Source organism: Parus major, chromosome 10 (genome assembly GCF_001522545.3).
Source record: "Parus major isolate Abel chromosome 10, Parus_major1.1, whole genome shotgun sequence".
NCBI lineage: Eukaryota > Metazoa > Chordata > Aves > Passeriformes > Paridae > Parus > Parus major.
This window is the reverse complement of record NC_031779.1, coordinates 14,670,051-14,814,229: the sequence shown is the minus strand read 5'-3', so window position 1 is coordinate 14,814,229 and position 144,179 is coordinate 14,670,051. Positions and strand designations below refer to the sequence as shown.

The 144,179-nt window shown below is 41.1% G+C and overlaps 1 protein-coding gene across 1 annotated transcript; it reads right to left on the bottom strand.

The window, feature by feature from the left end:
- Positions 1–25,143: 25,143 nt before the first annotated feature.
- Positions 25,144–142,911, bottom strand: MCTP2 (multiple C2 and transmembrane domain containing 2). Its single transcript, XM_015639417.3, has 23 exons — positions 142,780–142,911; positions 126,804–127,382; positions 121,502–121,564; positions 120,285–120,393; positions 109,426–109,568; positions 108,536–108,612; positions 107,283–107,394; positions 105,311–105,346; positions 96,705–96,869; positions 95,226–95,356; positions 88,596–88,782; positions 87,765–87,858; positions 83,865–83,967; positions 82,107–82,209; positions 72,987–73,088; positions 71,954–72,028; positions 71,023–71,142; positions 47,902–48,024; positions 45,008–45,049; positions 34,844–34,953; positions 32,420–32,529; positions 29,998–30,095; positions 25,144–27,811 (listed from the first exon to the last, which is right to left on the bottom strand). Exons 2-23 carry the CDS (start codon positions 127,317–127,319, stop codon positions 27,743–27,745), a joined length of 2,688 nt encoding a protein of 895 aa, XP_015494903.1. The 5' UTR covers positions 127,320–127,382; positions 142,780–142,911; the 3' UTR covers positions 25,144–27,742.
- Positions 142,912–144,179: the final 1,268 nt, after the last annotated feature.

Genomic DNA, 144,179 nt, shown 5'->3' with positions numbered 1-144,179 from the left:
GCAGCAGTGGATGGAGCCAAGATGACTGTCTCCAGTGGACGACGCTCCAATGTTTTTAGGTGTACTGCAATTTAATCTTCTGTCCTTTGTTATCTTTTATGAGGATGAAATCAAAACACTACCTGATGGGGCACTATTAATGGACCAAATAGCTTTTCCCATGTGCTCAGTTGATTGCCATACAGACCTCACCACAAGAACAGTCACCAGAAGACACATCAGAAGGACTTTTTGCCAATTCTTATGAGTCACTGATATTTACTGTCTCCTTCCCAGCCATATCACAAAACCACCTCTACGATTAATATCTTTACTGGCATCCTCTGTGGAGTGGTAGCCAACACCAACATAGGCTCTGCATTTTAGAGGTGACAGAGATGGATGAGGTCATTTTCCCATCCCTCATGTCATTTCCCTCCCTCTCCACAACGGTGCTCCTTAGGAGAATATCCTAATGGAGGGTTTGTCTAGACTAGCCTTTAATTGACTCTAACAACAGGACTTCCTCCATTTCTCCAGGGAGATCATTCCACCACCCTGCAGACCTCACTGCCAGGAAATGCTTCCTGATATTCACCCTACCAGCTCCTTCCTCCTTCTGGAGCTGTGCTCAGATAATGTTTTGTACAACCAAAGCTGTAGATCCCACCCATCCCACCAGGGTATTCTCACGTGGACCACATTTCCAACAGGCCTGATAACTTTCTGCTTGTCAACTTTTGTCCTTTCAAAAGCCCTAGATAAACATAATTATTTTAGTTTTCTCCCTTGGCTGCACATTAATTTTATTAGTTTATGGAAAGAGGTTTTGATAGCAGTGGCAGAGGAAATACCACCTTTTAGGCAGCCATTATAAACAGTCAAATGTTTCTAATTTACTACAGGAACAAAGAACTTATGTGTATTCTTCAGCAAATTCCAAATTCAGAGTGTAGAAGAATGACTTTTTCAAATGATTGTTTAAAAAGAAATCAGTTTAGATTAATTTACTGCCAGAGCAATCACATAAATAGTGAACACATTAATAAGGTAGTAATAGATATATTAATAATGAGTAAATTGATTGTTATGGGCTGTTCAATACTGTGCTTATTAGCCAGGTTTATATTCATCTGCACTACTAGAACTGATGAGCTTTAAATAATCTATAACATGTTATTCATGACTTGGGTATTCTTCTCTATTAATAATTTACTAACAGTTTATAAACTATTCATAATTGCATCCTTCATCTCAAAATATGATCTTTGATCTAAAAGTGAATTATAACTTAGGACAGTCTCCACTGGCCTGCCCTGATCACACACAGGGGAACCACCCTGCAGCAATTCCCACAGTCCCCACAACTTGCTTCAACTCGTGTTGTGGCTCTCAGGAAACCTGATAGGCAACACAAATTTGATTTGTAATTTTGCAAAACTCAGTAGCAAAAGATGCTTAGAGCATGGCTAACACTCTCATTGCATTTGCAAATCCCTTTTCACCTGCTGGTTTGGAAACATGAGGAAGAAGGGCTACGAGGGAGTCACCTTGACTACCATGCAGGTATTATTACTGTTATCATTATTATTATCATCATGGTCATGGGACTTGAATTCATCTTACCAGTTCTGTCAAGGCACAGGAACAAGCCCTGCTCTTCTTGGAGCATAAATAGTGCAGAAAATGGCTGAGGAGATGCCAAGAAGAAATGGAGTTTCAAGATTTCACCAACAAGCAAAGGTCAACAATCAAAGCTCTGGCTTCTTCAAACTGGAATTTTCATATCTGAATTCTTCCAAAGATTCACCAAGTCCTGGAAAGAGAGATGCCAGAACCTTGGGAAAAAAAATAATCCAGTATGTGCTACAAAGGAAAAAAAAATGGTTTATTGGTCATTCAGAGAATGGCTAGACTGTGTTGGGAGAGGTGTTTTTGACAGAAAGCCATCAATGCTCAAAGCTTGGATAAAAACTTGTGGAAGTATTTCATCTAGCTCTGGTATTTAGGAACAGTCACCTTACTGGGACAAGTGCAGACTAGGGTATAAATATGAGACAGGAATGTGCTAGCTCCCTCATGAAGAGGTTAAGGGACTTTGTCTTATTTAAACACCTAAGGATTTAAAAGAGGTTATGATGGCACTTCTTAAATGCATTCAGGATGGTGAGACCAGGGGAACAGTAAAGAAAGATTATGTCATTTGAAGGACACCATTTGAACTAGATCAGTTAATTATAAATCAACCAAGAATAATCTCACCATGAAAATAAAACAACACAGGTATTTATTATTTGAGTATTGAAACACTGTTATCATTTTCTAAAATTAAACAGAAGGGAATCTGAACTGAAATTTGATAAGCCTTTGAAAGGGGCTGTATTGCCAAGGAGACATGAATCCTGCATGTCAGTAAAACCCCAAAGGGCTGAAAGGAGTCTGGATTCCTCTTTGTTTGCGTTGTATTTATCTTATGCATCAGGTTTCTGTGGTTACTTCTGGAGAGCAAAAAGGATTTATCCCCTCCTCACCCTTTTTGTCTTCTGACAGGCCTGTGGGGTTTGTCTGGGCCCAGTTTGTGCCTTTCTTTGAGCACAAATTGCTGATCAGCCATCATAATGAACAGGATGTAGAAAGATGCAGTGATATACTTACAGACCCACATGTCCCCAGCTTAGTTGGAGGCTGGAACTGATGGATGAACTCTTGAGAGAGGAATAAAGTTTGCTGAATATACCTAGATGACATAAACATGCTTTATTTCTTTAGATAACTCAATAGTACAATATATGAGTGATGGGGCAAAATAGAAAATGGAAAGAAAATTCTTCTGGGTATTTGTAGTACCTAGATTTGATTTTGAACTCAATCCCCACATGCTTGCTAGATGGTCTGTCTTAGTTTTTGTCTGAATGACCTTTGAAGGCTTGAATATCCTGGACCCTTCAGAATCAGGTTTGGGGCTGCAATCCTCCCTCTCTGGAGGAAAAATAATTTCAGAAAGAGCTGGAACAGAAGAAAGATTTGTTATGGCTTGTAGATTGGGTGATTTATCCAGTTTGGAAACAACGACAAAAGCACTCTCTCCTGTTTCCCCAGAATAAGTCTGAATGGTGGAGAAAATTAGCCAAGTTTTTTCAATTCTTTTTTCCCTCTAATTATTATTATTGCCAGCTCAGCCCCATCACTCGACTACACTTAGAAGATTAATTTTTTTTTTATTTTTTTTTTTTTACCCTGCAAAGTACTTTCTAACAATACTTATTAATTTTGCTGGAGGAGTGGCCCAAGTAACTGGAGTATTCTCCTGTTCTGTCCTCCCACACACGACTCAATCTTCCCCCGTGCTCATGGAGGAACAGCAGCCTCCTCTTTCATGCGTCTGTGCTAAAAGTGGAAAGAGGATTTGACTTAAAGGCACACTGACAACTGGTTTAAAATCTTGAGTTAATTTGGTGTCAAAGTAAATTTTTTTAATAAAATTTGAGGGTTTCGTTAGAGTGTCGAGAGAGTGAGAGATCTGTTAAATTAAAAGAGAATTAATTATTCCCAGCCATTACTGAAAATACAAACACAACCTGGTTGCGTTAGAGCAAATGAAATTGATTTTAAACAAAACTGAACCTGACCATTCTTGTTTCACCACCTGCTCTGTAGCACTGACAGCCACCCTTCTCCAAGGCAGTCTGGCTTCTCCAAACTTCACTTCTTGTTTGACAGAATTAAGTATTAATCTGGCCACTTTTTGAGAAAGCTGAACAATAACCCTGTTTGCTCAGACTGTCTCAGCTGATTAAGTCTTGCTTCCAAACTGATTGGGAAGACATATGAGGGTGACAAGCTTTTGTCTTGTAGAGATCCACATGGTCAAAGTCTGTAAATTCTCATCTCTCTCTTGCCACTCCTGTTTCTCCATCTAAGCAGACACAAACCTAAACAACAAACCTGAAATTTAGGAACTGAACAGAAAGCTCTAGCTTTTCTCTTCCCAAAGCCCTTCAAATATTTCTGGCATGTTTTTCTTAATCTGCCACTTGATGTTACCCCTTTCCTGCTAAAAGATATTAGAATACAGGTTTTGTTGTTTGTTTTTCATGAAAAACATACTATTAGATCCATTGACACAGAAAACCAACACAGCAGTAAAGGCAGAGTAGGGGGTTGCTAAATGCTGATGAGAGCTGAGGCATATTAACCAGGTATGAATATGCTGCTCTATTCTCTGGCTTGGAAATCATTGCTAACAGGCTTCAAACCTGCTCTCTCACGGCCTATAACAAAGACAGAGAGGTGCAGAGGAATGTAATTAATTCCTCATTGGCTCTTCCTTGCCTCCATAGCTGCACAAGGAAGGATGGTGTGAGGCTGATTCAGCTATTCCATTAAAAACAAAGAGAGATGGTGAAATGAAACCTTTCCTGGCAGGTTTTCCCAGCCCCAGAGTGGCCCTTCAGACCACACAGAGACACAAGTCCTGCTCAGGGGGTGCTGTGAGGTGGCCAAGGCAGCAGTGCTGGGATGTGCCAGACAAACCCCTGGCTTGGGAACCCTACCAGCACATTATCCAGCTCTCCTCAGCCTCCTCCTGCATAAAAAAGGGAGAGATGGTCAAGAGATGTTATCCAAGGCCATGGAAAGAGCAGGCAGAGGAATTTAGAGGAACTCAGAGGATGGCTTAGTTTGAGCTCATGGCACACTGCTGGCATAACTACAAAGTCAGTGGTCATCCCATCAAAAGAGCTCCAAGACATCTTGGAATTTTCATCAAGGCCAGGCTTGCCCCTGACAGAAGTGAGAGCTGTGCTCCCTGCCTGTGACACTACTCACAAGCAGATACAATCACTCCTGGTAGGGCATTTCACAAAACATTTTCTGTCAGCACCTTTTTAAATATTAAGCAGCGAGATCTGCTGGCTGCCTCTCTGGAATTGCTGTCTCTGACACTGGTGATCCCAGTGTGGCAGCAGAATTCAGCAGCCAAACCCTGCCTCTCAGTGAGCGGCTTGCAGATGTGGATTTTAATTAAAAATATTTAATTTTCAGCTCTGAGCTCCATTTGCTCTACCTGGCATTACAGTTTGTGGTGCTCATCACACAGACCGCTGCAGTGTTGCTGTGTGGAAAGCTCAAGCCTATGGCAGCTCCACGGAATGGCCCTGCTGAGCCCTGGTTTGTGTTCAGCCACAACAACCAAAATAGAGCTGAAAAAAATGAAAATCATTTGGGGCTCAGAACCTGCCTTATACTGGAACAATTCCCTCAGAGATTAGCAATATGGAAAGAGCACCTTTCTAGTCCCACCAAGACACATCCCTGTAGAACCTCTTTATTGTTTTTCATCTGCAGGAGGCTGAAAACTCTAGGCATTGCTCACTTCTAGGGGGAAAAAGTTAAATTTAATTTGGCACCTCAGGCTTGTATCACATCCACAACTATCTCCAAAGCCTGCCTCATCCTGTGGCCATTTTTCCTTGAGATGAGATGCTGCATTCCCAGAGCTCCAGCAGCTTCCCAGGATGGACCTCACATGGTCCAGTGGGACCTTACATAGTTCCTTCATTGTCCTATTTTCCTTGTAAAAAATAAGTTAAGACAGTTGTTCAGTGAAAAGTTGCTGTTCCACTTGTTATTACTCACCATTTAATTTGCCTCTTTTCAAGTTATTTAGTGAGCAGCATTAACTTTATATATATTTTCCCTAGTAGGTTTCTACATCTACAGACTTGAATGAATGAATCTTTAATTGATATTGTGGAACAGAATTTAGTTCCTGCTCATAAAAACTGCTCTCCCTTTGTCCTCTGATTGTCCCCTGCAAACAACATGCAGAGCATTCTTCCACATATAAACACTTCTTCAGAATTCAGCAGGGAATTTTCAGCATTTTGAAAGTCCTGCATTATGGCTGATAAATAGCTGAAAACCTATTTTATGTTTAGGTCCCAGGTTTTTAGGGAATGTGGAGGAAGCATGTGGAAGAAAGGGCAGAAAGCAAGAAAACTACTCCAGGGCAAATAAGCTTCCCTATACTAAATATCCAAATATAATATACTGGATTTTGATGTATTTCTAATTATTATGAACTTTGATTGTGAATTTTGATTATGAAAAATATTTTGAAATATTATTGCACTTTTTATATCCCGTTTTACCTCCAGTTAGGAGATTCACAGGAGAAATAAGGAGTCCTACACCCTCTGAAGAAACTGGTGTTAGAGGGCATGTACAAGTCAGTGTCTGCAGTGCCAGTGAGAGCTCATCCCCAGTGAAAGACTTTGTGAGCTGTTTGTGGGAAGGACAGTACATGCTTACATGGCACCTGATGCAAGGGAGGCATGGCATATGACCCTTACTGCAAATGGAAAAATAAACATCAACAAGACAGATTGAAGAACACATCAGAAACAGTAAAAACAAAGTTAAAAATAATCACTGGTAACATTTAGCCCGGAGTGCTTTTCGCTTTGTTATTCTATATTGACAATCCCACCTACAAACGGGTCTCTAAGACTTTTTGACTTGCAGACAGCCTGGTTTGCTCTGCAGACCCCCATGTATCCATTGTCACCCGTGGGAGGGCCCCAGGGACTTTGCTGTGCTGCATCTTTGGGGACGGATCAAATGGCTCCCAGACGAGAACAGAACCAGACATTTTCCAACCAAATACCTCTCAGGTCACTGAGCAATGCTCTGGTGGCTCTGCCTCGCCAGCAAATGCCCACGCTGAGGCACGTCAGTGAGTAGCTTTGCCTGAGGAGCCTTCCTGCCTCCTCCAGGCTTTCTGGATGATGGCAGGAGGGATATGTGTGCCCTGCTTCGGCCGCTGCCAGCACGGGCCAGCGAGCTGGCACCAACCACTGACACGGGCTGGGCATGGGCTGAGAGCCCAGGCTGGGAACACGGACACTGCCAGCACACACAGAGGTTTAGACCCACCAGAACCACTGCTGAGGAAGTTAGAGAAGGTGCAGGTGGCTGAGGGAGAGCAAAGGAGGAGAAGAAAGGCTCCCCTGATTGACTCAACTCCACAGTCAATGCTGATGAGCTCTACCAGACATGGCAGGGCACAAACACAAGGCTGAAGGAGTTTCAAACTTGGCTTGGGGGTGAATTGCACCAGCCTGTTGCTGCTCCAAAGTCCCAGACACAAGAGCCCCCGTGCCAAATATAAAGCCAAACAAAGCCCAGTCCCTGATTACAACAACTTACAGCCTTGGGACATGCAATTATTCATTCAGATGAAGCTTTATGTCAAGAGCTACTGCTTTACAAGACAATTGGGTATTGCTGCAGATGACTGCCACAGCAAGGACATTTAGGAAATCTCTCAAAATCACCCTGTGAGTGCTGCCATAGGATCCAGAGCACAGCTGCTTCATCACTCTGTTCCGGGCTGTCATGTCGAAGGATAACAAAATAATGTCAGGCAGTTGTTTCTACTCCATGGAAATGAGCTGTGTTACCTCCACAGGGGGATAAATCTCTTCTGTAGCTAAACCAGACAGGCTTTGCAGGACACCAAGCCCTCATCCCCAGCCATCTCAAGTGACAGACTGGACACTGGAAATTATGCCATGTCCCATGATCCACACTACAGGATCCCACAAAGACCCTCTGACAACTGCTTTTCTTTTCTTGTGTCTGGAGGAGTCTAAAAATAGTGATGGATTGGGTGGGCAAGGCCTGTCAGAGGACACTTTGGATGTCAGACAGCTTTCCCATCCCCTCTATGTGTCCCCAGAACATGAGCAAAGATGAACTTTTGTTGTCATCTTGCTCAAGTCCCTCTACATGAAAGTCTCCAGGCTGATTACTAAAGATCCTTGAAGCAGTCAAAGAGAAGTGTCAGACGTAGAAAAAACATGTCAGAGCAAGAGCATTCCCTTTCCCTTTCTCCTCTTGCCTGCCTCAACACAGTCAGTGGTTTCAACATCTCTCCTTCCTCACCACCCATGGCGTGAGGAACAGACCATGGACCAGCAAACCCAGAGAGGGGCAATTCCTGCCCAAATCCAAGCAGTTTCTCCTTCCCCAGTCAGAAACTGCATGAGTTTATGGTAATGATGTTCTGCATGAACTTGTTCTCCAAACAAGGACCAGCTTGTCATCAGACAGAAGTGGAAAAGGGTCAACCTTTCCTGCCCTTTCTGCACATAACAATTCCTCCTTTCAGGGGGGAATGACTTGAAATCTCCAGTTATCAAAGCCTGTTTTCCAGAGTGACACCTCCAGAACCAGGCTCCTCCTCTCCCTTTTTTAGCCCTTGGTGTTTTGGCCAGGCCACTTCTCCAATGCAGCTTCTGTCCTCAGGAAAAGAAAAGGGAAAAAAAAAATAACATCTGGAGGGGGATTAAAAAAAGAGAAATCTGTGCTTTTTTGGGGAAAGTTCTGCAAATATTATATGCCTCCTCTTTCTTTTTTCTTTCTATTTCTTATATTTTTTTCCCTTCTTACATTCACACAAGCAAAACAACAAGAGCGTCCTCTGATGAATGTGGCAGATCGCCATGGTTACGGTTCAGAGATGCAGCAAAAAGCAATTATGGTGGGACAGAGTAGAGGAAAAAAGAAACAAAAAAAAAAAAAAAAAGAAGAGAGAAATGCACCTCTTTGTCAGAATTTCAGAACAGCTGTAATAACACTTCTGCACCCCAACCACTGCAAAGTAACTGAAATATTGTGGCATGCTAAATGCCAACGCATTAAATACCAGGATTTCAATGTCACATTATTTAAAAAGACAGGAAGCATTAATTTCCAGCTGCACTTTCAGCTTGTTAAATCATCTAGGGGGAATAGGGAAAAAGGAGCAAGTCCATGGCACAGGGCCTCACATTTTGAGGTGTGAAATAAAACACTGTTCAGCAAGGCAGTGGAATGCACTTGTAACAGATTTAATCTGACAGCAGCTGCGGTTTCCTATTTAAGCTTTGTGTGATTTATTTTTCCCCTTGGTGTTGGAGCTCCTGGAAGAGAAGGCAATGCTCTCCTGACCTTTCCTAGTCAGAGGATCTCAAAACACTTTACCCCCGTGCATCCAGCGTCGCTGCCTGTGATGGGCAGGGGAGGTGGGCTCTCCCTGTCCTCACAGGGTGGGTGAGACTTGCTCAGCTCTGACCTACCAGGGGTCACAGGTGGTTTGTCTTGGCTTGGGCTTCTGCAGTGACTGGAAGAAGAAGGCAATTCTCCTTTTACATGCTACTGTTTTAATATTATATTGAAAATAAAAGCTGCATGTCACAGGTTGGGATTATCTAACATTTCTATCTCTGCAGCTAATAAAAAAGATTCACCTCTGCTCTCTCTTACTTGTATTTAATCGTGATGGTTTCCATCATTGGTCTAACAGATCTATTTTTGGTGATAACAGCAGCATAAAATATTTCCCTTCCTTTTCATACCTGTTGCATACTGCAGCCTCCAGCTGTGTTCTTGTCTTCCTGGCTATGAATCACACCAGAGATGAGATCCTGCTGAATTTTAGACCATGGAAAGAGGCATAAGGTGAGAAATTACTAAAGTGGATCTGTCTCTCATCCTGCTCACCAAGATGTTTTGAAAATTGTAGTGCCAAAGGGTAGAGGGAATCATGAAAGGAACAAATGGTGCTGTATTTGGTATACTTGGGAGTAACAAAAACAAAGGATGGACAGAGTGAAAAAACAATGAATAAACAAAATAGCCCAAACAGGACAAAGACTAAACACAGGTTATTTACCTCTTTTCTGAATGTTTCCCTGTGGTTTTGTCTCCTCTCTCTTCCTCCATCTGACCATAAGAGCAAGTTCCTCCATCCAGCCAACATTAACTCAATTAAAGGACTGAGACAAAAATTAGGTTTCCCCATCATAGCAGAGGTCCCTTGCTCCTCTCTTCTTCTTTCTATATTATGCCCAGCAAAATCAAAGCTCCAGACTTGCTTCCTCACAAAAGAAATCTGAGAAAACCTGTGCATGAGAAGACACTAAATTTGAAGGAAGAATGAAGTATTGCCAAGTCTTGTGGTTATATATCACAAGTCTATTGATATTTTGACTTTTTTAATTGCTTTTTATAGCACTGTCTTCTAAAATCAAAAATCATCATGAACCTCATATGAGAACAGCAGAGAAATCATGAATAATAGAAAGAAGGGACTGCTAAAGGTTTAGCAGTGAGAAGGAGCCTAAAAACACACAGAGCTAGAAATTGTCTTGCTTTGTAAAAGCAATTAATGATTTAGACAAATCTGTTGCAACTTCTGAACACTGGGATACATCATGTTAGATAATGTATTTAGGAAGGACTGAGTACTGGGGTATCACAAAAAATTTGTCATAGGAGAAAAGCTCTGGGGAGTGAATCTGAGACCTAACATTGCAGGTCATGCCTTTACTGACTTCTGCAACAGAAGTCTCAAGGGCTAAACCAAACCCCAAAACGAATGCTCCTCTAAATCCAACATTTGGATGCACAGGGAAGCTGTAGGGTCTCAGAGAATTCCACTGCTAATGCATCCTCAAGGCTTTTGTTCTGTCAGCACTGGAAATGTAAATCTGAAAGCAAACAATAAAATTTACCACCAGTTTAATTTTGTATTGGGAAAATTAAACAAACAAAAACAAACAAACAAACAAAAAACAAACAGCCTCAGTTTCCCTAGGCAACTCAAAAAAAAAATGTAGCGTTTAAACCCATCAAAGCATTTTTCTATACATAAAATTGAAAAGGAAAACAAAAGGCCATTGGAAACTCTTTTCCAATTAAATTCAATTTTGGTCCAGAATCACTTCTATTGTTAAACTCTCAGGGGAATTATCAGTAACCCATACTCCAGGAAGGTGGGGTTAACCCTTCCCTTGACAATTCACACCTTTGGAGGTTTGGTTTCCACTTCATTTTCTCCTGTCTCGGAGCAGTTCCCAAAGCAGAGGTTTGGTTTAGGTTTAACCAGCCTAAGCAGGGGCAGGCTGGGGGTCTCTCAGGGCTTCAAGGGTCCCAGGGCAGAAACATCACAGCCAAAATCAGGCTTGAGGTACCAAGCAGGAAGGGTGGCAAGGCAGGTGAAACAAGCTCAGTTTCTATGTCAGACTCAGGTGAAAGCAGAGAATGTTTGCAAAAGTGTATCAAATTATGAGGAGAAAAAAAAAAAAAGAAAAAAAAAAAAGGCTGTTTTAGGAGTTTCAAAATCCACTTCTCTTTCCAAGAGAGGCAAGACAGCAAAGCCTGCAAACCTGAAAGGTGAGTAATTTAGGAAGCTCTGTTTTTGAACATGGTGATGGCCCTGAACCCACCATGGAGAGCTCCAAGAGGGAAGGATCATTAAGGTGAATGAATTCCAAGCTGCAGCTTCAGACCCAGCCCTGCAAGTGCTGAACTCCCCCAAAGCAGCAGGATCAACAAGCACACTGAGCCATTTCTGTCAAACACCCCGTGCCCAAAGGGGAAATCCCTAGAGATGGAAAGCAGATCAGAACAACCAAAAGTGCCCCAACCCTCTGCAGCAGTGAGTGCCATTGCCAAGGCATCCTTTGTGCACTCGACATTTATATGAGAGAGAGATAAAAGAAGGAAATTTAAAACAAAGGTTTCATTGCAGATTGCTACTTTGCCATTGCTTTATTATTTGTTATTTGCACATGTCAGATAGCTGGACTTGCAAATAGCCTTAATTAGAAATGCAGATTGCACTGGGCCAGAACACAGTGGACACTTTCACTCCAACAATCCTGCTGGGAAAACACATGACCAGTTTTCTAAGAGACAGACTGAAAGTCAAAGTTAGCTTCATTTTTAGGCTGTGTCCTGTTCATAACCCAGCAGCTGTGAATAATTCTTCATTCTTAAAGAATTTAAAGGAAGAACTGTGTTTCCAGTAGGAATTCCCACTAAAAGAGATCTGCAGCTCCTTGTAGTGGTTTTATGTGTTGAGGTAGAATCAGACATGACCAATCCTGAACTTGGTAGCTGCAACCAGAAAACCAGTGTGTTGTCTAAGACCTGACAACAGGCTTTAATACTTGAAAGCTTGTCTCCCTGCCCACAGCTGAGATTAGTGTGTCAAATAAAAGATATTACCTTTCCTCACATCCCTTGGCTTGTTTACCAACCCTCCTCCTAAGAGTGGGACCTCTCCCTCTGAACTTGATGATACAAAAGCAGGGCTACCAGTTCCTGGAATAAAGGGCCATTTCAAATCCTGCTGGCCATTTGATGTTTTGCAGGTGATTTCTTTGAGGTTGGCCCATTGCTTCATTTGATTTTAGCAGTGCCTAAAATCCTCCATGTGTTACTCGACTGTTTTCCCAGCTGGTTCTTTGCAATCATTACCAAGTCAAGAAACAAGCAAAAATGGACTAAAGTTAGGGATGAAAATAAGATGTTTCATGTCATCACACACACTTCATTACTCAGGACACTCACCAGCAGGATAAAAGCTGCTCCAGTCCAAGTGAGGTTCACTGTTTCCAGGCAGAAACTCCTGGATGTTTGTACTACTGGACATCAGGTGTCAGAGCTGTAAGATGGGTCCACAACACAGTGAAGTCCCAGCTTAGCCTGAAGACAAAATCTGGAAAAACAGCACTAATAAAGAGCCTGTAGAAATAAATGTCTAAAAAAAAAAGGTTGCTTGGAATGACAGGCTAAGGATATAGACAATAATTTTGCTTTTGTTAGGTGTTTATTAATAGCTGTGATTTTTTTCAGTGTTTACTGAAGAAATGTAAATACTTCACTAAAGACAAAGATAAAAAGTGTGCAACTGGTTTCAGTTAAAGCCATTAAATCTGTGAACCTGAAGGGAAATATGGATGTACATCCAAAAAATCTGGTGTGAAGATCAAGCCCATTCTCAGACTCACAATTACACAGAAATCCTCATCTTCATTGGTAGTGTTTTATGGGTTTGTGAGTGGCAAAAAAACAAATCAGCAATCTGATTCCTCAAATCCTCAAAAGGATGCTATCATGGTTACAGGCCACAACTTGATCCCAAGATATGTCATAGCTGCCTTGTGTGGCTGGGCAATCTGGTCAGATCCATTTCAGGAGGAGTTAACCCTGCTGCATCTCCAGCTCCTCAGACACTGAATTCACACAGCAGAGGTGTGATTTGATGCTCTCAAGTAAGGCTGAAATTCAGGTGAGAACTGGTATCCTGAGTTTATCTAATTTGCACCTGAGCTGATATAATTTTGCAGTCATGAATCAGAGTTTTAAATGTAAGGGACTGAATTTCAGACCTGAACCTGGTCAATCACACCTTGTAAATGTGTCATTTAATGCAACAACTGTGAGAATTGGCAGGTGGACAGAGAATGAGAAGAGAATTAGCAAATATTTTAAGAAAAAGAAAAGGTACAAGATTTTCAGCATGGAAAAGAGAGCTGTGAGAGAAAGCTCAAGTACCCAGAATGGCCTTCATGCTCCGAAACACTTCCCTTTCCAAAAGGCTTTAAAGGAAATCTCTGACTTTGAAACTTTCCCCACCTATTTATTATCTACATTTGTTTGTCCAGGGAGGTCTGTTGAGAGGATGTGCTTGAATTGTGATGTCATTGAAATCCTGACCTTTCTGACAGCTCCCAGCTTCCCGTCAGCACCGTGTCAGGGCCAGGATTGGCACCTTCCAGCCTCTGCTTCATCCAGCCTGCAGAACAGCAGCAACTTCTTTATAATCAGTGGATAATTTCTTTTTCACTGCATCTCGATGCCACCTGTGCAGGTATTTTTAGAGGGGGGTGCTCCACCTCAGCTGTGGAGCTGCTCAATTCAGGTTAGACAGAACTGGGCATATTTTTTATAACTCCATTTCAACCCAAAACCAACCAATGACTCAACTGCTCCTCTCTGCTAATGCAAAAATTAAGGGGTTAAACATTTATTCCCTTCAAGTCAATGAAAAAACTCTTTTTGCCTATGGTGGGAGTAAAATGCCATTAAAGTTTTCTAATACTGCTTCTAAGAAAAGGTTTGGGTGGGAAGGATAATTGTTGAGAATTTTTTTTCTATGATATCTTACATTGACTTACTGTCAGAACTATTGCACTGTTACAAAATATTTTCCAAAGTCTTGCAATAAAATGTAGCTGGAGATGTAAATAAAACATATAACTACGTTTGTGACTTTCCAATTTAGAAATGGCAAGAAGGTCTCAGCATTTCAGAGCAATGTATAAATTTCTATCACAGCACTTATTATCAGGTTATGAACTCATTTTATCCTTATAAGTGTCTCAAATGTATATACTCCACTAAATTTCACAAAGTATTAGGTCTAGGTGAGGGTTTTAAACAATGTTTTTCAGATATTTGGACCCACTTAAATTGCTCCAGTGGTGCTGATGCATCTTGAGTGTTTTATAGGGTCAATTTTACAGGGAGAGAATTTTATGTGAAGTAAGGAAATTTTAGACACGTGGAAAATATGAGCAGCCACAAGTTAACATCAGTGTCAGAAACATGTCTTCAAAAATGTACTCAAGAAGCCAAAAATCTCCACAGGTCAGAGTCCAATGGAAATTACATGAAATGCAAGTGGAACTGGCTATGAGCAGCTTAAGAACATCTTTACCTCAGAGTTCAGGACCATGACATTTCAGGTTGCCCATGAAAATCCATCAGGACAAGGTCTCCATGTGACATCATTTAGCATTTTCAAATGTTCTGAAAAATACCTTCCCTGCTTGATCAGGAGAATATGTAAAGGGAAAATTTAAATTATACTCTAAAAACTATTAATTTCCATGGACTATGCCAGCAAACCTGCACAGTTCTCTCTCTGGACAGGACAAAAGCTCTGCCCCTGGTGCTCAGCAATTCTCTTTTCCCCTGTCTGGGAGCATCCAGACCCATTTCTTTTCCAGGAGCTGCTCAGGACTCTGAAGTCTCCCTCTGCCACCAACATGACCCTGCAAATGATCCCCAGCAAGCACCCAACCACACAACTCAGGCAGGCAGACAACACCAACCTATGGAGAAACTCTAATTTCAAGGCAATGTTGAATTTCTCCCAGCAGGAGATGCAAAACTCTTCTCTCAGCTAAAAACATTCATTTTCTCACACTAGAAAATCTTCCATTAGCTTCTATAAAAAAGAATTAGCCAGTGCTAAACTATCATATCCCTGTGTGTTAATAATTTCTTTTAAATTCACATGATTTTGGATATCTTCCTGTCTCTAACCTTATATTTACTTCTAATCTGTGATTTCAGTGTTTTAATATTTCACAAGGAAACCTGCAAACAAGGTTTCAAACAAACTATATTATTGCATTAATGACCTCAGTAAATGTTTATTTACATCAAGACAAGAAACCAAACATTCTTTCCCTTAGGTCTCCTCTATGAAGCAGGAAAGAAACTGTTTACAATAATGAAGCATTTCTTCAGTGTGGCTTTTGTCACTTTTCCAAAACCACAACACCTGATCTAAGGCACCTGGCCAGGGATTGCCCAAGGCATCAAGATTTTACTTCTAAAAATGAACATTAAACTTCAAAGCCACTTGATCAGGCAGCTTTCTCAAACTTCCAGTTTAATCTAAAACTCTGTGATTAGGTGGCACACTTACATAAATTTGGTCCCTGAATATTAGAGCTGTAACAGGTATCCAGTTCTTTTTTCAGAAAAGTGACTTCACTTGGATGAATTTTCGAAGTGTACATTCAAGCTTGTAATTCAGATATTCATGGACTTGATCTAGTGGTTGGAGTAGGAGAAATACCCCTCAAACAGTAAATGACAGTGCAAAAAACCAAAACAGACCAAAACCCAAAGACACAAGATTCAAACAACAGGTCATTTTACCAAACAGAAAGTATTTTTTTCTCACCATTTCACACAAGGCCAGATGTGAATGTGTTTGGTATGTTGAGCAAGGGGTATTGGGTGACAACCATCCTTAACTACGTTGGACTTGAAAAACTGGAGCAGAAAAATGTTCAGTGTCTATTTTTGGCAGCCCTATGGGACTGTGTTTTCTGTCCCAAGCCCTGACCTGGGCAGAGGTTTCATCCATTTGGAAAGCAGAGATAAAACAAGTGTTCAGTGCTGTAGTTTGCAGCACAAAACATTGGTGATGTTTCAGTTCACCAGGCTGCAGTGTGGTGGGTGGGGAAGGAACCACTGGAGCCCTCCGAAAGTGAGTCATCCTCAGCTCCAGAGGAGATAAATTCACTTCTCACAGCAGTGCTTGAGAGAAAGTTTTGCCCCATGAAGTCAGTCGTTGAATTTTCGGACAACAGGCTCTCCACCTGGGAGGGAAGCTGCTCTCAGCACTGGTATTTTAACTTGTGGAGGATGGAAAACACGCTAGCAGAGAGTTTGTTTTGGCCCCACAATACAGGGATGGCTGAGCTCTGCGTCCAGCAGAAGATTGTTGTTCCAACAATGGAAAACGGAAGGGGGGAAGAGATGAACTCAGAACAGACAGCACACCAAAGCCAAAACACACATTGCAGACATTTCTGCTGCGGTGGGATACACAGGTTAAGCCAAGTCAATGCTCTGCAAGTCTAAAAACTCACGCTCCAACAAGCATCAGCCCTCGGTAGACCTGGGCAGAGCAAAGGTTTTTACTCTGGCAAAGCGACCAGTTGAGGGGAAGTGTGAGGTTTACAACAAGTTGCTCCTAAGAAGATTTAATATCATATCTCCTCCTCTGCTGCATTGCCCTCTCACAGCCCACCCCTCCCAGGAGGCTGTGCAGAGTTAAATCATTTGGCTGCGAAACAAAGGAAGAGGAGGGTAAAGAGCAACTGAGGGAGCAAAAGATGAGAGAGGTGGGAAGACAACGGAGAGGCAAAGGAGAGTGTTCTCCCAGGGATGTGAGGGAGCTGCTGAGGGCAGCGATGGCAGAGAGAGCACACAGGAGAAGCCACTGGCAATAAGCAGGTTGTCCTCCCCCAGCTCCACACATCAGTCACAGCACGAGGATGTCTGGAGCGAGTCCCTCTGGAAAACACAGGCATCCAGACTCACCGGTGGCAAAACCAGAGGCTGTGGCTCGGCCAGCTCTGTCAGTGGGAGCAAACACTGGTGTGTGTAGCCCTGACAGACTGCAGGGGGTGAGGATGGCCAGGGGCTGTGTCCAGCTGCTGGCCCAGCCACGGGCAGGGGGAGGTTTGTCAAAGCAGCCCCATGGAGCAGGTCAGCACACCTGAGCATCTGCCTGCCCCATTCCCCAGTGCAAGCTCAGAACCAGCAGTGCCCTTGGACTGAGGTATCCCAACCTCTCCCTTCCCTAGCTGAACCTCAAGAGAGATAATTAAAACAGAACAGTGTTGTTTTTTTTTCCTTTTTCCTCTTCTAAACAAAGGGTGTGAATTGAGCTTTAGAAATATAAATTTCTTTACCCCAAACACAGAGGACAGGACTGTGTGCTTTAGCACTGCACATATCCTGGATTTTATACCTCACTTCCTTCTTCGCCTTCACTTCCTCTTTCTCTCCTTCCATCCTTCCCACTGGCACAGGCTGAAATCAGCCCTCCTTCCCCCCCATCCTCTCTCACACCTTTACATGCTCTTCCCAAACCTGATCCAACATCCCAGCATCAGCTGAGTTCAAGCTAAAGCACTCAAATATACTACTGTGAATTGGATGCAAACTCAAGCCTGGGAATTCTGCATATCCTCCATGAATTTAGCTTATATCAACAGCAGTAGATATTTCTGTCCCTTCTACACAGGCACACACATGCTCCTGCTGCTCCCAACCCCACAGGCATTCCCCAAAAGCCATCTAAAATTATTGCAAATACAACACCACTTTATGGCTTCTAAAAAATTTTAAAAAAAAAGGAGTGAATAAAATAAAACACTATTACATTAATACAAAATTAAAACATAATAAGATAAAATAAGATGAAAAATAAAATAAATTAAAATAAATAAAATAAATTTTAAAAATAAAAATAAAATAAAATAAAATAAAATAAAATAAAATAAAATAAATAAAATAAATAAAATAAAATAAAATAAAATAAAAATAAAATAAAATAAAATAAAATAAAATAAAATAAAATAAAATAAAATAAAATAAAATAGTCAAGCTCTGGAGTACCTCCAGAGAGGAAAGCATCACATCTCAGCTAGTAAATAAGATGTTACTGTGAAGCTTGTAAAGCCAACGTTATTTCTCCTTTGTAAAGGCTCTACCTGCATAACATGAAGGGGGCTCAGTGACAGACACATTAAAACACCATTAAACTGTGAAATAGAACACAGTGTGAAAATAGATTTAACCTTCACAGCATATTGATCTCTACCCCGCACCGTGCCTAAGTTCTTGGACAACTGTTTTATAATAGGTTTTACTTATTTTCCTGTTGCTATTCTGACTTCCTCAGAGGAGGGTGTTATTTCTAAAAGCTCCTGACAGCTAAGGGAAAAGTGGGCTTGTTTCTTAGTCATCGCTCAGTGCTCAAGCCTTGCTGCTGCCAGCTGCTCCATAAACAGAAATCAGTTTTGTGCAAGTGAAGGATGGGTCTGGGCAGCAGTGATTGCAGTGGGATGGGAGGAGGAGGAAGGGGAAGCGGAAAGGGAAGAGGAGATGGGCTGTTTGCAAGGACTCTGCTGAACAAAACTCTGCAGGATGCAGGCAACCAGGCTGAACCCAGAACGCCTCCTGGAAAGGACAGTGCCAAGATTTATTTAAGCGTGCAGGGACACGGACGCCGTTTGTGAAGATAGGTAAAATAATTGTGCACACATCTGCATATTCAGACGGGAAATCCTTCTGATGAATTGGCTGCCACAGATCACGCTGCTGCCAGCCAGGCCTCAGACTTTCACTGGGAGATAGGGATTTCTCACAGTGATGAGTTATGCCACAGGACCTCTGACCCGCCCGTCACCTCCCTCTGACCATTCATCCATCTCCCAGAGCCTTATGCTAAGAGTTCAAACCCTTTCAAACGGCCAGGTATTTTTCTTTTTCACATCAGTTCAACAAAAATGTTCCACCCTCCTCTCCACTAGGATTTCCTTTCTGACCACCCCAAAATAAACCCAGCCGGAACACAGGACAGATAATGTCCAGCCGCTTCCTGTAGCCCTGAACAAGGGTTTTGTAACACCCATGCATAAACTAAATGAATTTTTGGGGGCCGTGGAGGGGTTATATTTACGGAAATATTTCTGATGCCTTCCCCACTGTGGTCATCTGGCAAATTCTGGTTGGGCTGGAGATCTCTAAACACATGTGAAAGGGAGGCTGAGCCCATCCATCAGATATCCCTGACACGCTGCATAGAAATCAAACCTCTACACTGGCTGCTGGGCATGGCTGAAGCACCCCTGGAGCAGAGTGCTGGAGCCGTGTACCCAGCCCTTGCCAGTAAATTAGCACCATACCAGACACGTTTGCACACATGGTTCATGGGCAATTTGCAAATTATCTGTGAGGCGACCGTGCAACTGCCCCAGAGGTCACCACTCAGCAAGGGTGGCCAGGGCTAATTTCAGAAAAATGGCATTGACTTCAGCAGGGCTGGGATGGTGCTCACTGAATTTAAGGTAACTGCCCACTGAAAATCTCAGTATGCTTCCCCCTCTGGTTAAGTCTTCCAGTTTTCCATGACATGGAGTATTCTGGTGTAGCACAGATGCCAATCATTCCCCAAAAATCTGCAGTCAACCAAAAGGCATGACAACGTTAAATTTATCTCATACACCTAAACTTTAATAATTAGAGTTAAAAAATGGACAAAACTCACCTTACAATCTGGCAATAGGAAGAATTATTTCTCATTAAAATTTCTGAGGTTTTTACAGGATGTCCTGTTTTGAATTACCTTTAATCCAAGTCACACTGTGATGATGGAAATGACTGAATATGTGAGAAAACAGAAAATAATTTTGGAAAGAGATTCCCTGCAAAGAAGCCTAAGACTCTGCATGTGCAATAGAAAAGTTGCCAAAATCCCACTCCACAGAGCCCTCACTTTCTGAGCACATTCATACCTGGCACCTCTGGGCACTGCCTCTGGTGAGCAGCAGCCCTGCAGAGCTTCAGAGGACAAACAAAATCCCCCAGAATCCCTTCCCTCTGGGGAAGGAGGGAGCTGGCAAGTGGAAAAGGGATAAGACTGAATTTTCTGTTGCATGGGGTAAGCCAGGAACAAGTGCTGAAATCATCCAGGCTCTGCTGGCACTGGCAGAACGATGGTGCCCTTTCCACTGTTAGTGCTGCAGAGGAGGAGAGAACCAGCCACTGCTGCAGAATGTGACCTGTGCAGGAGATCACTCCTGACTGATTATATGGAAAGTGGTTTATTCAGAGTGTTCTCAGCAACCTTTTAACCTCGAGATGTTCAGAAGCTGCCAGATCTTCTGTGCTGCCCCATGCCAACCCTGGGCAGATGGGCTTTGGCTGCCTGACAAGAGCTGCATCATATCAAGCTTGGGGCACAGACACCTTCTGCTGGTTTGTGATGTAGTGAACTCACATAGTTTGGGTCTTAATGGGTCTGAATTAAAGTATTTCCTCTCTCCTGTAGTAGATCTGGGCATGGGGTCTCCTAATCCTAACACTAGCAGAATCATTTCCATGGAACACTGTCTTACTGTGAGGAATCCTCTTTTCAGGGCATCAACATCCTCTCAGCAATAGGGGCACCTACTTTATCAGCAGCAAATTTGGCCACTGTATATAGAGTTTTTGAATGTTCATAGAGTTTTGAAGACTGATCCAAAACCTTTGAGCTCCACAGGCATTTCATTTCAGTGCACTTCAGGTGCAGCTCATGAAGAACACCACTTTAGTACAGCAATGCAAGTGCAAAACATCAACTGCTCATTTCTTTTTCATGTAGAGGGGTGGTTACATTTACCTACAGGAATCCTGACACTGCTTCTATTCCCTGAAAGGAATTTACTTTTTCCCTGTGCTATAGAGAGGGCAAACACACTCTCTCAGCACAGCTGAAGAAGTTGTTTCTGTTCTTGATAATGCTGGATCACAAGGACAAGTCACTCAGCTGTTTGACTTGAGGGGAAAAGAAGACTTTCACCATCCCTATGCCTCAGCCATTCATGGACATTCCCCCTCTGTTTTTAGAGACTCTCCAGAAGCTTCTGTCCCAGCACACAGTGTCTTAGACAGCCCACAGCTCCTACAGATGGGTCATGGCCTGGTGGTACAACCAGTTTGCCACACAAGCAGAACAAAATGTAAAAACAATGCCAAGGAAAGTGGACAGCTGAGACTAGGGAAGCCTAAATCAAAATCCAGGCTGCTTTTTCTGCCACATACATGCTCTGTGACCCTGGGCAAATGCTTCTTCAAGAAATGGCTCAAGTTCCTCCTCTTGCCCTCTGGCCTTCTGATCAAAGTAGCAAAATCTTCAGGGTAGCACCTGAAGGTTACTCATTGTGTTTGGATGTTGAAGTTCAATCATTTAATAAACCCATTTAACTGCAATCTCAAGTGCAAAGCCTGAGATGCAAATACCTCATTCAAAAACATATTTTGAAGTAGCAGTCACACATGGCTATGGAAAGATGATGTTAATTGTGACTGCTTACATCAAATGGTACTGCCCAAACTGGTATCATATCCTACTCAAAAGGTCTGAACAGAAGCATCTGGGCCATCATGGCAGAGTTAAAAACAAGCCCATCGAAAATGGATAAACAATTAAAAATGTATTGAAAGAAAAAAGAAAAAGAGAAATCATTCCTAATTAATTCTAGTGCCCTGTACAACCCCAGACTATTTGTAATCCTACAGGGAACATCTTTATTGATCTGGGGGACGCTGCAGCAGACTTCTGATGCTTATCTCAGCATAAAAATAGGCTCTTGTGATGAGCAGTGATTTAATTACATGACAATCACTGCTAACAATGCATGGCGAATACCAAAAATATGCAGAGCAAGAGTGGCAGTGATAAATGCAAGGGAATGGCATTGACTTTCAGTAAAGTCGTCGATTGCCAGAGCTGGAGGGAGACTTCACCCCCCTCCCACCCCTTCTTCTTAAGCTGTGTGGTTTCTGATACTCTGGAGTGAGCCGAGCACGGGCAGACAGAAGATGGAGGGAGAAAGAAGACAGCCATGATCAAAGCAAAATTTAGCACACAAGTCACTGAATCTAACAGGCTTTTTTCGTCTGTAGGAACATATGCTCTTTCCACTGTGCATCTCCTCTTGAAAATGAGGATGAGAGATATTCTTTACTTTGAGAGATGGCAGTACTGAGCAAGTGAAAAATACGTGGTTTTGCTGAGCACAGATTCAGGCCCATAAAATCAGTTGCCCTATGTGCTAGTGAGAGATCAAAGACCAGTCAAACACCATGGTCCACATACAGTAGCTAGGACAGAACTAACAGCGTTTGCTCAAGAAGCAGAAATAATTTGGGTTGTTTCTTTTCATGTGTTCTCATTGAAAAAAAAAAATACCCAGAATAGAAATAAATAATGTGACACTCCCCTTTATATTCACTTAGCAGTAGTGAGTGTGAAGTATTCAGCAGCATCTCTGAAGGCACTGTAACATTACTGGTGAGAAGACTGCACTGTCCTGAAGGCATTTGGACCCTTTGGGACTGCAGGAGTGTCGAGGCTGATCATGCATTTGGAGGTGGCAGGCCCAAGCCCTTAGGTTTTATCACCTTCAGTTTCTTGATGACAGCTCAACATTCAGTGTTTTATCCCACCATAAGAGCAACTTACCAAAATGCAGAGATCAAGAGCAAAAAAATTTGTTCTTTCATCTGCTGGAAGCCTGATCACAACACATCCAGAACACAGGAGAGACCCCCAGCTATGCAGTCCCTAGGTTCCCATACCCAAACCACTGAGCGCCAGGGCCTTGTGCTTTCTTCTTGGACTGAAAGCTACTCTTTAAATGTGCTGGGTGAGCCATCCTAGCAGACAATAATTAAGAGTGAGAGGCAAAATCTGTTGACCATCTAAACCTGACCACAGTTGGCCCTTTAAGACCCAGAACCAGATGCATGTGCCCAGTCCATGAGACTGTCCCACCTTCCTTCTACAAGAAGTCTTCAGGAGTTTAGAAGGCTGGTTCCACTAGGACATCAACACAAATTTTACACCAGCAAGTCTTCCAGCTCTTACTTTCTTCCCCTGCAAGAGGCACACCGTCATGTTCAGCCAAGAGGGAATTTGCAGGTGTTCAATCCAACACGCAGGAACCAACTGGAAACATTCATTCACGTAAAATTTAACAAGAATCACCAGCCCTCAGGTTAAAGCCACACTGAGAATTTGAACTCATGCCTGCCCAGGTGCTGGTGCTGTTGCAAACACTGAGACCTGGATGCCATCTCCCCATGCTCAGTTTGATGATTTATGTCAGATGAGCACGTCTTTCATGCAAAACCAAATGAGCCACTAAATTCTCTTGAAATGCTGTGTTGTTTTCAGTCAAAGCATCACAGAGAAAAGTAGTTTTAAAATGCTGTAATGTCAAAAGACTTTTTTTCCCAACACTATTTCTAAAGGCTGGTGAATATTAACATTAATCATAAATATATCCTTTGCTCACATTTTCCTTGAATTACCCAATTACTGCTGAGGGCCTTCCCCTCTGACAAACTCTCAGGCAGATACTTTGTCCCAAAATCATATTTCACCTTAATTTACCCAAGTTTGAGAATGATTAAAACACTCCATCTGGAACAAACCAACGATAATTCAGAGTATCTCAGCTGCCTTCTGAGTTGGTAACTCTTAGGATGCAGAGGAGCAGATATACTTATCAAACCTCTGTGAGATTTACAGGGATAGATGCACCAGGGCCCTGACACATGGAGCTTTACAGATAAAACAACACACAATATTAAAATCAGAACAGGAATCACTACTAACACATGCCATAGTCTCCAAAGCCAAAGCTAACATTTCCAAAACAGTCCATCAGTTTAGTTAAAGGATGGAAAATCTAAAGGTTAAGGTTTGTTTAGAATGTATTTTGTCAATTTTTTAATTAAGGTATCAAAGAAACCAAATTCCTTGCTGGTGTGAACCTACTGGTCTGATGGGAAAATAATTCCAGTTCCATTTGTGGTAACACCTGCAGAATCAGGCCCTCCAAATTAAAAATATAAAAAATGTAGCCCCATATAGAGCACAGGAAATTAAATGGCAAGCCTCTGTTTTCTAGTGGGACAGCCCAGTTCAGGGAGCTGTTGTACTCTTACCCCAGGCAGGGAATTAGCAGCAGCCAGTTTAATTTCTAGGGGACAAGCAGCTTCCCTTTCCCATGCACAGGGGTGCTGGGTGCTGATCCAGTGGGATCCCTGGGCAGCAGGACAAAACCTGGGCTCTCCTCTGCTTTGTGGGTGGCTCAGGAGGTGACTGAGGGGGAAGCAGAGCTGTGGCTGAAGGTTAAAATCAGAGATTTTCAAGCAGAGAAAAAGGAAAGGTGTGTGGCATTTCCTGCTGTGCTTTACTCAGTTATTTGCTTGCTTCCCACAAGCTGTGTTTCAGTGATTGACTTTTACTAACAATGATCCATAGGGAAGCCAGGTCCTCAGTCCTATTCATGAATATTCCAAAAAAATCAAACCTTCAAGCACCACCTTATGTTTGGGCAAATGTGAGTAAATATTGCATTTGCACATACACATCAAACCCAGTTATTTACACACTGTACAGTCAGTGGACATGCTTCACATTCCCACATCTCCACGATTCTACAATCCAAAAGACCCTAAGTTAGACTGGAACTTCTGCATGGCTTCTGGTCCCAGAGACTTAAGACATCAAATGCCCTGAAACAAGTACCTTGAAGTAAAAAGCTACGTTTTTAATTTCTATGCTATACATTGAATACGTTAAAAATGTAAAAACTGATAATCTGCATGGGGAAATGGACACAGAGAGATAGTCTTGCTTTTAGAATTTCATGACAAATCTGAATTTAGAGTTTGATAAGTGGACTGTGCAGTAAGCACATATAATCCTCCTTTCCTTTAAGTAGAGCCTAGTAAATCCCAATATAGAGCTGTAGGCAGGTGAGATGATGCTTTACCTCATTTCCTGCTGCAGCAGGAGATGCACTTACACTCCTTACTCCAAGCAAACTCCAGTGTGAATTGTTACACTGCACTGCCCACGGATGTCCTTGCTTACCTAGTCAGATACTGAATGTTACAGCACAGCATTTTGCAAAGAATGTGAAACATATTTCCTAATCCAGACAAATTAAAAGCATCAGTTTAACCTCAAATGTTTATTGCATTTCAAACAGCATTTATCAAAACAAAGAGCTCATCACAACATATATAGGTACTGGACCATCCAAACCCCTTCATTTGGTATGTCTCCAGCATAACAATTAACACAAATTATTCTGAAACCCAAGATATCTACACCAAAGAAAAAAAAATTAAGAAAAAGATAACACCACATCTCCTGAATAGAAATCAGTTCCACGTGGAAAAACCTAAAGAAAAACCCCCCAAACTAGTAAAGAATCAATCCAAATTTCTGAATAAATAAACAGTTTTTCCTGCAGTTTAATGTTTCCACTCAAATCAACGATCAGATCCCACACGCCTGCTTAAATATGCCTGACTTTGGTCCTTACAAAATGACAAGATTACAGTATGATAAACCAGATGATAGTTTGAAGCGAGACAATGAGGCATTGTTTACAGAGAAGATTGAGAAACTGGTTTAACAAAAGGGTTCCGTGGACATCTATTGTATGTACAAGAAGGAGATTTACTGGAGATTTTGTAATTTCTACAAGGCTCTTTCCAACCAGCTTCATTAAGTTGAAGTAAATCAAATCATGCAGAGATCTGGCTCAGCCAGAGAGACATGCCGGGAAAGATACAAAATGAAGAAGAACAGACGCGAGATGATAAGCTTTAGAATCTTTGGCATTTTTCATAAACATTTTCAAGGTTTTTAAATCTGTATACTCACCCATTTTCCCCCACACACTCGCCTATAAATACATTAAATATGTACTCTTTATACACAACTCTGTATATGCATGGGTACACAAGCACACGTGCAAACAAAGAGGCATTTTTGTGGCTTTTTAAACCAGGATAATCTTTCCTCAATCCTTCCATTTGCAGCTACACACAGCTTTGCATGAGCAAAATACATTCTTTAGCCAATCAAGTATATGAAAATGTGCCTGTCTTTATTCAAAGGCACAGTGGGACTTTGAAAAAAGAACTTATGAAAAACTACTGAATCTGGCTAATAACCCCGTGGAAGATAGTCTGCTGTTAGTTTTCCTTCTTCAGATTCTTGGAACAGGCCCCCAAGACTGCTACAGAACCACACACAACTCCATCTGGATCACCAATCCATAAGCGAGGTTTTAACCATTTTACCTTTTATTAGATGACTTTCAGAGCCTTTTTTTTTTTTTTTTCCCCAGAAAGAATCCTTTCTCTCAGGATTTCTGTATTTCTTTGTACTGTCAACTACCCCAGGGAATGCTGGTGGTAATCCCTGCCTGGAAATCATGAGCAACAACTTCAGCCCTCCTACTACCAAAGGCTTGTGGTGACAAGTCACTCCCAAAATCTCCCACAGCACCTAAAGGACCGAGGGCTGCAGTATCACCAAAATTAAGCAGGTTTTACACACAATTCTGTGTTTTGCTTTCCCCAGCCAAACAACCTGACTAATGCTGGTTTTCTGAAATACATAAAGCAAATGCACAACTACTAAAAGATTGGTAAGCAAGCAAGAAATGACATTCTCCACAGAACACAAAAGGGGGGTCCTTTCTTCTGTCTTTCCCTTGTTGTTTCCACTTGACTTCACTTTTGGGTCCTCTCCTTGTGAACCACCAGGAAAGACTGCAAGAAGACATCAGTGGTGGACCAAAGCCTGCACACTATTGCACAATCACTTCTTTGGGCACATGCTCTCTTTCTGCACAAGCACTTGTTTCTTTAAGGCTATGAAGTGTTTTTTTTTTTCCTCTTGGATCTGTAGTGTTGACCCCTCTGGATTTAGACAGGAAAACAACAGCTATGCTGAAGATATCTGATGAGATGGAATTATAAAAGGCAAGCCAACAGAGTCTTTTCAGGTCACTGAGTTAGCCTTTTCTCTTAATCCTTTCATGGCATAAGGTTTTCATGCATCCATTGCCAGCAATGGATCTCTGATGATTCCAGTATACAAAGAGTTAACCACAGTCTGGGCTTTAAAAAAAAAAAAAGGAAAAAAAAAAAGGAAAAAGAAAAACCCACAAGTGCTGGATGAAATATTGAGATACTGTTGGAGCTCCTAGCTCTTTCTGCTAATTATGATAAAAAACTTTTTAAAATGTACACTGCTTGAACAGAAGATGGGTATCAAAGACTCGTTAATTCAGAGCTTAAACCTTTCTAGGCACAGTGATTTAACTCAGAAAAGAATAGCTTTCATATCTTAATGTAAATCTGTTGGATATGTTAAAAACTGGTTCAGAGCATCTCCTCACATCAGCTCAGCTGATCTGGTACACTAAGCAGAATTATCTCTTCCTACATAACACAGGGAGTGCTGCCACATCCAGCCTTGTCTCTGCAATCAAAGGGGGGGAAAAAAAAGAAAAATAAAAGGTGCAGTTGCACCATCCTCTCCCATTCTCCTCCCCATCCCACAAACTAATTCATGTTTCACCTTGCTCTTTTTTTTGGGATGCCAAAAAGACAACCCAGAAAGCAAACCCAAGATAGGTGTTTATCAGAAACCACATCTTCCAAGAAAGAGAAAGTCTGTGGCAGTGACTCTAGTGTTGTTCTGAAGCAAGAAGGAGGGGAGGGATGCATTCCCAAACCCCACCGCATCCTAGAGCGCGCTCCGCTTCTTCCTGATGGGGCTGGAGCTGCTGGATGGTTTCAATTCAGCGTGCTGCACCTGTGAAAACAAACAGCCATGACGTCTGCACTTAGGTAACTCTAGCCCACTACAGCGTGTGTTAATGGCTCCCCCAGGACAAACCCAGGGAAACTAAGGAAGGTTCAAAAGTAATGAATCATTTTCTAAACACAGGAACATGGGGGATTAATTGCAGGAAGGATTTGAGAAGTCATGCATCATTTCTTGAAACAAAAATATTAAAACCAGATTTTTCTAATGAGATACATGGGGTTCTACCTGATTTCAGCAATCTTTTGGGTTTGTTTTGGTTTGGGAGTTGTTTTTCTTATCTTTCTGGCATTAACCTATTAGTTTAATAAACTTCTCTCAGGAGTCTCAATTCAAGTGGATCCCAATAGACAATAAGATGACAGTTGTCTCAACCATACACAGACCCTGGGATGCTGAAACACTTAATAATTTCAAAAAAGGAAAGTATTGTCCCAGATAGAACCTGGACAAAGCTACCTCCACCTTTCAAACAAATTCATACACAATATAATGATTAAAACACGTGTGGTAAACTGTCAAGGATGGTGTAATCTCCAAATTGTCTGTTGTGTGAGACAAAAGTATTCCCACTGAAATCACGGGGGAAATTGGGCTGAGCACACCATCTTTTTCACTCCTTCTCTGTCTTTTGTCCAACACATGTGGTTGTAAATGGGTACTGTGCAGACAGGAGTAATTTCCAGCTCACTGCAGCAGCCCAGTGAAATGCTGATGCACTGATAGCACACAAAACAAAGAACATGGAGAGGCTTTGGAGCTTCCATGGATGGCTGCATGTGGCTATCACCATTTTCAGCTCTAGTGGAAAACTCCAAGGTTTGTCCCATCCAAGGAACTCCTATCATTCCTCCCACAGAAAACGGTGATCATTCTCCTTGGAGAGCTCAAAGGATCCCAAATATGATAGAAACCACTCAAGGAAATGTTGTAAGTGTAAATGTTAAATAAAGCATAAATAGAAAAGCAGCTTATCTTTAAACATAAACACTTAAAGGGCATATGCAAACCATCACTGCAAATCCAGTGGCCTCTACAAGAGCAATGACAACAAATAAAAATACACTGAAGCTTAATGGTTCTATGATTGTTCCTGCTTAGCCTTTTTCCTCCCACCAGTCCATGGTGGGATTTCTTTCCAGCCAACCAGTCTGGTGGCCTCCTGAGATAAATGTCACCAGAAGCTTTTTCCAACCCTGCTTCTACCAGATGCCTCAACACTGCATGTGAGCAATTCAGTTTCTGTCTCCAGCAGCATGAAGTCACTACAGGTGAGATTGTGATTCCCTTATTCCCAGTGAGCAGCACCTCACAGGGAAAGTGCCACAATTCACAGAGAAAGGTACAATGTCAGAGGGATCCTGGGCATCAGGATCAGGGCCTGGGGACACAGATTCCAGCTAGTTAAAACAAAAGAAAGAATCCTTTATATTGTGTGGCTTCATTACCCAGCAAGACTATTTTCCCTCCTCCAAGAGAAATAAACAGATCTTGACATTCTAAAGGATTTATTGTTCAAATAATTTCCAGGAAGATAGGCGAGATTGCTGAAGACAATGTTGTTGTTTCAAAGAAATGGGAGAAGAGACAAGACTTGACTGAAACTGAGGGAGGATTCTGGCTAGATTAAAACTTATAATTCCTTAATGGTAGAAGATTGATCTGATCAACTGTAGAGTATTTTATACACATTTGAGAGGTTTCTTTAAAGGAAAAGATGAGCAGGGCATTGTCCAAAGGAGGCCTGGAGCTCAAGCACAATGTCACAGAAATAATTCCCCCCATTCCTCCCCCTATCTTGAGAAAAAGGAGAATTCAGCAAATCCTTTTGGATGGTTATCTCTATCAAAGAGACCATTTTTCTCCTCCCTCTGTACAAATACCGGAGCAGAAAGGTGACGAAAACCACAGCTCAGTAACCACGCTGAGTGATTTTCCAGATCATTTTTAAGTAGGTCTTTTCAGGATAATTTTTCTGCAATCATTTTATCCTTCTGACAAAGGATTTTGGCTCACCTCTCTTCTAACACTCTCTCCCCCTCCCTTTGTGGATTTTCCCCAGATTCCTTATCTCTGTTATTCAAAAGTCTTTGGCATTGTATTCCCAAAGGGAGCACCCAGCCGCTCTCTGTGTCACTCCCTGCCTCTGTTGGCTGTGGCCATTCATTACTTACCTTTTGAACATCAGATGGTACCCTGGAGAGGAAATCTAGTAGCTCATTATTGTCGATGGCATAGGGATTTCTAAGCTTCTTAGTAAATTTATTTATGCCTAGGATAAAAAAAAAAAAATAAAGGCAAACAAAATAATACAGCCCTTTTCTCCTCCCTCCCTCTAAATTTGTTCAGGCAAGGTGAAAAAGGGAAAGGGAATTCACAAGTAAAAATTAGTGTGAAAACAGTGCCTCAGACTTGAAGCCATACACATGTTCCCTGTCACGTGGAATCACTCACAAGTGCTTCCTGGAGGAAGTAGAGGACATTATTGATAAAGGTATTTCTCTGCTTTCAGGATCATGTGTTGCCAACAATGTGGAGAAAAGCTATTGCAGCATGAATTCTTTCTGGGGGATACTACAGGGAGAATACACACATTGAAAACCAAATGTGCTGTTAAATCTGCTACCCCATGTGACCAACTGGAAGGCTCTGAAAATAATTGGGAAAAAGGCTTTTTTTTCCTTCCATCTTCAGAGAATGAAAGCTTCCCTTCCCCATCCCTCATGGCTTATCCCCTTTTTGCAGAGCCACATTTGCCAAACTGCCCATATCATGATGCTGTGGGACACTGTAAAACCTTATCACAAGGTTTACTTTAGTTTGACTTTTGTGTGAATAATTAGGCTTATTAACTGCAGCAATAGCATCTCCATGGACTTAGTTAAGCTTCAGTTGGCAGAGGTGGTCCCTAGTCTGGACAGAAGATCCGTGGGAGTGTAATATTATTGTGAAGTTCATAAAGTCTTCTCTTGCCTCTCTTAAGGTCTTCCAGGTGAAGAAAATCGGCTAACCCATTTTAAAGAATAGCAAAAAATTCAAATGTTGGTTGCCTCTCAGGATCATAGTACAGCATTCAATTCCATCATGCCCCTGTCCAAAATCTCATCGTGGTTTCCCTGAAAGTGATTTCAAATGCTCCAGCCTTCTCCTCTCCCTGAAATGTACCTGCTTCACATCTGAGATTCAGCTTTTAAGCCATATACTTGTAGCAAAATGACAACACAATTTTCTGTGTACCTGATTTTTAAAAAACAGAAAATACCATAAGGTCTTTTGAGGCCTTGCCACAGGGTAGTTGTTTAACATGTATCATATTTGAAGGCCCTGTCACTCTAGATGATGTTGAATGGATGTATAGTTTTCATGTACTCACCATGTCTTCCATACAAGAACAACAATATTTTGTTACTGAACTTTTTACTCCCAGCAATTTCTCCCCTTTCCTTTTGCCCTTTCTTTTTGTTTGATTTAATCCTTTAGTTCTTTGCTGCAGTTGCCCAAGAATGGCTTTTTTTTAATGCCACCTTCTCATTCCCTCCCTTTTCTACATCCAAGGCAGCAGCAGATGGCTCAGCCCCAGGGGTGATGGGGGTCCCTAAAACTCAGAGCCACATCAGGAATGAGCTTCTGCAGGTCAGGGAGGATTTACCTGCACTGTGCTCTCCACACCTTTCTACCTAAAGGCTGAGACAAAAGGTAGTACCCTAAATAAGGCAGGAGGTCATCTGGAGATGCAGAAAGTCTTCAGCAGCTGGAATCATAGAATTGTATGGGTTGGAAGGCGCCTTAAAAACCATCTCAATCCAACCCCCTGCCACAGGCAGGACACCTTCCACTAGGCCAGGTTGTTCCAAGCCCTGTCCAACTTGGCCTTGGACACTTCCAGGGATGGGGCAGCCACAGCTTCTCTGTGCACCCTGTGCCAGGGCCTCCTCACCCTCTCAGTGAAGAATTTCATCCTCATTTCTAACCTATACCTGCCCTCTTTCCATTTAAAGCCATTCCCCCTAGTCCTATGCCCTGGAATGCCATCTCCTGTGAAAGATGATCCCACATTTCTTCACAACACCACCAGGAAAGTTTCACTTTCTAAAAGTTCCTCTTTTAGTTCATTATGTATCTTCAAATAGTTTCTGACCCATGACAAAAGGAGATGCTCAGTGTGTCCCACTGGGCACAGCCTGTCCTGACTGCCAGGATACTCAGATCCAAAAGGCTCCCAGGGTCCAAATCTACATGGTCCAGCTCTGAAAACACATCTTGTCCACTTCCTACCATTTCCCAGCTGGAGGGCTCCAGCACCAGGAAGCTAATTACTTTCCTGCAGAAGAAGAATAACACTGAAAGTAGCTTATCTAGGCTAATGCTCTTCTTGTGGTGCTGTTGGAAACTTATAAAGAACCCTAAGAAAAGCAAATTATCGGATAACCCAGGGGGGAGAAATGGTAATTTTAAGAAGTTCATAACATCTTTATTCACCTCTAAGCAACAGCACTTGTTTGTCTGTGTAACAGGTCGTTTAAAGCTTGTTTGATTTTACTCTGAAGACGTATATTGTATTTATCTCATACAAATGAGACACTGTGGAGTACTTACCCCAGATTAAAACAATGTACCTCAGTGGTATAAAATACAAAATAACTGTTGCTGCTGCCAGGACCAAGCAGGCCAGGACAGAGAGGAAAGGCACGGTCCAGTTGAATGTGCTGTAAGGAAAAAACACAGCCCCTCTCAACATTTCTGTTCTTGGACACTGTGCTCTGCTACCCAATAATAATTTAATGACCTCTTTCAGTGCTCAGTGCAGTGGGATATGCTGTAAATTGCAGACCCTTTGGAAGGTGGATAAGCAGATTCCTCCATCTGGATGTTACAATGGATTAAGGGAGATATCTGAGAGGCAGATATTGTGATAAGGAAGGAGAAGAGGAGCCCTGGGGAGCTCAGTGAAGTTGTTAGGTGTGTAAGGGAGTTGTTTTGTTTTCTTCTGTGTGTCGCACTTGTTACACATCTCTGCTCTCCGTTATTCATGAGCAGATTATCTGATCTGGAGACAGGCCTGAGCCAGCTCCACTGGGCCACAGTGGAGATAACACGAGATGTGTGTCCAGCCCAGGTGTGGCACGTAGCCAGAGTCAACCCCAACAAATAACTTGCATTGGATTAATTATGATACCAAACTGTGAAAGAGCAGTTTGAGTAATTTCTGTGTACAACATTAGAGCCATCATATTCTATATAAATCTATGTATATATATATATATATATATATATTTTCTTCTATATCTTTACATTTTCAGCAATGTTTGACTATAGGAGGGAGGCTGGCTTGGATAAGCTATAATAAACCAGCAGCAGCCCAACCTTCTGCATTCTAACAATCCACATTGGATTTTTCCCTAGAGGAGCATTCTTGAAAGGCTCAGTTACTACAGCATTTCAGACTTTGGCCACATTGTAGTGAAAAACAGGATTTTATTTCGCTCAGACCTCTCATCTGCAAGTCAATGATGGACTGAAGGTGAGAAGCCACTGCTAACACATCTTTGAAATATTCTTTTGTCCCCCTGTGCCCTTGTAAGACATAACCCTATGCCCTGCACCAAATATTGAGATACCTGCACTACAAGGATGCCCACTAGCCCACAGGTGGATTTATGGATCTGGGCATCTGTTTCACACAATCTGCCTGCTAACTTCATCATACCACTATGATGGGGAGTAGGAAGAAGAGAGAATGAATCTGGACCACTTCTCAGGCTATAAAATAAGACAAACTTCCCTTGACAGATAAAATTAATAGGACGCTTCAAGAATTACATTTAAGCTTCAATAGACGTATTAAATATTAAGTAAAAATAGGTGGGAGAGGACCCATCATTATCAATCAATGTAGCTTAAGTTAAAGAAAAAAAAAAAAAAAAGGCAAAACAGCTCAATTGAGTTAAACTATGAAAACTCCCTATGATTGTGTAACTGGAGTGACAGACGGAAACTGTAGCACAATTCAGTCTGTCACTTACAAAAAAAACTTTGATAGTAATTTTTTAATGGCACATCACTGCCGAGCTACAACAGAATTCTTCTGAAATTACATCGGGCATCCACATTAATACCCAACGTGTTCTTTAAGACCATTGTTGCCAAAATGAATACAAGAATTAATAGTGTTTAAGTGCTTTGAGCCTTCCTGCCATGCAGCTGGGCAGAACAGTGCCCTGTTCATGGACTGGAATACATCTTTGGGCCACTTCCACCCCAGCTGGGGTGTCCGGAGTGGCACCACAGCACATGTGGTTGCTGTATTTTTAGCTTGAACCCAGCTCCTCATTAAAGTGAGGCTCGGTCACAAAACATCACTTTGTGTTCAAAACAGACAACAATATGGATCAATTAAGCTCCAATAAAGACTGAGTTATAAAAGGTTTGTGTGGGGGATTTTTTTGGGTTTTTTTTAGGCTCTCCACCTCCCTCCTTTGTAAGGTCAGGAATACCCTCTGTGCCTCCCTGAAAACCCCCCTTGGGCTTCCTGGTGGCACCAGCAGGAAGCAGACAGCTCAAAATGGTAAAGACAGAAGAAGATCAATGTGTTCGCCAGGGACACAAGTGACTGATAACCCCCACAGCCAGGTCAGCATGGGGAGGGCGTGGGAAAGGCAACACTGACCATCAGTACCCACTTTCTGTGATGGAACTGAAATGCCTGAGGCTTCTGTGCCCCACATCTTCAAGCAGGATCTGCCATCCATGACTCCCCACCCCATCAGAAACAAGCAAGACCAGGAATTCAGGCAAACATGAAAGCTACATCAGTAAAGAACACTGCTTCTCCTCTTCTCTGTGCTCTGCAAAGGTTTTTTGGAATAAAAAGACTGAAAGAGAAGAAGCAGTTGTGGGACTGGACAGTTTATCCTGATGTACCTTGCAGCCATTTTTGGAGCAAGACAATTACTCCACATTGATTGTCCTGGTTCTGCCTCAGCTCAAATCATGGTCAAGCAAGAAAAATTTATTACTTACTTCTTAATTCTCTCTCCAAACGATGCTATTTCTTCCAGGATGCTCTGAACAGCTATGATGATCTCTTGGACCATGTGGATTCTCTCAATTAGCCCCTTTTTCTCAGACTCCTAATCAAAAGAAACCAGAAAACCAAAACTTTTAATAATTTGCTAGGGTGTTCACAGACTTTGGTGAAACTAAGATTTCCAGCACTGCTGATCCATCCAAGACCTCAAGTATTTCCCTGAAGGAAGGACAGAACAAACATCACACAGAACTAACATTATTTGTTAGATCCTTGTATTCTCTTCCTTTTCCTCAACACATGGGCAGAGTTTTCTTCATCTTCTAACACAACTTGACTGCAGGATCTCAACCAGGATTTCCCACAACTGGATGCTAAAACACAAGAGGTGCTGAGCACCCCTGGTGTGGAGTGCTGGCTGCTCAGTGCTCCTCAAGAACAAAAATATTCTTGTCCAGAACTTCTAAATATCACTTTTTTGAGCTCTGTAGGCTCCCCACAACCACGCTGGTTTGTGTATATAAATTAGCAGCAAGATGGTGAATGCAATATTTTTTGAGCATTCTGTATACAGAGACTCATTCTTTTACTGGGGAAAAAAAAAAAAAGGATCAAAGGAAAAAATGTCATTTTCCCTTTACAGCGGCCATCTCAACTTCATTTCTTACTGCTTATTTTAGGCAACAACATTACAGGACATTACTACACATGTGCAGAAATAAAAAGGAAGCACAGAATGAATTAAAAATCAAAATTACTTAAATCAGGCTTGAAAACCAGTATACAATTATCAGCATTCAGCATTTCTTTGCCAGCAATCTAACACACATACAGGCATGCAAATTGGCATGGTTGCAGATATTCTAGCAAGAAATCAGCAAAACATTCACTTATTACAAAATGCAGAGCCCTGGACACTGATTTTACATCACATTTAGACACTTAAAAATCAGTCCAATTCAGAAAAAAAAAAAAACAAAACAACAATAAAAAGCCCAACAAAACATTTTAAGCTGTGTTTTAACCAATCTGTTCCCAGAGAGGGGAGATGATGGCATTTTGTATCCCTACTCTCTGTGGCCCACACCAGTCAAGGTAGAGGAAAGGATGGGTGGGAGTGAGCAAGGGACAGAGATTTTTGCATCAACACTGCTGCAATCCTGCCTCTGTGTTGTCATCCACATTATTCCTCCATGCAGGAAAGGGTCAGAGGCTATCTAAAATCACACAGGGATGCAGAAGTGAGGGCTCTTGCTCCAGCATTTTGGCACTGCCATGCTGGGAGAGTGCCTGTATGGGGCTGAGACAGGGCACCACTCTACAGAGGGTGCAGGAATAATCTGTGAGCCATCCCTGGATGCATGGGAATGCTGGCATTATACCACTTTGAATTACTCACTGCCCATTTCTCTCCCCAGTAATTTCTGAGTTTAAAAAAGCCAGCCAAAACCACCATGGAGTTATCAAGCTCCAGACATTTGAATATTTGCCTTTAGGTTGCAAGTCAGTGCACAATGAATAGAAGCAGCATTTTAAATAATCACACATTTGGGTGTGAAAATGAGTATTTTTACATTAATAAAACAACCAACAAAAATGAAACCCTTGGGGTGTGAAATAACCCCAGAACAAAATAAATAAATAAATAGTCAGTTTATGTGAAAATAGCACCAAAAAGTCATTTTCACACAGCTCCAGTTATAATCTCGTTAGGCTCAAATGTAAATGACACATTGAAATTATATTTAACTATTTCCTCACTGGAATGGAACAACAGTCCTTTAACCATGTCTGTTTTTTTTTCCACCAAATTTGGAAGCAGAAGTTGGGGAGCAGCTCATGGAAAACCAGACAGTGGGAATTTCATTCTGTCCAAATTCAGGCAGAGGGGTAAAGAAAAATCACTTAAATAAAGTGATATTGCAGGGCAAGCCTACTCTTGCTGCCCAGAGCTGCAAGGCAGATCATCTGCCAGCTCTGTCTGCATCATGCTGACTTCATTTACACGTCCTCGATGGAGCTCAGGGATGTGCTGATAACACAGTTTAACCAACACAACACAACACAACTCCTGCTGCAGCCACAAGGCAGAGCCAGAAAATAAACCAGAAACTGCCAGTCCCTAATTTATGACAACTGCACGCCCATGCTCACCTGGCCACATGCTAAAATCACCCCCAGACAACAGTGCCTTCAGTTTCTGGTGTAAAACATGGCCAACCAATGTAAGGGCAAAGACAAACTGGAATTAGAAAGCCTTGTAAATAAAATCAGTTTTTTGAGAGAAAAACAGGCTGCAACTGTCCCTGCAGTATGCACTATGTGCATAATAGTTTGAAAATCCTGGGAATTTGTCAACGTCATTTCTTTGTTATTGCTGTTTTGTTCTGGAAACCTGCAGTCTAAACACATGGACAGGATTATTGGGCCACTGGTTAAGCAACAGAGAAGCAGACAAATGAAGTACAACAATTGGGATTTTCCAAATTGTTTAAGTTTTGGAGCGTTGTTTATGCTTTGTGAAGCCAGCACCTCACAAAACCCTGTCAGAAGCAGTAAGAGTCCATCAGGGTGACAGTCACTGGACCCTATTTATTAGAAAATGGGAAACTATCACGGAGAAAGCTAGATTTGAACACTACCATGTTCGTGGAAAATGTAAAAAAAGAACCCAAAAAGCATCTTCCACTAAACACACTTCCTTATCTATGCAAGGCCCCACCACCCACACAATCCTTCTCCATCCTCCTCAGGCATCATTCCTTTCTGATTTCTTCTGGACTCAATGTATTATACTGCTTGAACACTGGATTTGGATACCCATAGTTTAAGATCACAACTCAGAAGATTTTGCTTCTGAGCAAATATGAATTGAAAATGAAATGTCCTGCCTGTTTCTGGCATTATTTCCCTAAAACCAGTCATGATAACTTCCATTAATTCAAGGCCTTTTTCTCATTTATTTCTCAGCTGATTACAGCACTGTGGGTGGACCAAAACTAGTCTTCAGCCTCTGGGAAAGAATTAACTCCATCAAAATGAATTTACAACTGAGAATTAATTATATAATCAGTGTGTTACTTCAAATCTTCCTTGCATATCCTGATTTAGGAAACCTTCATTTCTACATTAATTGCCTGAACAAAACCACGAAAGAGGTTTACAAAAGATTAAGCTTGTCACCAAGACCCAGCAATTTCAGAAATTAAGTCATTTGTCTCCAGCTAACATACATCAACTCAGAAATGATGATACTGAATCTCTGCTGCACTGGAAGATGCTCCTAGATTTTTCTGTTTCTGAAATATGTAACAGTTAAACAGGACATATAAACACACTTAAAGAGTTACCACAGCTCTGGGATCTCCCTCCCTTGGAAGGAACTTATGCTGCTCTGAGACACTTGGGCTCTCAAAAAGAAACCTTCACACAACCATGGAGGGGCTCCCAATGCTGAAGACTTTAAAAGAGTGGGAATATGGGGCAGGCCAGGACAGGATGTCCCCAGCACTCACACAGCAATTCACAACGGGTGAGCTACAACAGCCAGAGCTGGTCTTGCAAGGGAAAATCCTATGAGTTATGGGGGAAGACACTGAAGGCAAAATTCTTCAATCATCTGCTCTGGAACAAAGGCCAAATGCCACCCATTAGTGCTTCTTCTCTAGCCAAGCATCCATTACTGAATTCAAAGCTTGGATGGTGGAGATCCCCTAACTTCTTTTGATCATTTGTTGCAATGATTAATAGCTTTCATCTTTACAGAAAGCTGTTTCCTATTTTTTAAAATCTATCCTTCAAATATTTTTCCTCTGGATACATCCAAACCAGCAAGCAACGCTCCAAATGCAAAGACAATTTTTGCTGTTGTTCTCTGAGTGTGTTTCTGATGTATACTGCAAATATCATATGCACACAACGAGAAGTTAGGCTTGAAGCCATGGGTAACTTCTACATAATACTTGCTCACTTGGATTTCATGGAAAACACTTGCAGAGAAAAATCTTGCATGCAATTTCAAACAAGTGGTATTCATCAGCAGATTTCTGGCCTGCCAAGGGAAACTTAATATATAAAGCTGAGGAACACTTGGGGGCAAAGATGAGGAAAAGGGGAGGAGAAAACACAAATATTGATTAATGCAAAAGGAGGAAGAAAACAGGATACAGGCAGCTCAGTCAGGAATGAAAATCCTGAATATCTTCAGGGACTGGAAGAATTAGTCTGTCTAACCCTGGGCTGGCCTAACTTTCAGGATTAGCTTTCTTACAGTAGCTGTCTCATTATGCTACTGCTGCTACAAGCACATTAGGCCAATGTTTTACCAGGATTTTTCTAATGTACCAGTTATTAATTCTTCAGTGTATTAGCAACAAAATAAGATTGATGGAAAGGGAAAAGAAAGGAAAATAGCTCAGGCATGCATTCCTTTTTGCTCCACCATTATTCTGCTTTTTAAAAAAAATCCAACAAAACATGCTGTAGTTATTGAGAGAAAAGCAGAGTTAGCCAAAGTTGGATTTAATTTTCAACTTGTTGGACTACAAAACTCCAACCTTACTGGTGTCCAGCAAAACCTATGCCAAACAACATCCAAACAACAAAATACTCATCCATGAAGAAGTTCTGAAACCAAAAGGATTTTCTTTGGTATAAACAGCAGACCACTGGCCTCTATTGTCTGCAGGGAACACTTCACTAACATCTCCAGTCTAGCAGCAGAATGAAGCTCTTGTGGGAGGTGGCAGCCATGGAGTGACAGACAGTCTCTTGGTAGCTAAAATGAATTCCAGGCAGAGCTTTGCAAACAGTCACCACAGCAACCTTGAACTGGCTCCTGCCTTCCTTGGGAGCCAAAGCTGCTGAGAGGAGCCCAGCAATCCGCCTTGCTGAGTCACTGCCCTGCCCTGTGCTGCAAAGGCTGCAAGGAGAGCTCCTCGACACTTCCAGGAGGATGGGCACGCCGAGGGGACGGCTGCCAAACTCCGAGCAACTGCCTCGTGCAGTCCTGAAACTGTGCATCACAGGATCTTTTTGTTTATTAACACCATGCTGCAAATGTGCCTGCCTGTGGAAATTTAGCGAATCTGAGTGTACTTGAAATAATTACCAAATAGAGGAAATGCAACACATACAGGTCAATTTATGCTCTCAGTTAAAAAGGTGTGAAATCTGGAATAATTCCACCAGAGCCAATAGAATCACTTCAGACTGGTATGAAGGAGAGCAGCATCGGTCTTAAAAGGAGACATTTGGAAAGCAGCAGCACATGATGCTACAGCTCAGGCTGGGGAACACTCCCTGAAGGGCAGAAATGACCACTTCATGCCCTGTTCAGCCATGCCTGCACCTTCTCTGCCTATAAGATTAGATGAATTTCATCCATGCACAGGGGTCCAGTAGAAGTCTCATAAGCCAAGCCCATAAGAAAAATCTTATGTGGAAAACCCTAAATCATAATTCAGTTTCCTTCTCTATGCACAGGCATGAAATGCAGGAGGCTTAAGAAGCATTTTCCGTACTTGCTCACGTTTTCATAGATGTGTAAAGTAATCTAAAGTCTACTGGTATTGCCACAAGATTTCAAGCAATATCAGCAGTCACAATGGAATAAAACACAATTCAGGTGAGGAAGACATGCTTAAGAAGCAACAAGAATCAATCCTGAATAGAGATACAAAGTCATCAGTCATCTTTGATTTAAAAAAGAGAAAGGAAAAGAAAATAAATTTTGTCAAAATAAGTGTTTTCTCCTGGAAACACATGAGACTTAAGAACAATCACATGGGTTTTAGACTTAAACTACAGGATCATCTATGATCCAGGTAATGAACTTCAGCAATTTGGGGTACAGGAGAAAGAGATCTATTCATCTATCTTGCCAATTCAAAATAAAATTTAACAACATTTTAAATAGTTTGAATTTTTAAGGGACAAGAACTCCCTGAGGCTCATGTGCTTGGTCCCGTGACCTGCCTAGTGCTACTTAATATTTTCCCAGAGATTTAGAGAAGTTGCAGTGTTGACTTTTACCTGCATCTAGGTAGGTAATTCTCTCTAAGAGGGAGAATTCTGGAGTGCCATTGGGCTGCTAAGGTTTCCTTGTGAGGATATCTAAAAATCCCCTGCAAGAATTTCCTTTCAGCTCCTCTCCCCCATCACCTCTAAACCTACAAATGGGTGGCTCATGGCACTGATACAAGGACTGTGCCAATTTATGGGATGCTTATGGATAAGACCAGCCCTAGACAATGCTGCTGTGCAAGATTTAACAAGAGACCATTTAACTTCCAGTTTCTTGCACAAAGAAGGCTCCTAGGAAAGAATCAAAGCAAAACCAAAGCAAGCCCTGCACTTTTTGCCCATAATTTTGTGGAGGACATGGATGCTCCTTGCCAGTCTGAACATAGTCTATGTGTCAGGGGGCATTTTCAAGTCCTTACCATCATTTCTCTTCAGCAATCTTAATGGGGGATGTTGAAATATTATATTGCAATGGTTGTATTGAAGAGAAGAAGAAAAAACTAATGAAATTATTTATACTTCCAAGGAAGAAAACAATGAGATGATATTGTCTTGAATGACCTTTCCTAAGTATGGGGATATAGCATCTTACACAATAGACTCTTGGTTCATGTTTCAATTACTGACCTTTACTGCGGAGAAAATTAATGCAATTTTCATCGTAATCCACCCGTACAAATAAGATCCATACGGAAGGTTTCCACATGCTGAATCTAACTCAAATGGAAAATGTCAGCTGTTTGCTACTGGATGAATTTGACTTTAATTTGTTCAGCTGAAGTCTTTTTGAATTGTGTTCATAAAACTTTGTATATCTTTGGTACCTATATTTGACAGAGATTTTCCTACATTAAAGGCATTTAATTTTTATTCTTAGGTGATTTTTTCCCACTTCTGTTTTTTTACCAATACATGAGATACTAAACATTTCTTGGAAGCTGCCAAATAACTTGGCTTAAAGCCACTGTATCATTTAATTCTTCCCTGTTACATTGCACTAGCCAAGCAGGACTACACTGGCTCAGCACAGGACAGAAACTCTCCAAAAAAGAACCCCAAAGAAACAACAAAAACCCTGTACAGGAATTGCTGTTGATTCAGTTTTGTCTCTGATTTTCTTTTGAATCAATTACCAGACCTGAAAATAGTAGTAAATTAGGTTTTGTCTGTTGTGGAGATGTAAACTTTTATTCAGACAATGGAAAAGACTCCAAGGCTCTTTCCAGTCAAGTGCTATGACACAATCATTCACATGTCTGCTCTTGAAACTCTACAGTTATTATCAGAAACAGAAAAAAAATAAGAAATAGAACTGGTCAACAACCAGACAACTTTAACTGAGTTGCATGCAGCTTGTCTATACCTTCTTACTGGCAGACCAAAGATGCTCCAGTGATGCAATTTTAAAACAATCCTTCCTCAGCCTGACAGACCCCAGAGCTGACAGGACACAGGCTGAACTCTGTGTCCAAGATGGCACAAATCCGAGAAGGCATTTATCCACTGAAGAGCTCATGCCAAAGGGACAGAGCACTGCTATCTTTTACAGCCCTCCATGCTGGTATGTGAGGAGGGCAGAGGGGGAAAGGAAGGGGGAGCTGGCAATTAAGCCCTGTCATTTAAGACAGATAGTCTAGGTGGAGGGAGTTAATCTGCTCTTGGGTTTTTGAACTAAGTGTCTGTGTATTTATAATTTGTAAACAGTTCATCTCTTCGAGGGTGTGTTACAATTCCCAGAAGCACGGTCTGTTATGTCTAACAGGCAGCAGAACCCAGAAGGGCTCTGTGTGTGAGTATTTTGATACAGCAGGATGACAGGAAACAGAAACAGTGACCTCGTACACCACAACCCAACTAGCAGATTTCAACTTTGGGAGCTCTTGTATTAGGGAGGAAAAAAAAATACACAGACTTCTTTTTAAAGTAGAGTTGTCTGTTTAAATGTTGACATTGCCATGAGATAGTGTCATAAAATTACATTTTTCTTACACTCCCCAGAGAGCACTGGCCACCCTCAGACTTGGAAAAGAGACTTAGAATAACTTAATGTACTTAAAGATGCAAGTCACGGGAGTGCAAGCGTGGCCCATCACTGCACAGGGCTACACACAAGGCACAGTAAAGACATTAAGGCAATTCTGCACAGCACTGGACATGGCACAAATGGAGGGGCTGGCAATTGTCTCTTCTGGCAACTCTGTGTGAGAATTCCATAGACCCCTAACAATTAGAATGAATTATGAATTATTACTGTAATGTTGGGATGTAAAGTGCTCATGAGAAAGCTTGCTGGGGGTGTCTGCTGTGAGAGGCTTTAGCCAGGGCTACCAGCCCTCTGTGTCAGAGAGTCCTGGAGAAATGGAGAGAGGCAGCTCCCATTACAAAATGGTAGGGCCAAACCAGCAGCAGCTCCACACTGACTCTCAGGAGTTTAACCAAACCTACACACTCAGAAGAGCAAACCAAGAAAGGGAATGACAGTGAAGCTGTTTGGGGGGAGGCAAAAACCCAAAGTCATTAAATCCATATTGAAGTGACCCAGTTGTATTTGTAGAGAGAGCCAAAGTCACTGGAGTTAAATGCAGGGTAAATGTAACCTAGAATATTTTAGCATTGCAGCAATGAATCCATTGCACGCCGCAGGAAACAGAGGATTTGATACCTATTTAATACATTCTTACTTCTCTTTTCCCACCTCAGCACTTGTAAGGGAAAAACAGGATTATTAAAATAGAAAAAAAGTAAATGGGATTGTTCCAGTGAATAAGTTACACCTTTAGGCATCACACAAATAATACTTACAGGTGTTCAGAATCAGGTACCCACTAAATAGAAATTATTTACTTTTACAGATATGCAGCATTCTTTTGAAAAAGATGCAACTTTCATTTGGCAACTTCTGATGAGCTTCAGATATTGGTCCATTCAGTTGACACATTTCACAATGCGAAGAGTAAATTATAAATGAGAACATTTAAACAACTATTGTGTGTTGCAAGAAACCTGTAATTCAGCTGGATTGCCTAAACTTCACTTTATAACTTTGACGGATTTCTGGTTGCTCATTAAAATATAACCACAGCAGAAGAGCAAGTTAAATTGAAATAACTATTCCCATCAATTAGTCTGCTGAGCTTCAATCCTAGGGTCTGTCACTGAGAAGAGTTAAGGTGAACTTGCTAGCTGCATTATTGATTTACTTCTTAATGATCAACAATTTCACTGTAGCATTTTTAAAACATAGAATATTCAAGAAGAGTCTTATTAACTTAGTATGCAATTTGAAAGTTTCACATCCCCTCATGAACATTTTCTTCCTAACAGCTAATGTTCCTTTGCATGCTGTTGCTCGTTAAATAATTCCTCACCTTTTAGCTTTAAAGTATTTATAGATTATCAGATCCTCCTTCACTTACTTATGTTTTTTCAAGCTGTATACATTAAGTTCTCTTAATCTTTCTTCATATGTCATGCCCTCTAATCCTTTTATCATTTGTCACTGTGGTTTGATAAACTTGGAAAAAAATCCAATGAATTTTTCACAGTGAGAAGAATGAGTAAGTATGTTCCAATAAAATAAAAAACAGGCCTTGCCAATTCCAATTCTTTCCACATTTCAGCTGCTGAACTAAAACTGGTTTTTTTCCCAGGCTCTGAGAGAAATGTTGAGAAAACTCTAACCAGCCCTCCACAAATCACACCAATTCTGGCCTACTGAAATGGATACGCCAAATGGTTTGGGGAAAGCCATTAGTAGGGAACGTCATCCAGCGCTCCAGCCAGCAGTGAGGGGGGATTGTACATCCTTGTGTGCATCTTTGCAGCTCCCTGACCCACACACACCCCTCCCTGCAGGGGCACACACATGAACATGTCCCCACTACAGGGTCAGGCACAGCCTGGGGCTGCTCAGAGTCACTTGGTTCTGGTTCAGGTCTCGCCCAGGTACCACCACTTTGCAGTGTTTCACAAACCAACCCCTTCCTACCTTCAAACTTGCCAAGCAGCAAACTGCTGACAACTGTTTTCCCAGTCAGTACAGATAATAACTGAAAATTTATGGAGAGATTGTTTGTTTGTGTTCTCCCACCTTCCCTCTGATTCTAGCCAACACAATCAAGAGATACACTTACCTTGTCATCTTCATCCTCGTCTTCATCCAAGCCCATGAGCTCCTGCAGAAGCAGATGTCCACATTACAAAACACAACACTTATTTTTTAGTGACAGGCAATGTTCAAAAAGCTTATGATACTCCCACAATGTTTCACTATACAATTTTCTCCCACTTCTATTGAAAGTCATTAAAAAACCCCACCACTTTCTCCTTTCCAAAACGGTGCTTTATATTCAAGGACCTTTCTTTTTTGTGGTATTCTGAACAAAGCATGCAATGCCCTATAAAAATTTTAAGTCTAAATAAAGCATTAGTGGCTGTGTCCAGTAATCTGAAGGCAACAGGCTTTCAAACACATTGCCAACTTTTACTATCTGTAAACAGCTTTGTTCTCAGTCTTGCAAATGAACCAACTGGTACGTCAAGGCTGAGGACTCCATACTCAACTTGTTCCATCCCCACTGCCACAATGACTGCTCCCTCCCTTTAGGGCCATTACTGAAACATCAGACTTTAGACATTAGTATGAACATAATCAATCTCACAAAGAATCACAGGCAGATTTCTATGCAGCATTATTTCCTCCTTTTAGCTTCTGTGCTGACAGGTAGGACAGAAAACAAAAGACTTGGCAAAGGCTTGGAATTAGGAGCACTTGGCTTTCAATTCAGGTATTTAATAAACTGAGCCTTTAACAGGGACCTTCAGGTTTTTTCTTGGTTATTTAGTATCTACATTTGAATATGTGTACTACAAGTTTAAATACAGCAAACATGCAAAGAATGTGAAGAATCACAATAAAAAGATGTTTTGGATTTAGGGTTTCTTAGGGGGTTGGGTGTTTCTCTTTGGGGTTTTTTAATTTTCCCCTGAAAAGCAGTTGTACTGGGAGTTCAGATACCCAGATTTATTCTTTGGCCCTCTGGAATACCCTGAACAGCTGAATTAACACTGATCATGGTTTAAATTTCTATAGAAGCTCCCCATCTGTAAAACATAAAACATTTTACTAATATTCATGAATTTAGCCTCCTGGCAAGTGGATCAGGAGTACAAGGTTAATTCTGTTATTCACATTTTATAGCACAGAAATCAGAATTTGAGGTTCACTTTTGCAAAGACTCTTGCTTGCATTCCTCTGTATACACAAAATGTGTGTGCTGGCACACAAAAACCAAAGGCAGTGAATATCCAGCCAAGGCCTGAAGAAGCAAAAAATAAATAAATGACTGTGTAAAAAGCATTGGTATTTTGTAGAAAACCTTTTCTCATCTGCAGGACAGATGTGACTGGGACTAGCACCTGATTGTCTATTTTTGACCTACAGATGGTTGGAATCATAGACACACATAAAAAAGGAATCAGGTAATATTAAAGGCACTTTGACTACTTGTTCCATATGATCCCAATCCTGCAAAGCACTTTGGCAGACGTGTGATTTTGCTTATGCAAAATGCACCCCTGAATTTCATGGCATGGCACTGCTTACAGAATGTGTGACAGGAAAAGAGCCAAATTCCTGATGGACCTTTCTTTCATATTACCACAATTAGCTGTATTTTTAGAAATAGCCTTTTTGCAGTGTCCACCTAAATGATGCTCTGCTCAGATTTTCTGTCTTATGTGAGACTCTCCTCACCTGAACATGCAACAAACTCACCACAGGATGAGAGAAGGGGATGGAAGACATTCTCTGTGTATTTTTTTCTGGATAAGTTATTATTGTTATTATTTACTGCCTTTTGTATTAAAAACAAAAACATCTGTTTGCCTGGGATTCTCCCACATGGGAAGTTCTACTTTTCTGGATGAAATCAAGTCATCACTGAAGACACACAGTGTCTTTCTGCATTATTCTGGACTTGGCTGAAACTGGGGAAAGGCATTTCTTTTACCATGTTTTCAAATTAAGCCTCCCCTGGTCTGGATAATGCAACTTCTCCTGTTTTCTAAGAATATTTCCACTTGAGAGGGGATGAAAACTAAGCTGGAAGCAAATTTTCACACTAAAACTAATAAACCAGCCATTGACTTTTTAAATTCTAGGATATTAAGCCTTTATGTAAAATCTACTTGACTCATTCAGGTGAAGATATTCTTCATGTCTACCAATGAAAATTGTCTTTTTGTTAGAAGGAATCATCAAAAGTCAGAAGGAAGCTATCCTTTGACTTCCATTTCATTACTGTATTTATTTCACTTTTTAAAACAGAATATTATGGACATTCATGAATTTACTCTCCTTTCTAGCTCTAATTACCATTGTTATGGAAGTAAAGACAGTGCTCAACATCAAACAGCATTTCATATCCCAACAGTAGCACTTTTTCACACTTGGTTATTTCTGTATTCAAAACTTCTGTACTCTTGATTATTTCTCTATTTAAAACTTTCTTTCTCCCAAGTAAAAAAAAAACCAAAGGCTAAATTTCTGGGGGGAAAAAAAACAATTTGTCTTTCAAGAGCTGGGAGTGGGAAGGAGGAATAAAAGCTTCTTAAGACCTCAGATCACAGGACAAGCTTTAAAAGAACGACATTCTCTTTTGGATTCTATTGACTTTCCTCTTCTGTGAAACATGAATCATTAGTGTGTTGCAAAGTGTAATGGCAGGAGGGGAATGGCATTTAGGAACTTGCTGCTTTGCAAACCTTTCTCAATTCAACTTCAAAACGTTTGTAGTTATTTAGTAAGTGAAATCTTCCTCCTACACACTCTCATCTTCTTCTCCTACTCTGAATGGTTTATTGCTTTAATTGAATAATGAAAATTGAGATAATTGAGGTTTCTTTTCAGTAACTTTGGAACAGAAGTGCTGTTTAGCTACACAACAGCAAAATGCCATTCAGACGCATGACACTTTGCTCAGGGGCAAACTGGGGCTACCAGAAATCTTACTGCCATTCTACTTGCCTGGGCATCCTGGGCATTATTGACCTTCCCTGTTGTGACGAGGGAGAAATTGTATGCAAAGAGCACCAGCAAAGCCAGGGGCACCATGTACAGCTCCACGGTCCAGACGGTGACCACAAATACCTGGGAGAACACATACAAGTTTTGAAAGAAAAAGACATGTAACAAAGGCTGCCAGTCATTTTCATTCTGCACATTCATCCTTGAATCTCTGCTAATCTCATTCAGTTTATTAATTATTTTGGCAAAGAAATCTGCTCCCTCTGTTCTGTGTGAGTTCATTAGGCTGCTGCTCGCTGGGTTCTCCTCCCCTGAACCTGGGGCAGGAGAAGGCTATGAACACGAGGTCAGTCCAAAGGCTTTCTCCACTCCTTCCTGGGACCCCTCCAGCCTTTTGTCCTTAGTGCTGGAATACAACAGATGCACTTGGAGAGGTAAATCTGCTCCACTTGATCAAACCCTAATGCCAGCAGATCTTTCCCAGGCTAGGGAAGAGCATTTTCCTCTTGTGCAACAGGAGCCACGGAGCTCCCTTGTCACTCCACAGGGGATGATCAGCAAATGCATCTTCACCATCAATCCACCTACATTCTTGGCCCAGCAGCACAGAGAAAGGACTGTCACCTTGCAGGAGGCAAGGCCTTAGGCTGCACATGATGCATTATTTTGGAAAGGGATCCAGTCAGCCTAGTCTCCATTCTCATACTTTTGCCATTTGTCAGCACAGCATATTCTGATTTCACTGGTTCTTTGGAGTCTCTTTTCCTAAAAACCAGTATGAGTCTGTGTGTTTGGACTGGTATCTGACAAAACCCACTAGCAGCAAAACCAGAAGCCAAACTGGAACAGCAAAACACACAAATAACACGATGGGAATCTAAAAAGCACATAGGATTTTAAAAAAAAAAGTTACAAGCCAAACTGCAATCCTATCTTACAAGTACCAACAACACCTGCAAACTTGGAGGGGTTGGCAATGCAAAGTTAATAAACTAAATCCAGAACTGCCATAAAATGTATGTTGTGATCCCATTTCCTTTTCTACTACATACATAGTGTTTCCAGAAGAACTGCCTAATGCTGGTAGCAACTTGAAGCTATTTTAAGCAATCTCCTTCAAAGACATGGCACAAACACATTTTTCTGATTTTTCCTCCTCCAGAAGAGGTTGGTTTGATCAGAAACAACAATCACGTTTTTAGAATAATACAGGTAAGTGGAAATGAGTCAGATCCAGTAAAAGTATCTCCATCAACAAAGGGAAAACTCTATGGGTGATGAGGAAGCTAAATATCCACCTCCTCTCATCCTTGGCCTGCCAAATAGTACATACAAAGACAATGCTGGCAGTTGTAGAATGGGAATTTTTATGGCAATGTATGTTCTGTTATGGACCTGAAAGTGTAACCACATTGTACCAAAGAAACACTTCCCATTGCATTCAGCAGTGTGAGAACTTACACCCCCACAAAACAGCAGCTGTTTTAACTTTTTAAACAAAAAAGCTTGTCTGACATCAGACAAATGGCAAGTTAATACCTACCATGGGCCAAACATAAACCAGGAAACAATGCCTGTATGCATAACCTTGCCCAAACAGCACTTGCATTTTCTGGAGTGTACCTGATTTCATGTTAGCTGTTGCTATGCAAGGAATTAGACTGTCATCCTGTTCTTGGCATTTGTTGGCCAGTAAAGCAATCTCTGAGATATATTCATTTATAAAATGGGCTGACATCCAGGCAATATATCCCCATGCTATTGATTTGCAGCACAGGAATGTGGAAGACGATTTGGTTTGGGTTTTTTTTTTCCCTTTTTGATCCTGTTTTTCAACATACTAAAAAATTAGAAGTGATAATGATTCACACAGCCACATTTAGTATGTAAGCAAGGCAACAGAAACACATGAATCCAGGCCAAGAATTGGTACTTGTCTTACAGGAGTCTTGCATAACTTTAGCTAATAAAGCCTTCAATAATTTTGATATTCCCAGTTAAAACATCTCCCAGAAATGAAAAGTTCTAACCTTAACAAGTTCCTCTGAAGCTACTCCAACTCCCTTGGATGAATATATGCTTGTCTTTTAAGACAAAGTGAAGGTGATAACAGCTTCTGTCCTACCCTAAATGTCACTCCAAAGAACAAGGACCTGTTATTGCACATAAATCCACAGGTATCTTTCTCAGGTACACACAAATTAAAAAAAAAAAAAAGACATACATATAAATATACATCTGATTCTTATGTAAATTCCTTTAATAGAAATTCTTATTTCCAGGTCTTAATTCAAAACATTTGCTGTAGCCCATGGGAAGGGGCTGCCTTTGCACCACCTCCCTGGGCTATGAGCAAACTCAGCCTTCTCCTGATGCAGCAAAAAGGCCCCAGCAGCAGCCAGCCAGGCAAAGTCCTACAAGGAGTCAATGAAGCTCTTGAAGAACCTCTCTTCATTCACTCAAGTGCAGGACTTGACCCAATTTTAGTGCATCTGTCACCATCCTATGTGAACATCACCCTGCTCGGCTGCAAGTGCAACACAACCTTGCAATCACAGGTCACTCAGGCAAGCTAAGAAACCAAGACCTTGGTGATTTTAGATCTTACAGTACATTTTGTGTATTATTAAGTTGCAGACCTCAAACAAAACTTCAAACCTAATTACAAAATCTCACTGTAGGCTCAATGGGTAGCTGAGGCATGCTGTCTCTTCCTTTCTAATGCTGACTGGTTAATCAGCTGCTGAGTTATGTCTCAGACAGTGAAGCTTTGATAGAGCTCCCACATCTCCTTAACAAGAGCTGCTTTGCTGCTATTGCCACAGTACAGGGAACTTTCATTACTGTGACACGACACAGACACAAGACAAATTGATTTAGCTATTCAGAAATTATTTAGCCTTGGAGGTATGGGAAATGATTGCTGTGAACATACAGTACATAATTAAAGTTCAGAGTGTGTTTATAGAGCGAATAGAAATATTTCTGTTGTTCTAACAGCCTTCTGAGTAGTTCTGCAGCATCAGTTTTCAAAGCAGATCCCAAGCAGGCCCATGTCCTGTTTTATCAGCTTTCAGGCAGCTCCCTGACACTGACCACAGCACCAGCAGTCCTGTGACACAGATCCCACTCTCCAAATGACAAGGTCCTTAATCACACATGCTTTTACTCTCTCCTCATAAAGTGATACTTTATGCCTGGGAGAAGGTCTTGAATGATGCTCCCTAAATTACTTTCTTATCAATTTTTTTTTTTTTGCCAAAACTCAAGAATGCTTCAGCTGCTGATGTAAATAAGGGCTAATGCAAGGAAGAGTATCTTCCTGATTTCTCGTCATCCCCAGTCTGCCTTTTGCCTAATAGATAACCTAGCAAGGGAATCCATTAACAGGTTCAGATCACTTTCCCAGTGCCACAGAAGTCAGAAAGCCACAAACCATGGCCCTGATTCAAATGATCCAGTTTCAACAAACCATTTATTTTTTCAGTGTTTCTCGTTGTTAGACAAAGTTCTGTCAGACATAATCTGTTACATAATTGATACTTTTTCTGCTGGACTTCACACTGTGAATGGGAAAAGTTAAAAGCACAGCAGCCAATTTCTAAACTAAGAGTTAATGTAGTAGAAGCGAGTTTTCTACAGTACTCCTTTTACTGCAATTTGAGAGTATAAAAGCCTATTATAGAAGTGAGCACTTTAATTCACAGCATTCTAAAACAATGATCAAAATAGAAACAGGAATGAGATAGACCTATGTAGAGGGAAAGGAAAAAAAATAAAAAGAGCTCTTGAAACTAATATTTAGACTAGAGCTCTACCTAAAAGACAACAGCAATATCACAGCCTTGGAGAAAGGACCACTTGATTTCAGCTGATTAATGTGTTGCTATTTCAAAGGGCCTAATAACTACAAGTTAAAGCTCTGGAGGTTTGGAAGCTGTTTCATCTGAAAATCATTGAAGAGGGGTCCAACTGTTCCTGTCAAGAAGCATGGAGTTTGAACAACCATGAGAGTGGCCCTTTTGACAGCAGTACAAAAGATGAGAGAAGGCAGCCTCAACTGAAAGTAAAAACAAACCCTTAGAAACACGTTTCAAATCTGGTTTTTCTGCTGCTCTGGTTCCAATTTAGCATCTGACTATTAAGACCAGATTTTAGACGGGTGTCTACTAAAATATGCCCATAAAACATTTGTCACCAGCAAACCCACAGTCATGGGATAGAACAGTTTTAAGAGGCTTAGAAACCTAGCGTAAGATAGGATTTTCTGCGTCATTTTTCTACACAGTAATTACAATTTTTCTAAGTGTAAAATTAACAGGTTCTTTTTGACCTGGTAAAGCCTTTGAGGTGCAAAGAGGGATGCTGTGCTGTGTGACAGAATAACTCTTGAACAACACCAGTGATGGGAGGAGAGTGTTACATTCCATCAGATGGAAGAAATAAAAGTGAAAGGAGATTAAATGCATGCAAGGAACCTATGGTAAAAAGTTATTTTCTTGGCCAGTGTAGGCTCCAATGCTAATGAAATGCCTCATCAGCAGAGCTGTGAAAAATATTGTTTGAAGCTCCAAGTTTCAAAAGCCACAATTTAACTGAACTCTAAACTTCTAACAGCTTCATCAAAAGTTTCCTTGAGATTTATAAACACGTTCTGTGTAACTCGTGAAGGCAGGAGAAAAACTCGGGCTGATACTGCTGTGAACCTCCAAGTTTTGTTTTGAACTAAACTAAACTAAAACAAATCAGTGCATTTAATTTGAGACAGAAAGATGTGCTCTCCCTTATTCACAGGGGAGAGGAATTCTGTACTTTTAATTTATTTCTGGGCTACACAAGTTTCAAGTTACCATGTATGCATTCAAATGAACTCGAAAAAAACGAGAATTTTTTGAGAATAAATATTCAGGGATGAATTCTCTATTTTGGGGGGGATTTCTAAGCTTTAAGTCCCTCTGCTCCAAACAAAATACAGGATATTAGCCAATAACATAAGATACTGGCTCCCCAAAAGGGCACTCGAATCCCTTGGAGGCAATAAGCCTGTCGACAACAAATTATTTCTGACAGATACTTATTCCTGCCCTTAGACAGGGAGAGGACAAGAGTAGAGGAGAGAATGAACACACTCACAGAGAGCAGTACATTTGTGCATATGTGCATATATAGCTGTGCATATGGAGCCATCTCTTCCAGATATGGGCAATATGGATGCAGGAACACAGCAGTGCTGAGCCTTCACTGACAAAAATCAGGATGCCTGGGGAGGGCCCAGACTGATGGGAGTGCAGCAATGAGGCTTGTGCTCTTGTGCTGAATTTCCATGGAATAGTGAGAGAATTAAAAAAAAGAAGCCATTAAAAATAATGCAAATTATCTTAATACCCCCCTAATATCTCAAGGCACAGGGGAAAAAAAAAAAAAAAAAAAAGGTTGAGAAAACCATGTAGCATGTATTTCCCACTAAAGATCCTCTTCCAAAGATGAATTCCAGAGTCGTTGTGACTGATCCTCTCCTTCCCACATCCACCTGATGCTCCCTCACCTCAGAGCCTGCTCTCATTGCACTTCACAGCCAGGAAGCTGGAGCTCAAGGAGGGTCAGCTCTGAGCAGAGTCTCTCCCTCATTGCAATGCAGTAATGGAGAAGGTGGCAGGAAGAGAAATTATACTTAAATAAACCAGCACTGGCAGAAGAAACCTATTTACTTTAGATTCAATTTGTTTTTTGTGTCCCCGGCAGAAGAACGCAGAGCATCTCAACGGCGACGCGGAACGTGCGCTGTATTGAACGGCAACGACCAAAATCAAAAATGACCTGAAGGAATAGGCTTTAAATATTTATGCCACATTACAAATTATCTCTGCATTGCTCCACACACCAGTGTACAACTTACTAATTTTTTAAGGGTGTACCACAAGGCAAAAAGCTCTTTGAAGCCAAGTGTAAGCACAACCAGAATCCAAAAACAAAAGAAATCCACCTAAACATCCCAAAAGCCAAACCAAAGAATCAAACTGTGCCCCAAAAAACCCTCAGTCTGCCTAACATGTGACTGCACAGAACGAGAAGTAGAAATAAAGGAGATGTTTGCACAAGTTGTTACCATGTGCAACAACCTAATGGGTTTTTTCCTCAGGTAATGCTTTGGATAACAAACAACAAGCCATGTTTGCCCAACCCAGTTGTCTGCACAGGCTAAATGACACGAAGCCAGGTCCTGCTGCCATATCCACGTCCCAACTCTTCTTTTCCCAGCTGCATCTTGCTGAGTGAATGGCCCAGGATGAGGCTCAAGGGTGAAAAGAGGACCCCAGCTTGTTGGGAGATACCCAACTTGTTCTTGAAAATTTACATCATGTGTGAGGATTCGAGAAGAAAAAGGAATAAAAGAATAAAACCTGTGGTGGATGGGAACTGTGATCAGTGTGATCAGCATGGTTGCAATTTTACCAAATATTCAAAAGCAAAAGCAAAAAAAAAAACAATGTTCCCCACTCCCAACAAAAAAAAAAAAAAAGATATGCAAAACCAACAAAAATAGTCCCAAAAACATGCGAAAAAACTCATACTGTTTAAGTCAATATGTGTTAGGGCCTTTTTTGTCATTGCCTGATTTAGACTCTTCAGGGGGATCTCATTTTCTCTGCTGCTGGTAGGAAGTAGAGACTCATTTGTGTTTTAAATGAAAGCTGTGATTCATGTGCAATCACAGGACTCTTAAGAAATAGTGCTTTAAGAAGAAGCATGTTCTGCAAAAGTCGCAGAGGAATGAGAAGAGCTGACAATATTGCAATCTGTTCTCCACCATCCTCTTGGGACACTGCCGTCGGAAGCTCCATCAGGGAAGGTTGGGATGCTACACTCAAGGCTGCAAACACTTACAAAATGTCCCCACTCTGAGCCTGAATTACTGTTGTCATTAACACGTTCAATGGATTTATCCCCTACTCATAACAATGCCTGGAATCAGAAAGAGATAACAGCAAAACAAAAACGGAGCTCATTAAAAAGTGACGGTTTTCTTTTATTCTGATTATTTTCGTTATGTTAATGAGGTTACCCAGCCTAGAAAAGTGGAACCAAGATCCATGGGTTTATTTCTGTCATGAGGAGGTCAGGGAAGAGGCACTCAGTCTAAATTTATTTCACTGAACTCATCACTTGTAACGTCTACGTGTGAGTTAAGATTTCTACATTGCATTCCAGCTATTTGACAATTACCTGGCACATTGGTCAGTGTGGAAGATAATTTCCAACACGAAGGGGTGCCACCTCTGCCCTCTAAAATACGTGCATTTAACCCCCAAAGCAAATGCCCACGAGTCCAGTGGGTGCCCCTGCCCAATTTCCCTGTGGCTCCTACTTTATCCCTAATCCCTAAAAGAGGTTAAAACAGAATCAGCTACAACATGAGTTTTGGGTTCTATATTTATGTACGTACAACAGTTTTAGAGTAAAAGATTTCAAATCCTTTTAGGCGGCAGACACTGAAGAAATAGCTGTTTGCCAACATGCTGACTGGTCTAATTTTTCTCTCATGCTTTTATCTAACGTATTTTACATTTCCTGTGCCAAGTAAAATACAGTTAAGACCCTCAAGCAATAAAGCTTAAAATCAGAAAAAAAAAAAAAAAAAAAAAAAAAGAGGAAAAAAAAAAGAAAAATTACAGCAGTTTTCTATGTTTTGGGGTAATCCTCTGGGGATGGGCCAGGGGAATAAATCTGCATGCTATTTATTTCTAAAGAGGTTACTATCACAGACCAAGGTGACTGGAGAAGATCCCAAAACAAAGAGGGGGTGACATGCAAGAAAAAAAAAAAAAAAAGCATCTGTTGTTTTACATTGTAGATAAATTAAATGGTAATTTTTAAATTCTAATGTTTTGGTTTGTTTTTCAGCAGGGTCATAGCTCTGGAATTATTCTCATACACAAAGTTATAATCTGTTTGCAGGGAAGACAGGCATTATGCAAGTTAAAAAACTGATCTTAAAGTAAATAATTCTTCCAAAAAGCATCAGAAAAAAAAATATATTTGTGCTGTTTAAAGAAAGCAAAAAGTGTAGGCAAATTTTAGTTATTCTGGATAAGGTGAACACCTTAAAAGGGTCATGGAAAAAATTATCATTAGCTGAGCTGATAAATGTCCACTTATTTGGAGATGTATTTGTTAACATTTTGAGAAACATTAGCAGCAAGGGACAGATGGTGACGTAATTGTTCAGCAGTGGAAGGAGTGGTGGTGGAAGTGCTCTTAAATTTGGGCTCCCAACTGGGTTCCAATTGGTAACAAATGGGAATCTTAAATGATATGTTTAAACCACTTTAATGACTCCTCCTTCACGTTCATAATATAAATTAGAGCTGAATAAGGGGAAAAGAGCTCTCTAATAAAGGAAACATGTTAAATTAGATTGTGTTCAATGAGAATCACACATAAGGTTACTTCCCTGGCATTTCCATCTATGGCACAAGGGGAAAAAAAAATCAAAAAACAGGTTTGTAGAACCTGGCAGTAAACCCAGACAAATGAGGAATAGATGATCGTAACACCATTGGTACAAGACTGCCTGCTACCCTCTTTTCCAAAACCTCCAGTCCTAAAAAAAACATTTCCAGGCTGAAACAGAGCAAAGGAACAACAAAAAAAAATTAAAAAAATATCCCAAACCAACAAACCAGTATACCATGACCACAAACCCAGAAAAACACCTCTACAGCACATATAAAGCAGTGACATTATATCCTTTCAGACAAAGAATTCCAGATTATTTATTCTCTGTCCTTAAACTGGGATTCCCCAACACAACCCCGTGCCAGAGCCCAGGAAGTCTCTTCATCTTCCTGGGATAGATTTCCCACAGCAAAGAGCAGAAATGCAGTTCATAACTGAGCCCCAGCCCTGACACACACCCAGGACACCAGGAGCAGTGTGATTGCACAACACTTAAACAATTCCAGCAGGTTCATAATCTGCAGTGTGACAAAATTGCTGCATTACAGAACAAATGCATGAAGCTGACTGAGGCTCACTGTAATTACACCCTGGATATGTTACCATTGTAAGCTAACAGCAGTGACACACAAAAACACCCCCTGTATATTGACAGCATGACTATGTAATAGAGATTTTCTACTAGCAGACCTGTAGCAGGTTGCTTTTTAAAACATAGAAAAATCTTTTTTTTAAAAAAAAAAAAATTAAAAATTGCAAGACTCCCGCAATTTCAGGCAGCTGTTCAGGTAAAACTAAAGCGAGAAGATTGTTTATTTTAATAAAGCTATTATATGTGCAACTCCAAATTAGGAATGGCAGGAGACTGGGGGATGCCTAAACCATCACCACCTGTTTGCCCTGAAAATCAATTAAAGTCACACTATCACAGCAATCCCTTCCTAGCTAATAAAAGTTATACAGCTTCAACATGCAGCTTTAGGTGCTTTGTGGGAATGTGCCTGAAATCTAAATCCTGAGTCTCACATTACTTCAACACTAAACACAACTCTGAACCACTGTAAAACTTGCTTTTTTGGGGTTAGAGAAGGTGTTAAGAGAAAAGAGATCCCAAAATGCTGTTTTGATGCAGTGGATTGAACTAATAATCAGTAAATTCTAACGATTCAGCCAAGAACATTATATAGAGCTTGAAGTAGGAGAAAACTGAAGTCCTTTATGACACATGCCTGTTCAACATATTCTGTGCTGCAGAACAGATCCAACTTTACAAGTTGAAAGCAAGGGCAGTAGAGACATCCCAAGTGTTTTAGTAATTAAACGAATATGCATAATGAACCATATGCCCAAAGGGCCTGTTCTTCATGTGGGCCAGATTTTTGTTTGAATTTTTAATTTTTATATACAGATGAAACATTTCATGTAATATAGCAACAGTGCAAAGGAACATGCTATGCAGGAAGGGAAGGAGGAACTACCCATCTGAGAACGATCAGAATACACTTGATGAATTCTGCTCCTCAATTTCCGATTCAGAGCCAAGAGGGCTTTAAAAAAAAAGAAAAAAAGAAAAGAAAGAAAGAAAAAATCCTTTTCTCCTTTGAACAGCTGTATTACTCATCTGCTCAGAGTCTAGAAAAGAGGCATTGAATATATGTATATTTATATAGGTCATATTTATACGTTTATGTGTGAAATGGATTCGATACACCAACACATTTAGATGCTGCAAGACTAGCAAAAACACAGACACTATCAAATTGAAAAGCTTCTGATCCACCAGAAAAAATAACTACAGGATGGCTCTCTGGTCGGCAGGACCTGTCACGTCGTGTGAGCTGCAGTGAAACAGGACCCACTCACATCTGTCTGTGAAACAGGAACAGGCATTTTGAAAAAGATGGGTCAAATTCCACTCTTGTTTCAGTAATGCTGCCCTTCTGTGAACGTGAGGATACCACAGCCTTGTTGCAGAAATATTGAACCTCCCAAGTTCTCCTGGGGTGGAGCCGTGCTTCTCCTTTCTCAGTAACATTTACCCTTTTTTCCATTCCTTGCCTTTAAAGTACTTTCCAAGCAAAAGCAGCATCCTTTGCAAACATAGGCTATTTCAAATATCTAGACTGCCAAATAATAAACCAATTCTTTTAAGTGGTTTTTATCCACTGGGCAAATTTTTATTTTGCTTCAAAAAAATCCAGTGACAGGAGTCAGGTACTTGTCAGTGTGGACATTCTGGTTCAGAAGCAGAAAAACTTTCCTGCCTTGAGCTTTACCAGCCTTCTGAGTAAATTTTTGTTCCAGGATTTATGGACCAAGAGAACTCAAATGCTCATCAGACTTGATGAGAGAGGAAAATGCTGGGGGTGAATAGCAGAGTACCTCAGGGCAGCTGAGGTGTGGCACTGCCCTGGGATAAAGAAGCTGTGGCTGTGAGTGCTGGGCTCAGTCCCACAGAGATGGGCTGGGGAAGCACCAGCCCAGCAATAAGGGGTGGAGACCACAACGTGAGCACTTCTGAATTAAAAGGGTGACTTCTCATCAAATTCAGCAGTTAAAACTTTTCATGGGACTTCAGGAACTCCTGCAACCAAAAGTAAATGGCATGGCAATGTAGGAGCAACCCTGGTCTCAGGACTTACAGTATTTAAAAGCTGAAATAGTTGTAAATAGTAACATTCATTGCTCTCAGTCCTAATTCGGGGTCTGTGCTTTTGCCACCGCTTGGTTTGCATGATCTAGTGGTCTCCATGGAAAGACAGATAAACTTCAACAGCTGTCAGAAGACAAAAATTGACAAGGAGCATCACCTTTCCTGACTGTTTAAATCCTTTAAGGAAGTGTTGGAGCAATTAGAGAGGGAGTTTAATCTTTGCAGAGTGCATTAACACTCTCCGACCTCACAGACAATAGATCAGACCTCAGACACATAATGCTTCCCTAAGGCTTTTTAACCAGAGCATTTGATCTCATCGCCACTCTGTGTGTCTTACTGTAGGTATCAGAGTGTGAGACAGGATTCATTGGGCACTAAAGGACCACGGGCTCTGCCAGTATTCTTACAACTTTCAAGAAAGAAAGCAGGAATTGTTTTCATTGCAATGCATGCTGCTGCAGAAGTACTACTTCCCAGAAAAAGGAGAGAAAAAAAAAAAAAAGAAACAAAACAAGATTAAAACCATCCAGAGTAGCTCTGCAAAATGTCTTCATTTTTATTAATCTCATATTTCCTTTCTACTGCCACTGTTTATTTCCCAGCTTTGGAATATAAATCTATTTTTTTTTCTTAAAAAAAAAAAAAGCCTTAGATTAGTTTTTTATTCATAGAAACAGTTATCTGATAATAATTTCAAAATACTTCATTTCTTAACCCCTGCAGAGGGACTTAAGGGAAAGGGAATTAGGAAGACAGGTCTAGTTTATTAAGGAAATTGAAATATATCATTGCAAATAATTTTCCCAAATGTGTACATGGAAGTATCTGGGGAAGTTTTCTTAACTGCTAGAACAAGTCATCATCTCATTCCTGATGGGCATGTTCAGTTAAAAAAAAAAAAAAAAAAAGCTAATATCACTGTATCAATTATGCATTTCCCATTTAATATTCTAAACATTTTAAGAAAATTTGCTTAGTGCAAATTTTTAATGGAATTAGACTTTTTGCCATCATGTTCTGACAGAAGCCACATCTCCAATGGCCAAAACATAATGGGAGGATAAAAGCAGCTCACTGGATTCCCACCCACTGCTAAAAGATGGGTGCTGCAGTCTCCCAGAGCACTGGGGGTTCTCCCCCACCATGCGATGCATTTGAGGTACCCACATGGCTAAAAATATTTAGATGAGGCTATTAACAGTTTTCATTAGCAGCAGGTTTTGTTTTACTTTTCTAGACCAACAAAAAGTGCCTTTTTGTGGAGTACCTGCATTACAAAAAGGTTTGGCTGCTGTTGAAATGGGTATCTCAAATTTGCCAAGCCAAGTGCATCACAAATGACAAAAAGGTCACATATACCCAGTATATTTAAAAACAAGCAAGCCTTCAAAGTCAAAGTGTAATGCAGTTATTTCTAATCTGAACAAACAATAGAATGCATCTAATGAAAGCTGACAATTGGCTTTGATACAGAGATGTGCTGCTCTTCTCTTCCATTAAAAGATGAAAGCTGAAGGAAAGTACAGAAGACAGTGACTTCTCCCAAAACAAAAGTAGAAAGTTCTGAACCTCAGCGAGCAAAGTAGTTAAAAGCTGTTTTAGTGAAGACTTTTGCTCACCTTTGGCACTCATCTCTCAGTAAACATGCTGACTTTACAGGGGTAATGCTAAAGGTAAAATAAATCAGCATATTAGACTGGTACAAAACACTACATGTTTTACATATTTATTAACACTTCTCAAAATCACAGCACTACCTTTAGAAAATAATAAAAAAAACCCCACACAGAAAAACACCAAAAGAAACCTGCTAAGCTTGACTACAGTGTGGATGCCACAATTAAGAATAAGAGATTTAATTTTCATGAAGCTGTTGGGGAAGAGATCAAAACTCTATTGATGTTATTGGTAGCAGTGCAAACCTTTACTGTGGAAGCAGTCAAATTTATACATAATTAATAGTACAGATTTTTTTTTTTAGATCAGATTTCTGGGATTTTGCAGTCATCCCACTGCTCCAGGTTTATTTCCAAGTGAATATTTAAAAAAAAAAATAAAAATAATGGAAGGGACATACCCTGATTTAAGGTATTTTTACTATTACTGCTATCCTCAAACAACCCAAGAACTTTCTGCTTACTTAAGAATTACCTCTAAGTTAAAGCACATCTTAGCAACATCTTAGTTGCTAATAAAGAAAACTAAAGCTCAATGAGAACAGGCTTTTAAAAAAAGTGTATTTGCTCTGCAGCTTCTCCACTAATCCCTTTTTATTTCAGAACTTGTAAAGGATCCAACTCTCTTATTTAAAAGAAAAAAGAAAAAAAAAAGCCCAACAAGCAAAACTCCTTGAGAAATCCCTCAAGGTGCATCTGTCTCCATCATAAACCCAAAATGTTGCATTACCTTCAAATAGGAAATTTCTTCCAGTTGTCACGATTTCTGCAACTAGTGTTACATTAGCACCGAGAGAAAGGGTGAATTAATTTTTTTTTAAAAAATAGTTCAAGCAAGAGAAAGAAAACCTGCCAAAAAAATCGGACAAAAGCCTGAATGCCAGAGCTGGCTCATTCCTGAGGGTCCATCGCCATCTACAGGCTTTTCCTCCTCTCAGAAAACCTGATAATTCTATTCACACAGGATTTTTTGCCCAAAACGAGGATGTAGTTTTTTTAACTGATGTTAAATAACACAGGTTTGCTGAAGCTAGAGGAGTTACAGTGATTTAAACCACTTACAGACGAGCCTCTACTTATTCCCTCATTCTGGAAGAATAAAAACTTCCTCTATGATTCAGGGGAATGCAGTGTTGCTCTAAGCTTACATTTGTGTTAAAAACAACAAGCAAAAAAACAAGAAACCTATGTTCTTAAAATTAAAAGAGAAAAAAAAATACTGACAGGGTTGTTCCACCAATGGCATAGGAAATAATAGTCAATGTCTAAAATTTTCCTATAAAACCAAGTGCTTTAAAGCACTTTCTGAGAGGTGTCAGGTCAAAGTAATGTGAATAATGAGCCAAACCCAAGCAGATGCTGACTGAAAGAAAATCAATACACCTGTGGCTCTGGGGGGAAAAAGGAGCACACTAAGTATAAGAATTTTTAATCTCAGTAGCAGTTTTGCTTCCTTATATATATATACCTTTTTCATCCTACAAGCCATGGCTTTCCTGCCTTTTTTGTTTGTTTGTTTGGGCTGAGCCGTATGTTTTTCCCATACAGCTTGCAGAGTCTAACTCCATGCCAACTTCGGGAATTTTACAAATAAGCTTCTCAAATTCTGGTATTTCCAATAGTGGTGGGTAAGTAGCTTCTGTCTCACACTCCTGTTTAATGAGTCTCACGCAGATGCAACATTCATTCAACTCAGAATACTAATTTCATCTTTGTTTATGCAATTTCTAGTCTATGAATAAAGTGAACTTTCAGAAAAAGCACCAGGCAAATTGGGAAAATGAAAATGACTGGATCCTGACATGGAAAATCATCTCTTTGGGATCAGATAAGACAGCAAATTATTGCAGATAAATTTCTCTTGGTTTTCAACCTGCCATTCAATTCAGAAGACTTACAAGTCAGAATCTTGTGACAAGAATCAAAAATTCAGAAGATGCCCAAGAGTTTTAATCCGAAGTTCCTCTAAAGGATTTAAGACTGCGAAAAGAAATACAGCACAAGAGAAAAGTCAGATTTCAGGCAGTGGGCACAGCAGCCTTGTCCAATTTTTTGGTGGCAAATTCCTGAAGTCAGAATGGAGGTTTGTAAGATAACCATAAAAATCATGAGCTAAATTCACATTTGACATAATCAAAATTTTGCAATTTTTTTGGGAGTAAAGGAAGCAGTGCTGCCTTCCTGGAGAGAGATTTTCACCTTTTCTAAAACAGTTAAATAATAGCAAAAAGTAAAAAAAAAAAAAATTTAAAATAATAATTAAATGCTAATGTGTGATTACTCTCACAGTTGGGAGAACACAGAATATCTGCCAGAGAGGCGTTAGATACAGGAGTTCAGCATGTTAAATATACAAATAAACCCAGCAACAGGCAAGAGCATTATTTTACTGTGTTGAACAAAGCAAAATAAATACAAGGCATGCAAAAATAAATAGGAAAAGTACAAAATAGTATATGATCAACAGCAATCTTTTGCAAAACTTCAGGACTTTGAGACACAAGACATTATACATTAAGGAAAAATAAAAAATTTGAAAAAAAAAAAATTAAAAAGGATTTCACAAATCAAACGGAGAAAGTACAACACAATATAGCAAACTCCAGCCAGACCACAAAGAGGGTTTGCTCTTCATAAACATCAGATCAGGCAGCTAAAATTATTACCAAAGCTCTCTTGTAACTGTCACCTGTGGTGGGTATAATTACAGGCTACTGCTGCAAGCACGCCCACGTCATATGGCAATAAAAGGACCTACAGCTTGCCAAGACCAGGCAGACAATGGAGGACACACACCACCTGACGAGAGCCCAAAAAGATCAGCCAGGGAGACTAATAAAAATGACAGCTTTGAAACAAATGGCAAAGCTTCTGTGGCAGAAAAAAAGGAAAAGAAAAAAAAAAAAAAGGTAAATAAATAAATGGTGCTATCAAATTAGCTGGAAATGCAAGCACTGAGCAGAGTTCTCCAACAGGTTGCACCTTGAGCACAAAGGCAGGCAGAAGGATTTGTGGATGCAACTAGTTCAGGTTTTAGTTAGAAAGAGCACTTTTTAATTTGCCTTTTTTATTATTATTATTATTATTAGATAAACTGTATCCATTTGATCTTGGCTTTGTGGTCTGTCATTAAATAGCCAAGGAGATGAAAACTACATTTCCAATCTGGTTTAGAAAAGTGACAGATACCTGTACTATTCAGCTACCATAGCACCAACACCTTCTAGGGATAAACCCACATACTATAACAAAGCTGAATTTCCTTCTCTTTGCCTTAATTCTCTCCTGGATGCCTGCATACACATTCCTGCTGACCAGCTGCACAGAGGCTTATCCTACATCAGGACTGCTCTTCTGCCCAAATACTTGGACCACAGAGAGTTTAACATACACAGCCAAGGTATTAAAAGGCTTTATCATCAATTAAACCCAACAAAATGCAATTAAAGAGTGAGAAGCAGTGATTCAGGTCTCTCTCGATACCAGGGCTGAGGGAATCATTTTGATGTGATGCATTCAAGTTTTGAGTACATGACACAGAAAGCCTCAAAAATATCAGCACAGGATAGTTTAAGAGGAAGATCCCCAACCCCAAAATCAAGGGAACTGCTATATAGGGTAAATGCCTTGTTAGCCACACACAGAGGAAATGACTCCTCAGATGCAAAACATAGTTGTGCTTTTATTTTTATTTCACTGGTAAGAAGCAAATCCCCAAAACTCCTGAGCAGGAAATGTAAGACCATCCATCTATTTCTAAGTTAAAAGGGATATTTGTACTGGTCTCTGCTCAGCTCCATCTCACCCTGACTCCAAAGCTTCAAACTTTGCTTTTTAAATCTTGTTTATTGTGTTGTCAAGGCTCAAAGTGGTTATTTCCCTATTAACTTTGTCCTTGTTTGTTCCTGCATTTTTGAAAGAGCTGGAAATAACATGTGTTTACTTTGCTGTGTGTCTCTCAGCTTCGTCAATAACACTGTTGCTATTCCAGGAATTTTAACTGCTGCAGCAAAGCAAAGTCTGGGATCTCAAGCTTAAATTGTATTCCCCCTCAACCCCGGAAGAATAATAGTGGAAATGTAAAAATTGCTGAGAAAAGGGTGAAACCATCTCCTCTAATTGTCTGGAGAAGCCTGTTTCTCATCTGAGCAGCCACTTGTGTCGGGTATGGTGCTCCTGGCAGCTCTGCAGCCACAACTGGGGATTGCACAGGCACTGCCACCAGCAGCCAGGGGGGAGCAGGATGTAAACGTGTCCTCCGTCATTAGGAAAATACCTTTACTGGGATATAACAGCTCGAAATAAATCACACTTCTCCATTCCAGCCTTTTCACTGGAGTTCCAGACGATATTAAAGATGTGCCTTTGCCAGGGATTTGCAGAGGGAAAGAGGGGAAGAGATGTTGGGGGCTCTGAAGAGTTACTTACTAGGTCAAATTCCTGAACCCTGCCCCTTGCTGCTCCTCAGCAGCCCGAGCCTTAACACGAATGAATTTCTATAGCAGCGTTATTTTTCAGCTTCCCTATTTAAATAGAAACTGCCTTCCTTCCTTTGCCGACTGCTTCTTTAGAACTGTAGCAAAACACAAGCTGCAAATGGGCTGAGAACAGCCCTTAGCAAAAGCTCTACAGTAAAGCGGATGTAAAGACCATCTCTTTTGCATTAATACTTTTTTCCTTCTTTTTATTTTTTTTTAAGTTTTTTCTTCTTCCAAGTTCCCTATTCAGCGTTTGAAGAATACTCATTCTTCTCTCTTTAGGATTACATCTATTCATTTTATTTAGCTTTTTAATGTGGAGACATTTTAATCTACCATTACTTTAATGCTGTTCCCGAATAGTTTGGGAACAATGATTTATATTTCGTCTTCAACTGTGAGGATGAAAAAAAAGGGGGGGAAAAAAAAGACTATATCCTTCTCATCAGTTACACATGTAGTCATGGCAGGGTGGTTTATGCTTTGTATCAGGGAACTGCTTGTTCAAAATTAGCAGACAATCCACAGTGAAAGTAAGAAATGTTTCAGGGGAGCTCATCTTGCCTCCTCACCCTACAGAAGAGTGAGTTATTACCACCTACTGGTAAATACTCAGTTAAATTAAACCTCTTTCTCTCTGCTTGGATGGCCAGAGGTGCAAGAGAGGTTTGGTGACTCATTCTCTTATTCCATAGCTGCTAGTGGTCTCCCTTCTCCATAGATTTCTCATGTTCCCTTCATCCCAAGAATTTCCTCTTATTGATCTATAACTCCCCTCCCATCAAGGGAAAAATAAAATAAAATAAATCACTGTGTTGCAAAACAATGCAGGAGTTAGATTGGATGTTTTACCCGTATATTGTTGTCATGTCCAGGGTTGAATTATGCTCAGTACAAACAGGGCTGGAACATTTTGTGCTTTGCTTGGGAGAGCCAAACCATAACATGCAGGAGACACTTGTCCACATACAGAATGAGAGATTTACCCCAAATAAACTCCAGAAGGCTCAGATTTTGAGTTAACAAATATTTTTTCTGAGGGGATAAAGAACATTTCCCTCTTATTGATAGGCAATTAGCAATTTTAGAGGACACTGTCAACAAGCAAATGGCCTTTTGCCCATAGTTCATCAGTGTGAATATAGCCCAGCTCAACAGAGATCAAAAATTGTTCAAGTGTAATAGGATGATTGGTATCTTCTCTCTGAGATGAGTTTAGCTGGGCTCAGATCCAGCTCCTGTATCAGGAGCTGAAGTGGCAGTGTTCAATCACACACTCGGCAGAGATGCCCACAAGTTCCCAGGCTGCAGGCTCTGTCCTCTCTCTGCCACTGCCCCAGGTTAGACCTGAAGCAAACTGGCAGAGCAGTGCACATCCATCCCTGCAGCCTCACCCGGCCAGCCCTGGGGATTTTCAGCCTTCCAAGCTCCCCCAGCCCGAGGGGCCAGTGCCAAAACTCAGGCATCCTCAAAGCTCCCCCTAGGCTTTGGAGATCTCAGTGGAGAACAGTGACAAAATCCCACCTCTGCAGCAAGGAGCACAAAAGCTTACATTTGGGTTGTGCTGCTGCACCCACAGCCCCAAAAGCTTCCTTATTCTTGCATCAGCCAGCTTTCTGGGCAGCCCAAAGTACTCCAAAACGACCCCACACCTGTCATTTTCCCATAAAATAGCTGCAGTGAGTTTCACCAGAAGCCCCACATTCCCAACACCTTATGCTGCATCACCACACATTCCTCCCCTTCCTCCCAGTACTAAACCATCATAAAATAATTAGTAGACACAGTGCAATGTCACTGCAAAATAAATAAATACTGCCTGTGCCTGCTGCATTCCTTTGTCTGGCTGGCCCTGGCTGCCAGCAAGGGCTGAGCTGGAAAAATCACTCCCACCTGTCCCCACCCTGGCAGCAGCCTGGATCAGCAAGAAGCCTAAACCTGCTGGAGAGTGGGAAATGCTGCCAGTGAAAATGAAGTATTCTGGCATGGGTGAGTGTGCAGGGACCCTGAAGGAATTCAGCAGCAGCACTGCCAGTCACACCAGAGGTGCTCTGGTGGCTGGTTTCCCATCATTTGCCTGATCCTGTCAACGTCTCTTGCAAATATCATACAAACTTTAAAAATATATATATATGATAGTAAAAATTCAAGTCAATATATCCTTTTAAATCCCACCAGATTTTTTTTAATGCAATTACTGTAATTTCATTAAATGGCATAATTACCATTAATGCAGAGAAAACTGTCAATAGAAGGTGTAATTATGTTGTATAAAATCACAAGCACAATGTGCAATGATGCATAATTCCTCATGAAAATCATTGTGACTAAAATTAACTTTTAAATATTTTAAAAATACATATAATACAGTAAGAATGATTTGGTTATTACAGATTTCACTTCCACAACCAGCAAAGGGGGAACAGAGCAGGCAGAGAGTGTTTGCATACAGAAGGGAGGTTTAAGTGTGCAACAGGAAGGTAAGAAAACAAGTTTTTGTATGCATGGGTGGGGAAAACAAACAGGTTATAATCAGACTTATAGGCTGAGTTGTGAGCAGACATTCCCCAAGGCACATTACACCACACAACTCCAGCTTTTTGGACACCAGTAAAATGCTGTGTGGAAGTGATGTCCCAATGGAGAAAAGTGTGATAAGGAAGAAGTGAAGAGGACCAGGCTAAAATTACAATACTGAGACTGCAAATGGGTAGAAAATTGTCCAAGGTAGGATGTGAAGTGTGTAGGCACACGAGAAGGACCATACAGGGATGTACTGAACTGTGTCCAGATATCTTCAAAATAAAGTCCTTATTGTGATGTATGCTTCAACCAAAACACATCTTGGGTTGAATACAGAGATAACTGTACAAGATTAAACAGAAAGGAATGTCAGAAGGTCTTTTTGGTCTTAAAAAAATCTACAAATCTTCCCAATCCCTGAACTGGTGGAGAAGACTGAACAAAGTGCTTAAAGTATCTCTTGGTATATGAACACTGTCAACTCTACAGGCAACATTTTTCACATGGGGGAATGTTCCTGATATTCCCAGGCACACACAGCCATGTGTGACCATTTTTCACACCAGACCAGTGAAGAGAGGTAAACTATGAAGAACCCAGAAATGCAATGTGTGACCCTTTCCTCTGACCCAGGATGTTTTATCCAGTTGTGTAACAACATTTCTACCAAACCCTTTATGCACAGGGCAAACATCACCAAAACTGAAATTCTGCTCTTCATCTCATCTCCCTTTCTGCATGCTTTTCTAAACCTCTAAACTTGAAAAATTCTGATTTTACATGTTCTTCAGCAGAGCCCAGTGTCCTCTGTGCCTATACAATTAACTCAGATGAAAAATCATCAGATTAAAAGCACAGAACGCTGATGAAAAATGTGATTACATTTTTATAGCTGAAAAAAAATTCATCTACTCACATGTTCTTGGACTGTCTCCTCTCACCATTACATCCTAATAAAGAAATTTAGCCTGGGATGATGAATCTTATAAATGAGGAAACAGTGAGAGCATTTTTCTCATTCACTGGTGTCCTGCCTGTGCTGTTCTCTGTTTCCTCCCTCTTTACCTGTCCCTCTTTTCCTCTTACACCCCCAAAAGCAGCTGATGTCCTTGTCACACACAGGAGCTGTCGCTCTAATGGGGAGGGAAGACTGAAACAGGAAGGTGAAAGATTCCATGTCCTTGGCTATTGCTGTCCTCTGACAACCTCACAAATATTTTATCTGCCTGGCAGTGGGTTTTGCCTGATTGCTGGAGAAAACAAGGCTCAAGATTACACTGTCTGCTTGTCCTCCTCCTCCCTCCCTTCATTTCCCCCTTGGAAGAAGGGGCATGGGTTACCTGCAGAGGGAAACCAAGGGAAATACCAGATCAAAATGGTAATTGCCAGGGGCTCAAGGGACATCATCTGTAAGGGAAAATAATTTTTTAAAAATGCATTTTCTAGTTTGAGGGCCTAACTGGCATTGAGGCTACCAATGAGGGTTTTGTGAACCCAGCTGGAAAATGGGTAGAGAAGCTTTGTGCATCTTCCTCACCTCATCTTTTAACCAGCACATGAGGAGTGGATTTTCCACCCAGACTGGGCAGGGAGGGATGCTGCACCTAACGTGCTGTGTGCGTATTTCCAATACTATGAACACTCATGCTGGAAATAGTGAGAGAGAGATGTATAATTAGCATTTCATTTTTAGTGCCAGAGCTGAATTATCTCCATGTGAGAAAAATCAGATAGACTTAAATTTTGGGTTGTAGAAGAAGCCTGTGGTAATTATTCTTAGAGTTGAGTATTTTTATTCCTTTCCCATTACCTTTCCTTTCAGGAAACCAGGAGTATTATGGTTTCCAGTAAAGATGTTATCAACCTGCAACTTGTAACCTGCTCATACTCCTTTACACTGGAAATAAATTCCTTTTTCTGTAGACCCATTTTCCCACATCCTTATTTTTCTGCCTCTCCCCCCCCTTCCAAACATTTCCTAGGTTTGGAAAACAGAACTTGACAGCTGTAACTTCACAAGCAGTTTGGTGAAAAAAGAGCAATCCTTTCAAACATGTGCTTAGATTCCTGCTGTACAGTGGTGGCAGGACCTGGACATTGGGATTTTACCCTCTCTTTGCAGTCCCTGCATGAACAGCCATCTGATTCCCTTGGACACAATCACAGAACTCTTTTGCACACTTACTTCAGTGAGGTACCAACCACTCTGCTCTCCAGCCATTAACTATATATAATACCTACAATATAATATCTTCTGAATGAACTTTAAGAAACAGGAAGACAAAAAATTAGAGAGAAAAGACCCTCTTCATCCTACCCACGCATCTGTGTGATCCATCCCTCTGAACTACAGGGTGAAGACAGCTCCTCTGTCCTTGTTCTGAAGTTTCTTTCAATCAAGGATTGGTCTACTTTACCCATCTGTGGCAAATACACTGAAGTGTTTTCCTTAAAAAAGCCTTTAAGCATCTTACAATTCACAGACAGTAAATGCAGGAGAAAATCTTAGAGATGTGGATGTTGTATTGCCTAATAAACACTCAACTCAAAAACTTTCTTTCAGCATGCTGGACCACCACAAAACGATTTTTGCAACCTTTAATGGCATGCCAAACATTTCAAGCATGAAGAAAATGTCACACCGCAGAATAAAGAGCAGGCAAAATCTTTTTGTGCTTGAGTGGGTTATGAGAAAACTGCAAATGGGGTGTTTACAACCAAGAGGAAAAAGGAGAGAGATGAGAAGTGGGAGAGGCAGGTGGAGAACTTGGCTTTTTGTTTGCTGAGTGCAGTAGAACTCACTGACCAGCCTTTTTTTTTTTTTAAACAATGTATTATTACAGCCAGGTGAATAAACTTGCAACAGGCAATGCCAACACAGGCAGAGCAGGAACTGATAAACTGCAGTGAAGTGATGCCTCATTGCAATGGAAGATGGAAGGGACAAAGCCCATCATCTCACTGCATCACCGAGACCAAAAGCATCTCCCTATATCACCACCACCTCCTGCCTTTCCTACCCCGCAGCTGCCACCTTCAAATTAAACATAATTAACCATTCCAAGGGTGTCACTCAGCTACAGCCTGTGCCTGGTGGCAGGACATGGCATCCCCAGTGCTCGGTGCAGGAGGTGAACTCCTCTGCTCCAGGCCAGGAAAGGCTGCTCCTCAAGGTCCAATTTCCATCCCCACCAGGCCCAGTGTGGCCCAAGCTGCCCTGCAGCCACAAAACAGCAGCAGCAAACCAGAAAGGGCTTCGTGCTGCTGGGGAGGAACACTCCAGATCGCAGATCACTCAGCCCCCATGCAACAAAAGAAAAAATCCACTTACCACGAATGCTATCAGGCTCTTTACCGTGGACTCCCAGAGAAAGCAGCTCCAAAGGAATTGTATTGTATTCCATATTGCCATGGTGATTTTTTTCACGCGATCAACATTTCTTGATAAGATCTGATAAATATTGAGTGGGAGGAAGGGAGGAGAAGAGGAGTTTAATCAAACACACTAATATACTACTATTGCTTCAGAAACAGGGATAATTTAAGCTACAAATGCACGCCGGGGCACATATTACAAATAAAGCCTCTATTTCAGACACATTCACCAGCTCCTGTCTGCTTTCTGATTACACACAAACCTTCCAGATTTTCCTCACTCCTTACAAAAAAAAAAAAAAAAAAAAAAACAAAACAGGAAAAAAGGCACAAAGAGATGCCAAAACTAAAATAAAAAAAACAGTTAAACCTACCTCTATCCTCATTCAATTCTTAAAATACACCAGTGTCTCAGGAAAAGGGACAGAGAGAATGTAGCCTGCTCCTCTTTTCTACATATTTTGGACTAGTCCATAAAAATAAATAGGGATTTTTAGACTTATTATAGGGCCCCTCGATTCTAAAGAGCATAATGGCCATTGTTCTGAAATCCTATGGACTTTTTGCATAAGGAATTTAGCCCTGGTTTCTTCCTTCACAAAGAAGGGAATAAGGCTCTCATTGAGCTTTAAGTGCTGCGAACTGTGCAAAATCCACAGCTATCATTTTCCCCACTCTGAAGCACAAAGCAGAACTACTGATGCAAGCCAGATCAGAAAGCAATTTCGTGTTAACACAAACAAACCTTTTAATATATACAGAAATACACTGAATTTACATGTGTTCAGCATTTTATGCATAAATAGGTTTTGTTCTTGCAACCGTGCTACAGCAATTCAAATCTTCCCAAAACAGACGCAAAAGCTTAGCCCAGACACAATTTTCACCTTTTTAGAAAATTTGCGGTTCTCCTCAGTAAAGCGCTTTTCCCGGGGCTTGAATGTTCTAATACTTGCTTTTATCTAGAAAGAAAAAAAAATAAATAAAGAAATAAAAATAACACCATGTAGTTTAAAAGGAGTTATTTCAGTTTCACAGCAGCAGCGCTGCTCAGAAAGATTAGGAATTTCAGCATCTCTCACTCCTCTGCGTGACACAGGAGTTGCTTTTCATACATATTTTCCACAATGAGGATGGAGAGGCAGTGGCACAGGCTGGCCAGAGAGGGTGGATTTCCCATCCCTGGAAACATTCAGGTGGACAGGACTCAGACCAGCCTGGTGTAGGGGTCTCTGCCCATGGCAGGGCAGGTGAACGAGATGAGCTTTAGGGTCCTTGGGAACCAAACCATTCTGTGATTCCATGCTGAGGAAAATGCAGACAAGTTAAATGGGGCGAGGCTGGACTCACTTCAGCAGGAGCAGAGCTGAGGCACAGCCCACGATGGCCTTAATAAATAGGAGTTAAACTCAGTAAAAGGCTGGAGGGCATAAACGATTGAGACTGACTCAGCCACCTAAAAACTAAGCACTGTGTCCATGCCTCATTAATTTTCCTGTCAACACCCTGGGAAGAGAACATCCTGGGTCAGCTTTTTAGGGGAGAAGTAGGTGTTAAAAGTAATGTATAATGAAATGAACCTGAAGCCCTTTTTTGGCTGTTGCAATTGAATCTGTGGCTACAGCAATCAGAACCTCCTTCCTAATGTGCTTTTGTTAAGCACTTTATTTTTATTTTAAGGAGGGTTATTTGTCCTTCCAGAAATGCCCCTTCTCTGTTCCATCCACCTGGAGGGGCCACGGCTCTGACTGACCAAATCTTACTCACACACAACATCAAACATCCCTCCACCAGATGCAATGGGGACAGGACTTTTCTGGCTTGGTTCATGGTTTTAAAAGCATCACCCCCACCCTTGTCCTTGCAGATTAGTACTTTTCTTACACCAGTGATAAGCAAAAAGAAAATACTTCTACTTACAGGATTAAATAGGACATCCAGCTCCAAGTAAATCACTCCTTTTGAAGCACGCTCCAAGTCTTTATTCTTCAGTGTGTAACAACTTTGTTTACCATTTCTAATCTATAGTTTGGGGTGGGGAGGGGAGAAAAAACATCAATATTTTCCTGGCTGTAATCTTCAATATAATTTAAAGACATTGCAAACAAATAAATAATTAACTATAACTCAAGCACAAAGGAATAAAAAATAAAAACTTCCCCCAAACCCTGATAATATACTTGGAGCCTAAAACACAGAACAACCGTTGGATTAAAGACCTATAAAATTGCAGATTAAATCTCTTATGGTCCAACTTTAATTTTCAGACCTTGTACTTTATAGTAGAGCAGTGCACGCAATAACCAGTCTGAAAATTCTGCCCTGGAAGCCAGTGAGTTGATGGAAGTAATCAGCCTCTGTTATTACAAGTTTAAAATGGGATTTTTCTTCCAAAGTTTAGGAAAAGAGCCACAAACAACAACTTTACCTACCTATTGCACACTCCAGTACACGAAACCACTTCTTAATGCTTAGTTTATTGCGACATTATCAAATTATTACCCAGCAAACAAATACAATCCAAAGAAATGAATCGGCTGAAGTGGAGCGAATGCTAATGTAACAAATGTTCAAAATTAACTAATTCATGTAAAAGACTTCTCCCCCCAACCCACCCCTGAAATTCAATACCACTTCTCTGCTCTGATCAACGGGTTGGCCCTATCTTATTTAAGCATCTATTAAACAAAAAAACAACCAGCCCAAAACCAAAATACCTTCCTTGCCATTTTGTAAACTATTTGGCTCAAAGCAAAAGCATTCTCTCTTCAAAAATGATGGCAGAAATGTATTTATTATACACAGTAGGATATGTATTGATTAAACATTTGGCTTTTTAGGAAGCAGACCAGTTAATTCTAAACAGCAATAACATAAAAAACTGCAGCTTACCAAAAAGCTATATTGAGGGACTGTAATGATCAAAGATTAAAGATAACGGAGGAAATTTGGGGGCATGAAATTGCAACCATATTTAAAATGGCTATTGTTGCTCTGGCATTTAGAAGAGGCACTCATATAAACCATGGTAGAAATGACTAAGGAAAAAAAAAAGGTGTAATAGGAACGAAGTGATTTCACAAGACAAGGGAAAGGTCACTTTCTTTCCAATGTTGCTCCACCCTTTCTATACCAAACTCTTGTCAAAGAGTGGATGGGATTTCTGCCTAAGGGCTGAAAGGGAAGAGGGATCTCACAAGGACCAATTTTGCATCCTCAGTGGTGTAAGGCCAGGAACTATTTCCTATTTTCTCATCCAAAGCCTTACAGTTACAGAGACCTATGTGGAATTCATTTACTACTAATAAATAATAACAATAACACTAAATTCTCACAAAGCACCTCTGCTTTCACCACAAGAGAGCACACACCGTGCTGGAGCTGGCAGCAAAGCATGCTGCAGCTCCCAGGAAAGGGACAGGTAAAAAAACATTTTGCAGTCCTGCAGCCTCAAAACAGAAGAGCTGCCAAAGGGATTAGACCCTTTTCTAGGGCCAAATGGACTGGCACCAGAAGGTCCTTGGGCCAACTGCCACATACAGCATTGTCAACTCATCATAAAGGTTTCTGCTCTCTTACCAGTTTGCTTTTCCTCCCTTCAAAAAAAGGAAAGCCAAAAAAAAAATTAAATTTACTGAATGAAAACAAAATTTTGTTTAGAAAATTGTGATTTTGTTAAATTTTACAAATTAAAGGATAAATGGTTTTACTGATGGCAGGGATACTGAGACAGAAATATTTGCTTTGAGGTCGTTGGTGCAAGATGATGCCCCAGCAACAGGTTTAGCCTGAGCTTTGATTCATGGATTCTGCTGTGACAGGACCAAATGTACTTTATTCCCAGTGTGTCTGTAGAGATGCAGATGTGCAGTATATATCACAATATCCTAATTCTGGATTCTCCATGGTTATTAATTGTAGAGCTGAATTTCCTTGTATTTCAAGTACACATATTTCTCATCACATTTCAACCAGTTACACCAAAAGCAATAGCTAGTGGGAAGGTCTCTTTATATTCCTTGGGATATATTTCTTTCTTACATCTTTCAAGAGCATAACCCAAAAGGAAAAGAAATGTGACATAGAGGTAAATTGAGAGAAAAAAGAGAATAAATGTTTCTGAGTATCTGAGCCTGATACTGTGGTATTCTGCACTCAAAAAAAAGCTTTGGGGAAAAGACTCTTCATTTTAAGAGCTGGAGCTGAATCAGGCATTTTGGCCATGTGTGCAGGTGTTTTCAAACAGTAAGTTTAAAATCAGCAACAAGTAATTTCCACCTCTGTATTTTCCAATGGGGGTCGCTTAGGAAACTTCTTGAATGGTGTCATTATTATTGTTGCTGCTATTCTTAAATTGAACAGGGCAGGAAATAATGAAGTGCAAATGAAGTTTTAGAGTCAGATTTATTTGGCATATTTAATTCTGTGTTCAAACTCTCTGGAAAAAGATGTGCAATTATAACTCAGCCTAGGACTAAACATTCATACAGATACTTTAGACTTTCTTCAGAGGGAAAAAAGCACAAGAGGAGGATGGCAGGCTATGGAATGGCTTGCCTCCATTGCATTTTCATTTGGATAAAATAGGAAAAAAAAACCTGAAAAAGTCAAACAAAAGACTCCCTTACAGTTTTGGCACCGTGCTAGGGCAGTGTGGTTCAATAAAAGGTACAGGATAATTCTAAGATCCACGACTGCATGGAGATTAGACTGGTGGCATGCCTCAACTGTGCCCACAAGAAAACCCTTAAATACTCCTCATTTTCACTGCATCCTGTTCTTGGGGCAGAGCTCAAATTCTGTTCAGCTTCTCCCCCAACTTGAGAGACACACAGTTGCAATAATTTCATTTTGCATCTATTTCTTTGTGCCCTCTGGGTACTTTCCCCCAGTCTCTGCTATTCCCAAAGACCGCTTAAATGCTCTCTCCAGCTGTGAGAAAGAGCAGCCAGGGCTGGGGGAGCAGGATGAACCTCAATGTCAGAAAGATCAGGTTTCTTTTTGCCACCCAAACACCTTTTGCTACAAACCTGATGATGTCACATGGACTTGACTCAATGAGTAATTCTGAAATCTGTGTCTAAAACAGCTTAACATCTACTTATAGGAAAAGGAAGGGAAAGGAATATTCAAATTAAACGTGAAAATATCTGCAGGTAAGCACCTTAAAGAGACATAATCAATATTATTCCTTTATTGATGATGGTTTATATCCTCTCTGAATACTAATGCCTGCGTTTTCTGAAAGCTTCTTAATAGCTTACTGGGGCTCAACCACCAAGCAAGACTGCTCATAACCCTGGGATTAACACGAGGACAGCAGTGCCTACCACACCCACATGCTGCATTTTGCAAGGTCACCATCAGAAAAACAGTCTGGCTTTTCATCCCATGGGAATTTCTGATGTTTGGGGCATTCCCCTCTTCTGAGTCAACACAGAAAGAGAAAACCATATCTGTATTTTCACAGAAAGAACTGTATATTCTGTGTCACATCCCTTCTCCATACAGGACCACAGAAAGGAAATTATCAGTTGGAAGAAAAGCTGAAATTCTTTTTTGCAATAAATATTTTGACCTACAGAGGCACTTGAGGCAAAACACTCCCTGAAGTTGCCTCTAACTGAAGGAAATGTTGAGGTACACGAGACCACCATCCAGTCAAGGTCCAAAGTGCACCAGGTTCCTCTCAAATGAATGAATATATTTGCTAAACTCTTCGCACAGATGTCCCCAGTAAAACAAATGTGACTAAACACAGTATTGATGTAGCCAGCCAATGCTAAATCTATTAAGCAACAACCTTCTGACCGCTTGGGAATTTTAATGAAATAGCAAAAGCCAAGATTGATATGACACAAAACACAGAGAAGACAGGACCCTTACGCAGCAAAGCGTGTTTTTTCATTGCTCTTGTCTTAAAGAAATATGGTTTAGAGGCTTTTTTTTTACATTGATTTTAAGAAAACTTCACTCTGTATCCAGCTTTGATGCAGATTCAATGTCATATATTGATGACCTGACAGAAGAACGCTGGGTTAAACCTCTGTACATCAACACCCGTGACGTGTGGAGAGGGTAATGGCTACTCTCCAAGGGTAATTCATCTAAAGCATTTGGGACCTCTGATATTCCTGCTTGAGCTCATTGCTGATGCACAATGTCATCCCATTTGCCCTGCATAGCATAAAGCTGTCTTGTAATAGACACACACCTCCCCTTATCAAAGGACACATTTCCCCAGGAAAAGATGAAAGCAAGCCACATATTTGATCCACCTGTATGAGAATAAAGAGGTTTTTGTTCCTCCCCTTATTCACAGAACCAATTTTGTACAAAATGCCTGTTCCTTCACTCCAAAACTCTTTACCCCAAACACCTCACTTTGAATAACCTTCTGTGGGATCCAAAGCGGAATGGAGATTTGGGGTTTTGGCAGAGGACTGCTGTCCAAAGACCAAAGAGATATAGAGCTGATGGACTGAAAGAAAGCAGGCAGGGCTTTCATATGAGGGCTTTGAGCCAGTCTGAGGAGGAGCTGAAAACCCTGGGAGCACAAGGATCCTAGGTGATACTTGAGACAACATCCCTGTTGATACCTCTTCAGGGAGCAGCGGGTGGCTGGGGGAGATTCTAATGTCAGAAACAAGACATTGTTTTGCCTGGAAGAGATGTGGGGGATTTTCCCCCATTCCAAAAATCCTGGTTCATGATCAGGACAAGAGGCAGAACAGACAGCACACTTCACAGATGCCTCCATTGCATAAACACAGCCAATTTCACTTTTCTCCAACTCTAAAACTTTCTCCTGGAAAGGACTCTGCACTTATGGTCAAGTGCTAAGTAAGAGCAATCATCAGGTGTCTGCTCTCTGAATCCAGGCCATCCTTTAGACAATTAAGCTTGCCAAAGGCACACTCCTTGTTTTCAGTGTATCGTTGGCTACTGACCTTGCCTGGCATTTGAGAATATTTCATAGACCTCTTCCTGTTGGCTGGAAAAAAAGGGTGCAGCTGAGGACTACTCTGAGCTGATAATCCAGCAGATAAAAAACATCCCATTCTGCGCTACCACTCTTCACTCAAAGGCCTTTCTACATCAGGATATTTGATTTACTCTGCTTTCAAATTCATTGAAGCACACTATATGCTCCCATGTCTCTAATAACTTGCAGCCTTCTAGGAGATAGGAGTCTCTTGAAGCAGAAGAAAAAAGACAGACCCTCACAAAGAGACACACGGTTGCCTTTACTAAGATCTAGGACACAAAGGAACACAGAGATAGAAAGGACTTCTTTGATAATTAGTTCAAGTCCCCCAGAACCTACAAAACTTCTAAAACCTATCAAACTTCTTTCTTGAAGTAATAAAGTTTTTGCCCTACTTCTCCGTTCTCCTGGTTCTCCTCCGGTTTCTGGCACAAAAGCCTGCTCTGTTCAGTGCTCATGGGCTTCCCTTTCACTCCCCACGCCCTAGGATGTCCCTCTTGGCCCAAGGCTTGGCCAAGCCATACTCCATGGGTCAGCTCTGGCAAGAGAAGGATCCATTCTGCTGCACACCGTGGTAGCACTAATTTCTTTTCTAGTGTAAATTGTGAACGTGGCTGACCAGAGCAGTGTTTGAGATGAGGTCTCATACATGCCTTAGAGGAGGATGGTAATTTGATAAAAAGAACAGGAGAAAAAAAGTACCCTAGGTTCATCAACATGGAAAAGTGAAACTCCAAACTTTTCTCCCTCTGTTGCTAAATTCTAGTTTATTGCTAGCAAAATGTGCATTTATCCAATTCTGCTTTATTACATCTACCAGAAAGTGAAGTTTGCAGCTTTATTCATCATTTGGCACCTTAAAACTCTTCTCATGATGCCCAGCTTTTTATTTTTCTTACTTGGTTCCTGTAATAATCCTAGATCACAGGACTGATGTTCATCAAGGATGAACAGAAAGAATACGTCATTTCACCATCCCTGAATTTTTGTGCTGCAAGGTTATTCCTGTGCTAATGTGATGATGAGGGTGTAGTCATGTTTGTAAAATGCCAGTGTGGGACTACTGAACACATTTAACCCAAACTTCAGTGTCATATTAATTAAACATTTCATATCCCTCCAACATATACTTTATTCAAGGCAATTTTTCATTAAGAAAAGAATCTAGTCATCCATGAAGAATTCCTGAAGTAAACTTCACATGCTGACAGCTCACAAGTCAAACTTGCACATTTTTTAACAGGAAAAAAGAATGGCAAAAGCACATCTATTTTCAAAAGACAATTCAATGCCAGGCAAATATTAGGCCTGATTACATACAGAAATTAAATCTACATGATTTGTGAGGCTTCCCTGAATCTTTAACTTTTGTTCTCCTTTAGTATATTTATCTAAATGGTTCAAAGGATACATTCAAAGTTACAGTCAAAATGACAACATACACTGAAATTCCCATTTGAAGAAAAAGAGCTCAGAAAATTACAGTTCTCTGTCTGAGCAGACCAAATTAATAGGTGCAAAATGTTTTTAATCAGAAGCAGAGATGAGTATATTTACACTAGATTTGACTGAAATAGGAGGCAGAGAAGTTTGGATGGGAAGGAAGAAGATCAGTTGGCAAAGGAAAGCATAAACAAATTTTTTTATTTTTTTTTTTTTATCCCAAACCTTGGACACAGAAAAACCTACACTGAATAGTTTGGACATTACCACACACATGCACTCCCCTCCTCTGCCTTGTTACATGCTTCCTAAGGGATACTTGACAAATGCCTATAAAATCAACAGAAAATCCAAATCTAACATCTTCTCACTGTGAGCCCACACAGCCTGCTGCTGATCATGCAGGCCATTTGGCAAGCACTGGGTCTGCAGGAGAGCAGCTGCTCCAGCCACTCTCTTCCAGTAACATCAGAGATATGAGGACTTGGGGAGTAATTAACAAAGTGATCAAAAATGGAATAAAAGATGTTAAGAGGTTTTTTCCTCCCTGTAAACATCAAATAATCCACCATGCCCAACTGACTCTAATATTATTCTAAAATAGGAGATATTGACAGCTCAAGCTACAAAAATAGATGAACAAACTAAAATATTCCCAAAAAGATCACGTAGTCTGAGCCACGGAGGGAAGAGCATTGTAAAGCTCAGAACAGTGTGTGGCCACACAGAGCTCACTATTTACTCCTGTATCTTAGGCTCTTTATATCCCCAAAATGCTGGGGCTCTCCTGTTTCAGACACCAGTGTGAACAGCACAGGGTGGATGAAGCCATACACAATTTTGTGAAGAGATTCAGAAGCCACATCACTTTTAATTCACATATACAAGAAATACACTTATTTAGACAAAATCACAACTAGAGCACATAGACCTATTTCTTTGCCACTATAAAGTATTCCTTAGTTTGGGATCATATCCTCTAAGTCAGTTCACGAGTTTTCTGGGCAGTTCATTATTTATTTGGAAATACCAAATGTTTCACTCCCTCTCTCTGATCTTGACTGGTCCCTTACATAAACTGTGCTGGTTCTGTGAGGCTTATATGGTCTGCCTTGATCAAATGGGACCTTTGCTTTTATTTCTAGACATCTCCCATTTCCCCAGTCTCTGCTGGGACAGAGCCCCACAAATCCATCACTGCCTTTTCTGCAGCAGCTGACCTCTAAAACTCAAAGATAAACTCTCGCCTTAACCCTGGAAGATGTGTGCCAGCCTTTCTGCAGAGGTGAATCTGCTTTCACAGGGACATTTCAAATCCATACTGCAATTTTGCACTCTGCAGTTTCAATCAGGATCCACCATCTGCCTATTTGAGAGTGCTATTACCCACAGCATCACACCGAGCATTACCAAAAGCATCTCACCACAGCCTGTGTTGCTGGAATTGGGTTATACATGGAAAGCATAAATGTCATCATAGAATATCCTGACTTGCAAGGGACTCACAAGGATCCTTGAGTCCAGCTCCTGCATGGGACAACCCTGAGAACCACACCACGATGTTTGTACAACAGATCATCAGCCCACACGTTTGCACAGGGCCCAACTGCACAAATTACCTGCCACAGCCTCCCCTCGGCACAGGGAATCTCCTGCAAAGCATCACTGCCTCACAACTCACAGAAACCCCCCTGCTCACAGCTAAACGTGTTTACACAACTTGGCTAATATGACACAAGAGTCCCATGATGTTTCAAGCCTCATCTACTAATTGATTTAGTAAGTCACAGCCTAGAAAGTTCTTCCTGCACGTTACTGTAAAAGCTACCAGAACCTTCTGTGACACTGCACATACACATGGAGCTGTTTATGGCCTCTTGATCTGGTTTGCTCACTATTACTACCAGTCTTGTTTCAAAATTAAATCAGTCTTACCAAACACAAAGCTGCTTTTCCCCCATTCCTCTATTAAAGTCTTTTAATGATCCTTTCATGTTCCACTCTCTTTAGCTTGGCCTTTTTTGGCTGTTTCTGAAAAAGCTTCTCCTTAATCTCCAGAGCAACCACTTTCCCCTGAGCCCGCTTTGTTTCCAGTTCTGATTTTATACTCCCATGGTAGCGCTTACTCCTCACATATTTGTTTACAGAACAAAAGCCACCAGTCTTTAAAAGCACTATGGAGTGGAAAACACCCCTTTTAGGTAATTTCATTCTGCTGTGCCAATAACAACAGCTATCTCTAGTCAGTCCTACTGCAATGTGCAATTACTTTCTTGGAGTAAAAAGAAGCAAGATGGAACAAAGACATGCTTAAAATGTTACCTTCAGAAGATGATGTGGAAACACACAGAACAACTCAATTATGTGTTCAGACCTACATGGCACTGATGAAGTATGGACATTTCTGCAATTTGCTTTCCAATCAACCAAATTTGCACTAAGACAGGTTGACAAAGCTTGTTACACTAAGGAGAACGATAAACATTGCCAATTAAGGCATGCATAGATCACAAAACCTGTTTAAATCTGTGGGGTGTGGTGCAATGGGGGAAAAATAAACCACATCTTGTTCCCAGCCAACCATGATACATGTGGTAAAGGTAACTTACAGACAGCAGAGGGATGGCAACTTTTCCAAGGAAATCAGGGGGTTTATCTCCATCTTCATCAAACACTGTCACTTCCAGAACATCGTGAATGTCTTTAATAGGGCTGGAACAAAAAAGTGCAGACACATAAAAAATAATATTCAATACAAATGCACACAGTCTCCACAAAGATCTGAGACTACTGTTTTACTAATTAAGTTTGCATTACCTTGGGGTATGTAACTAGCATTTAATTAAATTCCCCCCAAAATGAATCAAGTGATGGGTATTCCCCAAGCTTTCCCCTCATGTTTCAGTTGCATAACTAGGTGAAGAAACTACCAGACAGGGACTTTTTTGATATTTTTTGTAGTGGTGATTCTATCAATGTTAAACTCAGCTCTCCAACAGAGAATGCTGGTGACTGGGAGAGGCCAAGGACTGAATTCAAACCCAAGTTTCATTGCATTAAAACTTGGTGACACACACAGGTATTGCAGAAAACCTGGATATAATGGGGGAGCTTTCTAGTGGTATTAAGAGTTCTAGCTGAAATGAACTCATCCACCCAAAACAATCCACAATGCTCCAAAATAAATCTAAATCATCAATATCTTTTAAGGAGCCTAATTATTTTTATATTTTTTTTAATGGACAAAAATCTAACGAGAGATGCGAGTGCCTGACTGGCTGTGTGGATTTGGTGCTTGGATTAGCCAGGCAACATTAGTGAGAAAGTTAGAGAGAGTCCATAGCTGACATTTCTGAGACCCACAGGAAGTACAGACACAAACTTTCTTTTGAAATAAAATAAATTTGGATTGTTATTGGATTTATTTTGCTGGCAGAACATCCGACAAGACTCATCTGCTGGCATAGTCTCAGAGAAAACAGCGATGAGTGGAAGCTTCTTGAGAACAAAGTATGAGAAAGGACTCTAAGGGAGAAGCATTCAGCTGTACCCCTGAATTAAACAGAAATCCAGCAAAGTATTTCTATTAAAGAAATCAGATAGTTTTTCTTGTGTTCTTATCCAGCCTAGTATTTATAAATGTTGCTTTAGCAAGAAGTTCATAATTTTCAAACTGTTCTTCCAGTGGACAGATGCAAATATCACAAATGCTTCACTGCCAGCCTTTGCACAGACTGCTGCAGCCTTGGGAGACATTTATCTCACTCACTTATTCACAAAAATCTTTGTCAGCATAAAGCAAGATTAAAAAATTGGGCTGCCTAAAAGCAATACCTAAATTATTAACTTTTATTATTAATAAAGTGAAAAAATAAAAGAATATCTTGATTTCCATAAAAATTTATGCATCTAATTTGGAGTGTGTTTGACTAGTTTAAATTCAGAAGTTATACCAAAACCAATGTGAGCTCTAATTCTCTGCTTACTTCAAATTAAACAAGGATTCTACCAAGATTCAATGAAACATATTTTATTTTAAGTTACGGAAAATGTAGGCGTGAGTATCTGGTCTCAGCTTTCTGTTACATTATCTCTTGGATCAAGCTATGACTCCATTATGTCTAGTCATGATTCTTCCTATAAATATCACAGTAATTTTTCTTTTAATGACTTCTATTAATAAACTCCATGCAAGAACTAGTAAAAAGTAAAAGGCTTTAATTAAGTTATATTTGAGATTTCTCCAACATCCTCTCTATGAAAAAAATTACATATCTTAAACTTGACCTTTGTATTTTCCCAAAGTCGATAGCTTTCCTAGCTAAGCTGATGGAGTTGCTGCATGGTTTCCAAAGTAATCCACTTACAATGTGAAAACTTTGTTCCACTCTGGATTGAGGTTCTTGTAAACAGTGTGTGTTTGAAGCATGTCGTTTCCCAGCTCCAAGACACAGAAAGGATCACTTTTGCCTAGAAAGAAAAAAAAAAAAAAAATATTAAGTGGATCACTTATGGTATTTAGTATGCAGACTCCTTCTTTGCAGTAGGGCTGAGGAAGTGATTGGCTAAATAAAATTAGATCCATTAAAGCAACTGCAAAGTGCCCTGTTCTGTTAGAATGACTTGCCAAAAAAACCAGTATCTCTGATCATCCCCAGTTCTGGAAACTCCAACATTTACCTGACAGCTCAGTCAGGGGGCTTCACTCTAACACCTGAAATCTGAGACTTTCAGTGACTCATCTCTCAGTCTTTACAGCAAGAAAGATCAGTTCATGTTGACAATCACTCAGATGCCCTTACCAAAGCAGCACCATTGCTCTGAGCCAGGGAAGGAGCAGTGCTGCAGTTACAATCCCTATTTTATCCTCTGCTTACAGCCTGTGGTCTTCTTCACTCGATGACAGGATTAAGCATCCACATCATGAGAAAAGAAGCGTGACACTGACTGAAATCAGAAGCATTTCTTCAATTAGTTCCATGTGAGCAAGTCCTTGAAGCTACAAAGGCTCTACACCATGCCACAGTTTAAACACAACCCAACATCAACTGGAGAATCCATGCATGATCCACGTACTGTACTTACAACAAACAAACAGAGCAAACCTCCCAAAACAAAACAGATAAACAACAAAAACCCAAACAAGCAAACTAAAAAAAACTCCTCTTCAAAGAAGGATGTCAACATGGAATCTATTAGATGAACATGTTTCCTAATGTATTTTTTGATCACTCATATTAAATGAATTTGTAGTTTTCCCAACTCTTTGCAGCTTAGCAGTTTCCTTTTTGAACAGAGTGGCCCCTTATCAGCATGTCTGGCTCAGTATCTGATTTAATCTCATCTCCAATGCCCATGTACAACTCAGCCACAGACACTCCAGCCTAAATTCTATGCAGGCAACTAAATATGTCAGTAATGCAGGGATTTAGATACCATACAAACAAGATATTTAAGCAAAAGCCATCCTTTTCTTAATCCTTATTTTCTGTATTATTAATGCAGAGCTTTTAAGGGTCTTACTCTCAGAAGTTTATAAACTAAACAGGAATCTTTTTAGTACATAAACAGTGGGTTATAACTAGTCAGTATTGGTGAAGTTTAAAGACCATGTGTATTACTGGAATCTATTTGTCTTCTCCTTTTCAGCTTACATGCCCATTCCCTGATAAGTGTGGAAAATGCATGTAGTCTTTCAGAGAAACTGCTTGAAATGCAAACTGGTATATGCCAAAAACAATCCCACTGTATAATTTGGTATTCTGAATGCTATTTTTTGGTCAGTGAGCAAATGCAGTGTTTGAGAAGAACTCTCATGCGTACACAGAAAACATCCAACAAAGCAGAAAAAGTCATTTCCACGTCAACAGAACTATTATCTAGGAATATAAAAGTATGGAAGGTTTAAGCTGGGCTAGCTGTGGCTGAAGAGCTTCTACATATATGATACAGCTGTCTGGAAACCAGCCCAAAAATTTATGTCCAAGAGTAAAATATGGATTTTCAGAGGAACTGTTCAAAACCAAAGCAGATAGTGCGTGTTTTCTGATCATTATTATTACAGCAGGCTAAAAACTTGCAATTAAAATCTATGATGACAACATACAAGCAACTGACAGAAATCCCAATCACACCAAAATGCAATCTTTGCTGTGGGAATGAGGTATAAGGTGGCATTACACTCATCACACCCACAGGTCTGCAGGACTTGGGGGATGTAAGACTGGTGCCTGCTATGGGAAGGGACAGGGAGGGAACACTACCTGCTCACACTGCTCCTCTATTAACCCTTGGAAATCTTTGTACCTCTGATTCCCTCTGTGATTTTCCCTTTATTAGATTTTTAGCTGGGACTTTGAATTTACTTTTATCAATAACAATAAATCTGAGCAGTCTCCTTGGCAATGCAGGAAATATGGCACTGCTCTAGGAGGGCTCTATTATGGAAGCCCATAATTGCTGCACTAATCATTTATGAATGGCTCAGAACAGATAATTAATCTTTATGTCTCTCATTTCATGATCAGAAATTATGCTATTTTTACCTAAAATGGCTGCATCCTTTTGCAATTTGGTGGGTCTATTACAGCATAATACTAGGATATTTTCAGCACTGCCATTGAAAAACAATTTGTCATTTGCTTCATGAATCAGGCTCAAAGCCTGGGTTATTTTGAATATAATGACAGACTGAGTAACCTTTTACTTAAGCAGAATTTCATTCTGTGCTATGCACAAGGAATGTGTGTCACATACTCTGTATGAAAAGTCTTTGAATTGCAGAATCAAGAACCTGCGTGTCTTTTCCAATGTTCATTATCCACCCACATGCTCCTGTTTGAGTACTGAGGGAGAGGGGGCCAAATCCATCACTGATGCAACTGCTTTAGCATCAGCAAAGTTTTCCAGAGGGTAAATAACCTTTTGGGCTCAGCTCTTTCCATGAATTCTGTCCATATTCACATATTTCTAGATGGAACTTTTGGCACGTGGCAAAGCTGGGGCTGCTCTGCTGTGCTGCACTTATTAAATCCAATTAGTCAGCAAGGTGCAAGTTACACTCCTAATCCCATATGGACCTACACATTATGTCAATTTAGATATGGATTTCTTTACAAGTTACCTTTCATTATTGACAGCTTTTGGTGTGGTGTTTTTTGGTTGGTTTTTTTTTTTCAAATTAAGTTCTTCAATTCCTTAAAATACTGCTCTCTGCTGTGAGCATTTTTTTTCCAATTCAGGGTTAAGCAGTGAGTTGAATATAGCCCTAAAATAGTACCATGATTAATCATGGGCTTTCTCCTTTGCTCCTTTCTTTAGGAGCAGCATTCTCTTATGTAACAATGCCTCCACAAATGTAACAATTCCTCCACAAAGGAATGGGGCAAAAATGTTTTCCCTCTACCATCTTTCCTGCCTTTATCAATAAGTTATCTTAAAAAAATGAGTGTGTCAGCAAATACACAACACACAATGCTGTGCCTATGAATTATGAGCTGCTGTGAGATAGGGAGGGGAATTAAAAGGTCTCCAGAATCCTGGAGATGATGATAATAAAAATAATAATATCCAGGCAGTTGCTACAGAGAAGTATCAACCTCCTAGACTTTCCCCAGAGGTACAATATAAAGTTGTGGTTTTAAAAGGTGTTAGTGTCCACTGCTGTCAGGACCAAGCACAACCTAAGGAACAGCTCAGTGGAAAATCCATACTTTTCATGGAGTAAGAGCACCAAAAAGGTCATCCCAAACTGAAGCCTCAAATAAGCTCCAAGAGAAAGCATCTCAAGCCAGCCCCATTTCTGACAAGCTTTCTGTCTCTTTCAGGTGACAGCCTGCAGCATCACCCAAACCCACACACCACATCACACCCCCCAAAATCTTTCAGTCTTGTTCCAAACTCACAAGACACCTGACAGAGATGGAGAACCTTTGCTTTGCAGGTGCTTTGCAGGCACCATCACTTTGTATCAACTCTTATTTTTTACATATTCCTGGTGGAAAAAACACTTAGCATGATGTGCTGTTGTAAAGTTATCTGTCAGATTGCTCAGGTCTAATGGGAAATTAAAATCTCCATCCACTGGACCTTCCCACATACTTTTGGCAGTCAAAGCCATTTGGTATCTCAGTTCCCTGAGGCAGGTTTCACTGCTGGAGAGATGAATGGGATGATTTACTTCTCCTTGATCAACTGACAGTTCTGCACAAAGTCTATCATTTGCAATATATTACAGCATCAAATAATCCAAAACAGAAACAAAATACCTGAAAAGTCTGCTGCCATCAGGTCCACTGCCTTTAAAACTTTGACTTGTAAGAAGCCAATGTCCTTTATGTCACGAAAGGAATTCTTTACACACTGCAAGGAGAAAAGTGCAAAGATGTATTTTGCTTGCAATTCAGTAAGAAACAGAGACTATTGGACCAGTAAACAACTCATCAGAAAATTGGTTAGGTTGGAAGCAACTTCTGAGATCATCAAGTTCAACAATTAACCCAGCACTGCCACACCCACCCCTAAACCGTGTTCCTAAAAGCTACATCTACCCATCTTTTAAATACCTCCAGCATCGATGACTCAACCACTTCCCTGGGCAGCCTCTTCCAAAGTCAAAAACCCTTTTGGTGAAGATATGTTTCCTAATTTCCAATCTAAACCTCCCCTGGCACAACTTGTGATACATTTATTCTTTCCTGACCAGCTTTTGAGGACATGGAAGCCATCTACATCAAACAAAGCTTTATTTCCCAACATTTGAAAGTCTAGAAAATAACCTCCCTAAAGAATGGAATAAAGCTAAGTATATTATTATCTTTTCACGATATTCAGTGTTTCATTCCCCATGAAAACCTCCTAATACAATTCAAGTTTGCAAAGAACAGCATCAGTAAAAAACTCAGCAAATACAAATAGCCAAATTTCTTGGGTGTATCTGTCCTGTAAATCTTGTTATTTGAAATGCAGCTACTCCATTTAATAGTTTTCTTCGGTAGGGGACATGACTGGAGAAATTCTTTTTTTTTCCCTGCAATTTGGACTATTTAAAAAAAAAGAAAACAAAACAAAATGAAAAAAAAAAAGAAAGGCAAACTCACATAACGCTGAGAAATCTGCTGCCGTTCATTGGGGTCTCCCAAAGGACAGACACACAGATCAGAGATAGACACTCCTGTACATGGGGCAACAGCAATCAGCATCAGCAGGGACCCTGGATGTCTTTCCAGAGGCAGCTCCAAGCAGTTGGTCTGCTTTGTTGGCAGGGCAGTAATGTCAACGTGGCACCTGGAACAACATTGCCAAAGGTTAATAAGGAAAAGGAGATGGTAAAAAAAGAAATAATAAAGCAATGTTTATATTGATTTCAGCAGCAAGCAGGGACCAAAACTTATTGCTTCTTCAGGATATAAAGAGTGGGGAAAAAAAACAATCATCCCAAAATTAAACATGGGAAAACCAATTAGGCAGATTCTACTGCACTTACTGTCAGAATTTGCTTTCTGGTCTGTCTACTGGTAAGGGGAGGTAAAAGGTTTGGGCTGCAAGTGCAGGAGGAAAACTTAACTCTGGCCTGCCTCACTTCCCATCTAAAATCCCCCAGTGTTTTGTGATGGATTTGAAACACAATTTTATTTCACCTGGAGGAAAAGAAAAGGGGCAAATGCAAAATTTAAAACATTAGCCTAAAATAGATTCGTTTCTTTAAAGCCACATACTCCATTTTATGCTACATTATACTGTATGCCCCAATCTCTTTTACAAGCCTTACTAGAGTTACATTTTCAGTGTACTGTTATATTTCCCAAAGGGAAAGATTGTCTTAAAAGTCACCCCCCACCCATTCTTTGCACGTAATATGTATCATTAACCTGATGCTTCTCCCAAAAATAAAAATAAAGAGGATAAAAGAGAAACATTCATAAAAAGACAACAATAAAATATGAGTATGGGCTACAGCAGAGAGATCACCAGGCAGCCAGTTACACACAAAGGGAGTGGTTAAATGTAACAAAATGTCTAATCACTTGGCTCAGCTAAATTCCTTCTATTTAGAAGTCCAGTAAATGGAGTGGAACTTTCTTGAACCTCCGTGGGGCTTGGCTTGTAAGAACAGGCTGAATAAAAATTACAGATGAAAAAGGGTAAAAAACAAAGCAAAATAAAATAAAACAAACAAAACAATAATAATAAAAAAAAAAGTAAAAGGAGAAGGTTTGCTGCCACACTGCAAGAGGAGGAACATTCCTCAAAGGGACAGGCAGTGGATGATGGAGAGTGAGGGGTTTTGCTTCACTTAATGCCTGCCGACAAGTTTTTATTTAAACTAAACTTGTTAAGGTGTTGTCTTAATAAGCTAAAATTCCACTGGGTTCCCCCCAGGTGGACTTCTTCTGGGGAAATGGTGCATGTAGTGTTCCTGATTGATCCCATTCCAGTAGTAGAGCTGGAGCAGTTTATGCCCATCTGCTATAAATTGCATGCTTTCCGCTTCTTAACAGCCTATTTTCTGTGAATGCTAAAGGGGGAGAAAAAAAAAGGAAAGGAAAAAAAATCTCAAAACATTTCAGCCTGAGAGCCCAAGAAGCTGTGTTATGAAGTAAAAGCCACTGCTCTGACGAGTTTCTGAGTTGTCCAGTAGCTGCGTGTATTAAAACACAACTCCTTAAGCTTCCTCTGACCACAATCAACCAGAATGACTTTGCCTTAAGTGGGCTCTTTTCTCTCCACTGCTCTAGAGGTACAACAGGTTTCAAGTTTACTCTTATTAACTGCTTTCAAGTGTTTTGAAAGAGAAGGAAAATAAACCAGGCAGAGTACCAAGACGGCTGGGCGCGTAGGCTGCCTCTCAACACCATTTCCAAGTGTGAGAGGTTGCATTTAAAGCTCATTGCTACGCCTAGACTCTTCAGAAAAATATGACAGGAAAAGTTACAGCAGGAAGGAAAACAAAACAACAACAAAGAGAGAGAAAAAGACCTTATTTCTTTCTGAGAAAAAGCCCTTATCACTTCCATACTGGAGGTCAACATCACCTTGGCTGCATTAACGCCGCTGATGTCTCAGGCTGCAGCAGTTTCACTGATACTTTGGGTATCAGCACAAAAAGGGGGGATGTATCCTTATCCTGGAGTTTAGTTTTTTGGGTTTGTTTGTTGTTTTTTTTTCCCAGATGCAGAAAGTGAAGGAAGGAGAGGGGAAATCTCAAGGTCACCCAGCTGGTCTGTGATTCAGCTGGCAACAGAGGCCATGTCTCCCACACCAGCATTGCATACACCACCCACTCAACGCAGGCCACAACTGGGAAAAGCTCCAGTTGCTTTTTATGTTTAAAACTTTCCACGGAGTAAGACAGAAAACACAACTAGTTCAGACAACAGTGCATCTCCCACCAATAGATAACCTCAAACTCTACCATGTGTCAAGGGCAAAGTTAAATATAATTCTATCTTCTTTAGCAAATTGGAATTGTTTCTCCTCTTAAAATAATTTGATTTGCATAAGGTTAAAGAAAAGATGGAGTATAAGGGTGTGGGGGTTGAGGGATGCACATGTGGAGAGGAAAACAGCAGGAGGTGGAGTGTAAGTATTTCTTCCTCAAATCATGTCTGATTTCTGTGCAAACTAACTTTCCTTAAAACATCTGTGTTCACTCAAGGTAGGCCTGTATTTTCTTGTGAGGAGCAGAAAAGAAAATCCACATTTGCTCTGGCAAAAGGCTTAAGAAAAAACAAAAAAAGACAATCTGTTTAATTTAGGTTATACAACAAAATTGACCAGACTGCAGAGAATGCAGCTTGGTAAAACAATTAGACATTCAATTTAGTATATAAATTCAGCAATTTCCACACTAACACTTCTACACTATTAAAACGAGTCTAATGACTTCCCTCATTCTCTTGAAACAGAAACTCTTCCTTCTTTCCCAGCTTTCTATCTGCAAGATCTTATTACAGATAATTATTTTACAGGAAAGCAGTAAGAGACTATTGTGATGGGCACAGAATCAAACTAATGGAGGTAATCCACTTTTGTTTAAAATCGCCTGCTCTGAATGCAAAGGGCAAAACTCTCAGAACATTTGTATTTTAGGTGATACAAATGATCTCCTGAGTTAAATTCTCGACAGTAATCCTATCTTAGGATAGCTCTGCTTGTTGTCATCTTTTGCTATGCAACATATTAAATTCAGACATAATCTTTCACACAAGTGGCTACACACACAATCTATAGGGGCTTCAGTTCTGTAAGTTAAGAATACATTGTGCACACAACTGTATCACTCTTCTTTCTTTTAACACATTTAATTCAATTAATTAAATTCTTTCCTTCCTCCCCCTGATCAGTATTGAGGTCTACACCTCTATATTAGCCTCTAATCCTGCACAGATTTAGTTTTCATTTAAGAATGTTCTTCTGACTTGAAGCCCTCACCTGTAGCTTCCTTTTACCCCATTTTTTTTCTTTTTGCAGAGAAATATTACTTGAAACACTACACAGTAAGTTTGGGATTGAAATATTTATCAGGAAATCACATGTTAAAATTTCACTAAAAGGTGCTGAGGTTAGCTTCTTCCTAGCCATGGAGTTATATTTTATTTTCCCATTCACAGTTAATCAAATTATGACAGGAATCTTTAAATATATATAAATACATACAAAACAATCTGTACACAACAGTGCCATTTTACCTCCTGCAGACTTCTTGAAAGCCCTTCACAAAAGAGAACAAAATCACCAGAGAGTACAGAAAGATGTATCTATGATTAATACCTGAAATTTCAAATGCCACAAGTGTCAGGGAAACAATTAATAAGATCTTATTGTGACAGTGGACAAATTTTGGTTTTCTTCTGATTCATCTTACAGACTGATAAGATTTAAGTGCAGGTTTTGGTTGCAGCCATAATGGGGATTTTACTGCTCCATCCCAACAGCACAGCCTTTAAAACACAGGTTGTTTCTTATTGCAAAGACAGTTTCCTGGAGGCATTCATCATAAAGATATTGGATGCACTCCAGTCTCAGAGCTCATGGTCTTAAGTTTAGCAATTTTTGTAGAATCTCTTTCTTGAGGTAAAAATGTGAAGGAAAACCCTTCAACATTCTGCAGCATCTCTTTTTCCAGAATATATCTCCTAATGCAGAAACACTCTCTAACAACCTGGCATAAACAATTTAACTCTGCCTGGACAAATTCTGCACACGTTAACACCTTTGTTTATTCATATACATTAACATCTTCTCCTGTTTATAGCATGCCTCTTATCCCACAGGACACAAAAAGCACTCAATAAACATTACTAACAGTCCTGTGCAGACTAAGTAGAGGGATTATTTCACCCAGCACCAAAATGCAGCCAGCCCTCAGTGTCAGAGCTGCGGGATTTTAAGTGAGGAAGAGTAAATTGGACCCAGCTGAAACTGTAAGGAGACTGCAGGTAGGCTGAATGTAATAATTTAGCTTGTGATATGCACTGACAGTGAGGGTTTGTTTTGTGATAGAAGGGTGACATGAAATGTTTCCTCACTAATTCAGAAGCAGACAAACACCCCAGGTGTTTGTGTTCAGCACCAGAAGTCCAAGGCAATCCTTATTCTGCATGTTCCATGTTTCTACAGACACTTCAGGTCCTATTTCAAAAACAGTATTTTACCTTGAAAACAAATTATGCCTGGGAGAAGAACAATATTCCAGACTCTTAAGTCATCTGTACTATCTGAAATCCTGGGTCTAAAGGAATTAATAGGAATCTTTATGTCACAAAAGGTCTGCAGTCAGGATTATCAGATTTGACTCCACTGTGAGCACCTCCAACTTCATTTAAACATTAAAAACATGCATATATTTAAAGGTTTAACCAACACAGTTGGAGGTTGAACAGGCTGGAAGGGACCATAATGAATTCCAACTCTATTCATAAATTGACCACAAAATTATTAAGTCAGATCCAGAAAATTTTTCTTTTTCCTTAAAGCCATGCAAATTATTTGATGGCAGTTGGCTGCACTGCTGTGTGTAATGACCGAATATAACCCACAAAGAATATTTCTTACAATGATGTTGTGAAATCCAGAAATCTCAAAACTCAACTTGGAAATCATGGAGACAATAAACATGGCACCTCATAATGCTGTTTTTCCAACAGAATCTTTTTCCAGATTAGACTGCATTTGAACCCTTCATAAAATATTATTTATAGGGTGTCAAAAAGTTTCTACACTGTAAAAACAATACCTGTTATTATGCACTTAGTGTTTACCTATTCTTGCAATTGCTCTTCAAAAACTAGTGTATTTTTTCCCTTTTTGATGCTACAGCCAATTTGCTGTGCTTAAGACAACAAAAGCAAAAACATTTTCTCCATATAGTCATCAAAAATAAATTTAAACATAGAATCACAGAGTTGTTTGGGTTGGAAGGGATTTTGAAGATCATCTTGTTCCACTCCCCCTGCCACTGCAGGGACACCTTCCAGTAGACCAGGCTGCTCAGGGTCCCATCCAACCTGGCCTTGAACACTTCCAGGGATTTACCCTTAAAGATTTACCTTTACTTCATGGTAAATCTAGCACACAGACCTCACCAGTGCTGAACAGAGTAAGCATTTCACTGGTAGCTTTTGCCACACTAAACACCACCTGCCAGAAAGCAGTAGGAAAAAAGTAGGGGGGAAGCTTAGGGAAAAATTAAAATAAAGGGGAAAACCTAAGGAAGGATTGCTCCAGCATCAGAGACTGACCTGAGGCAAGCTGCAAACAGCTCTTTATTTCTTAACTCTAAACAGAATATCAGAAGTAATGGAAGTAAGTGTGAGAATGGAAGGAACAGATTCATCTTCAGCCACTTCTCCATGTGATGAGCAAGAGCACTCAGCCAGAAAGAATTTCCTGCTCTGCAAAACCACAAACATTTGTAGAGCCAAAGGGCATTGTTCTTCTCAGTGAATAGTCTCAAACTATTTGAATGCCTAAAGTAAGGGAATGTTCTTCTGAGTTACTGTTATTTAGTCAGCACATTGTGAAACCCCAGCCAGGTGAGAGCAGCAAGCAACTGCAGGCAGGGTCCCACCCTCAGGAAATTTAGAGTTGTGGCAATGATCCTGCCAGCAGAAGAGCATGGACACAGCAAAGAGGGTGTCCAGTCAAGTGAATGGTTCCTGGTGCTGCTAAATGTACCCAACAGCACAGATGTTGTCTGGGGAGATGGGTCCACAGGATAATGCTGAAAGCCAAAGGAAGAGAGAGGCACTACTAAGAATAAAACACTACAAATTCAGATAGAGTTGAATGGAATTAAAGAATCTTAGAAGAAAACAACATCAAAGTGCAAACAGAAGAAAAGGGCATCACTCTCAAAGGAGCACAAAATCCCTGGGCTGCCAACAGCAAACCATATAAAGATGTGCAGCAATATCATCACAAAAATACAGAAGAATCCTGCCTCTTGATCCCATTGAGCTCCCACAAGATTTTGGGGTTTAGAGGCAGCTTGAGTGTCTCTGCATTCAGATTTTGGCTAAGCAATTACCCATTAATAGGTTTTAATAAACATAATGTAAACATAACCTGGACATGACTGGAATAAGGACAGAAAAATGCATTATGATGCCAGTAATGAAAACAAATTGATTAGTTTAAAAAAATAAAATCAAAATAACTTTATTTTTACTGCTTAACCCATTCTCTCCCCCACAAAAAAAATAAAATCTAACTCAAATCCAACTTACGTTCCCAAAAGCTCCTCGTGCTTTTTGTTATCCTTTCTCCACACCTCAATGTCCAATATATCCTTCCTGTCAGAGAAGTAGTGAAAATCAAACTGTTCCCTCCACTGAGGATTTGCACTCTTACACAGTGTCTAGAAAACATGCAGTTATAATATTTACTTTTCTTAAACAGTACTTATTTTCACAGTAAAACAAAAAGAAAAAAAGAAATCAATTCTACAGAAAAAAGGCTGGATGTTAGAGCATCATGTACTAATGTCATTCCAACCAAAACTCCCCAGCCCATCACACATCGTCTCACCTTTCTAAATATTCTCTTTCCTCCCTCTCAATAACAATAAATATACAGAATGAATGGCTGGGAAAATTCAGAAATACAAGGTAGACCCCACCAGCTCCATTTCCAGTGGGCTGTGGTCATCATTCACCATCACACACTGGAAGAAATCAGGAGTAACCCTTTTGAAGATTATCACCTGGAAACAGGTTTGAATGAACTAAGGAACCCAAAGAAGCATTTTTTCACCCTCCTGTGTAAAGCAAACAGCTCAGCCTTGCAGATTCACATCTTTGGGCCATTAAAGAGACACATAAAAAGGGACTGTGACAGGAATAACATCTACTTATTCTAAAGTAACTAAACCATTTGTTATTTTTCAAAACTATTTTTCTAAATGAAAAACATATCATGACCTTGGTGTGAGGTCTGAAGTGAGGGACAGAGTGCAGGTTTCAGATGCGCCTACATCCAAACGTTATGTTCTGTGAACTTGCTCTGTACATTTTGTACAGGAGGAGGTTTGTTTTCTCCTCCTCTGCACTTCCAGTTCATGACATGCAGAGCTCCTGCTCTCTCAAAAGAGTATTATTTTAATTATACCCTTTCTTCTTATTAGACTTTCCAGATGAAATGTGGTTTTTTTGGGAACCCCATTCATTTCTTGGATCCTTATATAACTGAACTGTGTACAGATAAACACAGCCTAGAAGAATAAAAATTAGTATCAAAACTGTGGAACATTTTATCTGTTTGGGGGGGCAAGTTCTGCAGTATGTAACATATTTTTCAAGAAAAGTACTTTAAAAGGATATTAATTCCCCTGCACTGGAAACCATTTCAGGTCTACTTTTCCAGCAGATCTAACCACTGCAAGCTCAACTTCTGTATTGGCAGAGAATAAAACACACGTGTGATGCATGTAGCTTTATTTCATTTCATATTAATGTCAAATATCCATCAACATGATGAGTATGTTAAATGCACAAAACACTGATAACACACAATATTTCTAACTTGCTCTTTCTCTACTGGCATGAAAACAGAGCAAAATGTTAATGCTTCTGGTCTGGTCTCCTGGTTTTGAATTCACTTATCTAAAAGATATCAAGAATAGTTCCATCTGAGGTAGCAACACTGGTAAAAGAAACACCAAGCACCTTATTGACTTCAGACAACTTAAGGAAATCCTTAATACTTACCTTGCTCTTGTATCTTTGATCTCCCAGTTTGAGGAGAATAAAAATCTCTGCCAAGCCCCCTCTGGGCAAGTTCTTCCCCTCCAAGAGGGTGATGGTGACCAGCCCGTTCCACAGCTGGTTCTTGCGCAGAGACTCCGAGAGCCGCATGTTCCGCATGAAACTCGACTGAAAAGCAAGGCAGCAACACAAAATGTGTCAAGACCCAAACACATTTTCATGCTCATGTTAACTGTGCTATGAAAGCACACCAGGAGTGAGAGAGATGCTTCCCTAACAGTGAGCAGGCAATGGAAGGCAGTAGGATGTTATGGATTTTCTTCCTGACTGTACTACAGTCCCTGTGAAGGGATGATGCTCAATGTCACAGCAAAAACAGCAGGGTTCACTTAAAACCACCAGAGAAATCACCTTCAGCTACCCTGGCAAGAGCAGACCTCGAGCACTGAGAGCAATCTGGTACCTTGGCTCAGGGAAAGGCACAGGATTGCAATGGGGAACGGAAGAGGGGAGAAACTAAACTTGAAAACGTCTCCAGCTACGTCCATAAAACGCAGGTCTGTCCTGTCTGGAGAGGCAGCCCAGGTCCACAAAGCCCACGGCCAGGTGAAAGGCTGAGCAGCATCTTCCACCTCCTCCATCACTCAGCCACCCACTGCCCGCCTTAGCTCTTTGCCCGCTGCCTTTGCTGTTCCTGCTTCCAGAAACTGAGCCCACGAATCAAAAATACTGATGCCTGCTGAAAAAACACTGACACCACCAGGCTCTTTATCTGGAGTTATGGTTACCTGGTAGCCACATTTGTTACCTTCGCAGCTTCATCTCGCACAGCACGGCTGCGCTAACAGTTTGCTAACTGGCAATATTTTATTGGACAGAGGATGATTAAATAGGCCTTTATTTGGGGGGAGTGAGCTGGAAACATTAAAACTCAAGGCTATACTCTTCTTCCTGCAGTAAAAATCCTGCCATATTTTATTCTCCTGAAGCAACTTTTAACTCGCCACACTTTGGAGCTTCAATCATGTCATGTACAGGTGGGAGCGAGACGGAGGAGAAGATTTCACAAGTCACTTTAAAACAGGACGTGTTAGCTTTAAAAGCAAGTAAGAAATGTTGTTGCTAAATAAAACGATTGCAAAAGCACCTGATGTCTGAAGATTACTTTTTATGGATCAATTACCCAGCAACAAAATTCTTAAATCATAGGTGGTGAACTCACAAAATTTTTACTTGCTTTTTACTGGTTAAAATACCGAATTCTGAATCCCACAAGCATATTAATATACTTCTATTTAAACACCCCGTTTGGCTTTCCTGGCACAATGGGTAAAAATTCCTACCTTTAAAAAGAAAACGAGATTTTGATTCATAAATCCAGCTGCAATGTAATTTCTTTTCTCTCTCTTTTTTTTTCTTTTTTTTTTAAAGTTCGTCTTTTGGGCCAAAAAGCTAAAGCATGACTGTTCCCATGGACATACTTCAAAGTCCCAGCAGATATACTCCTCCCTAAACACTGCAACTATTTCAAAATCCTTTTTATAAAAAAGGGAGTAATGTCCACAAGGGATCAAAGGGCATTCTACAGTCTGGCAATCGCCTTAGAAAAATGGCAGTGCTTCCATGAAATATGCCCTAAAATAATTTTGCAGCTTGGTATGTCCTAATTTCGAATTGGATGTTTATCTTGGAAAGGCTTCTATCTAACTTGTCCATAAAACAGCTCCACTTAGCTCTATGAGCCCTGTGAAAATGGAATCCAAAGCTGGCTATTAAGGGGGCCTGGAGATTGCTTCCATATGGCGTAACAGCATGGGAGTGGAGGGCTAAGGCCTACAGCAGGCGCTGCTTGGCTTGAGCTCCCCATCTATCCATGGACACTCATTGCATTACACCATAACATCTGGATTATTGCTTGTAATGTCCCTGGGAAATATCCACTTCCCATCAAAGCCTTTATCTATCTCGCTTGTACTTTGAACATTTTAGTATTTAACATAGTCATGTTTGATGTGATGTACTCGCTGCTTTAGGAGCAAGGATTTTTCCCTCCCCCTCCTGCTCCTTCCTCAGAGGAGGAAGAGGTATTTGATGTTAGTTCACAAAAAAAAAATAAAAAGTAAAGGAAAAAAAAAAAGGCAGATGAAGTTTATTATCCACGTTACAATTTCTTTTAAAAACAAAGCATCCAGCTCTCTTCAAAGCTTCCAGGCTGAACACAAAAGACAGTTGTTATCACTCAGTTTTCGAATCAAACTTGGATTCTTTTCTTTTTTTCATCCAGGCCAGTATTTTAGGGATTCACTCAGCACTGGGGACCTTCCTAGCCCAGCTCTACAGCACACATAACCCCACCCTTGTAGCTGCTGACTTGACAGTTCAAAGGACTTTTGGGAGGTACCCAAACCAGCCTGGATCCCACACAGCCCCAGGAAAAATCAGCACCTGCACTCAGCATTACTGGAACACATTGCAATGCGCCAACCTTGACCTCCCAAAACAGGTGGTCCCAAGCAAAGAGCCTTCTGCACCCCCTTCTCTGGCTGTGCAGCTGCAGGAGCGCCCTGAGCTCCTCTCAGAAGAGGGGTGTGCTGCTCTCCAGCCACAAGGACCTGCAGGAGATCCAGCATCACCTGAGAGCATCCCACTGCAGAGTGGAGCCAAGATGTTTGCAACTGGTTTTGGGCACGGTGCTGACCTGCAGCAGCTCCACACAGACCCCACGAGTGCCCCCAGCTTCCCACCACCCCCCGTCCAGCCCTGCCCCTGCACAGGGCTCTCTCCAAAGCGAGCACAGGAAGGCTGCTTGCCTTACACCCCTGCGAGACACAGCACACGAGGAATGCTCTGCGTTTCCTGGACATGCCCAGGTCGCCCCCACAGTCTGCTCAGCAGGTCTGGCACATTTCCTGTGCCTCGTAGCACCAAAGAGCCCCTCTGTACTTGCTCCGTGGCCACCTCTCCAGCCTCCCCAGGTATTTGGCAGGCTGTTCCCCTGACCACCCTGATGGAAATCCCGGTGAAGCAGGCAGTGTCTCAGATTCCACTCACAGTTTCTGGAAGGAAGCACGTCTGGGGAAAATCAGATGTGTGGTAGACCCACAGACCCAGGCCTTCAATGAGGCAACTTTAGTGCTGCCTAGGGAAGTCTGCACTATGGAAAATGCCTCCCAGGTGACAAGAAAATGATATTGCCTTCTTTATGTTAGACATCTACCTCCTTTCTGATACCCCACACCTACTCATTTCAAACTGATTTACACAGAGCTAATTGATTAAACTTCACAGCCTCCCTCTGAGTTGGCAAAACTATTGCAGAGCAGAGCACAGAGGAGCACAGCCATTAGTCAAACAAAGTTACTTGGACAAAACAAGCACTGAAAAAACCACCCCAAACACTCTCCCTTGCCTCCAGCCACCACTACCCTAACCTGCCTTCACAACAACACCAGAAAAGCCAAAACCCTGGTCCATTCTGGCTTGAAAATGAGGACATAACTGCTTAATCAGTGACAATTTTGAGGTGTTTTATCAATTCAGCTCTTTCTTTTGCTGTTACCTCCCAAGCTCCTGATGCCTCCACCCTTGGGTACTGCAGCTCCTCCCCTGCTGAACCTGAGCCCTTCCCAGCTGGGCTCCCACGCTGGATGCCAGGTCCTTCAGGCCTCTCCTGCTTTATTTTCCTGTAAGCTCTCTGCTCACACTCTGGCTACATCCCAGACCCAAGTAAAGGTGCCTTACTGAGGTACAGAAAAGTTGGCTGAAGCTGGGGTCAGGCTACAAGGCTGGAAATTAAGAAACATATGATTTATGGTGGAAGCTGGCACATATCCCAAGCACAAGGCATTGGACAAGCTTGCTTATTCCTTCCCCTCATCATTTCTGAAATCAAGGTAGCCTTGAGATCAGAATTTGAGGGCTGTCTCTAGACAGAGCTCTAATTTTGCTGGGGCTCTGTGTGCAAATAAGCAGTAACACCATAAAGATCACCTCTATGAGCAGTTCACTGCTGTAAAATGGATAAAAACTGCAACTAAAGACATCCCTCAAACAAGCCAGCCAGGAAAAAAAAAAAAACAAATAAACAAAAAAACCCCATAAAAACCAAAAAAACAGACAATAAGCACAAAAATACTCAGAGATCCTTATTCCTTAGAACAAACTAGATGTTTTTGAGTCTAAGAACCCATGTCCACTGCAGACTTTGGGAATGTAACTCATCAGATAAGTAATGAGCAATATCTGAAGCAAAGTACAACCTGGTCATAGAGCAGGACCCTGCCACAAAAGGACCAGAAGATGGTTCTTCTCCATCTGCTTAGAAAGGACACTTGCCCAAAAAACATCCCGCAGTTCTGTACAGAAAAATTAAAAATCAGCACTCACATCACCACTCTCAAAATCTTGTTCCTGGTTTCAAAATGAATATAAAAGTTTTTCACATCAACTTTCAATTTTTTTATCACTTTCTGGTCCTGGTTTAAAAAAGAAGGAGGAGCAGGTGGGCTATACTCTGCCTTCACAGAGCCAAATACAGGAGCTGAACAAGAATGACAGAGCTTTGGAGGGGAAAGAACCGGCTCATTGACCCAGCTTCACAAAATCCTTTAGGAGCTCCAGTCTCCCTGATAACTCCATTTGTCTATAATCTCCCTCTATAGGCACCCAGCAAATCCCCTCTGGTGCATCAGGGCTGCTTTCAAATCTGTCTCTTTTCCTGACACACACATACATGCCCCAAGTTCAAACTTGTTTTTGAAGCAATAAAGAGATGCAGAAAAATTGTACATTTAAATGACACGGCGAGGTGGCCAAGTGTGAAGTGAGCCCATCTCTCCCATCTTTCATTTAAAAGGATGAGACAGGACAACAGAAAGCCTGCTGCAATCCCTGTGAAGAGGTCAACGTCAAAACTGGGCCACGTAATTTGCCATTTGAGAAAACAACAACACACAAATAGGAGGACTCTTCGGACCTCTCCTCATTAGGCTGAGAAACCATTTTTGCAGAGGCAGTTTCCCCTTGGGAAAGAGGAGAGGGCAGCGGGAAAGGCAAGTGAACCAACACGAGATTGGCACCACGAGGCGTGACCCTGTGGCGAGCGCATCCCCGCGAGCGCCCGGAGAGCTCCGCTGCCCACGGGGGACTGGGGGAGAGAGCCAAACACAATGAGGCAGACAAAAATGAAACCTAACAGCCCACACAGGGAAACAAAAAAAAATAAAAAAATAGAAAGGAGATTGAGGGATTCTCTCCTGCGATGAGATGCTTGAGGAGCCCTTGGGTCCGGTCAGCCTTTCAGCCAATTTATTCAATCAGCTTAGGCTATCAAGGTGGCAATTCCATCGCTTTTGTTTCAGGACTGAACTGCTGCAGGTCAATCCACCCCAAGCAGACCTGCTTATCTGCCTCCTGGATGTTCAACACTTAAAGGTTATTCAGCTGTACAAAACTGGAAATAGCGTGCAGGGCACTCAGGGTGAGACTCAAGCCACCCGGGACAAACAAGGGTACTGAGCATCAGCATGTTGGGCTCCAGCAGAGAGCTACCCCTCCCTAACTCCCTCTGTGCCCCAGAAAGGAAAGCAGAACAGAGGGGAGAGCTTGTCAATAGACAGATATGAGTGAATACATTAATGCTGCCTAATGGCATCCTCTTTCCTTTGCAATACCACCCTCCATGAGGAAAAGAAGAAAGCCACACTCTTGAAAAAACAGCTCCCACCGAGGACAATGCTGTTCTCAGCTCCCATGAAAAATGAGGGATCTGAATGTGCTGCCCATGTCTTGGGAATCCACCCAAATACACAATGATTCCCTTCCAGCAGCAGTGAAAAATATATACTGCGTAATAACCAAGAGATACCTAAATCATGCAGTTCAACAGCTCTTGCTCCAAAATGATTTAAAAGACCATACTGAGTTGCTGGAATCCTTCCTGTATACTCCCTGTAATGACCATGAGGCTACTGGAGCTGGACTGGAGATCTTGTGCTGACACAGTTTGGGTTGCTGTCTGAAATGCAGCTCTTTCTTCAAAAAGCAAGGGAGCTCAGAGAACACACATGAAGAGAGTACAGTATCCACCACAGCCCACACGAGCCCTGCTGCCAGTCTGACATGGAGCTGCAACAGGTATCAATGCCATCAACATTTGGGGTAAATTTGGGAAGTCAGCAAGAATCCCGTGATTAATGTGAAAAGACTCATTTAGGACACTGATGTGCCAAATCTGCATTAAGACAACACAAAATGGTCAAATTAGAGGATAATCAGATTTCTTTCATGTAGGCAATACAGATTAAAAAACAGCTGTGAAAGTTATATTCATTTTGTCCATCCTTAAAATAAGTCATTTTCCCTGTATTTATAGAAGAGGAAAAGCTAAATATTACAATAGGGGTCAGCTGCAGTTCAGCACATAAAGAAAAAAAAAAATCCCAGGAAAACTATTTCAAAATAGAAAACTTTTATTTGCTTAAACCTGGATAGAGGAAATTTAGATGTCTCAGTTCAGCTGCTCAAATGGAAAGTGTACTGTGTTTTCCTCCTGCAGCACCCAACCAGTCAGCTCAGGAGCCAAAAAACAGACAAGCTTGTGTATCCATTACAGAGCTCTCTCCATTTCCCCTGCTCTCCTTATCCCTGTATCTTTATCTCGTCCAGCAGCATTGTTTTCTACCCCATCATACTCTCTGGCTATTCTTCCATAACCTCTTGTGCCTTCCCTAGACACCTATATTCCCCATGCACACAATTTTTCTTCCTAGCCTTTATGTTCTGCCACAAACTGCTAGTACTGCTTCCACAGAGCAGAGTTTCCTAACTAAAGATGGTTATTGATGTACAGTACTAGTGTTTTAGTGCAGTAGCAGAATCAATAAACCAGGAAATACTGCTTTGTCAGATTTTTTCCGGCGCATGCTGGGAAATATTTTTTACTGCCTTTGGATGGTCACAGAGGTTTTCTTTAGAGATCACACTGGAGCATGAACTGTGTCTTCCCTAGGAAGAGCTGAAGCTCTCCTACCCTCTAGTGACTGGAACAGAACAGAGCACAGGGTTGAAGCTTTTTTCATTTTAAACAATTCTTTTATGTCTCCTACATCAGCACCACGCTTCAGCATCTCTTAATTTTATTTTGAAAGGTATTAAGGCACAAGACAGAGTCTTGTGAGATGAAAGGATGACAGCTAAAGGTCCAAAAACACATATGAAAAGAAATTATACAAAATGAAATGAGATATTGCATAAAAACAAAAAAGAAAAAAAAAAACCCTCAACAGAAAAAAAAAAAAAAAACCCAAAATTTCCAGTTACAGGAACCAAGACAGAATTTTGGCTATTCTAAAGAAAAAGAACCTGAGTTTAAAAACCTGACTCCCTTTCCCAGGTCCCAAAGCCAACCAGCATCCAGTGACAGCTGTGTGAGAAAGATGGGGATGAAGCAACACTGACCGAGCCAGGGCACAGTAATTTCCAGAGTTTTAGTTAAAATCTAAAGTGATGAGCTCTTCAGTTATTCCATCATTATCTACCAAGTGGCATTCAGGGATTCCTGGCAGCTCTCTGCTCCAAGCACTGCAATATCCCTGCAATCAGGGCTCCGAAGGCTGTACTTTGCACTTCTTCTGTTGACAAAAACATTCTTGCTGGCACAATACCTGAGATGGTTGGCTCCTCTACACAGCACACCACAGTTGGAATGAATAAAACAAGAGGAGGTTAATGATTCAATCTATTTAGGCACAAACCGGTAGTTACAGAGGAAAAATATCATGAGAACACACTCATCTTAAGAGCCAAATTCTGCTTTTCAGAGACTGAGACTGTACAGCTCTCAAGCTGGGTATTGGGGCTTGCACTGTCTGTATCATTGTTATTTACTCAATAGCAAATTAAGGCTTTACAGAACACATAAAAAGCCACAGTCTGTTTCCTGAACAAGTTAAAATCTAATGCAAAAATGATACAGGAATATAAAAGTAATGGAAGCCTGCAGGGATCCTACAGGAGACCAAGGGAAGCAAGTTACATGGACATGTGGCAAACACACAAATCTTGGAAATCCTGTTACAATGGAGGCAATGAAAACTCCCAGCTCAGCCTCCATCCCAAGAACAAAAGGAATTTCAAAACCCACAGGGGCAACCAGAAGAAATACTGCTTCACAAAATTCCACCCATGGTGAGAGGCAGCCCCAAGGACAGACAGGGATCCGGGAGAGCCTCATTCAACTCCTGCACCTGTCTGGGTGCTCTGGAACAGCTCAAACCCTCCACATCTCCTTCCATTTCAGTTGAATTTACACCCCTTTTACTAAGGAAAGAAAGTTTGTCTCCCTTTCTACAGCTCTTGGTGAATGAGGTCTTACATTCACTTGCCACTAGACACTATCATGGCACCTACAATTAGAAACCAGCAGCAATGTCCCATCATGATGAATAGAAAAATCAAAAAAGAAAAGGATATCACAGCCATCACGTTGTGACAGGTTGCCTCTACACTTGTGAGTTTTCCTTTGTTTAGCCTTTTTCAGAGGAGGGCACAGATTTTGGGAGGGGACCTTCATTTTCGTTAAGTGGAAAAAAAAAATAAATATGGATTACCTTGGATGAAGTTCGTTTCTTTCGACTTGACCATCTCTGTTCATGACTCCCCATTATTGTACCAAAGAGAATCCAGGGAAAGGAAACAGGTAAGGAGTAAAATGGGGAAAGTGTTTAGTAAAATAATTCAAACAACAGCTTGTCAAATGAGTTAGAAATGCCTATTACAAAATACAGGGCTAAATCTACAACTGCATCTCCATCTACCTTCCCTGCCTCATGGAACATAACAACCAACATGCTCAAAATACCTGCATTGCACCAAAAAAAGAGACAATAAAAAAAAAAAAAGTAATTGAGAATAAAAAGTGGAGGGACCCAGAGCCATTAGTAAGAAACATGGCTTATACTTTTGGTGCCATCTGGTTCTACAGTAAGCTAATTTAAAAAGGGGGAAAAAAAATCATCGTGCTGTTAAGTGCTAATGTGGACAGAGCTATTTCACTGTTCTGATTCCTTTGGAAATGGCTGAGCAATCTGCATTTGAAATATGAGGGCTTAAAACATTGTCTTTAAAAAAAAATTACAGTGTGCACCAGCTCTTCTATCATCTGCACTCTGAATGTTAACTAAGCACCCAAGAGTACCAAAAGCTGCTATTTAAACCAATAAGCTTTGTTTCACTGGCTAGGTCCACTTTAGCCCAGGCCTTACTAAAAATCCTAGAATTCCTGAGGTTCTTCTGACTAAACTAACTTTTTTGCTGAAGTAACTTTACATTTTTGCTTCACCCTCTCCTGCAATTCAGTTACACATGCCAACAATGCTGTCTTGTACAAGTTAGAGGGGAGTTCACACTCCAAAAAAAACCTGGATGTATACAGATGTATAAATACACCATTATTTAGATGTATAATACAGATGTATAAATAGATGTATAAATACACCATTATTTTAAATATTGCCATTCAGCTTTCAAATAATCACATAGTGAGATAAAAATAACTCTATTATTACCTTGTTATTAATTAAGACTTCACAATTCTGAAAAAGGCATGTATTTGAAAAATAAATAATGAACAGCAGATATCCCACATTAGCTTCTTCTCATTTTGCTTTCCAACCCCTTGAAACATTTATGTTTCTATAAATAATCCCATTCAGGCTGGAATTCCATACCTATAATTCAATAATGTGCTGTAAACAGCAAGTTTCACACTCAACTCTACAGAAAACTTGTAGAAATATTTTCTCTTAATATGTATTACACATATTTAAAACTAGGTCTGGTTTTTAAGACAGTCCAAGTAACTGCCTGATCTTGGGTATTCTCCACCCCTTGCTAGCCAGGAGCAGAATTAGTTCACCAATATTTGTGTGCTGCACACTCTGTATAAAACACTAGGAGAAAACTTTAAAAATAGAAGCAAAAAAGCCATGTGCAGGACCTGAAATTTTAAAAAAACTATTAGCTTCAGTTATGGTGTTCCCAATCTCTGCCCAGCTTCTCTGGGTTTCTAACAATCACCACATTTCTGCATCAGGAGCCAAGTTCAGTTAACTCAGTGAAACTGTCAGTGGGAAGATCAGGGTTTTTCCAGCAACCTCCTCCTCTCAGCCTGGTGCTCCTCCACAGGACAGTTTAAGTCTTGACATCCACACTCAGTTTTTAGATTTCACCTGGATAAGTTTTTTCATTGTTGTTAAAAAAACAAAAAGGAAATATCATAGCTTTTCTTCAACCTGCCCATTGCAGTGCTGGACACATGGCCAGAGCACAGAGAGCACTGCCACAGTGCACATCACACTGACATGACAGAAGCATCCAGCTACAAATGTCCACACAACTTTAACCCACCTAAATACATGGCTTGTTTTTTTATTTTTGAAGTTATGCACTGTCTCGATTTCAATATTGAGTCTCAGAGGATGAAAATAAAGGTGGCATTTCCCAGTAAATCAGATTATGCCAGCTCTTCTTTTCTCCCCCCTACAAATTCCATCTACAAATTTGATTTCCTAAGCCACTTACATTTCTCTTGAAGTCTCCTTGCTTGACTGCTAGACTCAAGTTTAATACAATCACTCCCATGTCGTCTTCTAAACTGTTGGGATCTTCCAGTTTTAAAACCTGTTCAGTAGTTCTACACAGCAACAAAAAAAAGAAAAAAAAAAAAGTTGTGCATTTATTGACTCCAGTTAACTCAAGTTGATTATTAAAGGTCAGGCTGAGCTGTGCAAATTTCAGCTTCTTGTCTGAAATTCCCAGTATTGAGTTTAAATGTTAAAATGGGAAATCTGGAGAGTTCTTTCTTGGTTCTGAAAAAATACACCCCTCTTTTAATAATGCAGCACAGTGTTCCTATAGCACTGCTCACTACTCATAACCCTCCATATGCAGGTACACACTGAATTAAGTTACTACTACCTCTACTACACAGAAAAGAAGAGTGACAGGAAACTGTCACTCCAAGTGAATTTTCTAATATTAGTGGTTTGTATTTGACTCCAGAGATATTTATTCTGCTTTTAATCCCCCTCCATGACTCTGTTCCCTTGCTGGAAACAGGAATGCTGGTATTTTACCTGGTGGCAGTATCTCATGGGCGAATTAACATTTCTAGAAATTCAGATACAACAGCCACAGGAGCTACAACAGCCCCCACACAGGGAAAACACATTTCCCAAAAAAAAAAAAAAAGAAGTCATTGCACAGCAAGAGAGTATAAAAGAAACAACTAAAACTTGAATTCCTGGCTTCCAGCTCCACACTGAGCCCAAGCAGCAGCAGCAGCAGCAGACAAAAGGCACAGGGCTTGCCTCGGCACTAAATCAGGGCCAGATGCAGCTGCTGCAGGCACGGATGGATGCGGGGGGAGGCTGGAAAAGGGCCCTGGCAGCAGCCAGGCAAAATGCTCCTCAGCCCCAGAGAAAGGCACCCCGTGGGGCTGAGGACAGGTCCCAAACCCTCTCCTCCTCTTCCTTCTTCCACCTCCATAAATTGTCCTGGTGAAGCTTTCCCTAAACAACGCTGCACTGAGAAATTCTTAGTCCCAGAACCGGGCTCTGTCCAGGCTGGATTTGAACCTAGCACATAACGCTGGATAAAAATGTCTGCAGAAGATACATCTCAAGTGATTTCTCTTGAAATCCCCACTCTTCTATCAAAAATAAGTTTTCATGAATAGAAAAAAAAAATTCCAAGCCAGAAAAAAAGCATTTCACTACTTCCCTCTGTTTCTCAATTAAGCTGCATTAATAACCTTTAATTAAATGAACTGTTACCTATTGAGTTCAAGTTCAGTGAGCGCTACAGATGCCGAGCCCATGAAGTCTGAAGAGGTTAAATCACGATCGTACACCTGGTGGCAAAATAAGACAAATATTTCCAATTTTCACATCATAAGCCAGTTTTATCCCAGGCGATGAAAGAACAGATATTTTAAGCCCTTTCAGTTCAATTTTGTATTTGAAAGATCAAAGCTTAGATGTAATTCAGGGATCACTTTCCATCTCCCCGCTTTAATTTGTATTTTTAGCTAAATATTTAACCAGCATTTTGAAAGTATCTTCTTAATATTATGTAAACAGAGACATGTGTGCTGCTATGGATTGTGCCTGCTCCTTTATACTCTGCACGACAGCATAATGAAACGCTGCACAAAAATCAGGTACTTCTGCTTACAGATGTTTTAGCAATTAGTGCTCACAACTGGTAGCTTGTGGTTCTGGTAACTGTAACGTTACTCATAACCAGAAAAGGCTTTGCTACTTGTCACGGCTGCATCCCAGGTAATAATTCTGAGCAGCCCAGCCAAATTACACTCCTAAAACGTGCTTCCGAAACCGCCCTTGGTTTCCCTGAGTTTGCACAAGCACCAGGGGAGAGAGAGAGAGAGAGAGCAGAATTCAGCTCCACGGCTTTAAACAGATCCACTCAAGGAGTTTTATTTCAAACTTGGGTTTTTACAGACGGAAAGCAAAACATGCAAGTAAAATCTGGGAAAGACATATGTGCATTTTAATTTGAAATTGCTGAAGCTCTTAAATCGGATTGAGTTTTATGCCGTGCTGCTACAGCGAATAAAAATCAGTATGTTTCTAAAGCTGAAAATAATTGCTTAAAAAAATATTGGCCAATCTTTCAAAAATCTTACCAAAAAACCAAAACTTACCTTGATCCAGAGTTTTTGATCGAGGGTCTGTATGGGCAGCACAACAGTTTCATCCCAAACTGGGTTGAGGTTCTTGTAGACTACCTTACTTTTGTAGAGGGTTTTGCCATTCAGTTTAAACTTCACATATGGGTCACTTGTACCTGTGATAATAAATAAAAAATAGATTAGCATGCCCATAATGAACTCCACTACCTTAAATTGTATTTTCATAAAATAATTAAAAACAGTTAATGGCAATTATCTATTTTACAAATACATGCATATACTTAATTACCTATATAAAAATTGCTCATTCATACAGGAAATTTACAGACAGAACCAGAAAGTTATCTGAAAGCAGGCAACCAAAAAACCTTCATTGTTTGCCTGATCTCTGTTGTTTCATTTTTAAAGAACATTAATTGTTGTTTAACAACTCTGTTAAAATTTTAATTTGGTAAAAGAGCTAACAGAAGCAGCATTAAAGCACTATTTACAGGCCAACTAATGACACAGTGGAAGAGAGAAAATGTGATGCTGTGACTAGGAATATATTCAAAGGACCAAACTCCAGAGCATCGTAACTGGGATAGGAGCTCCAAGGAAACCAGTAACAATAGCTAAAATACCCGTCAGGATTTCATCACTGGTGTCACTTTGCCAATTTACTTAAAACCCAATTTGGGGTTTCAGTGAAAAAATACCAACGTTATTCATCAGCTCAGGATAAAAACCACACAGAGAACAGACTCTGTAAAAACAAGCACTGTCCAGGTAACATGATTTTTAATCCAAGTGGCACAATTCGCCATGGCAATTATGTCCCTTGTTTTTATGGAGCAGATGTCCATGGACAGAGCGTGAGGCTCGTGCCACTCAGCAGCAATAGAAAGACTTGCATCTGTCAAAGGAAAACAGAAGAGGGAATCAACTTTTAATTATTGTTATTAAACTGGTGGCATCTGCACTAATACCAGCCACCATGCAGGATACCAGGTAAGAGGGGGAACAAGGCACAGGGAGGATTTAACTAGATGATGGTTGATTTAGTTATTCATACCATTTTTTATTGAAAAAAAAATCTTCACAAGCTGCAAATAAAGGGGAAAAATCAAACTGAGGTGTAGCAGCATCTACAATTAACTGAGCCTAGGTGCCATTCACCTGTCATATCCAGTATTTTCTGTATTGTAAGTTATATTTGGAATTAAACTTCCCTCCTAACAGTTCAGTTTCATTAGAAGGGTAATATCTAAGGTGATGGTCCTGGCTTCCCCCCAGCCTGCAGCAAGGGCTGCTGGAGGAAAAGACTGATTTCTACAGCAGACTTCAGAGTCAGAAATAATCTGAACTTCTCCTCCCTGGTTCCCATTGGCCCAAAAAATATATGGCAGTCCAGGATAACCCAGCCTAAGAGCATTATTCAGTCTTGCCAATGATTTGGTGCACCTGTATGTGAAAAATCTGTATTTAAACATCCAAAGTTTTCATCAGTGTTATGTAAGATAGACCTAAACTCAAGAAAAAACAATTACGTGTAAGCATATATTTGGAATTATGCAGCACTGTAAAGAATTGTGCTCCTGGGAGACAGACATGTTTCTAAGAACTATAGAAAGTTTTTATTCTGCTTTAATTTCAGAAGGGAAGAGTTGTAGAACCTGGTCTGTTCTGCACATAAAGTGTGTTTCATTCACAGAAGGAAAATATCAGTTTCAAAATATCAGGCTTTCAAATACTGTCTGCAGCTGATCCTTTTCCTGAATAATAATTGTTGAAAAAAACTTTTTTTTTGTTAAAAAAAAAAAGCAAGCTGCAGACTTCTTAAACAGAATTTTCTTTTTCTTCTCCTCTCAGAGAGAATAATAGTAAGGGCCTGATCCAAAGCCAGGAAAGTCGGAGGGCAGATTCTCATTGTTCCCGATGGGTTAGGACTAGACCTTTCCCTAAAAATTTCTCAGAACTATGATTATACTCTTATACAAAGCATGCAGCTTAAAACCAGCACAATTTCCAGGAGTGGGAACACACAGATAGATCATAGCCCCACAGTGTGGGGGGCAGCAGTCCTCAGAAGATGCAGAATTAAGAAATAACACTGCTGAGCTCTTTGGTGTCACTTCAAAAAGATTTTAAAAGACCAAAATAAAGCAAAAAATCCATGGACTTTTATTAACGGGGTAAGCTGGACAAAACTGCATAATTAAAAGTAAGAATAATAATAATGTTCACAACCTATTCTGTGCATGAAATAGCAACTGGCCAAGACAAGGAAAGCAAGTGATGAAATGAAAGCACAAAGAGACGATAGAGGCAGGTGGTTTATGGCCATAACTCATCTGCTTTTGGCACAAAAAACCCATGAAAAAGGGCAAAACCTGAAAAGAGAGAGAAAAATAGGAGATACAGAATAAAAGCAAACAGCCAGCAAGTTCAATACCAACAAGCAGAAAACTCCAAGCCCTTTCTCTGAGGATGGGAAGCAGGAAGTCTATAGCTAAGTAAGCCTCCCAGTTGCATTATTGCTCTGAAAAGCTTTCCAGGTTGTTATACAGTGAAGTAAAATAAAAGGTGGGGGAGGGAAGGGCTGCCCAGCACTGCTCATGTGAGCCAGGCTTTAGCGATCATTCTCATGTATTTATTTTTAATAAACTCTTCCTTTATATTTACACATATTTATATATAGAAACATACACATATATAGAAAAATAATATATATAAAAGGAATATATAGGAAAGGCATATATATAAAAGGAATATATGTTTTGTTTATATAATAGTATACATTGTACATAAAAAAAAAAAGACGGAGGGGGAAGCTATAATAAAAAGAGGCCCTTAATTAAATAAGATTGCCACTCTGGGATCAGGCCTTCATGCTTGTCAGCTTACTCTCAAAATAAACATCTCAAAGCGGGGCCTCAGTGGTGTCACTTACCCCAGCAAGGCAGCCTGGGTAATCCCTTGCTATCTTGACAGCTCCATAATGTTCCAGCGGCTTCACGGGTGAGCGGCGGCATCCGCGCCGCGGAAAATATTAACGCCGCGAATGAACGGCGAGAGGGGGACGGCGGCTTACAAAAGCCAAACAAGGGAAAGGTGTCAAGTTAGCAACGGTGTTAATTGTGAGGGAAAATAATTGTGGCGGGGCGGGGAGGGGGGGTCCTGCGGCGCTCGCCTGTCGGGGCTGTCACGGGGGTGACATCTCAACTAGGCCGGAGGGGGACAGGGGTCGGCACCGGAGCGCGGCTGCCGCGGCCTACAAACGACAGGATGGTGCCTCGGTGCCAGCCAGCAGCTGGACTGTCACCTGGGCAGTGGGACACAGCACCTGAGGACCACTGGTGGTCACTGGGGTGAGGCTGGGTGGCCGTGGAGAAATGTCAGGGATGGAGGTGGCACCACGGCCTCCCCGCGGGCCTGCTCCAGGCCGTTCCCAAGATGCTGGCGGAGCTCCCTGCTCATTGTGTCTGGTTCTGGTTTCCTTTAAGACGCCCCAGATTGCATCCAGGTGAGCAGAACAGTTGACAGGGAATGAGAAATAAGCCAGGTGGGCAAGCCTCTCCTGATGGGATGAACAGCACAGACTGCAAATTACTGACTGCATTTGAATTCAGGGCTTGAAACCTTCTGGATTCAAGCTCAGAAAGACGTCTGGGTCTATTAAAAGCTATTTATAAGAGACAATCTACAATCTAGGCAGAAAAACATAACTTTTCTTGAAAAGAGCCTGGTGATGTTAGAGATGAACCAGTCTAAAAAAAGGATTTTTTGTTTATAATCTTCTTTTAACTGTGACAGAAATGGATAATTTTCTGAAGAAGCCAGACCAATTTAAAAAAAAAAAAAAAAAGCTTTTTACCATCCATTTCCTAGTGAAGGCAACTGAATCAACAACTTTTAAGCACATGCATGCAGGCTCTTCTGAAAGCAAGGTCTCACTCACATCAGCTGTAGCAGTACCAAGAGGGGAATGAATTATTGTTAAAACCAGTTGAGAATTTTACCCCCAAAATACATCTCTCTGGTGGGAAAAACAAGGTGCTTTGAGGTTAATTTGTATATTGTGCAGTGAAAGAAATAGGTTCTCACACAGTATAAAATATATGGACAAAAGATATATAAAAAGCCAAGATAATCTGTTTCTAAGCCTAAAGCAAACCAAATAAGAGTAAAAAGGAAGGCTGGCCTCTTAAAAAAAAATTATTCCATCAGCTAGGCCTCTTTCCCCATGAGAGAAAGAACATACATCTTGGCAGTGATGCTCCCTGGAATTCCTTTGCATAATACCAATTTAATTTCTATTTTCTTCCACTAAGGCTAAAAAGCAATGAGTGCAGGCAGACCAGACATCACCTAAAACCTCAGAAAGCTTCAGTGAGCAGAAAGTTGCTGGGACAGAGCAGCAGGAGAGGGTTTAGTAGCCCAAGAAACTGTTAAAGTTGTTTTTAAATGGATACTGCTGCCCTCTAGCAGCTACCGAGGGATGGATCACATCCACTGCTTCAGAGCGAGGGAAAAAATAACCCAACAAACCCAGAAGACCCAATATAATTTCAAGCCACACACTGTTTTATGGGAGCAAACTTACTGGAAATGTAGCATATGAAACAAGTCTCGTTCCATTAATAAATAAATAAAAATGACCACCAAATTGCCTTAAAATCTTGAAAAAATCAAAGAGCAGTGTGAAATATAACCTAGACTATCTTAAGTTTTGGTTAAAAAACTAAATTTTAATCTGAAGAAGGAAATTAAGGATTTATTTTATATGCATGTAAAGAATAAATATCTGAAAATCTTCCTAGAAATAGAATCACTGGAGTTATTTACGACAAAGAGTAAAAGACATTCTAAAATGGAACACACATTTTTCTTTTTAAGTAGAAAACCACTACATCCTTGTAGCAAAACAGCCAAGATCAAGGCTTCAAGGGGAAATCAGAAAAAAAAGTATTCTGCTGGCAGGAAATTCAGGTGATTTTGGAAAGTTTTGTGCCCAGCTAGTTTTACGTGGCCAGATGGAAATGAAACATTGCTTGGAAACAAGCAGAGTCCCAAAAGGTTCCAAGTGAAAATAAAACCAACCAGAAAAAAAAATACACACAAACCTAAAAAGAAAACCACCACAAAAAAAAAAACCAAAACAACAATAAACTGAAAAACACCAGAGAAGTGTGAAGAAAGTGTGCAAACCCACTCCCAGTTGATGGGAGGATGAAGGAGGGGAAAAATGCCTGAACTTAACGTTAATAGAAAGAAAGATGCAGATAAAGCACTTTCTATTCAAGACACTTTAGAAACACCAAAAACAAAGGAACTGAGGAAAAATCTACCAAAATGCCATGTGACATACACTAGGGACATGTGACATAAAGCATAGAATTGTCTTTGGTAAGAGAATTAGTCCAGCTGAACACTGCTGTAGGCACTGGCAGAGGCTCCAAGATCTCCCTGGAGCATTCTCTCCTGCATGCTAAACAACCCCAACTCAGTGTTGTTTCTTGTATTCTGAGTCTTCACACTAACAAAATCTTCTTGCAAGGTCCCAGGAAATGCAGTGTGAGCTGTTAACACAGGCAGGCGCCCCCCAAGACTCAGCTCTGACAACGGATGGAGCTAGAACAGTTTAAGAAACCTGTTTTCTAAACTACAGTTCTGACACAAGAGGAGTCACAGGCTGTTCTCTGGGCCCAAATATTCTCTTTCTATGCTATCATTCCTACATTACCTAATTTAACATTACAAGCATGGGAAGACATAGAAATTGCTTTTGTTTGAACTCCTCCAGACACATAAATTGCTTTTGTTTGAACTCCTCCTGTTTTTCTGAGGTTCCTATCTCAGTGCATTCCTTTCCCACGCCAGTGCAGGCAGGATGCTCACAGGGATCACTGGGTACAAGGCAAAGTTTCAGGCACACACTTTGCACTTCCAGAAACCGGGCTTGGCACAGACAGGCACTCTCAGCACAAGCCCTTGCTCACAGAGCCACAGGGCATCCAAACCTCCAAACAAGTGCTCAGCACCAGTTCCAACTCTCAGCAGTTGTAAATGAGCCATGATTGCGCCTTTCAAAAAGAAGTGAGAAAAGTTGCCTAATACATGGCAATAATTAATAAATCTGAAGGCCTAATGATCTAATTGCAGATACCCTGAAAACAGAGAAAGTCTGAATTAATCAGCATGTTTGCAGAGAGCAATTCAGCCTAATTGCTCTGAGCATTTGCTTTCCAAACAATTACTTGCTCTAAGCTGACAAATACCCAGCACAGCACACACACACATCCCTTCCTCTGGCACTCTGGTATCTGCACGGACCCAGGCACTGAATCACAGAATGATAAAATACCCTGAGTTGGCAAAACCCACTGGGATCACCAAGGTCTGACTCCTGTATAGCCAGAAGACTACCAGGTAACCAGAGCTATGAGCAGTGGGTTCCTGTAGACTCACTACTGCTGAAAGTCAAAAATGTATGTTATTCTACAACCTTTCTCTCCTTTTATTTTGTCCTTGGGAGGCTGATCTCTAGCTCAGCTCACAGGGAGCCCCCAGGACCCTCTGGTAGTGGGGGCTGTGAGATGCGAAAGCAGAGAATGATGTGCTGAGAAGGAAAGCAAGATGCACCCATCGAGGCATTGCATCTTCTGTACTATTGCTGCTCCCTTTGCTCCCTCTTCCCACGTTCAGCTGCCTCTGTCATGAGAGGAAAGGAAGGAGAAGAAAACCAAAGTGCAGCAACAGGAAACAAATGAAACCTGAAAGGAAGAAACAGAGACAGTCCACAAAGGCCTCGTAAAAAAGATCTACAGAACACAAAACCAGGTAGAAAAGAGACACACACAAAGTTCAGGCTGGAACATGTGGTTAAAGGGGAAAGAAAAAGAAAGAAGACACCAGCCACAGCCACTCACCAGCTGACATCACATTTGAGAACTGTGTTTCCTGTAACCACACTGTTTAACAGATGAAAAATGAACTTCAAAAGCACAGGATTTGGAAATGGGGATGGGGAGGCTTCTCACTCTCCCAGGCACTCAAAACCCAGTTTCTGTTTATTCTTACAGCAGCAGAGCTTTGCCACCTGAAAGAAAGCAGCACTTCCTTACAGCTGTGGCATCACTTTGTTCACTGCTGTGTAAGGGTGACTCCACTGGGAGCAACGTGCACAGTCACAGCACCCCCGTGCCAAAAGGGAGCAGGACCTTTGAGACTTCTTTAGGTTGACTCAAACAACCAAGAGGCATCACCCTGCCCTGGGAAGGTGATCCAGCAGGTGGAAATGGGCTCCAGCCTCTCCCAGCTCAAAGCCTGAAGTTGAGCTTCACAAAACAAGGGTCAACCAGACCATAAAACCACTAAGGGTGCGACAAGATGTCAACACTTAGAGGACCAGTGATTTTTTATAAAACCAAATGAGATAGAGAATAATTGTCTCTCTGTCCTGCCAAGCTGCTGCAGTGCTCCACAGATTTTTAATCAAAAAAAATACATTTCTGCTTTCTTACTACCTGTAAGTAGTAAGAAATACTACCTGCAGTAATACCTGCAGTATTAAAACTACACAGACACAAACTCCTTGCCATCACAGAAACACATCTAATAACAGTAATACTATAAAAAAAATACATCAAAATTGACCTTCTGGTGCTGTGTATAAACATACAGAGATTCATAAGTTTCAATGTTTGGCTCATCCCCTACAGCAACTATAAATGTAGGACCCCTGCACTGTCTAACACTGGCCCCAAAGGTGCACCCAGGTAACATGCCAAATTTACCACCTGCTTAGGCAGTTTCTGCTGTGTGACTGGGTGAGACTGTAAGACAGTAAATCAGACTGCAAGCAAGCTGATGACTAACAGGTAACACCTCTCTCATCCTGCATGCCTAGACACTGATTTTGACCCAAGAAAGGGTTTTTTTGGAGCTTCTCTTCTTTCCACCACAACCAAGATCCTGTTCTAGCAGCACCTGGATTCCTTGGCTGAGGCACATGTACTGGGTGCTGCTGAACAGAGGCTTTTTCTTTCACTTACCCTTCAAAAAATAGATAAAAGAAGAGAACACTGAAACTCTGATTTATTTTTCTTTTCTGCATTGCTGTGCAATGTAGAGGAAGCACGTGCATCTGAACCGGTCTCTCTAAAGGGGGCAGTACAAGGAGAGGAGCTACAGAAAGTCAGGGAGTGAAGAGATGCAAGAGACAGATAAAAAGCAATGCAAGGAGTAAAAAGTGAAGAAAAAACCAGGAAAGAGCAGATGTTAACAGGATTAATACTATGAAGAGGAAAAAACATGTAATAAAAATCTGGTCAAGTGAAGGAGGACTTTATATCCCACCAAAGGGAACATATCCTAGAAAGACCAGGACATAGTGAGGCAAAGAGTCAGAAAAAATACTGAGAAAGTTGGAAAAAAGTGAAGTTGTGGTGGTCTTACAGCCTGCAGCTCTAAGCAGAACTCCTGCTCACCTTTACTTGGCCAAGCATAATTATTTTCTAATTAATAACTGTTAAGCATATAATGAGTAAATTCAGGGATAAACCTATTGATTTGATGAGTAGTGCCAGGATTTTTTTAGCAACAGCTGTCTCCAATGTCAGATATATTCCTCCTTGGTCACACACCTTAGATTTATTTTTATATGTACACACAGATAAATACTTACATTGGGACAAAACAGGGGCAGAAACAGAATGAACATGAATGCAAGAAACTTTACTCAGCTGCCAGGAGAGGGCATCACCCACCCGCACTGCAGCCCCTAAGCCTGAGCTATTTAAACTGATGTAAAATAAAATTAAGGGGAAAAGTGAAAACAAGAGAAGAAGGTAGAAGGTGTGTGGAAGACACCACACTTAAATACCATTTTCTTTATCTTTAAGTAAAGAAACTCCCTCAAAAAAATGTAAACTAGTGGGTTTGAGGACTGCTTTGAGATTTTTTCCAAATGAATCACAGATTGCATAATAAGTGAAAATCAAAATTTAGGAAAATTACAAGACTTATTTCAACCCTTATTTAGGCTAAAGATGCTGGGGCATAAACTCTCCACTCAGCCCATGCCGACTATTTTGCTAAATTCAAATTATTCAGAGCACACTGATACACCCCAGCACAGCAGGGTGGGGGGGAGAGAAGTCACACAGTCCCAGCCCACAAGTTATCTCTGAGGCTTTCTCACACTGAAGAGATGAGCAGAGCTGACAACCTCCCACTTCCAAACGCACATTGAGAAAGCCCAGCGGTTGTAGGTCAAGCCCCAGCATCACACCAAGATGTCAATAACCAGAGTGGCAGCAGAGGCCTATAACGATGGGCATCCACAGTGTGCTTTTTATTTGTTTAAGGAGCCACCACTGCAGCATGGTGGTGACTGATGAATAATCATTAAGTCACTGTTTTCTCCCCTCCTGCTGCCTGTGCAATAAAAAGCAGCAGTTTTATTGAAGGAAGCATCACCTCACATACTCAGTTTACTAAATGAGAGGTCATTTGCCACAAAGCAACAAAGACTCATCAAAAGGGATTTTTTTTCCCCCTTATGTTGTTTCACTATGCTGTCCAATGCTTCACTAAGACAAGCATTTGCTTTCTTACACAACAAAACACAGCCTAGAGCAAAGTATGCTCTGTCTTCTCTAGAAACACTACTCTGCTGGAATTGCTCATTTCTAGCATCTTTTTCATAGGAACAGTTGGATGTGTCCTGGCTTGTGCAGCCTGCTAGTAAAAGCTGATGAACTGCTACACTGCTAGGAAATACAGGCTTCTCTATAACCAGGAAAGATCTTAATCTAAGTATTGCTTCACTCCTTCCAAAAACTGGTAGGAAAAACAAGCATTCACTCAACCAAAAGTTACTGTTTTGTGAAGCCATGAAAAACCAGCATAGAAAAAGTGAGGTACCAGATAACAGAAATCCAAAGGAGCACCTGATGTGAGAGCCTAAAGCAGACAGGCCCCTCCAGGTACACACCTTCATACCCCTTTAGGCTGTGCAAACTTATTTTGTTTAAAACCAAATGAATAAACCCCATGATAACTTCATAAACTTCACCTCAAAAGAAGCTGCTCAGACTTTTTGGAAGACAAAACTACCAGAACTGTTCCTACATGCAGGAAAAAGATATGAAATCAAGACTGGATGTATAGAAGAGCTCTCTGACAGGTTCAGATGGAAGGTCCTGACACAGCTGCTGTCTCACAGTCCTGCAGCCTGCACAGAGCCCCTGGAGGACAGCTCCTCCCTCCACACCAAGTGACTGGCTGCTTGTGAGCATTTTTACTCCCTTTCAACAGCCTGAAGAAAAGCCAGGTTAAGGGCAGGCATTTTCATACTTTTTTTCCCAAGAAATCCCAGAATAATTAACAATTTATTTGATACATCATCTGAGGGTGGTGTTTGGGTTTTTAGCATGCTGTCACTGTTCAGTCACAATCCCAGGTTAGAGAGGATTGCTGGCTTATATATATAACCTGCTCCTGTGGTTTCCCCCTTTTATTAACATCTTTGCAGATAACCCCAAATACACTCCTAAGAACAGCTCCTTCATTTAATAAACCTCTGATTATTATTTGGATTTATTTTTAAGCTCAAACAGAATTTCTTGCAATTCCTGAATGGGTAGAGGTGCTAAGGGCAGCCAAGAAAGAGCTTTGCAGCTGCCCAGGCAGGCAGGAGGAGCAGCAAGCTCCCTCCCCTGTGCATCCAGGATGGATAAACCCAACCCCTGAGTGCCCTGACCTGCAGGAGAGACACAAGCCTTGTTGCACTGCAGATAAGCAGCCAGCTTGCTGCCAAACTGAGGTCAGTGATAAAGGAGAGCTGTGTGAATTCCAGAGGAAGGCAGAGGAAAGGCAGGGCTCACCACAGCGATCCCTGATAACCAGGTTCCGGCCTTCCTTCAGGTGGATGGTCAGCAGGTAGGCAAAGGGGCTGGGCAGGTCACTCAGGCAGTCGTTTGCTTCCTCCAGAGCCTAAAGGAGAACAAAGGAATCAGTCACACACCTCTTGAAGCAGATCATAAATGAGGCAGGTGTGCTCCCCATACTGCAGAGACAAAGTTCTGTTCTTTCCTTAGGGCAATCCTTTACAGAAAGGAAAAAAAAAAGAGGAAAAAGAAAAGAAAAAATTACTTCTTTCCCAGGCTTCACTTCACTATGCAAGTAGGTATCAGCATCAAGTATGTTCAACACAGGGTTTTACCTGAAAATGGTGATAAAACAATCACAAATGCATGCACAGGCTTTTCAAAGCTTATCAGCATTTTTTTTTTGAGCTGTTTCTTGTGCATTCATAGCATCTCTCAAGTTGGAAGAGACCCCTAAGGATCATGGAATCCTTTGCATCCATCTGATAACCTCACGAGGAAGAACACATCTCACACAGCTACTGAGAGGAGATGACAGCATTTCTTTGTGCAGCTCCAAAAGAGAGAAGCAGGCAGTGCTGGTTGTGAGGTTTAGCAGAAGCAAACTCAGAGGATTTTTGCTCATCAAAGGTGCTGCCAGGGTTACACACCTCAGCATCATCCTCCAGCCAGAACACTCGGTGAAAACAGCTCTGGACAGCACTTGAGAGGTTTTCAGAGGGCAAAAGTAGAGAAGTTCATCCACGAGGCAAACATGTTTTACATGAGAATAACATGGCAGAACTGCCAATGCCTTTTCACACTGCCCTGAAACTGATTTTGCTGTCTGTCAAAGCCTACAGCTGTGTTATTTACTGTATTTACTTTAATCCAGTTTACTCCCACACTGTTATTTGAATATTTATGCTGATGCTTTCATCAGTTACCAGTACAGCACAGATATTATAGAGAACTGTAAAAGATCCAGAACGTTTGGGTCTGTTCACAACATTAGCAACCACTCTGAACTACTAAAAACCCAAACAACAGCAAAAACACAAAACCACCCATAAACACACAAAATTCTCAGGAAAAAAAAAAAAAAGCAAAACCCACACTGGGCAAATCTCTAGATGGCTGTTTCACCTGATGAGTTTTTAAATTTGTAAGAAGCAAAGAATCTGAAGCTAAAATAAATTGTGCTGCTGATCAAGCTTCAAAATAACAGAACTTACCACTTGGTCATCAAAATTTTGAGATGATAGGGAAGAGTCAAAATCCATTTCTCCACACGGGTACTATAAAACAAGAGATACAACGAATTAGACAACAATACAGGAAAGGAATTGCTCCTAGCATCAGTCAAGAAATTACTCATACATACATGTTATGAATGAAATGTTCTTCCTTATGCATATAGATAATTTAAATATATATTTCTTTTTCCTGTTTTACATTAACTGCACGTAGTCTCTTGAGTTTAGTCCAGGAAAAATAAGTGCCCGCTTCCAGCTAGGAATAAATTTCTTCTTCTCCTCCCCAGCACTGGTTGCCGAAGGTCCTTATCACAAACTCTCCTGATGTCTGAAGGTTGTTGTGTCTGGCAGCTGGCTGCTCTCACTTGACCACAACTTCTCCTTCACCATCCGAAAAGTGAGTTCCACTTAAAGGTTTTTTAAATAGTTTTTTTACTTGGTTTCGTGTTTGGTGTTTCTTTTTGTTTGTGTGGGGTTTTTTTGTTTGGTTTGAGTTTAAAAAAAATGCTCAAGGGAAAAGTTAAATTGTAGAAGGGAAAGGTGGCCTTGTTTTGGACGAATTAATTTTCCTTCTTGTAGCTGGTATGGTGATCTGTTTTGGATTATGGTGGGAACAATGTTGATAACACTCTGATGTTTTTAGTTGTTGCTGGACAAGCACTGTCCCTCTGCTGAGGAACTGGCTGGGCATCAGTCAGCAGGTGATAAACAATTGCACTGGGCATCACTTGTTTTGAATATTTTAACTGTTGTTAATTTTTATGAAAATACTAATTTTATATATATATATATCAAATATATAATTAATATAATTAAATATCTAGACTTTTATGCTATAATATATTTATATTATAATACATAAAATATTATTAAAATAATTACTTCTTCCTTTTCTGTCCTTTCCTGTCTTTATCTCAACTTGCAAATTTTACCTTCTACCCCCAATTGTCTCCTGCATATGATAGCTCCCACTGAGCAAGGAGTAATAGAGAAGCTGTGTCATATTTAGCTGCCTGGTGGGTTAAACCACGACAAAAGAGAAAAAAAAAAATACAAGGAACATGTACTTCCCCCACCTTCCTGCAGTAACTGGAAGATCCAAAGGACTTTTTATCTGCAGGAGAGGAAGTCAAACATTTCTTCCTAATCCAAAAACTTGAGGCTACAGTGGCCCAGCATCGAGTTCTCTGAAGTGGTTCATCAGCCAGGACACCTCTGACGCTCCTGTGGCTGCTCCAACAGCCCATGGCCATCATTTAAGCTGGAGAGGACCTACGTGCCTGGGAAACTCTTCTGGTGTGATGCAGGGCAGTCACAGCCCATCCAAAACACAAAGATTTATGCTGAGGACAATCTGGGCCTGCAGAAATGCACACAAGGTGGAATTCGATCCTCATGTGAAAGAGTTCTCATGTGCAGTGCGGTCACCTCCAAACCTCTCTGATGAGAGCAGCATTGTGTGCAGCACTACAGAAACATTTAAAAGTCAACCAGCTCCTGCACCAAAGTACATAAATCTTAGCTGTATTGACATGCTGAAATAAACATAAATACCCTTTGTGCAATTCTTTTCCTCCTCCTCCTCCCGCAATACATATATTACATATCAGGAAGTACAGTAATCCAGCATTGCAAGTAAGATTTCCCTTGCACGACAGACAAAATCTAACTTTATGGTTCCCACAGTAATCATAACTTGGCCACCTTGCAAAAACACATTAAAAGTGGAAAAATTACCATCATAAAGAGCAGCAGAAGAATTTTCTCACACAACGGAGCTGAGTTACAGCTGCTAGGGGAACCCTAACTTTGAATTTTCTGACTAGCATGCATAAAATCTCACTCATGTGCATTAAATTTAGTGTTTCTTGGAGTCTCTGGCTTCACAGGAATCTCCTTCAGGCACCATCATTGGCACTGGTAATGGTTTCTCTTTACAGCTTGTTCTGCATTGCACAAACATGGGATCAAATAACTGCATTGAAATTATAATAATTTTTAAAGTACTGTCTTGGCTAGCTTGATATCATTTATTTAAAAAAAAGCTACCCTCAAAATTATGATTTTTGTCTTTATTCTGTTTTTTGTTTACTTGCATTATATCCTCAGATACTGAAAACAATTATAATTTTAACTAGAAAACCTTTTTTTTCTTAATTTTAGCTCCACATAATATAAACTACTGTTATTCTAGGTAGCTAACTGCAATGAGATCACTGAATATAGATAAAAGTCACGATGAAAATGTGGTCGTGAAACCTGGATTTTATTGAACTGTGGTGACACTTGTCAACTTTAAACAAAAGTGGGCACACCCAGGGGGGTCACAGCCCCAAATGTATCAGAATGAAAATAAATCAAGCTAAAGTAGATGTATGAATATACATAAATTGCAAGTTCCTCTTGACAAGTGTTGCCACCTCTTCCTCCCCTTGTTTTCTGCAGAAGAATTATTCAAAATGCAAGACCACTGAGTGCATCAGCAGCAGGACAAGGTTTTGGGTTGCCAGTGACTCACTGCCAAGTGTTGGTAAGGAGACAGAGATATCTTTAGAGATAGAGAGCACTTCAGCAATGACACCTGGCCATGGACAAAATCCAGTGGCAAAAAAAATTGCATTACAGGAACTCTTTACAACCCGAATCACGCAGGGATTCAACGCAACTCCACTTGGCTTCTTCTTCAGGCTCGTCTGGCTGTGTGCAGTGGGGAACAGAGAGGAAATCTCTCAACAAATGGAAAAATGCTACCTGTGGGCAGAGCCTTGGTGAAGATGGGCTGTGCTGAGCACCCACAGCTCTGTGCAGAGAGTTCAGACAAGTGTGAAAACCACCAGCACACACTGATCTCACCCACAAGGCTCGGGGAGGATCTCACGATATCGGGTGGCCAAAGACAACCAGGAAATGAGTAGGTGGCATGTGACAAGCAATTCAGGGGGAAAAGAAGCTCAACCTACATTTTGCTGCTTTTTTTAGTTTGTTTTGTTCCAGGGATGTGATTTACCTCCCTGGGCAGGGAATGATGCTCGCAGAAGAACAATGCGAGCTCTTTGCTCTTCAGAGCAGCCTCAGCCAGCATTCAGGGACCAAAATCCTCTGTAACAAACTATTCCCCTCCGAGGCACACACAGCACAAATCTGGTAGCTGTTCAGTTAAGTACAAGCAGAGCTGAATATTGAAGTTGTCATAAAATCATAGAATATTGAGGTTTAGGCTGGAAGGGACCTTAAAGACCATTTAGTTTCAACCTCCCTTCATTGGACACCTTCCAATATTGAATTTGTTTTTCACCAGATTCAATATAATTAAATTTGCTCAATACTTCTTATTCATTTCTACTTTCCTTTGCTTCACTCTCCTTTTATTTTCGAGGGAAAAGATCTTTATAAATTGCACTGGAGGCAGATTACAGTAAGGAAACATGATCAGAGAGAGAGATGATCTTCCATACAAATAAATACGAAATGACTTACACACACTAGCAAATATAGAAATACACATTTAGGGAAAGATGTAAATGCTGCAGAAAATAAACCAGACTCCAATTGTGCACCTGGATGAAACTTGACTTGAGGTTAAGCTATTTCATCACTATACAGGTACTTCATTCTCCTAGGACACTCAGTTTACCCAAAATCAAAGCAGGACTTAATACAAACTTTGTTGTGCTGAGGTAGATTTTAGATTAGGGTTTCTGGCGTACAACAGCATGAAAAAAACTGCTGCTGTCGTTAAAACAACCTGGAAAAACTTCCAGAATAATGAAAGTCCATATATTTACTGTACACCGAGTGAAGTGCTACAACTTTGAGTAACGTTTGAGCACAGAAACAAAGCACTGTACTATTTCAGTCGCTTTTTTAAGTACCCCTCAAAATAATGAACACTCCAGCAAGATGAAACCAATTTGTGAACAATTTAGCAACACTAAACACAAGTGATGCTCAGTAACTACCAGTCTAACACTTTGCATCACAACAGACTGGGAGCCAACACCCATTTGGTAGGAATACACGGCCTTTGAGATGCAAAACAAGCAGTTTATAAAGAAAAGACCACTTTCCCCACATCAGCGCTAATCATGCTTTTGAGCAGTGCAGTTAAAAAACAATTAACCTGTGAAATCCCCATTCCCAAGGGAGGACTTGAAACAAAAAACGCTCAGTTCCCATTTTTGCATCTTCGATTACTACAGAGGCAGTTCCCACAACTGCAACAGGTAATCAGGCAATGAGAAAAAGGCCTCAGAAAGTTCAAAATGAAACCTTCCCAGAGAGAACTCAACAGGAGCAGACATACTTCCACAAAATACAAATGAAACAAATTTTGCCTGAAGTGTTTCCTTCAGCCACAATCTTCACCTGCTGTCTATATAATGAAGCTATCATACAGCTCCTCAGGATTCCCGATTTGCTCAGGCCAGGCAGGAATTCATTTCATGACAGTATTGGTCTCTGGTCCTCTTGTACATGGACATTATGTCCAGACATTATGTACAAATACTGACCACAGAGGCAGGGGGGAAGGAAAGTGGGACAGAGAAAACAGGGAGTGCAGAGAATTTTAATTCTTCACCTCCTTAAATCATCACCACAAAACCCCAAAAAACAGTCCTGAGAACGATGCTACATGTTCTGTTCCCCATCATGTGCTTGTTTTGGTTAATTCCAAGCAGAGCTCACCTTGCTCACAGCCATCTTTCACCTATTGCCTTCATCAGTGTCTTGAGTGGGTGAGTGAGTGGCAAATTGATTGTGCTATATAACAATCCTGGTAACTATATTAACTAACAAGCAAATGTATCAGCACCTCATTTCAGAGCTCAGAGAACTGCAACAACTTTTGATTTGAGCAGGCAATTCCAACAAATCTGAAAAATCTGAAGCATCATTACAAACAACAGAGAAATAATAAAAGAAGAAAAAAATTGGAGCAGTGTTATTTGCAGCCCCAGACTGATATGAAGGATAGCTGAATTAGTCTTGTATTATGCCTATATCATGTAAAGTTTAGGCTTATTTGTAGTGCTCATTCATTCCTTGAACAGAGCCCCCTCCTCACAGAATGGTTCAGGTGGGAAAGGATCTTAAAGCTCATCTCATTCCAGTCCCCTGCCATGGGCAGGGACACCTCCCCCTACACCCCAGGCTGCTCAGAGCGCTGTCCAACCTGGCCTTGGTTGGATCCTCCATCCCTTTATAACCCAGAAAATTAAGGAGAAGCATGAGGAGCCCACAGGAGGTGGCCACGGAGCCCCAGGGCTGCGCGAGCACCCACCTCTGTCCCCTCGGCGCTCAGCGCGGCGCTCAGGCGGGAGCTCTGCAGCAGCTCAAAGAGGTCCTCGCTGGATCTCCTCTTCCCCTGGGACACAGGGCCGCCCACAGCCTCAGCTCCTCGTGAGGACATCAGGTGAATGCCCACAGCCTGCGTGTCTGGGGAGGTGACGGTCACCTCTGTCCGTGTCCCCTGCTGTGACGCCCACAGCCAGTCCTCTCCCACTGCCGTCACCGAAGCGTTTCTGCTTTTCAGGGACACCACAGACCTAGAAAAGCTCTTGGGGGAGCAGCTCGACAACACCTGAGCACTTGAGTAAGTCGTTTCTTCTTCTCCCACGAGAGTCTCCACCTCCAGCATGTCAGGCACTGACACACTGAGACAGCGGTCCAAGGAGTGGCCCTTCCTCTCCAGCATTTTGCCAGAACTCTTCTTCGTCTTCCTCACACTCAGGTTTTGCAGGAACGGCCGGGTCTTCTGTTTCAGGGATCCCCACACGGATTGTTTATCCAAGTCCATAGCTGCAAGGGGAATCTCAGCAATGCCTCCTGCACAGAACAGCTTCAGCGATTCCCAGGGTGACTAAAAGGAACGTAGGAAGGAGGCAAGTCAATCACAAAAGTGAACAGCCGCTCAAGACTATGATTCATGTTGTCTCATCTTAAAACTTTCAGTCATTTCTCTGAACAGTTAAAACAGAGCATGTCACATTAGTAAGTGCTTCCAACTACAATCTGGTGGGTAGGTTTGATTATTTAGGAGGAAAACAGCCAGAGAAAGTATTTATTCCTACACAAAAATGCAATATCTGCCCACTACTTCATGATTGCTAAGAGGGGACATTGTATTTCTTCTTCTGTCAAGCCCTGATTTGTGAAAACTTGAGATTTATCCAATTTGAAAGTGTTTCTGTACAAATCTTACTGATGGGAGTTAAATCGTGATAATGCAAGCACACGAACCATGCTGGTAAAGCTGGCACTGAAATTTCTGCTGCCACTTTCCCAGGCCACATAGGGCTTTGTTGGCTATTTCCAAGGCTACGAGAATTCTTACAGGGTGGCACATGTGAAAAATAGCTCCACAAACTAAGCAGCTGAGGCTGAAGAGGGCACATTGAGCATGAGGACCCCAAAATACTCCCTTACATTAACCCACTGTCAGTGAAAACTGCAGAATTATTTTTCATTGTAAAGTAGGCAATTGAGAGAAAAATAATACAAAAATGGATGGGTGCATCACTTTTGAAAACCTACTGGTGGACTCACTTTTGAGTTGATTCATTGTGAGCATTTACACAGCTGGGAGGGTCAGAAATAAAAGAGCTAAAATAGAATAATTCACTATATGTACATGGTAAGGGAACAGGAACACCTCTGTGCTCAGGAATATCCTCACAGACAATTTTGTGGTTAACAGCTGAGCAATCATCCTTATTCTGTGAAAAGAGGTGGTCAAATCATCATCAAAACTCAGTAAGAAAAAAGCTGGTGAAACCTGCAGATTTGCTCCTTTGCAGTCTAACACCCAGAGGTTACAGTACATACCCATGTCCTCAGAAATATACACCCATTAACTACATGAGGACTGCTTCCTAAACTCACAGCATCTTTACCTTTAACTATTGCATAGTTGATAAAAAATTACATCCCACTGTTTTCCTGATTAGTAGGAAAAACACCAGGACAGGCAACAGAAACACAACTGTTAGATTAATTCACAGAGAGAAATTACTGCCTGCTTTCAAAGAAATCTACTCTTGCATTCATTAATTTGAATGAGGCTGTATAACCAGTTACTTAATAACTTATTTAAATAACTTTATGACTAACCTCACCACACTTACAGAGTGTTCAGGAATCTACAAAAGAATTCTCTAACTGCATTTATTGTGTAACTAAAGCTGCACAATCCTCCCCTCCCCCATTTCTGTTGGAAATAAATAATATCAGCATTATTATATTCAATACAATAAATTAATAAGCTTAATGGCATTGCATACAATCACAAGGCAATAACAGGTTTTGCCCAAACAGAAATGTGTGTTAGTGCATTTGTATCAGCTTAACACAGCCACAATATTAAAGTGCACATGGACAAGCTGAATTTTTTGTCTTTATGCTACCACTAAGTAAAGACAGTTTTCTGAACCTCACAGAGGAAGATTTCACATAGGAAGACCCACCATGCCTTTGTGTTTCTCACTGAGCACAGGCTGAAGCACAGCAGATTTACAGAGGGAGGAAAGAAGACATAAATGCCAGCTCAGTTGGACTGGGGATGGAGGGATGCCCTGCACACACCCCAGACATGGCTGGCTTTGCTCACGCCAGATGAGAGCTTCCATTTAGGCCCTTCCCTCTTTCCATAAAATCTTGACAAGGCAGCCACAGTCCTCCCTGGTAGCATTACATCACGTGCCAGCAACAGAAGTTATTGGGATAAACACAAAACATTATGAAACACACTGTTGGGAGTCATTTGAACAACTCATCTTCTGCTAGTGCTCTCTGCATGGCTCGCCTACTTGTACTGAAACCTGCTGGAGCCAAGATGTTGCAAATAAAGGCAGAGCCCAGCTCAACATCCACTTCCCAAGGCACTTACAGCTCCCTATTCCCTTCCTGTTGTTCTCCACCCTTCTCACTTCTAGGACCCACTGCCGTTGTTTTTATTTTGTTTGCTTTGAGATTTTGTTACCAAGGAGCAGACTTGTTCCTGTAGGTTTCTCCAGTTGCTTTCCCCAAGTCAAATGTTCTTTTTCCCAGTTACACTGCCTCAGTTGCTGATTAGAAATGCTCATTCAGAAAGGATGGTGCAGGGACCACACTGTGTCTCTGAGACCCACCTGCACTTAACCCAGAGTGGGCAGAGTCCTCCTCAAGTCCGGCAGAAATACAGTGGAATCAAGATGTTAAAAAAAATTTTAAAAGGGTTCTGTCAAGACAGCAGGGATGGCTCCACTGAGCTGCCACCTCACAAATCCTACACTGCAGCAATACACCAGTGATATTTGCTGCACAGCAAGCAGCAGGTTGCCTGAACTGAGGCCACAGAAGGAAAAAGCCCATCCCTGGATTGCCTGAAAGTTTAACCATACTCTGCCCCTGAACCTTTACACCCACATTCCTGCTGCAACTACAACTTCTCTTATATAAGCATTGTATTTACAAATAAATTAACTCAAATGATGGCTATGATACACAATTAACAACAAATACAAATGTGTTCTCATCTGAGAAAAGGGTAAATACAGTCTGAAGGGCAAATGCACTTTGACATCAGCCACCTGCCAATGGCCCTTTTTCACTTCCTCAGTTCAAGCAGAAGACACACAGATCACCACCAAGACCAGAAATGTTCCCTAGGGAGATCACTGGAAGATTGGAAATGGGGACCACCCTCCTCCCCAGTGGTGCCAGGATTACTGGGGTACCCCCTGCCAGCCCAGCCCATATCCACACACAACTCTTCTTTCTTCCTACATCAATTTCCTCTGCTTTTCTCTTCCATGCAGAACAACATCAATAGCAATGCTTTATTTTGAAGAGAGGAAAATCCTCCCTTCCATGTAGAAAGTGTGTTCTTGGTAGCAACATGTTGTTCATGTAGTCCTTATCCTCTACAGGCCACAAGTTTTCCCTCTTCCTTCCTCAGCCTCAGAAGTTCACGGCCAACTGTATCACCAAATACTCCCTAAGCAACCACAGGGAAAAACATACTTTGCCACATTCTTGGTCTAAGCTTGGCCTCTTTATTCTTCCCCTTTCAATGGCACATTGCAGCAAAAATCTGCAAACAGAAAACATTCAAAGAGACACACTTCCTGTTATCAATTTAACTCTGTTGTTTTGATTTAATTGAACGGCTCCTTGTTCTTATGTAACAAGAAAAAAATAATGTTTTCAGTCTATCTCCTTCAGCTTTCTCTTTAATATGCTGCCAAATCTCAAATGCTCAGAAAAATTCATATACTTTAATCTCTTCCTTCAGAGAGACTGCTTTTGATTGCACCTGTCATTTTTACTATATCCTTTTATTTTGCCATCTCCTCCTCTTTTGGGGGCAATATGGACAAGAGAGAAAGAATTAGTGACAAAGAAGTTGGTCACGGCTCACTATGATTGAATAAATATTTCTAGCATTTTATCCTCCCTTAAGTATCTTCTAATTATGGTCCTTGAGATTTTTTATTTTTTTTTTAATGTGCTTTGGTTTCTTTCCGTAAAACACTCCATATGCACTCCCTTAAATTCATATAATATTTAGAGCTAAACGATTTTTTAGATGTTCTACCAGGTGGCTGTAAGAGATATTTCAAATGCCATTGAAAGCCTAGAGAAATCATCCTGCAATTCTGCTTCTCTTACTGTCTTGACAGGAAGCCAGCAAAGCCACAAGTGAGAAACACTGCAAGACACTCTGAAAACATTATAAAAGCGCCCAATATAACCAAGCAAATAAACTGAACAAACCCAAAGTGATTTACACACTTGAAATTATGGAAGAAATTGTCTTTCTTCACTCTAGAACCATTCCATGTGCACTCAGAAGTGCACACTGAAGATTCTCCTGGTTAATATTTTCAAAGTATCATCCTCAAAGTCAGCCAAGATGACAAAAAACACACTTCAGCACCACACCAGCACTATTACAGCTCTAGACTAATTAAATCTATTAATCCTTATACTCATTTGTTTATCTAAGGTGAAAACTTTGGCTCAGTGTGCATGCCAGCCACCTCTGAGATAGAATTCAGTGTGTTTTCAGTTACAACTAAATGCTAATAAACACTTAAATCCATGGCAGCAGAAATTACTAAAACATGCATCAGAGGCTGCTAGGAAGATGCTCCTCAGTTGAATTCATATTAACACAGGTTCAAATTGGAAGGAACTAATAGAACCCCCTCAGAGTAAAACCTCTGTTGGTTCTGGCTGTTCTGGAATAGGATCCAATCTCTGCCTGTCAGGCACATTCACAAACTTAAAACCTAATGCATGAGACATTGTACAAATTACAAGAAAAGATAATTACATTTCTGTTATGCAACACAATATTTGGCTATGGAAAGTTCTAATATGAGTTTATAGCCTCCATTAGGTTTATAATTTCTGAATTCAGTGCACTGAGAGACAAGGCTGACGAGAAGGTGGTAAGGGAGCAGGGGGTAAGGGACTGAGGGCCTTATTTTATATTTTTCTTTTGCCTTTTTGCTATAAATTGAGTCTTCTGGCTCTAGGAGCCATAAATGAAACCACTCCTCTCTGGGAGAGAAGGCAAAGTATCAGGGAAATAGCTCTTTGCTGACTGAACAACCACTGTATGTGCTGGGTGGTTATTTCTCTAACAGAACATACCAAGTACCCCAGGTTTTAATATCATTAGTAGCTCAAACACAGCCAAATACAAACCATTACTAGTAATGAAAGGACTTTTTCTAAAGAAACCAACACTTCTTCTTTGCAATGGCTTATTTCAGTACCTTATCTGGCAGTGCTTTATGCTAAGCACCAACAGCCACAGAGATAAGAAAATATCATCCAAATAAAGTAACCCTTTGTTCAGCATTACCAGTTTGCCCTGGAGCGTTCCAGACCCAGCACCAGTTATATAAAGAAAAGGGCCAGGATGTTCCTTGGATCATCAACACCTTCAAGCAAGCTTTGTGCCTCCTCTGCAGAATAAAAACAAGTCCAAAGGGGAAGGCTGAGCTGGGTGGGCCTGAGGCCATTCATCCCTGGGTATGATCCCAGAAGGCAGCAAGGGACACTGAATTCCAAACAGCACAATGTGGAGAATCCCAGAGAGCCTTTTCTCCCTGCACCATATGGAAATACCTGTTCTTGAATGTGGTAAGGCACCAAAAAAGAAGAGTCTGATCTCAATCTGATTCTGCACAGGCTAATTACCCCGGGGAAATCAGTGTTAGAATTATTTTTAGCACTAACAAGCATCACAGGGAGTGCACTGATGCAGTGCAGGTAAAGTCTTCACTGCACAGGTGATTTGCTGCTAAAGCAGGGTCATGGCTTGGGCAGCTTCCAAATCTTCCCATCGAGCTTAAGCCTCCCTGTAGGGCTTCAAATGATACCAGTCTGTGGATACAGATCCTGCTGTTCTCTTGTTCTGTTGTAACACATTCATTTGCAGAGCCTAGCAGGATGCTAAACTTAAATATATAAAATAAAATAGAGACTTGACCTGTTGCTGTCAGCCAAATTAGAACAAGTGCTTCACGAGAAACAATTTTACATGCTTCAATGGAAGCCAGATAACCAAAACAAACCAGCTTTATTTTCCTGATGTGGGGTGAAAGAAATCTACAGACTCTGCAGAAGATCAGAACACCCAGGGTAAATACAAAGCTTAAAAAAAGCCTGTTTGTTACATGCAGATAATACAGGCATCTAAAGTAATATTTTCTATTTTAGGTTTAGTGTTTGTTGTTTTAGGTTAGGTTTGGGGTTTTTTCACAGATTCATGGTTTTTTAAGCTCTGGGCTTTTAGATCCCATGCTTGGGGTTTTTATTTTTAATTGGCTCAAATATGACGAGTTTCATTTTTCACAAACACATGAAACAAGCACACATCCTCCTCCACATAGCAGCAAGAGAGGAACAGGGGCACTTTAACTCCTTAGAGCCTCTTCTGCACAATCTGAAGGGCTTTTTTCTCAACATTTATGAGCAGACAGTAACTATGAGAAGTAAGAGAACGACCAGCTGCTACAAGCATCTTAAAATAGCATTTGATAGTGAAAGTTACTGAGAAAATACCCTGCACCTGCCTCCAGCTTATGAAAGTATTGCTTTCATTTTGCTTCTGCCATCCTAAAACGGAAGAAAAATGATGAGTATGTATAGAGGAAATGAAGGAGGAAGTGTTTGGGTGTATTTTTACAAATATATTTCACAAGTTCCTTCCACTCTTTGAGCTTCCTTCAAAATATTGTGGCTTGCAATTGTACCTGTGCAAGCAAAAAGGACCTTTCGACATTTTCAGTCAAATTGGTGGGATTTCACCAGAATGGGACAATCAGATTTGATCTTTACAGTGCAAAACACACCTGCTGAGCAGCAGACCTGTCCAGGGACACCTGTGCACAAAGATCTGCTTCCTGCAGCGATGATGTGTGTCTCAAACCAGGCTCCAAGAAAGATCCTGGAGTTGGATCCCTCTCCTGGAAGGCTCTGTGTCATCTGCTGAGATCACACCAGCAACTGGGACACTTCTTCACCACTGACTGTGTCTGGTTTATAATTTGTCTCGTTCCAAATCCCACCAGATGTTCCCTGGGAATTCTGGCACCTGGAGCAGGGCACCTTGAGGAGCAGGGGAGAGGGAAAGCTGATGAGCAGCAAGGGGAAGGAGGTACAAGCAGGGTAGGAATGAGATAAAACGAGCTCTAGAGTAACTGAGGTTTATCAGGGCTCACATGAGGGACAACCCAAAAACCAGGACAGAGGCAGGTACACACATGCTGGTCCCTGCTGGAGAAGCTCTGTTGGGAATCCAGCCCTGCAGCCTCCTTCCTCCTCACTCTCTCCTTCCAGCCCCTGCTCACCTCCCTCATAACAAAAGGTTTATTTTTATAACAAGAGGTGCACAGAAATAGATCCTCCCTTTCCATAACTCTCAGGGAAAACAAACCTAGGAAGGAAATAGGAGACTCATTTCCACTGGAGGCCAAATCAACATGAGCCTTTTACTAGCACTTAAAGCATATATTTCAATAGAAGAAGCTTGTGACTATATGCAAATTACTTGTCCATGTGCCAGCATTTCTCCCTAAATAACTACTATTACTGTCACACTTCTTATCAAAATTCAGTGACTATAGAGGAAAGGTCTATTAAAAGCTCTGTGTGATTCTTTATTTAACAATTTACCAAAATAACCCTAACAGAACACTTTTGATTCATAAAAATGCCCTGATGACAACTTGAGCAGGACAAAAACCTGCTGGTTTGCCTTTTTTTTTTATTTTTTTTCTCCTTTCTACAGTGTGTTCCTCTTTCCAACAGTAACATGGCACAAGCCAGGCTCAGAGCTCACAGGCAGGGTTGGGCACATGGGAAAATGGAGATTATTTTGAATCTGTATTGACCTGTGTGATTAAATGTCCTTTCACATTTAACATCTCCACACAGCTTGGGTGTAGGTAAAGTGAACAAAAGTATTTTTGCAGTTTTTTAATTCCTAAAGGCAGGAGGCTGAAGAACCCTAAAGAAAAGAGAGTTTGGGGTGTTGTAGCACAGCACTGAATTGCACCAGTAGTCACCCTGATTTTCTGCAAGAGTGACAGGTCTCCCTACAGAAAATAACAGCATTTAAATATCATCATTAAACTGATGATATTTAATTAATGCACATTAAATTGTGCTTCACCCTGAGAAAGCTGGAAAGGACACTGGGAAGCCCAGAGACAGAGAAAGCCCTTAGGAATTTCATGGTGAGATCAAGTGTTTCAGGGTCTCTCCCTGGACAATAATTTAGTACTTTAAATATGAAGAAGCCAGTTCATACAACTAAAATCAGTCACATTGCTCCCCTGAAGTCATGACAGCAAAGTGTTCAGCATACAAACAGCAGCACAAACCCAAAGACTCCTTTAACTCCTTTAAACATCCTTTTTTTCCCCAACTGTTATGACTGAGCATATGCCAGCACACGTCTCTAAATGCCAGTCATTTTTCACAGGAAAGAGCCAGCTATGAGGTTTGTCTTTCCATTCACCATCTGAGTTTTCAGCCTCCTGGCCATAGAAATCTGTACCTTGTCCCCAGTTTCTGTTACAGCATCATCTTCCCACTGAGAAGATCAGGTAGAGTTTGTAAGTTTAACTCATGTGCAGCGGCAATTACACTTTGGTCCTTCCAAAGTCTTAACACTGGTTTTGGTTTGCTGAAGGTGGAGTCCCTAAATACAGGTAGCAGCAGCAGCATAAGAAAATCACAAACTATTATTCCAGTAACTATTTTAAGCTTGACTAAAAGGGATAAAAATTAAAATATAGAAATATCTGCTGGGGTGAGTAATAAGTGACCTGCTCAGGATTTTACTTGCAGAAGTTCAGAGAACCTCAACTATAGCAAAGCCTGGTTTTGTGAATTCTGATTCCTGGAAGTGGTCCAATCAAAAAAGCTCAAAAAAACAGAATATTGCCATTGCTGAGCTAGGATGATACCTGATGAAGCAATTTAAAATTCACTTTCAGTGTTTTTATGATTCTATGTGACACACCTGCTCTGTGAAAACCTGCAGATACATTATGCAGCCCTTCAAAAACTACTTTCCCTGATTCATCTGGGGCAAACTTGCCATAGGCAGGGTGGGGTGGTTTGCTAAACTTTAAATACATTCCCTTAAGCATATTTACAGCTCTTGCTGCCCAACCACACTGGCTACTCCTTTGCACACTGCTACCACAGAGGGGTTTTTTTGTTTTTAATCCTTCTTTCATGCACACATAGCTCCAGGCAGCATAGTTTAGATCAAGCTGACCACTTGTCATTATCGTGCCCCATTCACATATTCTCCAAGTAAATGTTAAGTGCACAAATTATGACTACTTAGCCTTTAATTAACCAACAAAACACTGAGTTTATTAATCATGGATGTTTAGTTCTGGTGAATACTGACTAAAAGGTATTTTAATTCAGTTGTCATAATTATGCAATTTCCTGGTTTGGCTCATGGATTTAAATCACATAAAGCTCAAATCCAGAACTTTTCAGCAGGTGTCAACAAACCCTTTAAAGATGCAGCAATGTTTGTTTGAATGGATTTCAGAGCTACTCACATTTCAGTTCCCCCACCTAGCAGATACAAACAGGAGGCACCAATCTGGCAAGTGTCTTGAAACACAAACTGCTCACAGACAGCTAAACAGATCTGCAGGTTTTCTGGTTCAAACAATTTTTGCACCCAAGTAGGTGAATGTTTGATCAGCTTTCGTTTGCTTACTATTAAAGACGAGACAGATTTTTTGCTAATGCTACTATGAAGCATTTGGTGAATGGGAGGAACGAGAAGCCTTCCTGAACTGAACACAAATGCTGGTAATGAGATTTGTATCTTACAGTTTTACAGAGTTGAACAAATTTCAGCCACTTATACAATAAAATAAATTAAAATCGCACCCCAACCACAAAGGCACCATTCCCACTATCTGAATTTGGGTATGGAACATTTATTCTAAAATAATTATGAGAAATCCCAAAAAGCAGGACTTCTACAAAATCCACTAGAATATATAACTGGAATTAGATGTTTGCATTCAAAGAGGAAAACAAGACAAAACAAAACTCTCCAGTTAATTGTTTCCAAGTCGAAGAAACTGGGAACAAAGCCTGCTATTGAATGAGTATTAATGATCTGCCATTTGGATCTGCAGATGTTTCCCATGAGGGAAGACAGCAAAAAAACACTCCTCTTCAAACCCAGGGAAGCAGCGACAAGGGGATGAGTTATGTTCATTCATTTGGATATTTTTATTTGAAATTGTCAAAACCATTAGGTTCAATAACGTTTTACTTCAAGGGGAACCTGCATCCAATAAAATTTCAAAGAACTGAGCTCTTAATCTCTCCTCACTTAAACCCAAATGAGTCAGACTTTAAAAAAAAAGAACTTTCCCAACCGTGATAAAGTGAGCTGAGAGAGAGACTGCCCCAACCTCGCTGACAGCTCCTGATCATCACCACCTCCACATCAATGGCAACTCAGACAATTGCCTGCTCAAATAAATTAGCATGGCTCCCTCATTTCCATTCACCCCCATTAAAAGATTATCGAATAATATGGATTATATACCCTGTCCTGGATAGAAACTTAACTTCTAGAGCAGGGCTTATCTGTTTGGGAGGAGAGAATGAAAGTGTACCCCCATGAATCCTAAAAAGTCACAGCTGCTTCTGTGTCTTAATTTATGGCCTTACGTAAAAGCAGAACTGTTTTATTTCTAAATTGGCTCTGATCTTAAGGCAGCAAAGCTATACAATTCCAAGAATTCCCAAAACAATGAAATTCTCCCAAACCTAAAGTTTCCAGTAAAATTGACTCCACAGACTACATCTATAGTTCTAGGAGTGGGCAACAGGAAGAATTGTCAAGGGTACAAGTATTTCCCAGAAAGGAAGGATATGAATAAGATCTCCCTTTATTTTTCCCCATCCCAAAAGGCCAACAAAACCAAACAAAGACCTCAAAAGCTATCTTAGTATTTAGCTTGCATTTTAGCAAGTTGTTTTTGTGGGAAAGTGAAAACAAGCCAGTGAAGGAGCATCTGTGTAAATACATAAGAATCAGGCACTCACCATGGCAGGAGGAAAAGTCACCCCCTGGGTCACTGTGTTCCAGCTCTCACCATGCACTGACCAAAACACCAGCAGCAAGCAAGCAACTTAATTAGTTTGAACTAAAGACCACCAGAAATTGTTCCCAAGAGGCTCTCCTTTAAGGCCAAAGGTGCTCACAGCACACATCCAACCTACCCACATGAGGGTCCTCTCTGGTGGCAGGAGGGGTTGGACACCTACATGATCAGACTGGAAGTTCCAGCTTCAGTTCCACAGGTAGATTTGAAGACTCTGAGCTCTGTTTTCCTCAGAAAAGCAGCAGTGGAAGTCAGTAGGAAAGCACAGACATAATTTCTCCCCATCAGTCCCAACCTAGGGTTTGACAGGAGGCAGTGAAAGAATCAGAAGCAAAGGTTAAAAAAAGGCCTAAAGGTCAGCAGGCTGCTTATGTGAAGAAAACTACAAAAATTCTTCTTAGAAAAGCAGTGTGCATTTCAGAAAATAGAAATCAAAAAGTTGAATTATTACATGCTCCAGATTTTCCCACAATAATCCAATGATTTCACAATGGAGCTTTGCAGCAGAAGTGCAGCCTTGCAAAAGGTCAGCTCCATCTGTGTTCTTTACAGATTACGTTTATGAAAAGTCAGTTAATCAAAATTTAAAGAAACACAACATTGAACACACAATTTACTTCAGGTTTTTTCCCCCCCAAGTGTGAAAATTGAACTTGCATCTAATGTTCACCTGCTTGAAACTATTCCAGACAAAACAGCAGTGATCCCAGGAAAATCCATCCAAATTTCCATCATGCAGAGGAGGCAAGGGAACCACATCACTCCAAATATCCACTTAGCCCAATAAGCTGCCTCTAGCTGCTTAAAAAACAAATGCTCAGGGGAACACTATAAGGTCACAAAATCATACTGTGATTCTGCCTGCAAAATAATCTCCTTGTTTCCAGGAATCTGTGATTCAGGAGCTGCTTCAGCTGCAAACTGTATCTGCATCCTTGTGATTAACAGCCCCAGCACATGTTTGCTCTCTTAATTTGCCAAACAACTTTTAAAACTCTTTTATATCTTTAACAACAGGAAGGCACTGGAGTAATGAGCCCCACAGATAAATGTGGAACTATTATGTTTGTGTGAAGCAGAAGCATAATTTAGCTATGGAAGAATTTTTTTATTGGGAGGACCTTAGGAAAAAAAAAATCTTTTAATCTTGCTCATTCTTACCTCTTTAACATGTTGAATTATGTGAAATTATAAATAATTGTTCTCTGTTTGCTCCACATCACTCAGATTGTTCCCACTTCTGCATTCTCCTCTCTAATGATCTCGCTTAATTGAAAGAGAGGTTCATTCAAGGAACCTGGTTAATGTTACACCATTCAAACATCTGAACTGGCAAACAGCACAGGCTTTTTTTCCCCCTCCGAGATAACTGATTTGTCTGAATATATAATGTAGTGCAAAACAACCTAAGTTCAAAACTGTCTAGGAATGTTTCAAGAAAATGTAATTAGCATCTTATTTTCTACATTCTTTACAAATATTTTACCAAGTAATTTCTAAGTTGAAAGAATAGTTTAAAGGGTTTGAAAATTACCTCTGGTTGTGTAGCTTTTTAAAGAACTTAAGTTTTTGATTAAGAAAATTTGTAATCCCTAAATATTTTTTAAAAAATTAGAGCAAGACCCTCCTTTATATCACTCCAGCTTTTTGATGATCTACTGTAAATACAATTATAGTCCTGCAAGTGTTTACCCTGGCACAGCGAGGCATGAGGCCATAGGGGTGCCAAAAGTCAAATTTGACTCAGGAGGTGATATCCTCAGGGCAGGACAGACAGATTGCACATCCACAGTGCCTTGCAGCTCACAAGATACCCAATATCCAGGGAAGATGGAGAACATCTAACAGAAACAAAGTCTCCATCAACAAGGCTTCCTTACTACTGATCCCTAAATTGGACCAAAACCACCTGCCCACGCAGCAATCAACCCACTCAGTGGCTATGCTGGTAAACCTGTTGTTACACCCAAGCTGATTTCTCCAAGGCAGAAATTGCCAGGTGTATAAAAAGGTGATCAATCATTTGATCTAACATGGGAGACTTGGCCCAGTTTCTCTTATCCCCCTTGGTCTTCTTTAAAGCCCTCACACAGAAGATAAAGGGGAGTTAATTCTCCCATGGACCACAGAAAATCTTATGTGAATTATAGTGGAATACACAGAGACAGCCTTGATATTGAGACACATAAATTGTCCGAATATCAATATTCCATCTGGTTCTATGATTTGATTTTACAGTATCAACATCTTAGGAAACAGAGGTGAACTCAGGATCAGCTGTTATCTGATATGTGATTTAAAATCAGAGTTCAAGGCACTCGTGGTCCCACAACATCCTCACAATCCTGCAGAGGCCAGTTAAGCCTTAAGAAACAGATCCCTTGGACTCAGAGGAGATTTTAAGCTAAATAGGAATAGATTGAAGAAAAATGGTCTTTTTCTCATAAACAAGCTTCTATGGCAAGCTTGTTATCTAATAAGTACAAGTGGAAGTAAAATGGGAATGTGGGAAGAGTGCCAACATAAATCCTTCCAAATCTGAGGAAATCGGGAACAATTTTCCACTCAAGGGTGGAAACAACAAAGAGGAAATGCAGAGCATACTTGGCATGCTTTGCTCTCCTCTGCTGAGGTAAAGCTTCCCTCTTCCCTGTGCCCAGGCAGAGGGACCCCAGGTGCTGAGACCCCCAACTCTCTGCACTGGGAGACTGGAATTCAGAACCCTATGCTGTAATTAGTTCATGGTATAGGTGATGGTGAACAAAGCAGCTAAAACCCAAAATTCTCACAACAAAGTGACAGCACAAGTTGTTATATGCATCCTGCCTGAATTTGACAGCCACTGGTGGGGGCCTCATGCCAACCTTCTGCTGTCTATGAGAAATTGAAGATGAGATGGGCAAATCTGCACAGAGTAGACTAAAGGAGGAGAAGCAGACACTCAGTATTGCCCAGAAATGTCAGTGGGAGCAACCTTCTGGGGTGAGGTTTATCCCCTGTCCCAAGCCCACACACACAGCCTGGCTCCAACTTCACACAGGCAGTCCCAAATCCCAGTGAACTTCAACATTCACTGTTCTCCTCAGGAGTGTCCCTTGCCTGAGCAGGCAGATTTTTTTAATAATCATCTGTTCAAGTAAGAGGTGCAGTTAGTCCAAAAGCATCTGCTTGCATTACCAAATGCAAAAGACACTGGGGAAAAAAAACCTGCAGTGAAATTAGTGAAAATGATCCAGTTATGGTTCTAATTACCTTGAATGACATGATAAGCAACACTTCTAGCACTGTTACAGCCTCATGCACTGTTCCAGGAGGGGATGATTACAGGAATCCCTGGGTTGTTTAGACACCCACCTTCCTGTCAATGACAGCGATGCCTCTCCTCATGCCCTTGTTTATAATTGACACCTTAAACCCACACATCTACAAACTATCCCATAGCTCCTTTAATACAAGCAAAGTTAAACTTGTCTTAACACCACAGAATTTATCATTCTTAATTTTTTAAAAGTGCAAAATTTTTAAGAAATAAAATGAAAATTTGCTCTCTGCACCACTTCTGATTTTTTTCTTTCCTTGGGTACAGCAAAGTGAAACTACACATACTGAATCCATCTTCAGGCTATAGCGCATGCAAGTTTATTTGCTTTTTGATAAGCTGTTTTATGATGGCATTGAACAGCAGCAAGAAATCAAACAAGAAAGATTATTACTCAAATACACTCATTCATCCTGACAGCTAAATCGACTCACTCAACAGTATCACCTTCTGAGAATTACTGCAAAATACATGACAAATTCTACAGTTTAATCACAGTAAATTAATAGTAAGATATCCAGGTGAGAACTTCTATTTTCTTAATGCCACATAGCAGCAATTCAGCTTTCAGTTTGCTTTGAGCAACTGACTGTCATAAAACTGAGGGCACCAACTGGATCCAGTTGCCATAGTTGTGCTAGGAGGATAGCAATGAAAATTCACACTATTTCTCATTACAATCCTACGAACAGCGCTTTAAAAAAGAAAATACCCAAAAACAAACCATGCCTTACACATTATACTTCCCTTAAAGTTACCCTTAAAAGAATTCTGCTATGTCAATGCACTTGTGTGAATGTTCCACTTTGTTGTTTGTTTTAAGTTTAGGGATTGTTTTATTATTACTGTTAAGTGGTTTATTTATTTAGTCAAAGTCAACAGCCAACTCAATTTCAGCCAGCGAGCGCACATGGGGATGCTCCGCTTCAGCCAGAGTTGGTTGAGGAAGGAGAGAATTTCCCCAGCATCATTTTCTCACATCAACGGCGACAAAAAGAATTATTCACATAAGGTGCGAGTCCCCGGGGCAGCATCACTAAAGCGACACCCAGCCAAAAAAGCGAAGTAACCCCGAACCTCCCACGGCAAAGTTATTTCTGCGGGGTGCCTGGGGCAGCACGGACAGCGAGAGCGCCTGAGCTGGCAGAAAACGAGCGAAAACAAACAGATCTCAAAAAGCAAACAAACAACCAACAAGAATAAAGAACCCCAAACTACAGAACCCCCCTCTCCGAACCCGCCGGGCTGCCCGGTCCAGGCGCGCTGCGGGGCCCCTTTACCTGCGGGCCGGGCCGGGGCCGCGCCGCGCCCGCAGCCGCCCATGGGATCGCTCCGCTGCCGCCCGGGCACGTGTGCCTGTCCTGCCTGTCGTGGCTGTCGTGCCTGTCGTGGATGTCGCCGCTGTCACCGCTGCCCGGCCCCGGCCCCGTCCCCTCCCGCCTGCCGGGGCGGTGCCACCGCCGGCGCCTCCCTGCGCGCTCCTCTGCCCGCAGCCCGCCCCCGAACCGCCGGGGCTTCCCGCAACCCGCCCCCGCCGGCATCCGCTGAGCGCCGCTTCCCCGGGACATCCCCCCGGAGCAACACCTGGAGCACCCCCCTGGAGCAACACCTGGAGCATCCCCCTGGAGCAACACCTAGGGCATCCCCCTGGAGCATCCCCCGGAGCAACACCTGGAGCAACACCTGGAGCATCCCCCCGGAGCAACACCTGGAGCATCCCCCCGGAGCAACACCTGGAGCATCCCCCTGGAGCAACACCTGGAGCATCCCCGTGGAGCATCCCCCCGGAGCAACACCTGGAGCATCCCCCTGGAGCAACACCTGGGGCATCCCCGTGGAGCATCCCCCCGGAGCAACACCTGGGGCATCCTCCTGGAGCAACACCTGGGGCATCCCCCCGGAGCAACACCCGGAGCAACACCCGGAGCAACACCCGGAGCAACACCCGGAGCATCCCCCTAGAGCAATCCCCTGAGGGCATCCTCCTGGAGCATTCCTCCGCGGGTCCTATCGCTCATCACCGTCCCCTCCCGGACCTGCATCCTGCCCGCCCACTCCACACCAAGACAAAAGCACCAAACTCCCAACACCCCAGGGACATCGGGGATGGTGGTGACAAAGGGCAGGGGACTGGCAGCACTGCCCTGGAGAGCCCTGGGTGAGGGTGGAGCTAGGAAGGAAACCACGCGAATGACGACAGGCCAAGGGAAATATAATCAACAGCAGCACTGCTGCCACGTAACACTTGTTCTTGGCTGCATCTCCCAACACATTTTTTTGGCAGCATCTCCAGGTGCCTGACAAGGGAGCAAAGGGCTGCAGCCGCGTTCCAGGCAAGGAAACTGAGGCAGGATTGGGTAAGGTGACGTGCTTACCTGATGTCTCTGCAGCTGAAACATGGTCCCACACATTTCTTCATGAGTTTGCCACAGCATGGAAGGGCAAACCCCTCCCAGCAATGCCTTCAGTGCCAGGCTGTTTCTGGAGCACGCTGGATCACACACCTTCCCGGAGAGCTCACCCAGCCACCACTCCCACCTGCGGTGTTCAACATCCCTTGAGCGTGGTATCACTGCAGGAGGTGCAGAGCAATGAGATGGGGAAAGACAAGCTTGGTGGTAGAACATATTTACATTCCATACATGTCATTCTGATCAGAAATTACACCTTGCCTACGAGT

Coding starts and splice junctions, on each gene's coding strand:
- MCTP2 (XM_015639417.3), bottom strand. CDS start 127,319: ATGGACTTGGATAAACAATCCGTGTGGGGATCCCTGAAACAGAAGACC. Junction 87,859..88,595: donor AGCAGATTTCTCAGCGTTAT/GTGAGTTTGCCT, acceptor TTCTCCTTGCAG/TGTGTAAAGAATTCCTTTCG. Junction 82,210..83,864: donor TGGAACAAAGTTTTCACATT/GTAAGTGGATTA, acceptor TTTTTGTTCCAG/CCCTATTAAAGACATTCACG.